Source organism: Myxine glutinosa, chromosome 13, assembly GCF_964187855.1.
Source record: "Myxine glutinosa chromosome 13, kmMyxGlut1.1, whole genome shotgun sequence".
NCBI classification, from domain to species: domain Eukaryota; kingdom Metazoa; phylum Chordata; class Myxini; order Myxiniformes; family Myxinidae; genus Myxine; species Myxine glutinosa.
The window spans coordinates 59,645,592-59,789,770 of NC_136273.1; the positions used below are offsets into that span (position 1 = coordinate 59,645,592).

At 45.7% G+C, this 144,179-nt stretch overlaps 1 protein-coding gene across 1 annotated transcript; it reads right to left on the reverse strand.

Annotated features, from left to right (window-relative positions):
* Nucleotides 1-20,147: 20,147 nt before the first annotated feature.
* LOC137438935 (carbohydrate sulfotransferase 5-like) lies at nt 20,148-86,193 on the reverse strand. The gene is made up of 2 exons (XM_068134420.2): nt 86,153-86,193; nt 20,148-23,382 (listed from the first exon to the last, which is right to left on the reverse strand). Exon 2 carries the CDS (start codon nt 23,373-23,375, stop codon nt 22,173-22,175), a length of 1,203 nt encoding a protein of 400 aa, XP_067990521.2. The 5' UTR covers nt 23,376-23,382; nt 86,153-86,193; the 3' UTR covers nt 20,148-22,172.
* Between the last annotated feature and the right edge of the window lie 57,986 nt (nt 86,194-144,179).

Genomic DNA, 144,179 nt, shown 5'->3' on the forward strand with positions numbered 1-144,179 from the left:
CAAATGACCCAGAGGACCCAAATGACCCAGAGGACCCAAATGACCCAGAGGACCCAAATGACCCAGAGGACCCAAATGACCCAGAGGACCCAAATGACCCAGAGGACCCAAATGACCCAGAGGACCCAGAGGACCCAGAGGACCCAAATGACCCAGAGGACCCAGAGGACCCAAATGACCCAGAGGACCCAAATGACCCAGAGGACCCAAATGACCCAGAGGACCCAGAGGACCCAGAGGACCCAAATGACCCAGAGGACCCAAATGACCCAGAGGACCCAAATGACCCAGAGGACCCAAATGACCCAGAGGACCCAAATGACCCAGAGGACCCAGAGGACCCAGAGGACCCAAATGACCCAGAGGACCCAAATGACCCAGAGGACCCAAATGACCCAGAGGACCCAAATGCCCCAGAGGACCCAAATGACCCAGAGGACCCAAATGACCCAGAGGACCCAAATGACCCAGAGGACCCAAATGACCCAGAGGACCCAAATGACCCAAATTACCCAGAGGACCCAGAGGACCCAAATGACCCAGAGGACCCAAATGACCCAAATGACCCAGAGGACCCAAATGACCCAGAGGACCCAAATGACCCAGAGGACCCAAATGACCCAAATGACCCAGAGGACCCAGAGGACCCAGAGGACCCAAATGACCCAGAGGACCCAAATGACCCAGAGGACCCAAATGACCCAGAGGACCCAAATGCCCCAGAGGACCCAAATGACCCAGAGGACCCAAATGACCCAGAGGACCCAAATGACCCAAATGACCCAGAGGACCCAGAGGACCCAAATGACCCAGAGGACCCAAATGACCCAAATGACCCAGAGGACCCAAATGACCCAGAGGACCCAAATGACCCAGAGGACCCAAATGACCCAGAGGACCCAAATGACCCAGAGGACCCAAATGACCCAGAGGACCCAAATGACCCAGAGGACCCAAATGACCCAGAGGACCCAAATGACCCAGAGGACCCAAATGACCCAAATGACCCAGGGGACCCAAATTACCCAGAGGACCCAAATGACCCAGAGGACCCAAATGACCCTCTGGGTCAATAAAAGTTGAAACTGGGCAAATGTCAATGAAAATTTGCCAGACCCAGACCAGAAAATGACCCAGAGGACCCAAATGCCCAGAGGACCCTGTGAATGTGAATGAATGTGAACATAATGTGAATACTAGTAGCAATTTTACAAAAACCATGGCATAATTTCAAATCTTGACCCGAGATGATAATTATGCGACATCATAATTTCCATGTGCCAACCTGGGCGGAATCCAAGTGGATTCACTTGACTTGTTTACATTAACATTTCAACATTAACATTTATTAACAACCTGTGCGTTATAGCGTTTGCCTGGGAATTTCGGGCGCTCAAAAGTGAAGCTAGTTTCTGTCACCCATTTCTGTCGCTCATTTCTGTCGCTCATTTCTGTCGCTCATTTCTGTCGCTCATTTCTGTCGCTCATTTCTGTCGCTCATTTCTGTCGCTCAGATGTGTAAACATGACGTCATCAAATCTATATTTATAGGATAGGTTATAGGAGATATATATGTTATAGGATAGGAATATAGGACCCAAATGACCCAGAGGACCCAAATGACCCAGAGGACCCAAATGACCCAGAGGACCCAAATGACCCAGAGGACCCAAATGACCCAGAGGACCCAAATGACCCAAATGACCCAGAGGACCCAAATGACCCAGAGGACCCAAATGACCCAGAGGACCCAAATGACCCAGAGGACCCAAATGACCCAGAGAACCCAAATGACCCAGAGGACCCAAATGACCCAAATGACCCAGAGGACCCAAATGACCCAGAGGACCCAAATGACCCAGAGGACCCAAATGACCCAAATGACCCAGAGGACCCAAATGACCCAGAGGACCCAGAGGACCCAAATGACCCAGAGGACCCAGAGGACCCAGAGGACCCAAATGACCCAGAGGACCCAAATGACCCAGAGGACCCAAATGACCCAGAGGACCCAAATGACCCAGAGGACCCAAATGACCCAGAGGACCCAAATGACCCAGAGGACCCAAATGACCCAGAGGACCCAAATGACCCAGAGGACCCAAATGACCCAGAGGACCCAAATGACCCAGAGGACCCAAATGACCCAGAGGACCCAAATGACCCAGAGGACCCAGAGGACCCAAATGACCCAGAGGACCCAAATGACCCAGAGGACCCAAATGACCCAGAGGACCCAAATGACCCAGAGGACCCAAATGACCCAGAGGACCCAAATGACCCAGAGGACCCAAATGACCCAGAGGACCCAAATGACCCAGAGGACCCAAATGACCCAGAGGACCCAAATGACCCAGAGGACCCAAATGACCCAGAGGACCCAAATGACCCAGAGGACCCAAATGACCCAGAGGACCCAAATGACCCAGAGGACCCAAATGACCCAGGGGACCCAAATGACCCAGAGGACCCAAATGACCCAGAGGACCCAAATGACCCAGAGGACCCAAATGACCCAGAGGACCCAAATGACCCAGAGGACCCAGAGGACCCAGAAGACCCAAATGACCCAGAGGACCCAGAGGACCCAGAGGACCCAAATGACCCAGAGGACCCAAATGACCCAGAGGACCCAAATGACCCAGAGGACCCAGAGGACCCAGAGGACCCAAATGACCCAGAGGACCCAGAGGACCCAGAGGACCCAAATGACCCAGAGGACCCAAATGACCCAGAGGACCCAAATGACCCAGAGGACCCAAATGACCCAGAGGACCCAAATGACCCAAATGACCCAGAGGACCCAGAGGACCCAAATGACCCAGAGGACCCAAATGACCCAGAGGACCCAAATGACCCAGAGGACCCAAATGCCCCAGAGGACCCAAATGACCCAGAGGACCCAAATGACCCAGAGGACCCAAATGACCCAAATGACCCAGAGGACCCAGAGGACCCAAATGACCCAGAGGACCCAAATGACCCAAATGACCCAGAGGACCCAAATGACCCAGAGGACCCAAATGACCCAGAGGACTCAAATGACCCAAATGACCCAGAGGACCCAGAGGACCCAGAGGACCCAAATGACCCAGAGGACCCAAATGACCCAGAGGACCCAAATGACCCAGAGGACCCAAATGCCCCAGAGGACCCAAATGACCCAGAGGACCCAAATGACCCAGAGGACCCAAATGACCCAAATGACCCAGAGGACCCAGAGGACCCAAATGACCCAAATGACCCAGAGGACCCAAATGACCCAGAGGACCCAAATGACCCAGAGGACCCAAATGACCCAGAGGACCCAAATGACCCAGAGGACCCAAATGACCCAGGGGACCCAAATTACCCAGAGGACCCAAATGACCCAGAGGACCCAAATGACCCTCTGGGTCAATAAAAGTTGAAACTGGGCAAATGTCAATGAAAATTTGCCAGACCCAGACCAGAAAATGACCCAGAGGACCCAAATGCCCAGAGGACCCTGTGAATGTGAATGAATGTGAACATAATGTGAATACTAGTAGCAATTTTACAAAAACCATGGCATAATTTCAAATCTTGACCCGAGATGATAATTATGCTACATCATAATTTCCATGTGCCAACCTGGGCGGAATCCAAGTGGATTCACTTGACTTGTTTTTAGCACATTTATCTCACAAACAAATCAAATAGACAAACAAAATATATAAAAAGAAGGAGCGGTAGACAAGACGGGGAGAGAAGGGGTAGCACACAAACACAACATTTGAGAGCAGGGACATCGGGAGATGTGTGGGAGGGAGAGGGCTTGGGGGGAGGAGGCGTGAGAATGGGGGGGGGTGGGAGAAGTATAAAACACAAGGACACCAAGGACTTCCAGGACAGAAGTTGGTATTTCAAAAAAGTGGATTTGGGGTGAAATTAGCGGGGGTAGAAAAGATCAAGGTTTTGGATGGAGGAAGATAAGAGATGGTGGTGAACAGCTGTTTTAAAGACCTGGAGGGAGGAGTGGGATTGAAGAGAGTGAGGGAGTTTGTTCCAGAAGTGGGAGAAAAGAGGAATTAAGGAGTGAAGGTGAGCAGAGAGTCTCGATTTTGGCAGTTTAACCAGAAGAGGGTTGCAGGCAGATCTTGTGCGACCTGCAGGAATATTTGGGGGATAGAGCCAAGAGAGAGCTGGGGGGTGGGGGGGGCAAGGCCAGAGAGGAGTGGGTAGAAGACGGAAGTACCACCAACCTGCCTGCGGTGAGTGAGTGAAAGGCCCTTGGAGTTAGCTTCATCGCGGGAGATTCCAATGATTCTGAATGCTTTGGTTTCAACAGCGTGAAGACGAGCTAGGTGTGAGGCAGAAGCACCAGCCCAGAGGGGAGAGCAGTATTCCATTGAGCAGTATTCAAAGGAAGGACTTCGCATGACGAAGGATGCCCAGTCGGCGACTGGCTTTGGAGGCCAGATTTGAAATGTGGTTTTCCCAGGAAAGATCGTGGCAGATAGTGAGACCCAAAAGCTTGAGTGACAGAACTTCTTGGAGAGGATTATTCAGAAAGTGGATGGGAGGGTTGTCCAGTCGGTCTTTTTGGAGAGAGATCGTGAGAGTGTGAGATATTGTCAGGATTGAAAGACATGTTCCACTTGTTTGCCCAGTCTGTGATTTTGTCCAGGTCTGCAGAGAGTGAGGAAGCTGCAGACTGCCGATCTGAGGGATGAGGAATGGAGCGACAGAGAATAGAGTCATCAGCAAAGAGATAGAGAGGATTTTCAAGAGAGTCAGAGAGATCATTGATGAAGACCAGAAAAAGCACAGGGCCCAGAACACTGCCTTGGGGAACTCCAGCCTGAACAGGAAGAGGAGATGAAAGAAACCCATTCAGGGCCACACGTTGATTACGACTAGAGAGGAAGTCCGCCAGCCATGCGTGGAGATTTCCATGGATACCAAAGGAGGAGAGTTTGGTGAGCAGAGCGGGGTACCAGACCATATCGAAGGCACGTGATATGTCAAGGGAGACAGCTCTAATTTCCTGTTTGGCATTGAGGACCTCCATCCATTGTTGAGAAAGCAGAAGCAGCATGTCCAGAGTAGAGTGACCAGGTCTGAAACCAAATTGATGATCAGAGATCAAGCCATTGGAGAAGAGGAAAGATTTCCTATCTGAAGCAATGATGGATTCCATGACTTTTCTGATATTTGGGAGAAGGCTGATTGGTCTGTAGTTGCTAGGATCTGTTTTTGCACCTTTTTGTGCAAAGGGGTGATGTTGGCTGATTTCCAACCAGATGGCAGATGACCTTGAACAAAAGAGAGGGTGAAGAGAACAGAGAGAGGGAGTGAAAGAGCAGAAGAACGGGATTTTAGGAACCGTGGGCTGATGCCGTCAGGTCCAGTTGCAGAATCAGAGCCGAGGGTTGACAGAAACTTTTCCACCTTGTCAGGAGGAAAGGACACAGAGTCCAGGAGCAGCTGGGTACGACTGGGTATGGTGGGTACAGAGAGGGATAGGTTTGGGACACAAGATCTAGTGGCAAACACACAGTTGAGGCATTCAGCTTTTTCATGTGTGGAGTCAGCCGTGTAGCCGTTTGAGGTGAGGGAGGGGATGGAGGGGGAACAAACACCAGAAACAGATTTGACCAGATGCCACCAGGATTTGGAAAAGGGAGACAGATAAGAGAGTTCGGTCTTGAGAATGGAGAGATATTGTTTCCTGGCTCTCCTGAGGGAGGACACACACTTGTTTCGGGCTTTTTGAAAGGAAATGAGATTTCCTTCCGTTGGATTTGCTTTCCAGGAGACGAAGTCAAGTTGTTTCTGGGCAACAGCCTCACCACAAGATTCCGTGTACCATGGACAGGAGGATGGGTATGACAACTGAAGACGAGATTGGATAAATCTGTGCATGAGAGAGAGCAATTTACTTTGGAAGAATTCCCAGGATGAGTTGATGTCAGAGGCTGTAGAGATGGGAGACCAGTCCAGATGATTGATGGCTGCTTGAAGACCATGCCAGTTGGCCTGAGTGAAATGCCAGACTCGTCGATGCTGAGGAGACTCTCCGAGAATGGTCAGAGAGATGTCCACTTTAACAAGCACATGATCAGATGAGCCAATTGGAGCAGAAGAAGATCAGCAGACATTTTCACAGAAGTTAGTCATAACCAAGTCCAGAAGAGAAGATGCTCCGTTGACTGAGATCCGGGTCGGGAAATTGACAGATTGTGTCAGTCCCAGTGAGTCACAGAACTCCTTTGCTGAGGAGCCATGGCTCGTGAGAGAGGTACCCACACCCAGCCAACTTGCATGGTGACAATTGAAATCACCACATATGAGGAAGAGAGAGTTGGGATGGGTCGATAGAAGTTGGTCCATATTATCAGACAGCGAGATGTAGATGGAGTCATCACTGTTTGGTGGACGGTACAACACACATATGAACAAAAGGTGGGAGCGAAGGGGAAGCCGTAGCCAAAGGTATTCCTGGGGGTGAGGTGGAGAGAGGGCAGTGCAGGGCGAGTGAGGAAGAGAGTTTTTTTTATAAAGATAGCAACCCCACCTCCAGGACGAGGCTCAGGTCTATCATACCGGAGGAAGGAGTAACCTGGGAGAGATACCAAGGAAACAGAGACATCATGAAGGATGAAAGTTTCTGTTAAGCAGATCACGTCTGGTTTGTCAGAAGCAACCTGTATGGAGAGATCAGTCAGGTTTGAGCAAAGGCCCCGGATGTTTGAGGTCCATACGGTTAAGGCCGGGAAAAATATATTTCCGGTCTCTGGTCAGCGCGTGCATCGATTTTGACCCTGCGCGTCAACAATTTTTTTTTTTCAAATTTCCAATGGTAGGCCTACCGACAACAGCTTGTGGCTGTTGTTGCCGGGCCGGCGCGTTGTCTCGTGAAATATGGGTCTGTGAGGGTCGCCATTGGTATCGACGTTCGCGCACGGTTCTCCCCTACAAAACTCCGTTTCGTTTGTCCAAATCAACCAGCCGTTCCAAAGATATGAGTAGTTTTGTGTGCCGTGACGTCATGAATCCAATCGGCTGGATATTGTCATTTATTGAAACGAAGATGTTCGTTGTCGGGTTTGTGTGAAGCAACCAGAAGGCCTAGAGAGCTGCGGGTGGTCTCTTTAGTTAGGCCTGGATCCTACCTCGTTTTTCATGAAGTTGTAACTGTCTGTGATAATCTGGTGGACTAGGAGAAGAGATCGTGGGAGACCATCGGCATGGATTCAAGCGCCGCCACGTTCGCAGTTTAGCCCAGCTGCGCATGCGCCGATTTGAATAACACCATTCAGCCCATCTGCGCATGCACGGCTTTGATACACATGTAGCGTGTCATCCCGTACACGAGCATTGGTCCAGGGGTGTCGTCGTTTGCGCATGCGCGGTTTTTTCAGCACTCAAATGCTTCAGCAATCGCCTGGCCTGATAGACCACTAGCGCATGCGCAGTGTTGACGCGATCGACGCATTGGAATGTTTGACAGAACGGCGAGGCGATCTCGAGAACAAAATGGCAGTCTATAATATGCTTGAAGAACTTAATGATTTTCAGAATAAATACATTTTAAAATAACTTAAGCTCGTGTTCATTATTTACAAAAAGGCCGACCAGTCCCATTGGCTGTCTTTAATTTCTGTCTGGACGGCACCACGGCAGATGAGGACCGCAAGGCATGAGGACACAAAAAAACAACACCTTTATATGTGCAATCCATGCTTTAAAAAAACCAAGAAAAAAAAAAACCGCATCGCCGCATCAATTCTGGAACTTTGGTCTGACCAGAGACCAGCAATATATTTTTTTCGGCCTAATGAAGAGGAAGGGGGAGCATCTGATACAGAACAGGGGGGGGGAGGGGTAGGGAAGGATGTGGAAGAGGAGGAAGTGGGAGGGAGAGCTGTTGAAGGTGTGCACGGAGGTATATAATAAACCTGGAGAGCCAATGACGGCTGTCGGCTGAAGCTAGCGGAAGTTGCTTGGCGGCCATATTGGGAAGCCGATTGTGTCTGCGTCCGTGTTTGATCTCACAATCAGCTGATCTCACAATTTCTGATTCATTTTGGATGCTTACCGACTGTAAGGAGTCTTATTTGTGAACGCGCTGTTTCAAAATGCCACAGTGTGTTGCATTTGACTGCACAAATACCTCAGGGAAGGCCTCCACATGCACATTTCACAAGTAAGTGACAAACCGCGATCGCGGGTGTTCTGCTTTTTCAGTTTTTGGCATGGTCACGGTGGTGGGGCTAGGTAATTAAGTTTCAATGAAGTTTCAATGAAGTTTGAACACTGTGTTTGAATTTGATGATGTTAGACCACACGCAAGGTGTGCAATACGACACAGATCTCAAATATAACTGTATTGTGTATTCACTAGGGCTATGTGAGTATGTCAGACTGATGTCTGATTGACTCATTCATTGATTCAGATTGAAGTATCGAGATTGACTCGTCAGCTCGTGATCATTGTCAAGTGATTTAATTTGTGATGAGCTTAACTTAATTGTCCAGTCTACTACTGTCAGGGTTTCCATGCCCTCCTGTGTCACTCGTGAGCAGAAAGAGCAAATGGGGGTTACTTGTGGAAGGTACGAAAGTCCGACACATGGCAAACATTAGCAGATGAAGTTGTATTTAACTATACATATGAAACTCAAAATATTATTTTGATATGGAGTCGTTTTGACTCGAATGATTTGACTGCCCTCTGAGGTTTTGACCCGCAACCACATTTTGTGAGCACAATGTATTTTGTTTCAAGGTTTCCAAAGGATAAGGACTTGTGCTCTCGATGGACATCTGCCCTGAGAAGGGAGTCCTTCTACCCCACCCCAGGCACCACAGTTCTGTGCAGTGATCACTTCAATGAGAGTGACTTCGACAGGACTGGTCAAACCGTCCGACTGAAGCCGAAGTCCGTCCCCAGCTGTTTCAACTTCCCAGCACATTTAAAGAAGGTAAACTATGCTATGTTGGTATTCCACCTATGTTAGGTTGGTATTCCCCATACAGTGGTGCCCACTTAAAGTCATACCGCTTATTTGAATATCCCATCTATAGTCCTAGAATAGTGAAATCGAAAACCAGTTCCTATATAAACTATAGTGAATCTTCCCATGTAATGTCATAAAATAATGTCATATCCCACTTAATTTCATAGTCAAATTGCTCACAATTGATTCCAAGCATAGTTATTTCCCAATTATTATCATACCTTCCTGTGGCCTCGCTCATTAACTCTGCCATCTGGCTAGGCGGCAGTCATGCATGGCTGATTATCACACCTACAAGTCACAAGACACTGAATTCATTCTCTGCATACATTGATCCCACAGAAAACATCGTTTCCATTCTCAGGGCCGCCGCCATTTTGAATCCTGCCCATTGGAATATCCCGGATATTGCCATAATTTCATCCTGCACAGGGGGTATGATAATAAGCGGGCTCCACTGTATTATGTTGGTATTCCACCTATGTTATGATAGTAACCCATCACATGCCATGTCTGCTGCTTCATATGCAGCTCCTAAGACATAGTTTTATGGAGAACAACTCAGTTGCTTTTTTTTTAAATTAGAGCTGAGCCGAATCCCATTTTGTACACTTTCTTGGCATTTCCCCCCCGAAGCTTTGTTGTAATAATATTTAACAAAATGTTTAGTCTTTGAAACAATGTTACAATATGTCCAATGCAGTCACATCTATTTCTAATTAGAACCCCAATCTAATGAATGAAGCTTCTAAGCATTCGGCTCAGCCCTAAAAACAACTTAATGAGTATTAATGGTTCACCTTTTCTTTTCTTTCCAAATAGGTTCCAGTTTTGAGGAAAGCGCCAGTGGCCAGGTCTGTCATCCAAGAAGATACACCAGAACCTCAAGCCACTACTCAAGATCCTGAACCTGAGGCGGGACCCTCATTTCAGACCACAGATCACTCCTACTCCGTCACAAGTCCACTGGTATTGAAGCACAAGCTCGATGAAGCAGTCCACAAGCTGGACAACTTTCGAAAAAAATTAAAAGTGAGTCAGCAACACAACAGAAGGTTAGCCAGAAAAGTGGAGTCCCTGAATACCATCGTGGAAGACCTGACGGAGAATGGGATGGTCACCGACAATTGTATTGAAATGCTCAACACAACATTCTCTGGTGTGTCAAAAGCTATTGTGAGCAGAATGCTGAAGAACAAAGGCAGCGGCAAACGCTGGAGAGATGAATACGATCCAGTCATCAAAGCTTTCGCACTCGCTCTTCAATTTTATTCTGCTAAAGGATACGACTATGTTCGAGAGACATTCGACTTGGCACTGCCAAGTCCATCCACAATCCGGAAATGGTACAGTGCAATTGATGGTTCACCTGGTTTTAGTGCAGTTGTATTCCAAGCACTAGAGAGCCGGTTTAAAGCAGAGCAGGAGACTGGCAAGAGAACACTGTGTAGCCTGATGTTAGACGAGATGGCCATCATGAAGGCAATTTACTTTATAGGGGACAAGGTATTAGGGTACGTCGACATCGGAAACGGAGTCCAAGATGACAGTGCTCCCCAGGCCAGCAATGCACTGGTTTTCATGCTGGTTGCACTGAATGACAGTTGGAAAGTGCCTGTAGCATACTTTATGATAAATGGATTGTCGGGGAAGGAACAGGCGAATTTGGTGACACAATGTCTACTAAAATTGCATGATATCGGTGCAGAGGTGGTTTCCTTAACTTGCGATGGACCGTCCGCTCATTTGACAATGTTACGTGAGCTAGGTGCCGACATCACGCCGCAGAATGTGAAACCAACATTTCCCCACCCAGCAAATCCCGAAAAGAAAATTTGTGTTGTACTCGATGCATATCACATGCTTAAACTTGCAAGAAACTGTCTTGGATCCATGAAAATGATGGAGGAGGAGGATGGCAACAAAAAGGTCATAGCGTGGAAATACATCCAGGCACTCTTTGATCTGCAGAAGAGGGAAGGCTTGCGTCTGGGAAATAAGCTCTCCCGGAAACACATTGAGTGGAAGAGCAATGTCATGAAGGTGGACACAGCCGCTCAGACATTGAGCACTAGTGTGGCAGATGCAATTCGATTTTGCAGGGACACTTTGCAACTATCAGAATTTCAGGGCAGTGAGGCTACCTGCCAATACATTGAAACATTGGACAAACTGTTTGACATTCTAAATTCTCGCAATCCATTGGCACGAAACTACAAGGCACCACTCATGACATCACGAGAAGGACTTTTTCCTGCCATTCCTGGATACTGCCTACAGTTACTTGTCCAACACCAAAAACATGAATGGTCAAGTTATGACCAATACGCGTTTGAAAACCCCCTTCATTGGTTTCATGATCTGCATAGAGAGTGTCACAATTTTGTATTTCACATATGTCAAACCTGCCTCATCTCCCCTGCGATACCTGCTCACGTACAAAATGAGCCAAGACCACATTGAACTTTTCTTTGGAGCGGTCCGCATTGCATGTGGAAGTGGGAATAACCCAACGGCCCGGCAGTTTGTTGCCGCATATAAGCGCCTCTTGATGCGACATGACATCAAGTCTGCAAGTGGGAACTGTTCCGCACAGGACTCAACCAGAATCCTGAATGTGGCTTCCTTCAAGTGAGTTTCAAAGCAGGCTGTGCCTGACGAGAGTCACGACATGTTGGTGGCCAGACGATACGACCTGGAGCTGAGATCGCCGGCAAAAGAGGACCACGACTATGCGGATATTCCAAATTTTGAGCAACTTTCCATCTTTACAGAGTCATGTGTTGGCTATATTGCCGGCTATGTGGTGAGGATGGTGAGGAAGACTCTGAAGTGTAGCCAATGTCTTTCTGCATTGACCAGTAACAACGAAGAATGGCAAACCACACCAATGTACAGCCTGATTGTTATCAAGAACAGGGGTGGCCTCATAGTTCCCTCGCACAGTGTTGTTCGTGTCTGTGAGGCGACTGAACGCTGTGTCACGAGGCTCCTGGCTGTAACCAATGGCAAAATGCCTCGTGAAAGTGGGATAAGAGCGGCAATTTCCACTTCTGTCCTTTCTGAGGTCGGTCCGTCTACATTTGCTTCCTTGGATCGGCACATGTTTGACTGTGAGGCAGACAGCAACCATGTGTTTGCTTTAATACATTCTGTATCGCAATCATACAGCAAGATACGTTTCCATCATGTTGTGAGAACACTCGATGATGACATGAAGGAAGAGCGCATGAGGAAAAAATATTGCAAACTGGTCCTGTTTGCTCACCAGTGAGGCAACACCAGAGCCAGCTGAAATATAAGAGCGACCTCATCTCTACATGGTAGTCGCGTGAATTGTGCAGAATTGTGCATAAATATATATCGGTGTTTAGTTGTGGAAGATGTAGTCCTGTATATCTATTGATTTATGTTTTAATACTGGAAGAGTAAGTCAGGCTGGAAGCTCGAGAAATATGTATTTCTACTTTGTTTGGTGACTTGAGTACCGACACGTTTGTTTGAAAAGCAATGAAGTACCTGGTCCAGTAGGCCTACTTTTGGTTGCAATTTATGATGTTCATGCAAGTGCATTTTCAATGTATTTAAGTACAATTGGCATTACTTTTTCATTATGTCCATGTTTATATCATTGTTTGATATGGGATGAATTGCTTTGAGGTATGTGGAATAAGTTGTGGGTGTTATGTTCACTGCAAAATTGCCTGTGTAGAACAACTGATCAAACATGTATTAACTGTCCTGCATTGTTTTCAAAAACTCGTGAACTTTGGTCAACCATTAACCATGGAAAATTAAAGATTTGTGTTCACAGATAGTTCATAGAACAGTGGCAAGCAGATCTGATCTGATGGTATATCTGTGAACACAAATCTTTAATTTTCCATGGTTAATGGATAGTTGCCCTTTGTCTGATATGGCGAGTTCACCAACACTTCATGTAAATATTTAAACTGTAAAAGATGTGTTGCATGAGATGTCTATATCTCCGCTCCATTATTCATGTAACAATTACCATGTCCTGCTGAACGTTCCATTGCAACATGTAAGTCTTGTATGTTATGAATAGCAAAAACTTCCGAAACCCAAGAATTGTGTGGGTTAACTACATGACAGCGTTTCATGTCATTTATGTGACTGACTCACTGTTGATGTGTTGCTGACCCATGTCAGTGTAGAATAAACTCTGGTTATCATTATATCTGCGTGGTTTCTAACATCTCGGTAATAGAAACATACACATCTTAGTTACAATATAATGACTGAATTAAGTAACATCATATAACATGACAACACATCAGATCTTTATATTGAGGAATATTATTGAACAAGCCAAAGCATGGCAAACGACGATGTACCTCAATTTTATAGATTTCTAGAAAGCTTTCGACTCCTTGCCCAGAGAAAGTCTGGGTCATAATGAAGAAATACAGCATACCTGGAAAATTAGTGAACCTTGTAAAAGCCCTTTACCAAGACTTTCAATGTGCGGTCGTCGACCAAGGTGAAACAAGAGAATGGTTCAAGGTGAAGACAGGAGTTAAACAGGGGTGTAACATGTCAGGATTCTTATTCCTACTAGTGGGTGATTGGGTCATGAGAAGAACGATAAAGAACACCGAGCGATAATTTTGGGCACTTTTTTTTCAAACAAGCTCTAAACCATTGGATTCCCCAGGAAAAATGCGTCTAGAATCAACTTCAAACTTAATGAACACCATTTCCTTAAAGAACGGGATTCTGAGCCCGAATATCAGTTCAAATATTAGTATTCTATATTAATTAAATAGTCGGCGGTCCTAAAATTCGCTCCAGCTGCATCATCAGTGCGCCACGCCTTTGCTTTGACAGGCTTTGTTTACAAAACGATCGGCTTCCCAATATGGCCGCCAGACTATTTCCGGTGGCTTCATGGCGGCTAATGCTGCGAGGTGGCCAATTGGCTCTCCAGGTTTATTATATACCTCCGTGAAGGTGTGTCAGAGATTACAGAATAGCTTGGAGAAAGGGGAGAATGGGGTGGACAAAAGGTTTGATGGTGATTGGGTGAGGCACAGTGAGGTGTTTTTTGAGGAGGGGGAAGAGCGAGGCAGAAGGTTGGGGGAGATGAAGGTGAAAGTTGGAAGGGGGAAGAAGCGGGGAGGATGCTTTGAGGAGGAGGGGTGAGAGGGGAGTCTAGGAGGGGAGGAGTGAGGGAGAGTCTCGGAGGGGAGGGGTGTGGGGGGGAGTTTAGGAGGGAAGGGGCAAGGGGGGAGATTTGAAAGGGATGGGTGATGGGGAAGATTTTGAGGGGAGGGGCAAGGGGGTAGATTTGGAGGGGAGGGGTGATGGGGAAGTTTTGGAGGGGAGGGGTGATGGGGAAGTTTTGGAGGGAAGGGGTGATGGGGAAGATTTGGAGGGGAAGGGCAAGGGGGAAGATTTGAAAGGGATGGGTGATGGGGAAGATTTGGAGGGGAGGGGCAAGGGGGTAGATTTGGAGGGGAGGGGTGATTGGGGAAGATTTGGAGGGGAGGGGCAAGGGGGAAGATTTGAAAGAGATGGGTGATGGGGAAGATTTGGAGGGGAGGGGCAAGGGGGAGGATTTGGAGGGGAGGGGTGATGGGGACGTTTTGGAGGGGAGGGGTGATGGGGAAGTTTTGGAGGGAAGGGGTGATGGGGAAGATTTGGAGGGGAGGGGCAAGGGGGAAGATTTGAAAGGGATGGGTGATGGGGAAGATTTGGAGGGGAGGGGCAAGGGGGTAGATTTGGAGGGGAGGGGTGATGGGGAAGTTTTGGAGGGGAGGGGTGATGGGGAAGTTTTGGAGGGAAGGGGTGATGGGGAAGATTTGGAGGGGAGGGGCAAGGAGGAAGATTTGAAAGGGATGGGTGATGCGGAAGATTTGGAGGGGAGGGGCAAGGGGGAAGACTTGAAAGAGATGGGTGATGGGGAAGATTTGGAGGAGAGGGGCAAGGGGGTAGATTTGGAGGGGAGGGTGATGGGGAAGTTTTGGAGGGGAGGGGTGATGGGGAAGTTTTGGAGGGAAGGGGTGATGGGGAAGATTTGGAGGGGAGGGGTGAGATTGGATTTTAGAAAGTGTACGATTAATGGGAAACGAACATTTATTGCAAAATGAGTTTCTTGTGACCTTCGAGTCAAAAATATGTTTGAGGATGCTGAAGGAGGGGTGGAGTGCAGGAGAGTTTCGGGAATGTAGAAAAGAGGAACTGTAAGAGATGGAAAAAATTTTGGAATGAATAGATTTGGTGAGCAAGTCGAAAGCATCCTTTTATAGAAGAAGAAGAAAAAGGTGTTATATTAATATACGACAGAATACAGTTCTTCAGCGGAAAGTTTAAACATTTTTAAATTGAGCAGTGAAAACTATCTGGGGAAATGGAAAATGGAAATGGGGGTGAAACACGTGATCGAAGAACGAACGAACAAATAAGAACAACGAATAAACGAATAAGAACAACGAATAAGAACAGAGAAGGAATTTATTTATTTTTTTTGAGTTGAGATTTTAAACAAGGAAGTATGGGTGAAAGACTGGGACAAAAACAGAGAATGAAAGTAATTGCAGCACAATCGACGGACCGCTGAGAGAAAAACAAAGCCTCAAGGTCGGACACGTATTCTAAGAGGCCTCAAAATATGCGACACGAATTGACCGACGATTTTGTATACATGTATGAAAAATTAACACCGAGAATCCTACTAAAGACACACTATAGGCACACACACCAAAAGATAGATACAGTTTCGACAAAAACGCAATTATGAAAAATTACTTAACTTCGAAAGCGTGAGCGCATGGACAGCTTCGAAAAGACGCGACCTCGTGACCTCGTGACCTGGTTCTTGAGGCATCTCAATTTTTCAAACAAAAAAAAAATTAACCGTCACCCGACTTTACAATACCAACAACCAACCCACACCTCCCTATCTTCCCCCCTCCCCACCCCCTTTCCACCATCCCCTCACAAGCCCCCTTCACCCGTCACCCTTGCTAACAATACCCACAACCAACCCACACCCCCGGGGGCTTTTGGGTCTTCCGTTGTATTTTGGGTCTTCAGTGTATTTTGGATCTTCAGTGTATTTTGGGTCTTTGGGTCCCTTGGGTCTTCGGGGTCTCTTCAGTCTTTGGGGTCTTTTTTGGTCTTCCAGGTTTTTAGGTTCTTCTGTGTCCTCGGGGTATTTTGGCGGTATTTAGGGTCCTCTGGGTCCCTCTCGGTATTTGGCTTCTTGGGGAGTTGGGGGGGGGGGGGTGAGTCTTTTGGGTCCTCTGGAGGTGAGTCTTTTGGGTCATCTGGGTACTTTAGATTAAGTACTTCAAGTTACAATTGTTGGTAGCGTCAGGTCAGCTATCCAACCAATGGGTGAGAAGTGGACATACATAATCACAAACACTTGCTCCATTATATATAGATTGCTTGGTCGTGTGCGTTATTAATTGCTGGAAAAGGCAAGTATGTTGATCGGTTGGTTTGTTACTTGCTGGAAAAGGCAAGTATGTTGATCTGTTCGTTTGTTATTTGCCGGAAAAAATTTCCGGCAAGTATGTTGATCTGTTAGTTTGTCTGTCTGTATGTCTGTTTGTCTGTTTGTTACTTGCCGGAAAAAATTCCGGCAAGTATGTTGATCTGTTCGTTTGTTACTTGCCGGAAAAGATTCCGGCAAGTATGTTGATCTGTTCGTTTGTCAGTTTGTCTGTCTGTCTTTTTGCAGCACTGCGTCTACACTGTTGCACAGAGAATCGCCAAACTTTGCACACATATTGGTCTTGCCCTGGAATAGACTGTGCCCAATTTATGACGTCATCGGTCACGTGGTTCGGCCGCCATCTTGGAAAAACCGAAAAATTTGCACCTCTATATCTCCGAAAGTACTGAATAGAAAAAATTGAGACATGGCTCATTGTAAAGAACTCTCCATTGGGAATAAAACATGTTAATGATGACGTCATAGGTCACGTGGTTCGGCCGCCATCTTGGAAAAACCGAAAAACGTTGCACCACTATATCTCCAAAAGTCCTGAACAGAAAAAATTGAGACATGGCTCATTGTAAAGAACTCTCCATGGGGAATAGAAGATGTTAATGATGACGTCATCAGTCACGTGGTTCGGCCGCCATCTTGGAAAAACCGAAAAAATTTGCACCGCTATATCTCCGAAAGTACTGAACAGAAAAAATTGAGACATGGCTCATTGTGAAGAACTCTCCATGGGGAATAAAATGTGTTAATGATGACGTCATCAGTCACGTGGTCGGCCGCCATCTTGGAAAAACGGCAAAACTTTGCACCTCCATATCTCTGAAAGTACTGAATAGAAAAAATTGAGACATGGCTCATTGTAAAGAACTCTCCATGGGGAATAAAATATGTGAATGATGACGTCATCAGTCACGTGGTCGGCCGCCATCTTGGAAAAACGGCAAAACTTTGCACCACGATATCTCCAAAAGTGCTGAACAGAAAAAATTGAGACATGGCTCATTGTAAAGAACTCTCCATGGGGAATAAAATATGTTAATGATGACGTCATATGTCATGTGGTCGGCCGCCATCTTGGAAAAACGGCAAAACTTTGCACCACTATATCTCCAAAAGTGCTGAACAGAAAAAATTGAAACATGGCTCATTGTAAAGACCTCTCCATGGGGAATAAAATATGTTAATGATGACGTCATATGTCACGTGGTTCGGCCACCATATTTGTCCTAAATGGCCGATAAAAAAGTAAATTCCGGCAAGTGCTCGGTCTCTGACCGATTTTTCATCTGTTTGTCTGTCTGTTTGCAGCACTACGTCTACACCGTTGCACGTAGAATCGCCAAACATTGCACACGTATTTGTATTGCCCTGGAATAGACTGTGCCCAATTGATGACGTCATCAGTCACGTGGTTCGGCCGCCATCTTGGAAAAACCGAAAAACTTTGCACCTCTCGGACCGTGTTGTTGTTCTTGTTGTTGGGGTGCTTTTTTGAATAGCGCTTGCGCATACACTCGGACGTGCGTTGGTATGAGGTAAGAACATCGCGGTCTAAAATCGCGATTTCTTTGAAGAAACCAGAATAAATTTAGCAACAAAGTCAACATGAATGTTTTCATATCAATCTCGTTTCACAGAACTTGACACAAATTAGGTGTAATAATAATAATAATAATTCATTTATTTTGTATAGCGCTTTTCCAGAAGCCCAAAGGCGCTTTGACAGAGTGGCAAACATAATGCATAACAATACATGAAAACAACAATTGCAAAAAGACAAGAATCAATAGGGAAATATTTAAAGCAAAAGGAGGGAGAAGGAGAAGAGATAGTCAGGGGTTAAATGCTGTGGGTTGAATGTTGAATGCAGTGTTGAACAGGTGGGTCTTTAGTGATGTTTTGAATGTGGTGAGTGAGGAGGAGTCTCTGATGGTGTGAGGTAGTGAGTTCCAGAGGGTGGGAGCAGCGATGGAGAAGGCCCTGTCCCCCCAGGATCTGAATTTGGTCCGGATGGAGGGGGTCAGGAGGTTGGTACCAGCAGAGCGGAGGTTGCGGGTGGGAGTGTGTCTGGAGAGGAGGTCAGCCAGGTAGGATGGGGCCAGGTTATGGAGGGCTTTGTATGTCAAGAGGAGGATTTTGTACTGGATTCTCTGGGGGATGGGGAGCCAGTGAAGCTTGTAAAGGACGGGGGTGATGTGGTCACGGGTCCGGGAATGGGTGAGTAGACGGGCAGCGGAGTTCTGAATGTATTGGAGTTTATTGGTGATTTTTGAGGGTGAACCATAGAGGAGGCTATTGCAGTAGTCCAGACGGGAGGTGATGAAGGCGTGGATGAGGGTTTCTGCAGCCGTGGAGGAGAGGGATGAGCGGAGACGGGCAATGTTTTTCAGGTGAAAGAAGGCTGACTTTGTGATCTGTTTAGTGTATTTGTCGAAGGAAAGGGTTTGGTCAAAGATGACGCCAAGATTCCGGATGTGAGGGGAGGTGGATACTGGGATACCGTCGATGTTGAGGGCAAAGTTATGGGTGGATTTTGTGAGCGTTTTTGGGCCAATGATGATTATTTCAGATTTATCACAGTTAAGCTTGAGGAAGTTGATTTGAAGCCAGGATTTTATTTCAGTGATGCAGTTTGTCAGGATAGAGTGGGTGTCGGTGGAGACGGACTTGGTGGAGATGAAAAGCTGGATGTCATCGGCGAAGCAGTGGAATTGGAGACCATGACGGCGGATTAAGTGACCGAGCGGGGACAGGTAAAGGATGAAGAGGAGGGGGCCAAGAACTGAACCTTGGGGGACACCTTGGGGGAGGGGAGCAGTGGGGGATTTGCAGTTATTGATGGAGATGAACTGGCATCTGTCAGAGAGGTATGATTTAATCCAAGAGAGGGCAGTGCCGGTAACGTTAAAGGTGGATTCAAGTCGGGTGAGGAGGATAGTGTGATCGATGGTGTCAAAGGCAGCGCTGAGGTCGAGGAGGACGAGAATGTTGAGGTTGCCAGCGTCAGAGGAGAGGAGAAGGTCGTTGGTGATTTTGAGGAGAGCAGTTTCAGTACTGTGGTTGGAGCGGAATCCGGATTGGAATGTTTCATACAGGTTATTGGCAGAGAGATGATGTTTGAGTTGAGTGGCTACAGCGCGTTCCAAAACTTTTGACAGAAAGGGTAGGTTGGAGATGGGTCTGAAGTTGTTTAGGGTGTCAGGGTTTAGACCAGATTTTTTTAGAATGGGGGTAACAGCAGCAATTTTGAGGGAAGGTGGGACGATGCCTGTAGACAGGGAGGAGTTTATTGTTGCAATGATAAGTGGAGAGAGAGCAGGGAGGGAGGCTTTGACAAAGCTGGAGGGGATGGGGTCAAGAGTGCAGGTGGCAGTTTTCATTCCTATGAGGAGTTCAGAGAGGTCAGTAGGGGAGATTGGGGAGAACCGAGACAGGGGATGGCAGGACAAGGGGGGGCAGGTGGTTGGAGGGGGAGCGGGTGCGGCGGTGGTCAAGCTGTTGTAGATGTTGTCAATTTTGCGTTGGAAGAAAGAGAGGAAGGAGATGCAGTTGTCTACTGTGAATGACTGGGTGGTGGTGTTCAGGGGGCGGAGGAGTTTGTTTATTGTCGAGAAGAGTGCTTTTGGGTTTCCGGAGCCAGAGTGGATAATTTGGTGAGTCCTATTTGGTGAGTGACGGGCTAGGTGTAATTATTGAATAGCGCATGTGCATACACTCGGACTTCCCCTACCGACCAAGCCCGTTTCAAATTATCCCTCTGTCACACAGAATTAGCATTAATAAATAATATTAATGAATTAACATTAACATTAACAGAAATAACATTCACGTCCATACATTATATGTAATCAGTTGATGAAGCATGTTGCGTCGCAAAACAAAGGACAAGACCAGAACTGAAAGACAAAAAGACGCTAGTGCATGCGTATAATTTAATGACTGGTCGAATTCGGTAGCGCATATTGCAACGGATATCCTCATGATTCTACACGTCGCAGCTGGTGACCACATTGTGGTCATTTTTCTCTTGTTCCATGACAACTATTGTTTATTTCGATTTCAAAAGTATCATGCTATACAACGACATAAATATATATATTTTTAATCACAAATGATAGTTCTTATTCTTAGCTGACCACCATTGTCTATAAGGTAAACATGTACCACCTTTCACCGTACACATCATCACTTTTTGTTGAATTGCTGTTTCTTCCAATACACACCCCAAAAATTTTGCTCATTTGATGTGAGACATCGATGAATCCGTCAGGAATGGGTACTCTGCTATTAGATATAAACATAGGGGCAATACCTCTGGTGCTCATCTGGTGGAATAAATACTATACTGCACTAGCTAAAGGAATTTTAAACCAATTTCAACAGTTGCTAGAAGACAGGGCAGCATGTAGAATCATACTAACATAATCAGAACACTTTAAACAAACAAACAAAAAATACCTTTTGGGGGCCAACCCCTCTCACCCCCCCCCCCCCCCCAACCCTGTATGCCTCCTCAGACACCAATTTTTCTAATGCCTTGAACAAACATTGGTACATCATGGGTGATGAAGGTTGTGGTGAAGTTTCATCCAAATTGTGTGTGTAGTTTCAGAGGAAAAGCAAATTACTATTTTGGGGGGTAGAACCTGGATCCAATTTGACCCCCGGTAAACCCCCTTAGACCACGAATTTTTAATGCCGTGAACAAACTTTAGTCATAACATAACAAATATCAATTGTGCCAAGTTTGGTCACAATCCCTTCAGCGGTTTCGGAAAAGAAGTTGCAAGTGCCTACGGACGGACGACACGCCATCACATAAGCTCCCCTGGACTTCGTTCCAGGTGAGCTAAAAACGGTCCATCCTTGAAGCCGTGTGACTATGTGTCTCTTAATTACGTACTATTTGAACGTCAGTTGCACCCTGACGACACCTTTGTCGATTAATTACGTACTATTCAAATTTACCTTTTAAACCTTTCGATCTTTTCGACTGCTGAGACCCCTTAGACCTTAGAAGATCCTTTAAGACCCTTTAGACATCATTACACATCTACATCCTTTAGACCCCTATGTGCCTTTAGAGCTCATAAAACCACCAATAACCTGAAGATCCCCAATCATCCTTAAGATTCCTAAAGTCCCTTAAAATGTCCAATGCCCTTTAGACCCCCAATACTCCCAAGGCCTTAAAGAACCTTTCAAGATCCTGAAGACCCCAAATACTCTTAAGACTCCCGAAGACCAGTAAGACCCCCAAGACTCTAAATAACAGGTCCAATAACAAGGTCAGACACATGAAAAAGGCCCATATGGCAAACAGTTTGTGACACTCACGTCCCCATGTCTATGCTGGATGCTCGGTTTCATCTCTATTCTCTTCCGTGGAATCAGACCAATGAAAACAAGCCTCAGGCTCTTCCCTTCAGTCTTCCAAGCATATCGTCCATTGTCACATTGTGCCTTTTCCGACACTCACAGTAATCATTGTTACACTTGCCAATCTACAATTCCATCAATATCCCTATTGCAATACTCCGAATTTATTACTTATTTGTGTTGGTCTGTTAATGTTGGTCTGCCTTTTCTTAATTTAGCATCTGTCAAACTTTACAGCAGTTGCTCTTCTCCAAGATCATTGTTTTACCACCGACCAACCATTTGAAGCAAGGGTATTTTCAGAATGACAGTGTAACATTTCCACCTCTTCATGGCTGTGTGTGCGAGTTAACATTTTCAAGGAGGTTGTCAACAACATCAAACTCCATGTTCATAAGCTGTTCTTTTTTGACAATGAACCTGTACCCGTAGGCTTTCATCATTCCTCCGCAAACATTTTGGATGTTCAGAACACTGTTAAAAGGAAGGTATTTACGCCACTTCTGTGAAATTGCAGTGGCATTCTTCAAGACTACTCCAAATGCACCCCCTGCCACTCTCTTGCCGTGTGTGTTTTTCATGATCCAGTGGGAGACGTTGACATTCTCCGGGATCCTCGCGAAGTTAAACATACGAGTGAGCGTGCTCTCGACATTCTCAACGAAATCTTCATAACGTACCAGCATGTAATGACCTTGCAACCAAGATGGCATGTTGTCTTCCCTGGCTACACTTCGCATCCGCTCTATGCTTTTGCAAATAACTTCAAGAACTTTTTGTTTATCATCATTGATGTTGGTACCACTCATATTCATGACAATACCGTTATCTCTTTTAAAATTGGATGCAGATTTAATTCTGGAAAACGCTATCGCCCTGGGGTCACGCACAAGATGGATTATACGAAGGTCAATGTTCGGGTCGGTTAGCAAGGGCTTCAATGGTTCTAAATCCATAAATCGAACTTCTTTCAACACAATATGTTTGCTGGCCTCGCAAGCGAGAGAGACTGCCTCAAAAGGACGTTTGGAACATTTGGCACGACAGACGTTCTCTTCCGTGATGGTCCCAGCCGCGAAGGCGTTGCATGCAGGTGGTGAGCAGAGGGCGCGACTCACTCCGTACATGAAAATCGATGAGATTGTTCGCCCTGTTTTTAGGGGTGGAGATTGTTCGTAGTAGTTGTAAATGGAAGTATCACATTGGTAAATTGAGCGTAGCATGTCACGGCAAGCTGGTTGCATGCCTGTTGCACCAACTCCCCGCAAGCTCTTCCAGGTGTGCCAGCAAGGTTCAATGAGATAGAAAACATCCGGATGTTGGCTGAAGATTTGTCCAAAAAGTGAAGATCCAGAACGCCACGTGGAAAGAACCAGAAGGTGGCTTTGCTTGGGGTCCGACACCTTGCCATAGTGAAAGCGGCATGGCGTGGTGCTTGTGGAAAACTCCTGCATCATGAACATGATCACGCTCATGGATGCCATCCCCAAAAACATGTACAAGGCTGGTATCCTGATTGATGAACGCAGCATGGTGGATCTGTGGTGTTACAAAAAGATGATGATTAATTCCAATTTCCACAATATAATAACTTACTCAATAATGTGTTGTTTAGTACCTGTTAAACTATCCTTATCCTTCATAAATGTTTCTTATAGTGCGGTGCCCGGACACTCAGTCATTTCAAATTCATGCAAAAGTTTCGTTTTCAGTACCAATTTTAAGTTAAGGGCCTATAGAACAATTTTGGTTGGAGTGTCATGCACTCATAATTTTTTTTTTTTTTTTTAACCATTTTCCAAAATGGCAGCCATCGAAAATCGTGAATTACAAATCACGATTGGAATCAACTGGATCCACTTTGACCCCCGGTAAACCCCCTTACACCCCGAATTCTTAATGCCGTGAACAAACTCTAGTCACAACACAACAATAAGAAAAAGAGCAATCAGAGATTGCACACCCTCGCCAGAATGTATTTTCAGTGGTTTTTTTAAGGCTTTTGTGGTAAAACAAATATGGCGGTCGAACCACGTGACCGATGGCGTTATCATTTTTTTTTCTAAACTAATTTAATCCCAGATTATGCTCAAGAAATTTCATCTTGATCGGATGAAGTTTTGTACTTCTCGAATTATGACGTCAAATGGAGTCTATGACATCATCAATTATGACGTCTATGACATCATCATTAACATATTTTATTCCCCATGGAGAGTTCTTTACAATGAGCCATGTCTCAATTTGTTATATTCAGCGCTTTCAGAGATAGAGATGCAAAGTTTTTCCAAGATGGCGGCCGAACCACGTGACCTATGACGTCATAATTATCATTACAAAATTCAACAGATGGAGTTGCACCTATGGTGAAAATTTCCTGTCAATCGGACCTACGGTTGCAGAGAAAATCATATTTATTCTGTGTGGACAAACAGACAGACAAACAAACGGACTCAAATGCAATACCCTCTCCTCTGGCGAGGGTAAATATAATTTGTTCCAAGTTTGGTCACAATCCCTTCAGCTGTTTTGGAAAAGAAGTTGCAAGTGTTTACGGACGGACGACGCGCCATCACATAAGCTCCCCTGGATTTCGTGAGGAATCAACTGTAGTCAAAATATTGATGTTTTGAATATTCTGGTATGCCAAAAATCAAAGATGGCTGGCAATTTCGGGCTTTTTTCGCATTATGCCTCATAACTTCTGTCCTATTGAACCTAGAATGGTGATTTTGGTGTCTATACCCACGTTTTCATGTATGAGTTATTGAATAAAAATAAAATAAACATGATTGGTGCATATCTTATATGATATTTCACACCAATGAGACAATAAATACAAAAAGTAATAACGCAAATCGGGTATTTTTTTTCATCTCTTTCCTGTTGAACTTTTTCCAGTTTTTTTATTAGGGCCGTGTCAACGAGCTGGGGATGGTCTGTCTTTTGCCAAAATCAAACCGAAGAAAATCCTTCATTATGTTGGTCACTTTCTCTTTCCAGCTTTCAGATATCATTGATGGCTGAGAAGCTGAAATGGGAGTTTTCAGTGCAGTGCAGATAAATTTAAGAATAACCTTTCTGTCCCTTCATGAACCCAACATTTTAATGCATCAAGACGGCAGTTATTTAATATTGTTTTTCTTTCTGTCTTTCCAGGTCGTTTCTGAGATGGCTGGGACAAGGAGATGGCAGTTTTGCATTCTGTGCCAAAAGCAAACTGATGAAGGGCTTGTTTGTCCTCTTGCGAATCCAGTCGCCAGTCGTAGAGAGGGAGCCTACACAGAAATCACCAGCCTTGTCAGTCAGTTCAGAGCAATTGGTGCTGCTCCCCACACAGACGTAAAAGTTCCAGATGAAGAATCCATGCAGAAGAATCATGCATCCTGGCACAAATCATGTCGTCAGCTTTACAGGGCATCAGCACTTGACCATGCAAAAAAACCTCGCTATGAAGGATTGCCTCCTGCAAGAAAAAGATCCAGACAAGTGCAGCTGTTAATCGTAATCTGTGTCTCTTCTGTGGTGACGAAACAAATGCAGCAGACCATTCTTTCCAGAAGCTTAAACTCACAATACATGACAAGGCAGTCGCACTGGGAAAAGATAGTATTATGTCACTCCTTGCAGAAGGCGATCTGGTCGCCATTGAAGCCAAGTATCATCGGAATTGTTACACAGGGTTCACCCGCCGTTACGATGCGATTTGTAAACAAGACACAGCTAGCGAAAACCTTGAGGCCACAACAGAAAATGAATTGCTCCAATTCATAAAGGAAGAAGTCGCTGGAGGTCGTATAATTTTTGCATTGCAAGATCAGACAGATATGATGATGGAGAGATTAGAACAACATGGAATCCAGAAGACCGTGAAGCGGACACGCCTAAAAGAAACAGTCCTCGAACACTTCCCGAATTTGACAGAGGAGAAAGGTATCCAAGACCGAGTTTTCATCGTTTGTTCGAAGAAGGCTATGAAGATCATATCAAATGCAACTCAAACACTAGATGAGGAAGCACGTACATTACTAATGGCAGCATTGATTCTCCGTAAAGGTGTTTTTGATCATGACACTGCATTCAGGTTTGATGGTTCATTTCCCAATGGTTGCGAATAATCATGTGTTCCACAATGTATGAAGTATTTCTTCCGTCAACTACTCACAGGACCCAAATCATCGCCAGAACAAGAGAATATCAGGAAGATCCTCTCTGTGAGTCAGGTGGCCATGCTAAATATGACTTCTCTTCCTGCGAACTTGAATTGTGAGCCTCCACTTGCAGTGTTTCTGGCCCTCAAATTGTATTCCCAAACAAGAGGCAAGACGTTGGTAGAACTACTACACAAGTATGCTCTGAGCATGTCATATAAGAAAGTCCTCACCATTAAAGTTAGCTTTGCACAGGCTATTGCAGATCAAACAAGGAACAACGCTGATATAGTCTGTCCTACAAATTTGCATCAGCACATTTTCACAGTTGCAGCCCTGGATAACTTGGATCACAATCCCACATCACGCACTGCAAGCTCATCCTTCCATGGAACAAGGATTTCAATTTTCAGTTTCTTTCATCACAGAAGCCTGGGTTGGACCAAGAATGTCTACAAATCAACTCACAGAAAACAGGAGCAGACAGCAGTGGACCCATCCTGCCTCTTTTGTATACGTGTGTACCACCTGTGGGCCGAAATCTTGTCACCCAACCTGCGGTAAAAGAAAGGCAGCCAGTGGCAACGAGTTCATTCGATGAGGAGAAACAGCACGAATAAGCATGGATGACTGCAGTATATGACACTCTATATGTGGATTCTGATACAGAAAAAGGCACTCCAGTGATGTAGTCTTCATTCCATGCTGCTCGATCAGATGCTGTTGGACAACCGGAAAAAGGCATTGAAGCCCTCCTGCCACTTTTCCATGAGAAAGCAGCCACTCCAGAAATGATTCGACATGGAATGGAACTGCTGAAAAAAACAACTGAGCACCTCAACCCACACCAAGTCCCTGTGTTGGTAGTGGACCAACCACTCTATGACCTCGCAAAAAAAAATGCAGTGGACCTTCCCTGACATCTTCGGGGAAGTCACATTTGTGGTGATGCTGGGTGGGCTCCACATTGAAATGGCTTTGTGGAGCACCATGGGAGATCTTCTGCGTCGGTCTGAATGGCCTGAAACCCTGAAAGAAGCAGGGCTTCAATGCCTTTTTGCCTTCAATGCCTCAATGCCTTCAAAGAAGCTGGGCCCAGATGACAAGGATGTCTACATCACTGCAGGTGATCAAGTCCACCATGTTGGAAACAGTCCATCAATGGATCAATGCAACCATGAGGAAGCTGGCACTCGTGTCCTTGTACATCTCCTCCATGCCCTCCAAACATCGTCACTTGGGATGGTTCATACAGGAGACACAGATGTTGTCGTAATCCTTCTGAGTAATTTCCATCACATCAAGGCTCTGAATCCGGCCGCAGAAATCTGGATCTCCTTAAAAGCGTGAAAGACAACCAGAATGATTCCCTGAACACTATCGCCACTAACCTGGGCACGACAAAGTGCAAAGCCATGGCCCTCTTCCACGTATTCACTGGATCGCACGTCTTCCTTCAACTTTAAGGGTAAGTGATACTCCTGCAAGTTGATGCACAAAGTGCCATCCCTCATGGAGGAATTTACAACTATCTACGACACTCCGTAGATAGTTGTAAATTTAATAGTTGTTGATAGATCCAGTAATTTACAACAATCTACCGCTTGCGGGGAAAAATGGCCTCTAAAGGTGCTTTTTTTTTTTTTTACGACACTCCATTCCAAACATCGCCAAGGCTGAAAGAAGTGGCAACGAACTTTGTCTGTAGGCTGTACTCCAATGAGTCAAACGAGGACAATGACGTTGCCCTCGTCCGAATGAGGGTGTTCTCACAGAAGACTAGGGGCGTGGAGAGAATTCCCAGAATGAGTGATGCTTTGGATCAACATCTCAAAAGGAGTGTCTTCCAAGCGAGCATCTGGACAACAGCCCAAAGGTCTATGATGCCTGTCAACAATCCCACTAATCATGGGCGGAAGGAAGAGGACGGCAAGCTGCTTCCCATTTGGACCTCGCTGCCCCTCGCCAAGGATGTATTCCACCTGGATGTGAAGTGCACTTGCACAAGTACCTGCGCTCTGTGCAAGTGCATGACGGTAAATTTGAAGTGCACACGTCTGTGCAAGTGCAAATGCGAAAAGCAGCTGGACCAGAACAATTTCCAATACTGACATGCATACAGTCACGTGAAAAAGTAAGTACACCCCATGTAAAGTTTTGACTTTTTCAACATATTTCAACATACAGCTATTTGATCTTCATTTCAACAATATTGATAGATAAAGGTGATATAATATAACAAATATCATGAAACATTTACATTTTGTAGTCCATTGTATCATTTAAATAAAAATAAATGCAAATTTCGCATGTGGAAAAAGTAAGTACACCCTTGGCTCTTATAGGTGGGATTGCCCCCTTTGGCAGAAACAACCTCAAATTGGCGTTTCTTATAACTGTGTACCAGTCTCTGACATCGACTGGGAGAAATTTTTTCCCACTCCTCCATGTTCAGCTGTGCGATGTTTGAGGGGTTTCTTGCATGCACAGCTCGTTTCAAATCCCCCCACAACATCTTGATGGGATTTAGATCCGGGCTTTCACTTGGCCATTCCAGAACCCTCCATTTCTTTCTTTTCAGCCATTCCTTGGTGGATTTACTGGTATGTTTAGGGTCAATGTCATGTTGCAAGGTCCCACCTTCGGTTGAGCTTCAACACTCAGACAGATGGCCTCACATTATCCTCAAGCACCCTCTGGTACAATGAAGAATTCATAGTGGATTCTATGATGGTGAGCTGCCCAGGCCCTGATGCAGCAAACCATAATATTTCTACCACCATGCTTTACAGTTGGTATCAGATTCTTGTGGTAAAATGCTGTTTTTGGTTTTCGCCAAACATGTCTTCTGGTACTGTGGACAAGTAGCTCTACCTTTGACTCATCTGTCCAGAGCAGATTGTTCCAGAAGTGCTGGTCTTTGCCAAGGTGTTCATTGGCAAACTTTAGTCTTGCCCTGATGGTCTGTCTGGACAGAAAAGGTTTCCTCCTGGCACACCTCCCATGTAGATCAAATTTGTGCAGCCTCTTTCTAATGGTAGACACGTGCACTTTGACATCAACAGTGGCAAGAGCTACTTGCAGGTCCCGTGATGACATTCTAGGGTTCTTAGAGACTTATTTCAGCATCTTGCCGTCTGCTCTCTGGCTGAACTTGCTGGGGCGGCCTGGCCTGAACAAGTTGGCAGTTGTTTGGAATATTCTCCACTTGTAGATGATCTTCCGGACAGTCGAATGGTTGATTTCAAATTGTTTGGTGATCTTTTTAAATCCCTTCCCAGACTCGTAGGCATCTATAACTGTTACGTGCTCCTCCCCAAACCCCCTGGTCACGGTGTACCTCTGAGCCCCGAGAGGAGTCACGGCAGAAAAAATGTGTTATTCTGTATGTCAAAGATCAATGGTGAAGCCACACCAATTGTTACCAACCAACAAATATTGTATTAAGATCACACAAGAATAACAACACAAAAACAATAGTAATAAATTGTACAACAAATAGTATATCATTCCTATGATGGTACCATCAGGTTCATACAATATATCTCACTGTGCTCCAAGTGAGCAAAAAGAAGAAGATTCCCAATGTCTCTATTCCCGCATCAAGCCAAAGTCGTATTCCAGCATCAAGCCAAAGTCGATCCGCTCCAGTGATCGTCAGAACGATGTCTAATCGAGACCAGAATCCCGTTCGGATGACAGCCACAGCCACGCGGCCAAAGCTGCGCAAAGGTGCCCTCAAGGCGACGGGAAAATCCAAAGGCGCCCTCCAGGCAACTGAGAAATCACACCCTCGGGTATGGACGTTTCACGGCTCCAAATCGGCGACCCGGAGATTTACCTTCAAAATCCACGTTACACACACACCAGATAAACGTCTGAATGCGGTGAAAACGGCTGAAGCGAAGCAAAGAAACCTTGCGTGATGCGCAAAGCGCGCGAGTCAAAATGGCCGACGGACCGTTCTCGAGGGGTAACGGCCCGACGATGATTCTCCTCGGAATCGACTGCAAAACCTGACACGCAGGTTGATCTGTCACAGCGATAACAACTCTGTCGCAGGAATCCCTTTCCCGGGAAACCCGAAGTTCGCTAGTGACCTCCGTTCATCAACGTTTTGCTCCAGAACTTGAAGTAGCTCGGCTTTCTTGTCGAACTCACTCGCTCCGCCTTCTTTTCCTCCTCTCTCTTCGTCGTCGTTCGGTTCTGGTTTCATTTAAAACATTAACTTTTTTACCTTTTGAAAATAGCAATATCTATTTCCCTTAAACGACAACAATAATAGTACATGGAATCAAAAATGTTTACAGTGGATCAAAACCACAACAACGGAAGTGACGAATCCGTAACAATAACCATCTTTCTGAAGGCCTCAGAGAGCTCTTTTGATTGAGGCATGGTGACGCTGCACACTTTAACAACAAAGAGCAAACCAAACGAAATGTCTGAGGTTTAAATAAGACAGGTTCCTCAAAGATCCTCTCTGACGATGTTCTAATCATTTGCACCTGAGCTGGTGCACCTGATTCTAATTTTAGGTATTTGAAGTAGTGATAAATGTAGGGGTGTACTTACTTTTTCCACATGCGAAATTTGCATTTATGTTTATTTAAATTACTAGGGCATTGCCCGTACGTGGGTGCCCGTTCCTTGCCAAAAAAAAAAAAAAACGCTACCCGTACGCTCTACCCCGCCCGTACGCCCGTAAACAAAAAATAACAACGCTCTTCGCTTCCGCCCTTCGCTCTGACTGAATTGGGAGAAATAATGCGCATAAGAAATCGAATTACGTACCGTAATGGCGGTCAGCTCGTAACGCGCACACTGTCCGGAAGTTCGCATATCGCATATCTATCTATCTATCTATTAATGCCCATTTATTCAATTATCGCCAACGTATTTTGGCTTTTTGCAATTTAATCGCAAGGAAAAGTAGAAAGAGAAGAGGGAAAAAAAGAAAAGCCTTGCCTTGCTGCAAACAGCTGCTGCAAACAACAACAACATGGAAGGCTGCACTGTCCGGAAGTTGGCATATCGCAGTTACGATTATTTTAGTGTTAATGGCCAATTATTCAATTAGCGCCAACGTATTTTGGCTGTTTGCAATTTAATCGCAAGGAAAAGTAGAAAGAGAAGAGGGAAAAAAAGAAAAGCCTTGCATTAACGCATTAACGCTTGCATTGCATTAACGGTTCGGCACACGTGATAGCTCGCTGCTCTCTGATTGGTTGAAGCGTTTTTTGGACATAGCTCGGTAGGTACTTGTCCGATTAATTACAAACCTTGAAAAGGCACATCCTCGGGTCCCCAGCAATATACCTGGCAAGTTTCAAGTATATCGGACCCGTGGTTGTCGAGAAACAGCGGTCACAGACAAACACACAGACACACAGACAGACACACAGAGATTGCTGGAATTATAGATAGATACAATGGACTTCAAAATGTAAATGTTTCATGATATTTGTTATATTATATCACCTTTATCTATCAATATTGTTGAAATGAAGATCAAATAGCTGTATGTTGAAATATGTTGAAAAAGTCAAAACTTTACATGGGGTGTATACTTTTTCACGTGACTATACATATGGTCGATTTGTGAGCCACTTTCTTATTAAAACTATTGTTCAAGGAGTTATTGAAGCAATTGTCGAAGCAGTTACTCACCACCATATTGTGGCACAGTTAAAAGATAAATAAAAATGTCACTGTATCATTAGGTCCGAGTATAATTGTCCAGTTTATTTTTTAGAAACATGTTTCATCTTACCGGGCCTATGACCCTTGGTCTTTTTTGTGGATATGCGCCGATACCGGCAAAATTATTGCTTATATGGACAATATGCTTGAAATACAAGTTTCTACTCCTGATCCTGAATCCATACATACCTCATATGTTCAGATCGGATCATCCAATCAAAAGTTATAAAAGTTATAACTGCACATCGGATTTTTATGTGAAAAAATAAAAAATATTTTTTCACATAAAACGGCTTTTTTGCGCGCAAAAAAATTATTTTGCTATTTTCGGAGAAAAAAAGAATTTCGCCCTTTTTCGGGAAAAATAAAATAAAATGCCCTTTTTGGTCGAAAATGTCTGGCAACGCTAAAAAAAATTAGGGAATTTTTCGAAATTTTAAACTGCGATCAAAATTTTTAACTGCGATCGAAATTTTTAACTGCGATCGATCTCAAAAACAAAACGTTGCGTCCACTTGCGTGCGTTGCGTCCCCAGCGTGTACAGCAGTGAGGCGGTGTACTACAGTGAGAGAGTGTACACAAAGTGTGAACAAGTCTCCTATCAAGATGAGTGCTGCTCTTCGTGACAAGTGGCTGAAGGAATTCAACGCTGGCGGCGATGGGGCCACCTTCAAGTACGTGTCGAGTGACACGGCTTTCTGCCGAGCTTGTGAAAAGACTTTCCGGGCGAAGCAGAAGTCTGAGCTGGCCCAACATGTCCGAGGAGACCGCCACAAGAGCAACTTGGCCTTGAATAAGAAGAGGACGGTCACGCAAGCCACCATGGAGGACTTTGGTGGCGGAAAGAGGCACAAGTGCGACGTCGTGGCTCAGGAGCTGTGCCAGGCCATGCTGGCCGCTGGCATCCCATGGTCGAAATTGGAAAACCCTGCCCTCCGGTCGTTCCTAGAGAAGCACATCACTCTCCAGATCCCCGATGAAAGCTGGATTCGAAAGCACTACCTCGACAAGTGCTACGACGAGGCCTTGGCGGGGATCCATGCCGACCTCGGACAGCAGCCCATCTGGCTGTCCGTTGACGAGATGACCGATTCGGCAGGTCGATATGTGGCCAACATCATCGCGGGACGCTTGTCCAAGGAGGGGTACTTTCGTCCCCACCTCGTCCAGTGCATGTTTCTGGAGAAGACCAACTCCGGGGAGATCGTGCGTGCAGTCAATGACACGCTGCGCTATCTTTGGCCTGATTTCAAGCCGGAGTGCCTCAAGGTCCTCGTCAGCGACGCCGCGGCCTATATGATCAAGGCCGGCCATGCCCTGAAGGAACTCTTCCCGGACTTGCTGCATGTGACTTGCATTGCCCACGCGCTCCACCGTGTCTGCGAGACAGTCCGAGAAATGTTCAAGGACGTCAACGACCTGATTGCCACGACGAAGAAGGTGTTCGTCAAAGCCCCGTCGCGTGTTGTCTTTTGGAAGGAGCAGCAGCCCAATCTTTCTCTCTCCCCGGAGCCCATTCTGACTCGGTGGGGGACGTGGATCGACGCCGCGGTGTTTTACGCCGAGCACTTCAAGGCCGTCAAGGACATTGTGGACCAGCTGAACGATGACGACGCGATGGCAATCCGGAGTGCCAAGGACCTGTTCAGAAAGGCGGACATCAAGCTCAGTTTGGTCTTCTTAAATGCCCACGTGTCGTTCATCCCGAAGATCCTTAAGCAGCTGGAGGAGGCCGGCATGGAGCTGGCCAAGGCCTTCCAGCTCCTTGATCAGGCCAAGGAGGAGCTCGAAAAGATCCGAGGCTGCCGTAAGGAGATCCTGCTCACCAAGTTCAAGGTGGTGCTGCAGCGCAATCCCGACATTGGTGTGCTGAGGACAGTGGCTTTGATCCTGGATGGAGATCAGCACGGATCTGAGGTTGGTGTGCCGGCTGGAGTCAAGCTTGCTGACATCCCCCTCTTGAGGTACTGCCCCATCGTCAGCGTCGACGTGGAAAGGTCCTTCTCCGTCTACAGAAACGTCCTCACCGACCGCCGACACCACCTCACCAAGGAGAACATTACCAAGATAATGATTTCAAACACCTACTTTAACCGTTCCTAAAAGGGTCTTGTCAATTTCTTCTAGTCCTCTACTTATCAAACAATGCGGTTGCAATAAAGGTACCTGAACGTCATTTTTTACCTGTTTACTAGCCCAGAGTGCTTAATGTTGTGCAGGAAAAAGCTTACCATTTTTTGTTCTTTTTTTGACTGATTTCTGAAAAACTTGGTAATAATAAAAAATGAATAAAACGGGGGAAAAAAATATTTCGGGATTTTTTCACATTAAAAAAAAAAAAGCCGCTTTTCAAAACATAAAAGGCCTATTTTCTTAACATAAAAATCCGTAGTCTAGCTTATAACAGTCCCCAGAAGACCCATTTTTGATCTGAGTGCTTGACACTCGAACCAAAATTGTTCTATAGTCCCTTACCATCAAATTGGTACTGAAAACGAAACTTTTGCATCAATTTGAAATGAAAAGAAAAAATTACCCATGCATGGCCCCCCCCCCCCCCCCCCCCCCCCACTATTAGCACAAGCACTTGCATGATGCAACAGTTTAAATGTATTACCAACAGCATAGTTCGTCTTCTCAGTGGACCAATATTGTCTATGAGGTAGACCATTGTCGACGAGGTAGATGTGGAGGGGAGCGTTAAGGGGCGGGGGGTGGATTTTGCAAGTATCGTGCTCTGCGTGACGTCTTCTTGTTTGTCTGTCTGTCTGTCAATCGCCTACAGGTCACACTTTTAGACCAATCTTCACGAAACTTCACCAGATTGTCGAGTTGGTCAAAAGGAAGAAACCTATTGGTTTTGAGATAAAAGGTCCAACGTCATCTTCAGGTCGAATTTCTAAAATTGTAATTTTTCATCAGATTGATTTGAAAATTGCACGGCATTTGCATATTGAGTCACTACCGGGACTTCCTGTCTGTGAGAGGACGCTGGCGCTGCTTGTTCGCCGCTTCTCCGACTGGATAGATATATAGGGTCTACTTCCTCTACTTTGAAACGCCATCTCCTGTTACCATCGACACGACGCCATCTCCTGTTACCACAGACACGACCCCATCTCCTGTTACCACAGACACGACGCCATCTCCTGTTACCAACGGCACTACGCCATCTCCTGTTACCAACGGCACGACGCCATCTCCTGTTACCAACGGCACGACCCCATCTCCTGTTACCAACGGCACGACGCCATCTCCTGTTACCAACGGCACGACGCCATCTCCTGTTACCAACGGCACGACGCCATCTCCTGTTACCAATGGCACGACGCCATCTCCTGTTACCAATGGCACGACGCCATCTCCTGTTACCAACGGCACGACGCCATCTCCTGTTACCAACGGCACGACGCCATCTCCTGTTACCAACGGCACGACGCCATCTCCTGTTACCAACGGCACGACGCCATCTCCTGTTACCAACGGCACGACGCCATCTCCTGTTACCAACGGCACGACGCCATCTCCTGTTACCAACGGCACGACGCCATCTCCTGTTACCAACGGCACGACGCCATCTCCTGTTACCAACGGCACGACGCCATCTCCTGTTACCAACGGCACGACGCCATCTCCTGTTACCAATGGCACGACGCCATCTCCTGTTACCAACGGCACGACGCCATCTCCTGTTACCAATGGCATGACACCATCTCCTGTTACCAACGGCACGACGCCATCTCCTGTTACCAACGGCACGACGCCATCTCCTGTTACCAACGGCACGACACCATCTCCTGTTACCAACGGCATTTTGCCATCTCCTGTTACCAACTGCACAACGCCATCTCCTGTTACCAACGGCACAACGCCATCTCCTGTTACCAACGGCACAACGCCATCGACGCCAACGCATCTTGGACGTTGACTTCCGGTCTGTGAGAGGACGTTGGACCTCTCCGGACCTGTCTGTGATCTGTGATCTGTGAGAGGACCTCTCCGGGCTCTGTGCCCCTTCACTCCTGCCTGGCATGGCTCTGAGGTACACTGCCGCTAGGCTTCTTCAACTCAACAACCACTCCACTCCACCATGCATCTCTGTCATCAAAAACCACGGACTCCTACGACGACCCAGATACATCCATAGAGGCTCCGGTCGCAAGTTTGTTTATTCCCAGGCAGGTCACTCCATCCCCTCACTCTGGTCAGCTGAGCGCACTCTCACCCGTCGACTTCATCATCCCAACAACATACACAAACGCGCCCCCTGTCTGCAAGCCCTGGCAAAATCACCCGAGTCCATCCATACCATACAAAGCAATATGAAGCTTACTCTGTTCAATACCCGGTCCCTCAACAATACAAGCCACATCCTAAACGACTTCATTCTGGACAATAAACTGGACTTTCTCTGTCTGACTGAAACCTGGCAACAACCTCTGGACTACCTCTCACTCAACCTCACTACACCCAATGGTTACTCATACATCAACAAACCATGCTCGGAGGGCCGAGGTAGTGGAATTGCTGTAATACACCGAGAGGACATCAAGACCAGCCCCATCTCCATCTCGTCTGGTCCATCATTTGAACACCTGGCTTTTAAACTTTCTGGTCACACACAGTCAGTCATGGCAGTTGTCTACCGCCCTCCCAAACCACACCCATCATTCCTGTCTGACTTCTCTTACTTTCTGACCCAGCTCTGTTCCTTCTCCCCCTCAACCCTCCTCCTTGGTGATTTCAATATCCACAAGGACTCCACTGACTCCACAATAACCGCTGACTTCATTGATATTCTTAATTCTTTTAACCTCACTCAACATGTCAACTTTCCCACCCATAACCGTGGTCACATTCTGGACCTTGTCTGTTCTATTGGACTAGATCTACACCATCTCTCTGGCTCTGACCTCACTCTCTCCGATCACTTAGCCATCACTATGACCATCAACATTCCCACCCCAGCACTAAGGCAAAAACGCATAATCAACTTTCGTAAGCTAAACTCTCTTTCACCGACCTCATTCTCATCTTCCCTCTCCGAAAAAATGTCCACCTCTCCCTTCGTTGATATGCACAGCCCCTCTGACCTCACTGACTACGACAACCACACTCTCTCATCCTGCCTTGACCAGCTTGCGCCTATAAAAAACAAAACAGTTTCCTTCACCCATTCTGCTCCCTGGATTACCCCTGAACTCCGCCTGATGAAAACCCGTGCCCGCCAACTTGAAAGACTCCGTAATAAAACAGGTCTCACAATCCACTCCCAAGCCGACAAAGACCACCTGCAGCATTACAAAGATGCCCTTTCCCGCGCTCGCTCCACCTACTACTCTCAAATAATCCACTCTGGCTCCGGAAACCCAAAAGCACTCTTCTCCACAATAAAGAAACTCCTCAGCCCCCTGGATACCACCACCCAGTCATTCACAGTCGACAACTGCATTTCTTTCCTTTCATTCTTCCAAAGCAAGATAGACAACATCTACAGCAGCTTAACCACCACCGCACCTGTCCCCCTCTAACCATCTGCCCCCCCTTATCCTGCCAACCCCTATCTCAGTTTTCCCCAGTCTCCCCGACTGACCTCTCTGAACTCCTCACAGGAATGAAAACTGCCACATGCACTCTGGACCCATCCCCTCCAGCTTTGTTAAGGCTTGCCTTCCTGCTCTCTCTCCACTTATCACTGCAACGATAAACTCCTCCCTGTCTACTGGCATCGTCCCACCATCCCTCAAAATCGCTGCTGTCACCCCTATTCTGAAAAAGCCTGGACTCAACCCTGACACCCCAAATAACTTCAGACCCATCTCCAACCTACCCTTTCTGTCAAAAGTTTTGGAATGCGCTGTAGCCACTCAACTCAAACATCACCTCTCTGCCAATAACCTGTATGAAACATTCCAATCCAGATTCCGCCTCAACCACAGTACGGAAACTGCACTCCTCAAAATCACCAACGATCTTCTTCTCTCCTCCGACGCCGGTAACCTCAACATTCTCATCCTTCTCGACCTCAGCGCTGCCTTTGACACCATCAATCACATCATCCTCCTTACCGACTTGAAACCACCTTTAACATCACTGGCACTGCCCTTTCTTGGATCAAATCATACCTCTCCGACAGGCACCAGTTCATCTCCATCAATAACTGCAAATCCCCCACTGCTCCCCTCCACCAAGGTGTCCCCCAAGGTTCAGTTATCGGTCCCCTCCTCTTCATCCTGTACCTGTTCCCCCTTGGTCACTTAATCCGTCGTCATGGTCTCCAATTCCACTGCTTTGCCGATGACATCCAGCTTTTCATTTCCGCCAAGTCAATTTCCACTGTCACCCACTCAGTCCTGACAAACTGCATCACTGAAATAAAATCCTGGCTTCAAACAAATCACCTTCCTCAAACTAAACTGTGATAAATCCGAAATAATCATTATTGGACCAAAAACGCTCACCAAATCCACCCACAACTTCACCCTCAACATCGACGGTATCCCAGTATCCACCTCCCCTCACATCGGGAATCTTGGCATCATCTTTGAACAAACCCTCTCCTTCGACAAACACACGAAACAGATCACCAAGACAGCCTTCTTTCATCTGAAAAACATCGCCCGTCTCCGTCCATCCCTCTCCCCCACAGCTGCAGAAACCCTCATCCACGCCTTCATCACTTCCCGTCTGGACTACTGCAACAGCCTCCTCCATGGTTCACCCTCAAATATCATCAATAAACTTCAATACATTCAGAACTCCGCTGCCCATCTACTCACCCACTCCTAGGCCCGGGACCACATCACCCCCGTCCTTCACAAGCTCCACTGGCTCCCCATCTCCCAGAGAATCCAGTACAAAATCCTCCTTCTGACCTACAAAGCCCTTCATAACCTGGCCCCATCCTACCTGACTGACCTCCTCCCCAGACACACTCCCACACGCACCCTCCGCTCTGCTGCTGCTAACCTCCTGTCCCCCCGACCCCCATCCGGACCAAACTCAGATCCTGGGGGGACAGGGCCTTCTCCATCGCTGCTCCCACACTCTGGAACTCACTACCGCAAACCATTAGAGACTCCTCCTCACTCACCACATTCAAATCATCACTCAAGGCCCACCTGTTCAACACCACATTCAATCCCTGAACGTCTCTTCTACTTCTCCTTCCGTTCTGTTTGGTTTTTTAATTATGTATTTTTGTCTCTTTTGTCTTTGTTTTATGTACCATGTTAAAGCGTATTTGGGTTTCTTGAAAAGCGCTATACAAAATAAATGTATTATTATTATTATTATAAATTGGGAAACCAACTTTTTTTTTTAGGTCAAAAGGTCAACTCAAGGTTAAACTTCTACAACCATGAATTTTCACCCGATTAACTTGAAAATTAAACATCAATGGCATAGTAACTCACTGAATTTGGAAACCAACTATTTTAAGGTCAAAGGGTCAACCCAAGGTCAAACTTCTAAAATTATCAATTTTCATCTGAAAATTCATCACTTTTCATCCAATTAACTTGGACATTAAACTGCAAATGCATAGTGCTTCAATTAATTGGGAAAGCAACGATTTTGAGGTCAATAGGGCAAGCTTTCAACAATCTTTGTCAAACTTTACCAGGGGATACCAAGGGACAAAAGTGAGGCTGTCAATGATTTTTGACTATATAGGTTAAAGGTCAAGGTTCTCTCCTTTGTTTATTCATTGGCACTCTCGTTTGGTTATAATTTCAATTAACCGATTAAATACCTAATTATTATCGATTTATTAAGGACTTATTTATTTTCTTTCTTGTCTCGGCAATATCTCAAGCACCTTTTGAGCTAGAAAGCTGATATTTGGACATGACAATGACGAAGTGATTTGGCAATAAAGGGTATTTTGCTTTATTCATTAATCGATTAATTACTTAATTTCTCAGTTAACAACTTTATTACTTTTCAAAAAGTTACAAATTCGATGAAGCAGTGGTGGTTTAGGTATGCTATTAGCCAATTATTAATTGTATGCTATTAGCCAAAAAACAATTATTGTTTTTTGGATTAAGAAATTAATTATTTTACGATTAATATTGTTGCGGATCTGCCGCCGGCCTTCTCCCCTTATCAAGGAGGGATTAATCCCCTTGCCTTTACTGACCTGGCGCGACGCGAGACCTATTACGTCCCTTCCGGACAGCGCCAAATAGGGTTTCGGGACCAAATTCGCTCGTACCTAAGTACCAGCGCTGCCCTGGAAGCGAGGAAATAAGCCTCACACGAACCACGTGTGATAGTGATATGCCGAGCAGTTTGCGTACACGTGATCCGCACTGTTATAGATAGTGGAACCCGTTTCAAGCGGTTTTACCCGTGCCACGCTTAGTCAATGGAGAAATCACAAAGACGATCGAATTCAGAAGAAAAGGAAGAACAAATAGATTTAATTATTATGGCACATATATACAGCACAGGATGAAGAGACACAGAGCAGCTTAGACAGTCTTATACTTAATACCCCAGGACAATGGGCCCGACTGACACACTCACACGGGGATTGCAGATGGGCAGGATGATGTTCTCCAGCGCCGTGGTGGTCGTCCAGGAGCGGCCCCGTCCGGCTCTCCATGGTCCCCGGCACGTCCTGCGAAGATGGAGGTAGGCGGAGGCAGGGACTCGTATCGTGTCGCTCGAACAAACTGGTAATCTCGGGGCGAACGGTAAAGGGCGGACTTAGCACGGCTGGCTGTTATTCAGCCGCGTTCATTCACTTTGGCTGAACCGCGCAAGTCATCAACGCCCTGGCTGCACCCACGTATCCCTCGTAACCAAGTTCATACAGTGCGAGTGATCCTCTTCAAGCACGTCCTCTCTCTCCTCTGCCAGTCCTTTCAAGCGCCTCTCCCTTCTCAGAACTCAGAACTCGTAACTTCTTTCAGCGCACCTCTCCCATAACTCAACGAGCGCCTCTCCCATAACTCGACGAACGCCTCTCCCATAACTGGGGTGGGGGCTTCGCGCAAAGGGTTTTATTGCCAACTCTCTTAGCCCGATCGATGTTCCAACCATGTCCTGTGATGCAATGCTGCAGCCACACGCTGTGAGCCCTGATTGGTGGCTCATTCTTACCGTCATCGCCTCGCCACTGCGCCGACCTCAACCCTCCTCCACCTTCCGAGGCCTACCTCGTGTTAACTCGCGCCCAACACAACCAGGGCTTTTTAGCCGCAATGGATCGAGCCTATGGACGTGGAATGGTTTGTAGATGTAGGGCCTATCCTCCTGTCTTTACACAACACAGGATTAACACTGGAAGGGGCCTACTCTCACATATACTAAGACATAACTATACTACAAATGAGGCTACATGTTGCACATGTGACTATCTATGGGGGGCAAACCTTTGACGTTTATTGAGTTTACTGTACAAATCTCAAAACCGTAGCACTGCCCCCCCCCCCCTCCCTCGTCAGACTCGTCCCCGAGTCGAACCTACCCAAGTAGGAACGACCGGTTTTGAGAAAGACTTGGGACTAGTATTTAATTACATGTGACACTTAGATGTGGTTTCCCTCTAACATTTAATCTAACCCGTGTATGTGAGAGTTTTACAACACTAAATATGTCCCACCTACTGCGTTGTGTAACTAACTAACAGACTCGCACCCACAACGAACCGAATTGCGGAATTAATTCTCAAACTACACATAAAGCCGGTGGGTAGCATCTTATTTACAACCACAAAACCTAATTATTTACATTTCTATAACCCAGGACCTGTTCTTTTTGGAAAGAAGATTGGAGGGGAGAGAAAGCACAGCAATGCACCAATACACATTCACAGTTCAAAAAGTTCACAGTTCACCATTTGCTGCTGGGCCGCATCTTCTTCTTGCTTCATCTTATGTGTGCAATAAAAACTTAAAGCTCTTCTTTCCTGGCACACCAGAATAAAATGTACAAGAACCCGTGTTCTTTTTTATTTGTCAGCAGGGCCAGCCCTATGTGGTCCACTGCGTGACATTGATGCCACTCAAAATACGTGGTCCGAAGATGCAAGGTAAGTTTGCAGCAAATGACTGCTCAGCAAAGTGTAAAGCCACAAAACGTGTGGTCCATTTGTAATGTGGTGCAGCAAAGTGTCTGTGCATGTGCAGCAAAGTTATAATAAAGAGTACGACAGCAAAGCACTGCGCAGTTCATCTGCACAGGTGTAGCAATGTGCAGCCGCACATGTGTAGCAAGGTGCCGCTGCACAGGTGTAGCAAGGTGCAGCCACACAGTTTGAGGTTGCTGCACAACTCCTCCAAAGTGGGTCCATGGGTGGGGAGGAGAGACAAAGCACAGTTAGCAAAGGAAAGGGCGCAAGGGTACACATCAATCAAGGCAATGCAGCATGAGGGGCGCGGGAGAGCGAGCAGAGCACGCTCGTCCCTAACCGTTCGTACCCCCCCCCCCCACCCCCCCCCCCCCCATGTCAGCTTACACTACCCTTGCCCTTCCCTGTATTTACAAATTACAAATCCATCTCTACATCCTGTCTCCCACATCCCCCCTACTCCAAATTCGTCTCCCAATTGCTCCCAGGAAGGAAGAGATGGAACAAACACATTGTCTCATCACGTCGAGATGCGTCTTACTCACTCAAATCATTGCACTTCGTGCTGGTGCAGAGCTTTGTCACCTTGGTGAATGAATGTGGAGGGCGCGAAGGGCTTTCCTCAAATCCTAACTACTCTATTTACATTAACTCCTTTACACTACCCGGGGTCTTGCCCTGCCAATCGGCATCTTTAAACTATGTGGTTCTAAAAACCAATTCCCATTGACCCACCCTGTGGTGCCCTACGAATTTGGGTCTCACTCCCCAATTTTTCACACTGTGCCTTTGCACAATTTCGGTGCTGGGTCGTGTGGCTCCACTAGCAGGTCCAACTACCTGCGCACCTCCGCCACTGAAGTCGCCACCCGAGCTTACATTGCTCCTTGTGACTACCTAAATTGGGGAAGGCCCCTCCTGGCTCTCTCACCCCCTGATGCCCTCTCTGGCATTGGGCTACCCGGGTCCTTCTCCTGGATCCTTGGGCCCCACTTAACACTACTCATAACCCTAACTGACTGGCTCCCAGAGCCTACCTGTGGCCTCACCTGGCCGACAAACTACCAGTGGCGGAGTGCTCCAATAATAACCATATGCACCAACAAAGCCCACACGCCCAGCGCCCCAGCCATTCCACATATTCATGCACCCAACTAAACACTTCCTGCTACTTCCTGCACCACAGATGTCAATATCCAAACAATTTACCTAAGCCCTCTACCTAGCTTTAAACTACCCACCCCGGGTATTCGTGAAGGGGTCCATCTCCCCCCATTCACTCCTTCGCACCATGCATTCCACACCTTCTATCATGTACCAAGCATTCCACACCAAATATTCTCACACACACCAAGCTCTCTTGCACACCTCTTGTGCTCACACACCTGTTCCCCACTTGCACACCATGCAAGTCAATTCACTTCAACACAACTCCATTCATCCTCAATACACCATCCTCAAACACTACTACACACACACAGCATCATCTAACTAACTGCTTCTCCCTAATACTCGTGCTTCCCGTCTTCCCTTTACACTAAGCACACCCTCGTCATCAACATCCACCTAAGCTAACTACGTCCCCTCTACCTGTACAAAAGTCGCTGCTTAACTCTCATGTCCTCTACTGTCATTTACTAAATCCCTAACATTATCCTAGCCCGCCCTCGGCTAGTTTACACTGCCACCCCATAATCTATTGCTCATGTGCCCCAAATGTGAGGAATGGCGAAACCACCACTCGTCTACGCCGGGTACCATCGCCAACACTATCGCTATCCATCCACTCCACTTGAGCCTCTCGGTGCGGAAATACATTTTCACAGCTCGGCTTCGAAAAGCCGAGCAATGCATGCGGGTGGTTGGTCTACTGTACGTTGGGTCCGTCCGGCACTTTTGATTCAGGGGAGGAGGTTTTGTTGGGCCAAGGTTCCAGGCGCCATCTCTGCGCGGAGCCTTTCGGTCCCATGCACGATGGCCCAACCGCCCACGGTCGGAGCACAGCGGCCGCCAAGGGGCGAAGCTCCGACCTCTCCTTCCTCCCCTTCAACCGTGCCGATCGCCTTTCCCGCCAAGGCGCGGCACCGACCATACAGGGCGGGGCCTGGCACGAATTGTGCATGGCGCTCCTTGCGAGACCGCCACGGCAACGATCCCCACCGGTCCCCGTAGCACACAAAGCACACCGCGCACCGAGGGCTCGCATCAGCTATACGTCGCCCTAAACGCTCCCCCGGTCTGCGTCGATGCTCGGGCCGCTTTCTTACCCCACGCGACCCGTTCCTCACTCGCACCACGCGGCGCTCCAGCGCCTCTCATACACCCCCTGCATTCCGTTACTGAACTCGCTCTCTGCACACGGTCCAGTGTGCACTCGTTTCCCGCACACTCCGGTGCACACTCATTCCCCACACACTCCGGTGCACACTCGTTCCCCACACACTCCCGTGCACACTCATTTCCTGCACACTCCGGTGCACACTCGTTTCCCGCACACTCCGGTGCACACTCGTTTCCCGCACACTCCAGTGCACTCGTTTCCCGCACACTCTGGTGCACACTCGTTCCCCGCACACTCCGGTGCACACTTGTTCCCCGCACACTCCGGTGCACACTCGTTTCCCGCACACTCCGGTGCACACTCGTTTCCCGCACACTCCGGTGCACTCGTACCACTCACACACTCCGTTACACACTTGGCCATCGCACACCCTCACGCACACTCTTCCGTTACACCCTCAGTAACAACCACAGGTGTGCACTCTCCCGGTACACACCCAATCAGCGCACACTTACCCACGGGTGTGCACTCTCCTGTTGCACACCCAATCACATGCTCTGGTGTGCATCTGCTCTCACTCTCCTCGGCCATCGCACACTCTGTTTCACACTCGTCTCCGACACACTCTTCCCACATACATTCCGGTGTGCATTCTCCCTCGCACTCTGGAACACCCTCTCCTGTTACACACTCGCGCTCCGGAACACACTTTTCACGCACACGTGCGCCATTCGCTCTTGTACATGGCACCATGGACCTTCCACGAGCGCCCGGGTTTCATCTGGATCCCAAGCGCGCCAAAAATGTTTTCCCGCCAAACACTTTCACGCCATACACACCCCTACTCACCTTGGGGATTCTCTTCTCTGCCAGCACCTGCAAACCTTCATTTTTGTTAGGAAGCACGACATCACAATGCAAATCCAGACTTTGAGTGCATTCCATTTCTTCCCTCGATGCTATTTCCTCTATTTCTGACGTCTCTTCGGCCCCAATTTTAACTATGATTCCTTTTTCCTCGACGACCGCCGGTGCCAATGAAATTTCATCGTCCAATTCGACCTTCCCCGGCGCTCCCGACATTTCTTTATCCAATTTGACGATCGCCGGTTTTCCTACACCCCGTGTCGCGATCTCTATAGCCCCCGTCAATTTGGCTGCGCTCTGCCCAAGCTCGCTCCCTACGCGTTCCTCGCACCGCGTTACCTCGTCATGTACCACTGCGACCTCCTCGCTCGGCTTGCGCCCAATATGTCCTCCCCCATTTTTTTTATGTTCCGGGTGAATTTGTCCCCCAATTCTTTCCTTTCCCGGGTGGATTTGTCACTTTGGGCATCCATTTGATTAGCCAACTGATCCCACATTTTGTCAATTTCCTTCTTAAATAGAGCCATGAATAACTGCATGTCCAAACACGCTGGCACCGCAGGCTCGGCTCTTGCCGCCATGTGCGAAGTGCCGCCATTTTCTTTGCCAGCTGCCGCACCCTTTTCTGCTTCCATTACTACCAACTGTCCCTCTCGGTCCTGGGTTATTAATTCTTCATTTATTTCTACCCCCACCGGCATTCAATCGCTTTGGCTAGCCATGGCACGAATTTACAATTTTGGATTTTAATACTAAATTTTGGTCGCTGGCAATTTTGGGCCAAATTTGTCCAAAGAAATTTGGTTGGGTTCCAAATTCCACTCCCCGACACCAAATGTTACAGCCAATATGCAAATTTGCTGTCCAAAATTTTGTCTAACAAATTTTGTCCCAGGTTCCAAATCCCACTCCTGACACCAATTGTTGCGGATCTGCCGCCGGCCTTCTCTCCTTATCAAGGGGGGATTAATCCCCTTGTCTTTACTGACCTGGTGCGACCCGAGACATATTACGTCCCTTCCGGACAGCGCCAAATAGGGTTTCGGGACCAAATTCGCTCGTACCTAAGTACTAGCGCTGCCCTGGAAGCGAGGAAATAAGCCTCGCACAAACCACGTGTGATGGTGATACGCCGAGCGGTTTGCGTACACGTGATCCATGCCGTTATAGATAGTGGAACCCGATTCAAGCGGTTTTACCCGTGCCACGCTTACGCTTAGTCAATGGAGAAATCACAAAGATGATCGAATTCAGAAGAAAAGGAAGAGCAAATATATTTAATTATTATGGCACGTATATACAGCACAGGATGAAGAGACACAGAGCAGCTTAGACAGTCTTATGCTTAATACCCCAGGACAACGGGCCCGACTGACACACTCAAAGGGGATTGCAGATGGGCAGGATGATGTTCTCCAGCGCCGCGGTGGTCGTCCAGGCTCGGCCCCGTCCGGCTCTCCACGGTCCCCAGCATGTCCCACGAAGATGGAGGTAGGCGAAGGCAGGGACTCAATTCGTGTCGCTCGAACAAACGGGTAATCTCGGGGCGACGGTAGAGGGCGGACTTAGCACGGCTGGCGGTTATTCAGCCACGTTCATTCGCTTTGGCTGAACCGCGCAAGTCATCAACGCCCTGGCTGCGCCCACGTATCCCTCGTAACCAAGTTCATACAGTGCGAGTGATCCTCTTCAAGCGCGTCCTCTCTCTCCTCTGCCAGTCCTTTCAAGCGCCTCTCCCTTCTCAGAACTCAGAACTCGTAACTTCTTTCAGCGCACCTCTCCCATAACTCGACGAGCGCCTCTCCCATAACTCGACGAGCGCCTCTCCCATAACTGGGGTGGGGGCTTCGCGCAAAGGGTTTTATTGCCAACTCTCTTAGCCTGATCGATGTTCCAACCACACCCTGTGACGCAATGCTGCAGCCACACGCTGTAAGCCCTGATTGGTGGCTCATTCTTACCGTCATCTCCTCGCCGCTGCGCCGACCTCAACCCTCCCCCACCTTCCGAGGCCTACCTCGTGTTAACTCGCGCCCAACACAACCAGGGCTTTTTAGCCGCAATGGATCGAGCCTATGGACGTGGAATGGTTTGTAGAAGTAGGGCCTATCCTCCTGTCTTTACACAACGCAGGATTAACACTGGAAGGGGCCTACTCTCACATATACTAAGACATAACTATACTACAAATGAGGCTACATGTTGCACGTGTGACTATCTATGGGGGGCAAACCTTTAACCTTTATTGAGTTTACTGTACAAATCTCAAAACCGTAGCAATATTCATTTTAATTTTTAATGACACAATAAATCAATTAACCAATCAATTTATTGTTTCTCTCGATTTTCGTCATACATGTCAGGCTACAGCTACCACCTGGTGTGTTCTTATTACTTGCCGGAATAGATTCCGGCAAGTATGTTGGTTGGTTGGTTGGTTTGTCTGTCTGTCTGTCTGTCTGTCTGTGCACAGTACTACGTCCACATCGTTGCACATAGCATCGCCATACTTTACACACATATTTGCCTTGCCCTGGAATAGACTGTGCCCAATTTTTAACTCTCTAGGCCCAAAGTCAAGTTCAATGTCACCCAAAACGATGGTCACCCAATCATTTGCGCCTTCCAATTGAAGCCGCGCCCTTAGGGTGGGTACCGTTGCTCGTAATATATAATGGCGATACAACAATTTTTACCGCTTTGCTTTGAAGAATGGGAATGAAAGGGGAGGAGCGTGTTAATATGTCTGGTTGAAGGCTTTGGGTGGTGAGGGGGCTTGAAGCCAGATTTTAATTTTACGGCCGCCACATTGCTGCTCGCCGTCACTGCGATGCGAAGCGAAAGACGCCTCAGAGCTGTCACATTCACAATCGCTATGTCGTATGTACTCCCGATACATGATTCCTTCATTGTAAAAACTACTTAGTCAACAGATAAATGTATTTTGAGCCGATAGGTATTACGACCTTGGCAAGATCGATGGAGACAGCGATCTGTTAGCTTATACACCGCCCAAATAGCTATGTGGAATTCTTTCATGTGGAGATTAAACCCACATCGTTTGAACTTTGGCAGAAGTCATTATTTACTTTTAAAGATCCAAAATGGCCAATAAAAAAGTACATTCCGGCAAGTCCTCAGTCTCTGACCGATTTTTCATTTGTTTGTTACTTGCCGGAAAAGATTCCGGCAAGTATGTTGATCTGTTCATTTCTCTCTGTTTGTCTGTTTGTTACCGTACTTGCCGGAAAAGATTCCGGCAAGTATGTTGATCTGTTCGTTTGTCTGTCTGTCTGTCTGTCTGTTTGTCTGTTTGTCTGTTTGTCTCTCTGTTTGCAGCACTACGTCTACACCGTTGCACATAGAATCGCCAAACTTTGCACACCTATTTGTCTTGCCCTGGAATAGACTTTGCCCAATTGATGACGTCATAGGTTACGTGGTTCGGCCGCCATCTTGGAAAAACCGAAAACTTTTGCACCTCTATATCTCCGAAAGTGCTGAACAGAAAAAATTGAGACTTGGCTCATTGTAAAGAACTCTTCATGGGGAATAAAATATGTTAATGATGACGTCATCAGTCACGTGGTTCGGCCGCCATCTTGGAAAAACCGAAAGACTTTGCACCTCCATATCTCCAAAAGTGCTGAATAAAAAAAAATTGAGACATGGCTCATTGTAAAGAACTCTCCATGGGGAATACAATGTGTTAATGATGATGTCATCAGTCACGTGGTTCGGCCGCCATCTTGGAAAAACCGAAAAACTTTGCACCTCCATATCTCCGAAAGTGCTGAATAGACAAAATTGAGACATGGCTCATTGTACAGAACTCTCCATGGGGAATAAAATATGTTAATAATGACGTCATCGGTCACGTGGTTCGGCCGCCATCTTGGAAAAAACGAAAAACTTTGCACCTCCATATCTCCGAAAGTGCTGAGTTTTGTCCCAATGCAGAGTTCTTTAGAATGAGCCATCACTCAATTTTTTCCGTTGAGCCGTTTTGGAGATAAAGAGTGGGCAAACTTTGAAGGTTTTTCCAAGATGTTGTCAATACCATGTGACCTTCGACATCCTAATTAGGAGTACAAAAATTCTGGAGGTCTCGACAATAACTTGTTGAAAATTTCGTGTCAATCGGACCAACGGTTGCAGAGAACATTAATTTTAAAGTTTTCGGACATGAAAACCAGGGGGAATGGGCAAGACTAAGAATAAATCTGCACAGTAACAATAGGTATTCCTCCACATTACATGCAGTGGAAACCTAATAATAACGATCAGGTGCAATCAAAGATTGCATATCCTTGCCTGGAATTGTTTTGTGTGGTTTCATAGTACAGTACGTATTTTATAAATGTCCTCACAATCTATTTGTACATACTTTATAGACGTAAAATGTCGATGCACTCACATTCAATTTTGTACATACAGTACTTTACAGACGTACTCACATTATAATTGTATATACAACACTTTACAGACGTACTCACATTATAATTGTACATACAATACTTAAAAGACGTACTCACATCATAATTGCACATACTTTATAGACGTACTCACATTATAATTGTACATACAATACTTAAAAGACGTACTCACATCATAATTGCACATACTTTATAGACGTACTCACATTATAATTGTACATACAATAATTAAAAGACGTACTCACATCATAATTGCACATACTTTATAGACGCACTCACATTCCAATAGCACACACTTTATAGACGAACTCACATTCTAATGGCACACACTTTATAGACGCACTCACATTCTAATGGCACACACTTTATCGACGCACTCAATTGAAAAAAGAGAATGTGTACAACTGGCTACTGTGGGAAATTGTGCCATTAAATGATGACAATTTGTTGGGAGTTAGTTTACTTTATATTAAATACGAAATAATTATCCCCAGTGACAATATTCCACCACTAGATTAAGCATGGCAGGTGGAGCGTTGTTCCGGTTTTCCTAAGTCTTACATTCTCAGTCCAACGATAGAGGTTGTCGAAGGCAGGCCTACGCTGTGCCAAGGGTTTGTTGGAGATTTCCTCGGGCGTGAACGGGTGTACAGAGGACGGACTACAGGGAACAAAGAAATGCCCACATGCTGACATTAAAATTGTCTCTTTGATGACATTGCCTAAATAGAGCCAAAGGAGGGAATTGTGGGATATTGTGCCATTAAATGATGACAATTTGTTGGTAGTTAGTTTACTTTTTTTTCTTCTTTTTTTTTTTGTACACTGAATCGAGGCTCGTGAAAGAGCTGACATATACTTCACAAACAAATCAACCAGACAAACAAAATATATAATAAGAGGGAGCGGAAGACAAGAGAATGGGAAGCACGCAAACACTTGAGAGCACACAACATTTAAGAGCAGGGAGATGTGTGGGAGGGAGAGGGCTTGGGGGGAGGAGGCGTGAGAAAAGGGGGAGGCGGGGGGGCGGTTTATATTGAAAACGAAATAATTATCCCTCGGTCAGCTGCTTCAACAGCGTCACCATTTGTTTGTTTGTCTTGATTATATTTGAGTCTGAGGAAGAAGGAACATTTGGGGATTAGGACATGTGGTAGAAAGAAACTTGTAAATAGTCTTTGAAGCACGTCCTTTGTGGCTTAGCTCAGCAGTTTGATAAAGGATAAAAGCTGGAGCCAGGGCTGATAAGCAATTCCAGGGCCGATACGATAGGGAATAAAAGCCTGGAGCTAGGTCTCCTTTATAAATCAAGCTGATAGGACGAAGGGTGGGCTATGTTCCCCCTTCCTGTTCTTCGTTTCTGCCTTGACTCACTGGGAAGTAAACTGATTCAGCTCATGTATAAAGCATTACTCTTAGCTTAGTAGAATTGAGATGTTTGGAGAGTCTGAAGGCTTTGTGAGTGCTTCTCTTTCCAGCATCTTCGCAATCGTGCTTGGATCTTCAATAAATTTTGTTACTCTTCTTCTTCTTCAAACGTGGTGGAACTTCGATTCATACACCGACAGCTACCACAAGGTGACGTTTGCAGCCTACGTGAACACATTATGTGAGGACAAACAGACATCTACCCAAATGTAATACCCCCCGATATGGCAAAGGTAACTCGAATGGCACTCGGTAGATCGATTTAACTGCAGTGCTGATAGATTTAACTTAAAAACAGTTTACGTTTTGTATCCCACTGAAAGGCCGGATCTGGATCCGGACCTGAACCAAAATCGAATCGGCTTGTTCTTTTGACCTACCCAACTCATCCAACAAGTTTTGTCATAATCCTTCGACAACTTTTTGTAATATCATGCAATATGCTGTATCTTTTTTGGCCCCACATCTCAATGGTGATGAATCACTTTAAAATTAAAAATTTCTCATGTTCGGATCTGGATAGTCGATTCGACCTTGTCACACACCCAACCTGTCCAACAAGTTTTGTCTGAATCCATCTCACTTTTTCCAATATCGTGTCACGTATAATTTTTGGCCCTATCTCTCAATGTTGAAGAATCACAAAAAATGATAGTATCCGGATAAGGATCTTCACCGAAATATAATAATTTCGTCCATGTCACAATCCCAACCTCTCCACCAAATGTCGTCCCAATCTGTCCACCACTTTTTAACATATCCTGTTCACCCACAAACAGACAGGGGTAAAAACATAACCTCCTCCAACCTACGGTGGAGTCGGTAATAATAACGAGTTTGTCATATATACGTGATGCACATACAATACTTTGACAGTGTGTGCTTAAAAATGACTGAGTAGATACAAAATCCAAATTTTAGTTGGCTTAAAAATAATAGTGAATATTAAATAGATTCATTGTGATGAGTATAGAGACCCAAAGCAACATTTTGGTAATGATATGAGTGGCGCACGGTTTAAAATATCCATAACCATTGTTTAGTTCAGATGACATCACGTGAATTGAAGTTTGGTAAAAGCTGTATTGCAAGGGAATTGAGTTTCCCAGACTGCATCCCCTTGCCCGGACTTGTTTTGTGTGGTTTCATAGTACAGTACGTTCTTTATAAATGTCCTCACATTCCATTTGTACATACTTTATAGACGTAAAATATAGATGCACTCACATTCAAATTGTACATACAGTACTTTATAGACGTACTCACATTATAATTGTACGTACAATACTTTATCGACGTACTCACATTATAATTGCACATACAATACTTTACAGACGTACTCACATTATAATTGTACATACAATACTTTACAGACGTACTCACATTATAATTGTATATACAGGGTGACCCAAAAAAACCTCCCACATTTCGAAAGGCTGTAGCACTGGCAGTAGTGAGGCGGGAGGGGCGGGGCTAGGGTCTGTTGGTAGCCCAACCCCAACCGTGCTCAGTCGCCAACATGTCGTGGTCGGGAGCACACCGTGCGTTCGCTGTCGAAGCGTTCTTCACAAATAACCGTTCTAGTCAGGTTCACTATGTCAATAAATTATATTTCGTTCAAAATCATGGTAGATTAGCAAACCTATACATTTTTGGAAAGGTTATAGCATAAGGAAACTAAAAATCAATGTTTACATTTGGAGAGATACCTGTATGGCGGCCATTTTGGATTTTCAAAATGGCCACTGTAAAATACATATTTTGTTCTATTTCTGCCTCTAATTACCCTAAAAACTTTTTAAAATATACTAAACCTATATTTTCAGGGACAAGGAATCCAATGAAAGTATCAAATTAGCGCTATGGGGAATGGTAAGACACGAATCAAAGGTTTTGAATTGCAAAATACTGTTTATATTCGCGATAAGTTGCATAATCAAATACATGTTATCATTTTGTACAGGCAGTTAATAACATCAAAATGTGTCACAATAATTCATATCACCAAACATACACAGGCAGTCAGCAAAATCATATATACACATGCAGTCAGTATAACTTCACATCTACACAGGCAGTCAATGACAAAATATACACAGGCAGTCAATGGCATCAAACATACACGATTACAGAATATGCCATTTAGAGTTCGTCATCACTGTCCTGTGTGTCGTATCCGACAATATAGTCCACATCGTTTTCACAGTCCGTTCCATACAAGCAAAGGTCGGTCAAATTGATTGGCAAATCGAATTGGTCGAATGGTCGATCGAATCGAATTCGATGAATCGAATCGAATCGAATTGGTCGAATGGTCGATCGAAGCGATTGGTCGAATGGTCGAATTGGTCGAATGGAATTGGTCGATTGGTCGAATTGGTCGAATCGAATTGGTCGGAATTGGCAAATGTAAACATTGATTTTCAGATTTTCCATGTAATAACGTTTCCAAAAATGTATAGGTTTGCTAATCTACCATGATTTTGAACGAAAAAACATAGTGAACCTGACTACTCCGTGATCGCCGTGCAGAGGGCCTTTTGAAGACGTTTCAGTATTCCACGGAACCAAAACGTTCTAGATCGGAAAACCATCTTGCAGTGGGTTCAGAATTTCAGGGCAACAGGCTCAGCTTTAAAAAGAAAATCACCTGGTCGACGTAGGAGCGTTCGTACGCCTGAGAATATTGAAGCATTGAGGCCAAGGCCGGATTAACCATTAGGCAGACAAGGCATGTGCCTTAGGGCCAGCCAAAAATTCGGGCCACAAAAATGGACAAGCAGTTTTCGTCAATTTTTATTATTTGCTCCGTCAATAGATTTGCTCCGAGAACTGGACTTCAGTTCCGTAATTGAAGAGTTTGCAGTTGTAAACGCGCGCAAGGTTACAATCTAAGGTCTTTTGGGGTTGGTTTTCTAAAGCTTATATCAAAATATTAACTTATATCAAATAAGTCTTTTAAGGTGAAAGCACGATGAGTCGCCACGTCACGCGGCACGAATGCGTGCCTGTGTCGTTGGAGGTATTGACTTCTATAGGGTTGGTTTTCTAAGGCTTATATCAAAATATTAACTTATATCAAATAAGTCTTTTAAGGTGAAAGCGCGATGACGTCACGCGGCCTTGCCTACATGTAGGCCGCACCTCATTTTGTCGAATAAAGTGGTATTCGGGTGGTTCCGGTATTTGGGACCGCAGGGACGGAAAGTGCAGGTACGGGGTGCCAGTCACTCCCCAGCCGGCCCGCTCTGAAGGTTCGGATCGGGACACCGGGATTCATTCCGGTCGCCCGGTCGGCCCGGAGGTGGGGGTGCGGGGCCTGTCACGGAACGTCAAAACAAACGGCCTGCCGGGGCCGCCCAAAAGTCGGGCGTGAGGGGCGCGTCCACTAATGGAACGCCTCTCGCTTCCCAGATCGAGGGCCACGTGGTCAGGAGAACCTCGTCCCTTCTGGTTGCCTTGCCGTCCCACCGTGAGCGCTGGTCAGGGTGTACTTCAAACTAAGCTTAAGTGTCAAGCGTTAAGTTCCTCCTTGCCCTCGCAAGGGAAAGGCTAGGGTCAAGCTCTTCCAAATTTCCAAACACTAGTAATCGGACGTCTCAAATTAATTAATTAATTTGTTAATACATCTCAGTCGCCCGCGACCTCTCCAGCGCGGGCGTCGAACCAGTTCATTCCCGGTGCGACCGGGCCGAGTATCGGCCCGACCGTGGCCGAAGCCGTTGATTCCGCCGTAGCACGCTAATGCGTAGGCTCGCGCGTCCCTGGTCCGCCGGGGCTCCGCGGGTGTCCTACCATGCCTGGCGCCGCTATTCTCTCAAACTTCCGGGAGTAGGTGCCGGTGCCCGGGGACGGAGTTCGCTGTCTAAACATGGTAGCGCTAGGCCAGTGGGACCGCCGGGACCCACGTGCACTCACAAGTTGTTCTGCGCATGGGCGGCAGTATCAGACCGGGGCGCCCAAACGCTCCCCGGCTAAAGTTCATCCTGAAAGCGCCCACATTGTGCGGACACACCCCACCAAGTCGAGGGCCACGTGGTCAGGAGAACCTCGTCCCTTCTGGTCACACTTTGCCTATCGGCCGGCCTCGAAGACCGAAATTGTGTCGGTTACCGATCCTTCGGGTTCGGAACTATGCCACCCTAAAAATCATGCAGCGAAAATGAATGAAATTCGTTCATTTCGTCATCTAACCAGTGACGCGCATGAAGGGATGAACGAGATTCCCACTGTCCCTATCTACTATCCAGCGAACCCACAGCCAAGGGAACGGGCTTGGCGGAATCAGTGGGGAAAGAAAACCCTTTTGAGCTTGACTCTAGCCCGACTCTGTGAAGGGACTTGAGAGGCCTGAGGCACTCAATAGGGCTGGACCCGTGAAATTTTGAGGATTTTTGGTAAAATTACCTCAGGGTAAAGTTACATAGGAAAACCCCGTGTTACCCCATTTGGGGGAGCTGAGAGGATTCAGTCGTGATAGAGTGCACTGGACACTTTTTCCCTCCCGTTCTTTCCTGCCTTTGTTCCCTCCATCTTCCCTGCGATTGTGTGGGCGGGAGGAAATTTGAGGCGAGGACGTGTTTGTTGATGGTCGCCTCGCTTCGCCGTCTCTTCAACCTCGGTTACCTGTGCGAGGGTGAGTCTGAGTGAGTATACCAAGACAAGAACAAGAACTAGAAGGAGGTATGTAATATATATATATAATATATTGTTTAGTTATCATATAATATATTGTTTAGTTATCGTTGAATGAGGAATTTGGGGTCGGGATGCGTGGTCGGCCTTGATGACTTGGTCGTGACTAGATGCTAGGCCGCGCTACATTTAGTCGAATAAACTGGTCTTAAAATATTTTTTGATGGTTCTTATGCTTATCATTAGATGCATAACGTTCGTAGCGAGGTGTGGATATATGGATTGACATCGGATGGCATGGGATTTGGGATTTAGGAACTCCGGAGTTTTTTCATTAGGAATATATGCGATTTGTTTTGGGGGGCCCTTAGAACTAACGGAGGCTCGGATTTTAATTCTGATTCCGGATTTCGCAGTCGCTAGTACGTCTTAACACTCGACAGAAACTGGCCCCGCGAAATTTCCAGGATTTTCGGTAAAATTACTTCAAGGTAAATTTACATAGGAAAACCCCATGCTACATTTTCGTCGCCGAAGGACTTTATTTTTTGCGAAATTCATCCTGACTTCGCCTCTAGGAGGATACAGGGGTATCTGTGGATAACGGGAACCTTTATTTGGCAAAAATCGGACTGGTATTGACCGAGTTATTCAAAATATTAACTTATATAAAATGGGTCGTTTAGGGGTGAAGCGCGATGACGTCACCACGTTCCGCGGCACGAATTGCGAGTCCGAGGAGATATTGTTCTGTTCCATTGTGCACGCCTTCGTTTTATTTCCAAATTAAAATCTGTTTTCACTTTTGCCGTAAAACTAACATCAGTGCATCGAGTGTGGTATCTTATTTGGTGAAATTCGGTCGATTTGAAGTGGTGAAAATAAAATGTGATCGTGGAAAATCATAGCGAGGGGCCATTTTGAATCGGTTTTCGATTATTGCACCGGGTTATTGCAAAGATTGGGCAAAAATTGACCGACGAATTCAAAATATTAACTTATATCAAATAGGTCTTTTAGGGTGAAAACGCGATGACGTCACCACGTCACGCGGCACGAATGCGCACCTGTGTCGTTGGAGGTATTGACTTATATAGGGTTGGTTTTCTAAGGCTTATATCAAAATATTAACTTCTATCAAATAAGTCTTTTAAGGTGAAAGCGCGATGACGTCACCACGTCACGCGGCACGAATGCGAGCCTGTGTCGTTGGAGGTATTGACTTCCATAGGGTTGGTTTTCTAAGGCTTATATCAAAATATTAACTTATATCAAATAAGTCTTTTAAGGTGAAAGCGCGATGACGTCACCACGTCACGTGGCACGAATGCGCGCCTGTGTCGTTGGAGGTATTGACTTATATAGGGTTGGTTTTCTAAGGCTTATATCAAAATATTAACTTATATCAAATAAGTCTTTCAAGGTGAAAGCGCGATGACGTCACGCGGCACGAATGCGCGCCTGTGTCGTTGGAGGTATTGACTTCTATAGGGTTGGTTTTCTAAGGCTTATATCAAAATATTAACTTATATCAAATAAGTCTTTTAAGGTGAAAGCGCGATGACGTCACCACGTCACGTGGCACGAATGCGCGCCTGTGTCGTTGGAGGTATTGACTTCTATAGGGTTGGTTTTCTAAGGCTTATATCAAATAAGTCTTTTAAGGTGAAAGCGCGATGACGTCACCACGTCATGCGGCACGAATGCGCGCCTGTGTCGTTGGAGGGATTGACTTATATGGGGTTGGTTTTCTAAGGCTTATATCAAAATATTAACTTATATCAAATAAGTCTTTTAAGGTGAAAGCGCGATGACGTCACGCGGCACGAATGCGCGCCTGTGTCGTTGGAGGTATTGACTTCTATAGGGTTGGTTTTCTAAGGCTTATATCAAAATATTAACTTATATCAAATAAGTCTTTTAAAGTGAAAGCGCGATGACGTCACCACGTCACGCAGCACGAATGCGCGCCTGTGTCGTTGGAGGTATTGACTTCTATAGGGTTGGTTTTCTAAGGCTTATATCAAAATATTAACTTATATCAAATAAGTCTTTTGAGGTGAAAGCGCGATGACGTCACGCGGCACGAATGCGCGCCTGTGTCGTTGGAGGTATTGACTTCTATAGGGTTGGTTTTCTAAGGCTTATATCAAAATATTAACTTATATCAAATAAGTCTTTTAAAGTGAAAGCGCGATGACGTCACCACGTCACGCAGCACGAATGCGCGCCTGTGTCGTTGGAGGTATTGACTTCTATAGGGTTGGTTTTCTAAGGCTTATATCAAAATATTAACTTATATCAAATAAGTCTTTTAAGGTGAAAGCGCGATGATGTCACCACGTCACGCGGCACGAATGCGCGCCTGTGTCGTTGGAGGTATTGACTTATATAGGGTTGGTTTTCTAAGGCTTATATCAAAATATTAACTTATATCAAATAGGTCTTTTAAGGTGAAAACGCGATGACGTCACCACGTCACGCGGCACGAATGCGCACCTGTGTCGTTGGAGGTATTGACTTATATAGGGTTGGTTTTCTAAGGCTTATATCAAAATATTAACTTCTATCAAATAAGTCTTTTAAGGTGAAAGCGCGATGACGTCACCACGTCACGCGGCACGAATGCGAGCCTGTGTCGTTGGAGGTATTGACTTCCATAGGGTTGGTTTTCTAAGGCTTATATCAAAATATTAACTTATATCAAATAAGTCTTTTAAGGTGAAAGCGCGATGACGTCACCACGTCACGTGGCACGAATGCGCGCCTGTGTCGTTGGAGGTATTGACTTATATAGGGTTGGTTTTCTAAGGCTTATATCAAAATATTAACTTATATCAAATAAGTCTTTCAAGGTGAAAGCGCGATGACGTCACGCGGCACGAATGCGCGCCTGTGTCGTTGGAGGTATTGACTTCTATAGGGTTGGTTTTCTAAGGCTTATATCAAAATATTAACTTATATCAAATAAGTCTTTTAAGGTGAAAGCGCGATGACGTCACCACGTCACGTGGCACGAATGCGCGCCTGTGTCGTTGGAGGTATTGACTTCTATAGGGTTGGTTTTCTAAGGCTTATATCAAATAAGTCTTTTAAGGTGAAAGCGCGATGACGTCACCACGTCACGCGGCACGAATGCGCGCCTGTGTCGTTGGAGGTATTGACTTCTATAGGGTTGGTTTTCTAAGGCTTATATCAAAATATTAACTTATATCAAATAAGTCTTTTAAAGTGAAAGCGCGATGACGTCACCACGTCACGCAGCACGAATGCGCGCCTGTGTCGTTGGAGGTATTGACTTCTATAGGGTTGGTTTTCTAAGGCTTATATCAAAATATTAACTTATATCAAATAAGTCTTTTAAGGTGAAAGCGCGATGACGTCACGCGGCACGAATGCGCGCCTGTGTCGTTGGAGGTATTGACTTCTATAGGGTTGGTTTTCTAAGGCTTATATCAAAATATTAACTTATATCAAATAAGTCTTTTAAAGTGAAAGCGCGATGACGTCACCACGTCACGCAGCACGAATGCGCGCCTGTGTCGTTGGAGGTATTGACTTCTATAGGGTTGGTTTTCTAAGGCTTATATCAAAATATTAACTTATATCAAATAAGTCTTTTGAGGTGAAAGCGCGATGACGTCACGCGGCACGAATGCGCGCCTGTGTCGTTGGAGGTATTGACTTCTATAGGGTTGGTTTTCTAAGGCTTATATCAAATAAGTCTTTTAAGGTGAAAGCGCGATGATGTCACCACGTCACGCGGCACGAATGCGCGCCTGTGTCGTTGGAGGTATTGACTTATATAGGGTTGGTTTTCTAAGGCTTATATCAAAATATTAACTTATATCAAATAAGTCTTTTAAGGTGAAAGCGCGATGACGTCACCATGTCACGCGGCACGAATGCGCGCCTGTGTCGTTGGAGGTATTGACTTCTATAGGGTTGGTTTTCTAAGGCTTATATCAAAATATTAACTTATATCAAATAAGTCTTTTAAGGTGAAAGCACGATGACGTCACCACATCACACGGCACGAATGCGCGCCTGTGTGGTTGGAGGTATTGACTTCTATAGGGTTGGTTTTCTAAGGCTTATATCAAAATATTAACTTATATCAAATGGGTCTTTTGAGGTGAAAGTGTGATGACGTCACCACGTCACGCGGCACGAATGCGCGCCTGTGTCGTCGGAGGTATTGACTTCTATAGGGTTGGTTTTCTAAGGCTTATATCAAAATATTAACTTATATCAAATAAGTCTTTTAAGGTGGAAACGCGATGACGTCACCGCATCACGTGGCACGAATGATTCCATTGTGCACGCTTTCGTTTTATTTCCAAATTAAAATCTGTTTTCACTTTTGCCGTAAAAATGACATCAGTGCAGCGAGTGTGGTAGCTTATTTGGTGAAATTCGGTCGATTTGAAGTGGTGAAAATAAAATGTGATCGTGGAAAATCGTAGCGAGGGGTCATTTTGAATCGGTTTTCGATTATTGCACCGGATTATTGCACCCTCCCATCGCCCTCCCATCACCCTCCCCCATCACCCTCCCCCATCACCCTCCCATCACCCTCCCATCACCCTCCCATCACCCTGCCCCATCACCCTGCCCCATCACCCTGCCCCATCACCCTGCCCCATCACCCTCCCCCATCACCCTGCCATCACCCTCCCATCACCCTCCCATCACCCTCCCATCACCCTGCCATCACCCTCCCATCACCCTCCCATCACCCTTTATTGGACCATTTGACTTCTATAGGGTTGGTTTTCTAAGGCTTATATCAAGATATTAACTTATATCAAATAAGTCTTTTAAGGTGAAAGCGCGATGACGTCACCACGTCACGCGGCACGAATGCGCGCCTGTGTCGTTGGAGGTATTGACTTATATAGGGTTGGTTTTCTAAGGCTGTAGGCCGCACCTCATTCTGTCGAATAAAGTGGTATTCGGGTGGTTCCGGTATTTGGGACCGCAGGGACGGAAAGTGCAGGTACGGGGTGCCTGGCACTCCCCAGCCGGCCCGCTCTGAAGGTTCGGATCGGGACACCGGGATTCATTCCGGTCGCCCGGTCAGCCCGGAGGTGGGGGTGCGGGGCCTGTCACGGAACGTCAAAACAAACGGCCTGCCGGGGCCGCCCAAAAGTGGGGGGTGAGGGGCGCGTCCACTAATGGAACGCCTCTCGCTTCCCAGATCGAGGGCCACGTGGTCAGGAGAACCTCGTCCCTTCTGGTTGCCCTGCCGTCCCGCCGTGGGCGCTGGCAGGGTGTACTTCAAACTAGGCTTAAGTGTCAAGTGTTAAGTTCCTCCTTGCCCTCGTAAGGGAAAGGCTAGGGTCAAGCTCTTCCAAATGTTCAAACACTAGAAATCAGACGTCTGAAATTAATTAATCAATTGGTTAATACATCTCAGTCGCCCACGACCTCTCTAGCGCGGGCGTCGAACCAGTTCATTTCCGGGCGACCGGGCCGAGTATGGGCCCGGCTGTGGCCGAAGCCGTTGATTCCGCCGTAGCACGCTAACGCGTAGGCTCGCGCGTCCCTGGTCCGCCGGGGCTCCGCGGGTGTCCTACCGTGCCCGGCACTGCTGATCTCTCAAACTTCCGGGAGTAGGTGCCGGTGCCCGGGGAAGGAGTTTGCTGTCTAAACATGGTAGCGCTAGGCCAGTGGGACCGCCGGGACCCACGTGCACTCACAAGTTGTTATGCGCGTGGGCGGCAGTATCACACTGGGGCGCCCAAACGCTCCCTGGCTAAAGTTCATCCTGGAAGCGCCCGCATTGTGCGGACAAACCAAGTCAAGGGCCACGTGGTCAGGAGAACCTCGTCCCTTCCGGTCACACTGTGCCTATCGGCCGGCCTCGAAGACCGAAATTGTGACGGTCACCCGAAAAAAACTTGTTAATACATCTTTCTCGTTGGAGGTCTAAACATGGTAGCGCTAGGTTTTCTAAGGCTGTAGTTGTCGTTGGAGGTATTGACTTTGTCGTTGGAGGTATTGACTTATATAGGGTTGGTTTTCTAAGGCTGTAGGCCGCACCTCATTTTGTCGAATAAAGTGGTATTCGGGTGGTTCCGGTATTTGGGACCGCAGGGACGGAAAGTGCAGGTACGGGGTGCTTGGCACTCCCCAGCCGGCCCGCTCTGAAGGTTCGGATCGGGACACCGGGATTCATTCCGGTCGCCCGGTCGGCCCGGAGGTGGGGGTGCGGGGCCTGTCACGGAACGTCAAAACAAACGGCCTGCCGGGGCCGCCCAAAAGTCGGGCGTGAGGGGCGCGTCCACTAATGGAACGCCTCTCGCTTCCCAGATTGAGGGCCACGTGGTCAGGAGAACTTCGTCCCTTCTGGTTGCCTTGCCGTCCCGCAGTGGGCGCTGGCAGGGTGTACTTCAAACTAGGCTTAAGTGTCAAGTGTTAAGTTCCTCCTTGCCCTCGCAAGGGAAAGGCTAGGGTCAAGCTCTTCCAAATTTCCAAACACTAGAAATCGGACGTCTCAAATTAATTAATCAATTGGTTAATACATCTCAGTCGCCCGCGACCTCTCTAGCGCGGGCGTCGAACCAGTTCATTTCCGGTGCGACCGGGCCGAGTATCGGCCTGGCCGTGGCCGAAGCAGTTGATTCCGCCGTAGCATGCTAACGCGTAGGCTCGCGCGTCCCTGGTCCGCCGGGGCTCCGCGGGTGTCCTACCGTGCCCACGTCGCCATGCTCCCTGAATAAGAGAGTCAGACGTGGTGCCCGGGGACGGAGTTCGCTGTCTAAACATGGTAGCGCTAGGCCAGTGGGACCGCCGGGACCCACGTGCACTCACAAGTTGTTCTGCGCGTGGGCGGCAGTATCAGACCGGGGCACCCAAACGCTCCCCGGCTAAAGTTCATCCTGAAAGCGCCCACATTGTGCGGACAAACCAAGTCAAGGGCCACGTGGTCAGGAGAACCTCGTCCCTTCCGGTCACACTTTGCCTATCGGCCGGCCTCGAAGACCGAAATTGTAACGGTGTCACCCGAAAATCCTGACCTATATCAAATGTCTTTTAAGATGAAAGCGCGATGACGTCACCACGTCACGCGGCACGAATGCGCACCGGTGTCGTTGGAGGTATTGACTTCTATAGGGTTGGTTTTCTAAGGCTCATATCAAAATATTAACTTATATCAAATGTCTTTTAAGATGAAAGCGCGATGACGTCATGCGGCACGAATGCGCGCCGGTGTCGTTGGAGGTATTGACTTATATAGGGTTGGTTTTCTAAGGCTGTAGGCCGCACCTCATTTTGTCGAATAAAGTGGTATTCGGGTGGTTCCGGTATTTGGGACCGCAGGGACGGAAAGTGCAGGTACGGGGTGCTTGGCACTCCCCAGCCGGCCCGCTGTGAAGGTTCGGATCGGGACACCGGGATTCATTCCGGTCGCCCGGTCGGCCCGGAGGTGGGGGTGCGGGGCCTGTCACGGAACGTCAAAACAAACGGCCTGCCGGGGCCGCCCAAAAGTCGGGCGTGAGGGGCACGTCCACTAATGGAACGCCTCTCGCTTCCCAGATCGAGGGCCACGTGGTCAGGGGAACCTCGTCCCTTCTGGTTGCCCTGCCGTCCCACCGGGAGCGCTGGCAGGGTGTACTTCAAACTAAGCTTAAGTGTCAAGTGTTAAGTTCCTCCTTGCCCTCGCAAGGGAAAGGCTAGGGTCAAGCTCTTCCAAATTTCCAAACACTAGAAATCGGACGTCTCAAATTAATTAACTAATTTGTTAATACATCTCAGTCGCCCGCGACCTCTCTAGCGCGGGCGTCGAACCAGTTCATTTCCGGGCGACCGGGCCGAATATCGGCCCGGCCGTGGCCGAAGCCGTTGATTCCGCCGTAGCACGCTAACGCGTAGGCTCGCGCGTCCCTGGTCCGCCGGGGCTCCGCGGCTGTCCTACCGTGCCCGGCACTGCTGATCTCTCAAACTTCCGGGAGTAGGTGCCGGTGCCCGGGGACGGAGTTCGCTGTCTAAACATGGTAGCGCTAGGCCAGTGGGACCGCCGGGACCCACATGCACTCACAAGTTGTTCTGCGTGTGGGCGGCAGTATCAGACCGGGGCGCCCAAACGCTCCCCGGCTAAAGTTCATCCTGAAAGCGCCCACATTGTGCGGACAAACCAAGTCAAGGGCCACGTGGTCAGGAGAACCTCGTCCCTTCCTGTCACACTTTGCCTATCGGCCGGCCTCGAAGACCGAAATTGTGACGGTGTCACCCGAAAAAAAAAAACTGTAAAGCAAAGTGCCAAATCTGTGCGTGTTTTGTCATGCATATATTCATACACTGCAAATTGTATCGACTAAACTAGTTTGAAAGTAGTTTCTTTTCACATTAAATATTTGTCTTTTTTTGTATTAAATATTTTTTTTTTTTTTTTTTTTTTTTTTTTGTATACAAGATCGAGGCTCGTGAAAGAGCGAAAATTAATCACACAGAAAGACAAACAGACACATAAAACAAATAACATCGTGAGCGGTAGACAAGATGGGGAGAGAGGGGGAAGGACACAAACACAACATTTGAGAGCAGGGACCGAGAGACATGGAGACATCGAGAGATCTGTGGGAGGGAGAGGGCTTTGGGGGGGAGGCATGTGAAGGGGGGAGGCATGTGAAGGGGGGGAGGCATGTGAAGTGGGGGGGGGGTGGGAGAGGTATAAACATATGGACACTGCCAGGATTTCCAGGAAATAAGTTGGAATTTCAAACAAGGTGGATCTGGGGTGAATTAGTGGGGGTAGAAAAGATCAAGGTTATGGATGGGGGAAGATAAGAGATGGTGGTGAACAGCTGTTTTAAAGACCTGGAGGGAGGAGAGGGATTGAAGGGAGTGTGGGAGTTTGTTCCACAGGCGGGAGAAAAGAGGAATGAAAGAGTGAAGGTGAGCAGAGAGCCGAGATTTCGGCAGTTTAACCATCAGAGGGTTGCTGGCAGATCTTGTGCGACCTGCAGGAATATTTGGGGGACAGAGCACGGAGAGAGCTGGGGGAGCAAGGCCGGAGAGGAGTCGGTAGAAGACAGAAAGACCACCTACCTGCCTGCGGTGAGTGAGTGAAAGGCCCTCAGAGATAGCTTCATCGTGGGAGATTCCAATGATTCTGAAAGCTTTGGATTCAACAGCGTGAAGCCGAGCCAGGTGTGAGGCAGGAGCACCAGCCCATAGGGGAGAACAGTATTCCATTGAGCTGCGGATGAAAGCCTTGTATGTGGTGAGGAGCTCAGGTGTGCCGAGGAAGGACTTCGCACGACGGAGGATGCCCAGTCGGCGACTGGCTTTGGAGGCCAGCTTGGAAATGTGGTTTTCCCAAGAAAGATCATGGCAGATAGTGAGACCCAAAAGCTTGAGTAACAGAACTTCTTGGAGAGGATTGTTGAGAAAGTAGATGGGAGGGTTGTCCAGTCGATCTTTTCGGAGAGACATAGTAAGAGAGTGAGATTTGGCAGGATTGAAAGACATGTTCCACTTGTTTGACCAGTCTGTGATTTTGTCCAGGTCTTCAGAGAGTGAGGAGGCTGCAGACTGCCTATCTGAGGGAAGAGGAATGGAGCGGCAGAGAGTGGAGTCATCAGCAAAGAGATAGAGAGGATTTTCCAGAGAGTCAGAGAGATCATTGATAAAGACCAGAAAAAGCACAGGGCCCAGCACACTTCCTTGGGGAACTCCAGCCTGAACAGGAAGGGGAGATGAGAGAAATCCATTCAGGGCCACACGTTGACTACGACCAGAGAGGAAGTCCGCAAGCCATGCATGGAGATTTCCATGGATACCATAGGAGGAGAGTTTGGTGAGCAGAGCTGGGTGCCAGACCGTATCAAAGGCCCTTGATATGTCAAGGGAGACAGCTCTGATTTCCTGTTTGGCATTCAGGACCTCCATCCATTGTTGAGACAGCAGAAGCAGCATGTCCAGAGTAGAGTGACCTGGTCTGAAACCAAATTGATGATCAGAGATCAAGCCATTGGAGAAGAGGAAAGATTTCATATCCGAAGCAATGATGGATTCCATGACTTTGCTGATAATTGGGAGCAGGCTGATTGGTCTGTAGTTGCAAGGATCTGTTTTTGCACCTTTTTTGTGTAAAGCGGTAATGTTAGCTGATTTCCAGGATGCTGGCAGATGACCTTGAGCAAAAGATAGGGTGAAAAGAACAGAGAGAGGGTGAGATAGAGCGGCAGAGCAGGATTTTAGGACCCGTGGGCTGATGCCGTCTGGTCCAGTTGCAGAATCAGAGTCGAGGTTTGACAAAAACTCCTCCACCTTGTCAGGAGAGAAGGACACAGAGTCCAGGAGCATTTGGGTTCGACTGGGAAAGGTGGGAACAGAGAGAGATGGGTTTGGGACTAAGGATTTTGAGGCAAACACAGAGTTGAGGCATTCGGCTTTGTCACGTGCGATGTCAACTGTGTGGCCATTTGAGGTAAGGGAGGGGATGGAGGGGGAACAAACACCAGAAACGGATTTGACCAGACGCCACCAGGATTTGGAGGAAGGAGACAGGTTTGAGAGTTCATTCTTGAGTGAGGAGAGATAGTGCTTCCTGGCACTCCTGAGGGTAGACACACACTTGTTCCGAGCTTGGTGGAAGGAACTGAGATTTCCTTCAGTTGGATTAGCCTTCCAAGAGGCAAAGGCAAGTTGTTTCAGGGCAACTGCCTCACCACAAGATTCAGTGTACCATGGACGGGAGGAAGGGTAAGACAATTGAAGGCGAGATGGGATAAATCTGTGCATGAGAGAGATCAGTTTGCTTTGGAAGAATTCCCAGGAAGAATTGATGTCAGAGGCAGTGGAGATGGGAGACCAATCCAGACGATTGATGGCTGCTTGAAGACCGTCCCAGTCGGCCTGAGTGAAATGCCAGACTCGTCGACGCTGAGGAGGCTCTCTGAGAATGGCCAGAGAGATGTCCACTTTGACAAGCACATGATCAGAAGAACCAATTGGAGCAGGAGAAGAGCAGCAGACATTAGCAGGGAAGTTTGTCATAACCAAGTCTAGAAGAGAAGATACTCCATTGGCTGAGATCCGGGTCGGGAAATTGACAGATTGTGTCAATCCCAGTGAGTCACAGAAGTCCTTTGCTGAGGTGCCATGACTAGTGAGAGAGGAACCCACACCCAACCAGGTGGCATGATGACAGTTGAAGTCACCACATATGAGGAAGAGAGAGTTGGGATGAGTGGATAGAAGTTGGTCCATGTTGTCAGACATTGAAATGTAGATGGAGTCATCACTGTTTGGGGGACGGTACAGAACACATATGAACAAAAGGTGGGAGCGGAGAGGAAGCCGTAACCAGAGGTACTCCTGCGGGTGAGGAGAAAGAGAGCAGTGCAAGGAGAGTGAGGAAGAGAGTTTTTGACAAAGATAGCCACCCCACCACCAGGCCGAGGCTCAGGTCTATCATACCGGAGGAGGGAGTAACCTGGGAGAGATACCAAGGAATCAGAGACATCTTGAAGGAGGAAAGTCTCTGTTAAGCAGATCAAGTCTGGATTGTCAGAAGCAACCTGTATGGAGAGATCAGTCAGGTTTGAGCGAAGGCCCCTGATGTTTGAGGTCCATACCGTTAATGAAGAGAGAGGGGGAGCATCGGGTACAGGACAGGGGAGGGGAGGAGTAGGGTATGGATTTCAGCAATTTTGTTCATGAATCAGGCTATGAAGACAACCCTCGCATGCTACACAAAAGACCGTTGCACTCCGATCGAGTGACTGTGTGGTGCGCTGTTGCCGATGTTGGCATCGTGGGTCCTTATTTCTTTGAAGAGGGTGGTGTAACTGTTACCGCAACTTCTGACCGTTACATTGATATGCTCGAAAACTTTCTAAGGCCACAACTCGAACACCTTGAGCTTGAAGAACTCGACGTGTGGTTTCAGCAAGATGGAGCGACGGCACACACAGCTCGAAGATCATTGCAAGTGCTGAGGGAAATGTTTCCGGATCGGGTGATCTCGTTGCGTGGCGATGTTGGGTGGCCGGCCCGTTCCCCTGACCTTGCCCCTTGTGATTTTTTCCTGTGGGGCTACCTTAAATCACGAGTGTATACTCATCGACCCCAAACTCTTGCAGCCCTTAAGGTTGCTATTCAGCAGGAGACAGCCGCTGTTCCACCCGACATGACCCGTCGAGCCATGGCAGCCTTCAGAAATCGCCTCCAAGCGTGTATAGACAATGACGGCCACCATTTGGAGGATGTCATCTTTAAAACAAGATGAATAAAAACTGTATTGAATGAAGTTTCACGTGTGCAAATAAAATCTTGATTATCTTTAACCATTTTTTTTTCATTTACCTTTGAAATGTGGGAGGTTTTTTGGGGTCACCCTGTACAATACTTTACAGACGTACTCACATTATAATTGTACATACAATACTTTACAGACGTACTCACATTATAATTGTACATACAATACTTTATAGACGTACTCACATTATAATTGTACATACAATACTTTACAGACGTACTCACATTATAATTGTACATACAATACTTTACAGACGTACTCACATTATAATTGTACATACAATACTTTACAGACGTACTCACATTATAATTGTACATACAATACTTTATAGACGTACTCACATTACAATTATTGTACATACAATACTTTATAGACGAACTCACATTATAATTGTACATACAATACTTTATAAACGTACTCACATTATAAATGATTATTGATTGTTCACATTATGCAAAATAAAGCTTTTAATAACCTGTAAATTATGTAATATATCCTTTGACGTATTATGTAACTTCTATAGCCTCGAACTCACCTATATATCCAAAACGTTGTTATTCCACTTTCTTTGTGAAGCTTTCTTTTTTGCACGAAATGCTTCTATCCTGTGTTCGTCTTGCAGTCTCAAACTCAATGGCCACTTCGTCTTGCACTCTCAAACACAATGGCCACTTCGTCTTGCACTCTCAAACACAATGGCCACTTCGTCTTGCACTCTCACACACAATGGCTCCTTCAAAGCAATTTGTAACCTTTAACTTTAATTCACTGCCATCCAGAGGAGAACATACCTCCTGATGGGCCAGCCCATTATCGTGACGTCTTTAGTGAAGTCATAACGACGGTATTGGCAGGACGGAAAGATTTTACTTGAAAAACAAGATTGAAGCTGATGACAGCCATCTGTTAAACATGCGAAAACATGTCTAATTTTACGTAAAATTAGTAAAACGCCCGCCAAAAATGATGGGTTACAGCAGTTTTTAGACGGTGCAGCCTCGTGAGCGTGCCAATGTCTGAAACCTCAGCCTTGTGTCAGGTGTGATTTTATATTTTTACGTATATTGTGTATAATCGCAGAGTGCCCGCACTACGGGCGATCTTGTTCCAAGCATGCAACACATTTTTCTGCCATCTCTTGTTGAGGATATTTTCTGCTGACACAACTGCTTTGATTTTGATTTCTTGCTGATTTCCTTTGGTAATATTTCTGTTCCTCTATGCAACTTAGGTGGCCTTGGTGCTTGAGGCATCTCAATTTTCCAAAAAAAAAAAAATGAACCGTCACCCTACCTAACAATACCCACAACCAACCCACACCCCTCTATCTTCCCCCCACCCCACCCCCTTTCCACCATCCCCTCACAAGCCCCCTTCACCCATCACCCTTGCTAACAATACCCACAACCAGCCCACATCCCCAGGGGCTTTTGGGTCTTCAGTGTATTTGGGGTCCCTTGGGTCTTCGGGGTCTCTTCAGTCTTAGGGGTCTTTTATGGTCCTCTGGGTCTTTAGGTTCTTCTGGGTCCTCAGGGTCTTTTGGGGGTATTTAGGGTCCTTTGGGTCTTCTCGGTATTTGGGTCCTTGGGGAGTTGGGGGGGGGGGTGGTGAGTCTTTTGGGTCCTCTGGGTACTTTAGATTAAGTACTTCAAGTTACAATTGTTGGTACCGTCAGGTCAGCTGTCCAACCAATGGGTGAAGAGTGGACATACATAATCACAAATACTTGCTCCATTATGTATAGATTTGTTGGTCTTGTTCGTTATTCTGTCTGTCTGTTTGTTTGTCTGTCAATCGCCTACAGGTCACAATTTTGAACTGATCTTCACGAAACTTCACCAGATTGTACAGTTAGTCATAAGGAAGAAGCCGATTGATTTTGAGGTCTAAGGTCATCTTCAGGTCAAATTTCTAAAATTGTCATTTTTCATCTGATTTTTTTTGTTTTTCTTTTTTTGAATACTGAATCGAGGCTCGTGAAAGAGCTAACATTTATTTCACAAACAAATCAACCAGACAAACAAAATATCCAAAAAGAGGTAGCGGAAGACAAGATGGGGAGAGAAGGGGAAGCACACAACCACAACATTTGAGAGCAGGGAGAAGTGTGGGAGGGAGAGGGCTTGGTGGGGGCAGGAGGCATGGGAAGGGGAGGGGGGGAGGGGGGAGAGGTATAAAACACAAGGGGACCGAAATTAGCGGGGGTAGAAAAGATCAAGGTTTTGGATGGGGGAGGATAAGAGATGGTGGTGAACAGCTGTTTTAAAGACCTGGAGGGTGGAGTGGGATTGAAGAGAGTGAGGGAGTTTGTTCCAGAGGCGGGAGAAAAGAGGAATGAAGGAGCGAAGGTGAGCAGAAGTCTTGATTTTGGCAGTTTAACCATAAGAGGGTTACAGGCAGATCTTGTGCGACCTGTAGGAATATTTGGGGGACAGAGCCCAGAGAGGGCTGGGGGGGGGGGCAAGGCCAGAGAGGAGTCGGTAGAAGACGGAAAGACCACCAACCTGCCTGCGGTGAGTGAGTGAAAGGCCCTTGGAGTTAGCTTCATCGCGGGAGATTCCAATGATTCTGAACGCTTTGGTTTCAACAGCGTGAAGACGGGCTAGGTGTGAGGCAGGAGCACCAGACCAGAGGGGAGAGCAGTATTCCATAGAGCTGCGGATGAAAGCCTTGTATGTGGTGAGGAGCTCAGGTGTGCCAAGGAAGGACTTCGCACGACGGAGGATGCCCAGTCGGCGACTGGCTTTGGAGGCCAGATTTGAAATGTGGTTTTCCCAGGAAAGATCATGGCATATAGTGAGACCCAAAAGCTTGAGTGACAGAACTTCTTGGAGAGGATTATTCAGAAAGTGGATGGGAGGGTTTTCCAGTCGGTCTTTTCGGAGAGACATCGTAAGAGTGTGAAATTTATCAGGATTGAAAGACATGTTCCATTTGTTTGCCCAGTCTGTGATTTTGTCCAGGTCTGCAGAGAGTGAGGAGGCTGCAGACTGCCGATCTGAGGGATGAGGAATGGAGCGACAGAGAGTAGAGTCGTCAGCAAAGAGATAGAGAGGATTTTCAAGAGAGTCAGAGAGATCATTGATGAAGACCAGAAAAAGCACAGGGCCCAGAACACTACCTTGGGGAACTCCAGCCTGAACAGGAAGAGGAGATGAGAGAAACACATTCAGGGCCACACGTTGACTACGACCAGAGAGGAAGTCCGCCAGCCATGCGTGGAGATTTCCATGGATACCAAAGGAGGAGAGTTTGGTGAGCAGAGCAGGGTGCCAGACCGTATCGAAGGCACGTGAAATGTCAAGGGAGACAGCTCTAATTTCCTGTTTGGCGTTGAGGACCTCCATCCATTGTTGAGAAAGCAGAAGCAGCATGTCCAGAGTAGAGTGACCAGGTCTGAAACCAAATTGATGATCAGAGATCAAGCCATTGGAGAAGAGGAAAGATTTCATATCTGAAGCAATGATGGATTCCATGACTTTGCTGATAATTGGGAGAAGGCTGATTGGTCTGTAGTTGCTGGGATCTGTTTTTGCACCTTTTTTGTGCAAAGCGGTGATGTTGGCTGATTTCCAAGCAGATGGCAGATGACCTTGAGCAAAAGAGAGGGTGAAGAGAACAGAAAGAGGGAGTGAAAGAGCGGAAGCACATGATTTTAGGACCCGTGGGCTGATGCCGTCAGGACCAGTTGCAGAATCAGAGTCGAGGGTTGACAGAAACTTTTCCACCTTGTCAGGAGGAAAGGACACAGAGTCCAGGAGCAGCTGGGTATGACTGGGTACGGTGGGTACAGAGAGGGATGGGTTTGGGACACAAGATTTAGAGGCAACACAGAGTTGAGGCATTCAGCTTTTTCACGTGCGGAGTCAGCCGTTAAGCCGTTTGAGGTGAGGGAGGGGATGGAGGGGGAACAAACACCAGAAACAGATTTGACCATACGCCACCAGGATTTGGAAGAGGGAGACAGATAAGAGAGTTCGGTCTTGAGAACGGTGAGATATTGTTTCCTGTCTCTCCTGAGGGTGGACACACACTTGTTTCGGGCTTTGTGAAAGGAAATGAGATTTCCTTCCGTTGGATTTGCTTTCCAGGAGACGAAAGCAAGTTGTTTCAGGGCAACAGCCTCACCACAAGATTCCGTGTACCATGGACGGGAGGAAGGGTATGACAACTGAAGACGAGATGGGATAAATCTGTGCATGATTGACTTGAAAATAGAACACATAGTCACAAAATTGTTAAAGGAACTATTTTTGAGGTCAAAGAGTCAAAGTTGAACTCAAGGTCAAGCCTCCAAAATCATCAATTTTCATCTGAAAAATAATCTATTTTCATTTGATTGACTTGTTAAAATTAAACAGCAATTAAATAGTTTCTCACTGAATTTGGAAACCAACTATTTTTTAGGTCAAATGGTCAAAGGTCAACTCCAGGTGAAACTTCTAAAATCACATATTTTCATCTGAAAAATAATCACTTATCATCCTATCAACTTGAAAATTAAACAAAAATTACATAGTTCATCACTGAATTCAGAAACCAACTATTTTTGAGGTCAAAAGGTCAAAGGTCAACTCCAGGTGAAACTTCTAAAATCACATATTATCATCTGAAAAATAATCACTTATCATCCTATCAACTTAGGATGATTTAAGTTAGAGAACTTCTAAAATCACATATTTTCATCTCAAAAATAATCACTTATCATCCTATCAACTTGAAAATTAAACAGAAATTATATAGTTCATCACTGAATTGGGAAACCAACTATTTTTGAGGTCAAAAGGTCAAAGGTCAACTCCAGGTGAAACTTCTAAAATCATCTATTTTCATCTGAAAAATAATCACTTATCATCCTATCAACTCTAAAATTAAACAGAAATTACATAGTTCATCACTAAATTTGGAAACCAACTATTTTAAGGGCAAAGGTCAACTCAAGGTCAAACTTCGAATATCAATTTTCATCTGATTTCTCATTGACATTTTATTCTCATTGACCTGAGTTTTGATTAAGATCATCAATTTTAATCTTAATGGAATGGACAATTTGATGCATCCATTGCAAATTTTTTGAAGGGGATAGGGTCTTCTTGACGTCTTCTTGTTTTGATTGTTAGGCTGTTTAATCCACATGTTAAACCAATGTCTTATTAATGTTGTACGGTGACCAGCCTCAGAGCAAAACAAACTGGAAACTCTGCCAAAGGTGGTGAACATTTATTACCTCTTGTCGGATTTTGTCACAGGCACGCATGGGGGCCCCGGACAGATGCGATGGGAGGGTCATGCAAGCCATGGAATTTCATGGAGCCCCCAGTTAACGAGTGTCTTCACACGACAGATCATGCTTTACAATCTTTCGGGATGAGACCAAGGGTGCCGTGGGGTCAATTTTTGCGTGGTGATAAAAACAGTGCACAGTAATGCCCCATCTCAAAGAAATGAAGAACTGTCACGGACCACTTATTAATCTATTAAAAAACGTTTTCCCCTGATGTTTAAATAAACAGGACAATTCGAAAATTACGGGGTGACGTTAGTTAGACAAACTAAGTGGAATGATAGCGATGTTTAATCTATCTATAATTCCAGTAATCTCTGTCTGTCTGTCTGTACGTTTGTTTGTCTGTGACCGCTGTTTCTCGACAACCACGGGTCCGATATACTTTTAACTTGCCAGGTATATTGCTGGGGACCCGAGGATGTGCCTTTTCAAGGTTTCATATTAATCGGACAATTACTTACCGAGCTATGTCCAAAAAACGATTCAACCAATCAGAGAGCAGCGAACGATCGCGTGTGCCGAACGTGGCGGGCACACTCTGCCTCGGATGGCACATTTGAGAGCGTATTCATTTATTTCACGTTTGCAAACTATGTTGGCGTTAAACTATGTTTTACAACTAATAAAAACGAATTTGCGATTCATTCGCTTTCCTGCGCGTTTGTGCACGCGATGGCGATTTCTTTACCAAACTCCGGAAGCCGTTCGCTTTGGACCAAACCATTGCATGTAAATAGAGGGGGGGGATTGTCACCACTCGCAAGCCGTTCGCTTTGGACCAAACCATTTCATGTAAATAGAGGGGGGGGATATAATTTTAGATATAGATATAGTACGGGCATGCCCTAGTATATACAAATACAACAATAATAACAATAAAATTTGTGTAATTCCTAATGCTAAATGTTGATATGTATCAATATTGAAACATGTATATATCCACAAGCATTGATCGTCGTTACAGAGGAACGGGCTTGTTTTAGCTGAGGATAATGACTGCACCTGAGTTGCTGTGTTGTCATGACTTACACCAATCATAATACTTTTGCACATAATACACCAAAATCATTATTTTGCACAAATTTATTTATAGTGTTTGTCATATTACATTTTTATAAGCAACTAGCAGAAGTACCCGGCATTGCCGGGCGGGGGAGGGGAGGGAGGGGGAACGGGGGGGAGGGGAGAAGAGGGGAGGGAGGGGAGAAGAGGGGGAGGGGGAGGGGGAGAGGTGGAGAAGAGGGGGAGGGGGAGGTGCAGAGGTGGAGAAGAGGGGGAGGGGGAGGGGGAGAGGGGAGGAGAGGGGGGATGGGGAGGAGGAGGGTGAGGGAGGGGTGGGGGTGGGAGGGATGGGAGGGGAGAGGGGTGGGGGGAGGGGAGGGGAGAGGGGTGGGGGGAGGGGAGGGGAGGGGAGAGGGGTGGGGGGAGGGGGGAGGGGAGGAGAGGGGGCAGGGGGGAGGGTGAGGGATGGGAGGGTGAGGGATGGGAGGGTGAGGGATGGGAGGGTGAGGGGTGGGAGGGTGAGGGGTGGGAGGGGGGAGGGGGAGGGGAGAAGGGGAATGGGGTAGGGTGGAGGGGGGAAGGAGGGGGAGGACGGAGGGAGGGGGAGGACGGAGGGGGGAGGAAGGGGGAGGACGGAGGGGGAAGGGAGGGGGAGGACGGACGGGGGAGGGGGAAGCGGGAGGGAAGGGGGAGGGAAGGGGAGGGACAGTCAACAATGACGTTGCAGTTCTCATGGTCAGAGAGCAGCACAACACTCGCGATATCGTCCTGCATCTTCGCAAGGGGAAAGGAAGCGGGTTTTGGAGACTCACCGATCCTGTGACCCACGCCCTCCAGTACCGGCGTTGCCGGGCGGGGGAAGGGAGACCCGTACATTCCCAACCCGTACATTCGCCCTCTCGACTCAAGCTCGTATTCGATTCGTATTCGAAATCGAAAGGGGAAAGGGGAAATCCTTCGTATTCGAATTCGTAAACACGAAATATGAATTAAAATTTAATTCATATCGCACAAAATCGACACAAAACACGATCGCATAAAGGTGAAAGAACGCAAACGCTTTTCGCCCTGAATTACGTGCAAACGTGTGACGTGTGACGGGATGGAACATCACGTGATCGCTCTGAGCGAATCAGCGAGCTGTTCTGGCACTGGCTGAGATTAGCGGGTACTTCGCTAAAATGCGCTGAGGTAAATATGAATAAAAAATATGGATCTCGTCAAATATGGTCTCGGCCATGTTCGTCCCAGGCTCAAACCTCACAGTCACGTTATAAAAATACTACACCACGTATGCATGCAATTCAAAACACTTCACAACCACGTAAGCAAAAGTTTGAAGGAGTATTTCAGTGACAACAAAGACACTGCTCAAACATGTAGATACAGTATATAAATAGATGATTGTTCCTGAGTTGTTGTGTTGTCATGGTTTTTCACAAATCATAATACAAACAATTATTTTGCACAAATGTATTTGTAATATACGTGATATTACATTTTATAAACAATTGAAGTTGAAGATTTAAGTTGAATTTTTTTTTTGTTTTTTTACATATGCCAAATACCTCAATACCTCAATACCTCAATACCTATGCCAAATATCAAGCACGTGAGCCTCTCCGTTTCGGAGTCTATCGGTAACATTACACACACACACACACACACACACACACACACACACACACACACACACACACACACACACAAACTGTGTTTTATATATATATATTTAAGTTGACGATTTAGGTTGAAAATATATATAAAATTCAAAAATGAATCCTTAAGCTGCTAAATTAGCACATACACACTGGAGGGCTAGATGCAGACTGGAAGTTTGGGACGATTTCACAAAAGTTTGGGGAAGTAGTTCAGGAGTTCAGTGACGGGACGTGACAGACAATGCACAGATATATGTACCGTATATTAAATACATAAGACCTCACCCCCACGTAATTCAAAGCACCTCACCAACACATACACGCCACGTTACCAAAAACACCTCAACACCACATCATTTACAACACCTCACCACCATGTAAATGCCACGTAGGCCAAAACACCTCACAGTCACGTTATAAAAATACTACACCACGTATGCATGCAATTCAAAACACTTCACAACCACGTAAGCAAAAGTTTGAAGGAGTAGTTCAGTGACAACAAAGACACTGCTCAGACATGTAGATACAGTATATAAATAGATGATTGTTCCTGAGTTGTTGTGTTGTCATGGTTTTTCACAAATCATAATACAAACAATTATTTTGCACAAATGTATTTGTAATATACGTGATATTACATTTTATAAACAATTGAAGTTGAAGATTTAAGTTGAATTTTTTTTTTGTTTTTTTACATTTAAAAAGAAAAAAGAAAAAGATATATATATATATACATGTAGCATGATATTTCAAAAAGTTGTGGACGACCTATGACAAAACTAGGAGGATGAGTTGGTTAGCGACAACAACAAGTCGATTAGATTTTGGATCAGGCCCGAATCGAGATCCAGCTTATCAGCGGGATACAAAATGTAAATTGTTCAAGTAATGCTCTAGAAAAGTTCATGTAAAGGGGTGCCAGTTTGATTCATACAGCTGCATGAAGAAGTAAATGTATTTTATTAGCCAGATGTAGGGCGTCCCTTTATATGAACTTTTCTAGAGCATTACTTGGTTCCTCCTTTGAACACAAGGGTAGTCCAGCATGAACACGATATTTTTTGAATGCCCCTTATTTTGTATTGTTTGGCATTTTCTACAAGCCATGGAATGGAATGTCACTTCTTTTCTCTGCTTTGCCACATGGCAAAGTAGCCACATACCCTTTGCCACATGGCAAAGTAGCCACCTACCCTTATATAAAGGTGCCTTTACTATGCCCATAGCATTTTCCCCAAGATACATTTTAACTATGAACAAAATGCATTTGTTCATCGTACAATACTTTATTCAAGAAGATATAAAAGACTTACAAAAGTAAGGGGAAATAAATATTCAACCCAGACAGCATTTGAACCTACAATCCCAAGCTTGGGAGTCTGACATTTCGCATGAGGACATTGAGCCAGCACATTCGAATTATTTTTTAAATATTTTAAAGGGGTACAGAGTGTGTATATATATGTATATTTATACATACAATGTACCAGTGGAAGCCGAGATACGAAATTTCAGTCCCTATGTTAAAGTTGCATACAGAGAAACCATCGCCAAAAAAGGAAGGGACACTTCGCGCTTCTCTTGATTTCCATACAATAAGCCAATCTATTTATAATGGAGCAAGTGTTTGTATGTATGTGGTGTATGTATGTCTGCTCTTCACCCATTGGTTGGACGGCTGACCTAAACTCTACCCACAAATGTAACCTGAAATACTTAACCTAAAGTACCCAGAGGACCCAAAAGACCCTCACCCCCTCCCTCAACACCCCAAGGGTCAACAAGACCAAGAAGACCCAGAGGACCCAAAGACCCGAGGCCCCAAAGGACCCAGTGGAACCAAAATACCCAAAGACTGAAAAGACCCAATTGAACCCAAAAACCCCAAATACCCTGAAGATCCAATTGACGCTGAAGAACCAAAAGACCCCGAAGAACAAAAAGACCCCAAAGACTGAAAATATTACAAAGACCATTAACAACCCCGAGGACCCTAAAGACCCTTAAAGACCAAAAAATACTCCAAAGATCTAAAATACCCCAAACACCATTTGCTCACCAAATCTATTCATTCCAAAAAAAATTCCATCTCTTACAGTTCCTCTTTTCTACATTCCCGAAACTCTCCTGCACTCCACCCCTCCTTCAGCGTCCTCAAACGTATTTTGAATCGAAGGTCACAAGAAACTCATTTTGCAATAAATGTTCGTTTTCCATTAATCGTACACTTTCTAAAATCCAATCTCACCCCTCCCCTCCAAATCTTCCCCATCACCCCTTCCCTCCAAAACTTCCCATCACCCCTCCCCTCTAAATCTACCCCCTTGCCCCTCCCCTCCAAATCGTCCCCATCACCCATCTCTTTCAAATCTTCCCCCTTGCCCCTCCCCTCCAAATCTTCTCCATCACCCATCCCTTTCAAATCTTCCCCCTTGCCTCTCCTCTCCAAATCTTCCCTATCACCCCTTCCCTCCAAAACTTCCCCATCACCCCTCCCCTCCAAAACTTCCCCATCACCCCTCCCCTCCAAATCTACCCCCTTGCCCCTCCCCTCCAATCTTCCCCATCACCCATCTCTTTCAAATCTTCCCCCTTGCCCCTCCCCTCCAAATATTCCCCATCACCCATCCCTTTCAAATCTCCCCCCTTGCCCCTCCCCTCCAAATCTTCCCCATCACCCCTTCCCTCCAAAACTTCCCCATCACCCCTCCCCTCCAAAACTTCACCAATACCCCTCCCCTTAAAAATCTTCCCCCTTGTCCCTCCCCTCCAAATCTTCCCCATCACCCATCCCTTTCAAATCTTCCCCCTTGCCTCTCCCCTCCAAATCTCCCCCCTTGCCCCTTCCCTCCTAAACTCCCCCCACACCCCTCCCCTCCGAGACTCTCCCTCACTCATCCCCTCCTAGACTCCCCTCTCACCCCTCCTCCTCAAAGCGTCCTCCCCGCTTCTTCCCCCTTCCAACTTTCACCTTCATCTCCCCCAACCTTCTGCCTCGCTCTTCCCCCTCCTCAAATAACACCTCACTGTGCCTCACCCAATCACCATCAAACCTTTTGTCCACCCCATCCTTCCCTTTCTCCAAGCTATTCTGAAATTTCTGACACACCTTCAACAGCTCTCCCGACCACTTCCTCCTCTTCCACATCTTACCCTGCCCCTCCCCCCCCCCCCCCCCCCCCCCCCGTTCTGTATCCGATGCTCCCCCTTCCTCTTCATTAACGGTATGGACCTCAAACATCCGGGGCCTTCGCTCAAACTTAACTGATCTCTCCATACAGGTTGCTTCTGACAATCCAGACGTGATCTGCTAAACAGAAACTTTCCTCCTTCATGATGTATCTGATTCCTTGGTATCTCTGCCAGGTTACTCCCTCCTCCGGTATGATAAACCTTAGCCTCGTCCTGGAGGTGGGGTTGCTATCTTTATAAAAAAAACTCTCTTCCTCCCTCGCCCTGCACTGCCCTCTCTCCACCTCACCCCCAGGAATACCTTTGGCTACGGCTTCCCCTTCGCTCCCACCTTTTGTTCATATGTGTGTTGTACCGTCCACCAAACAGTGATGACTCCATCTACATCTCGCTGTCTGATAATATGGACCAACTTCTATCTACCCATCCCAACTCTCTCTTCCTCATGTGTGGTGATTTCAATTGTCACCATGCCAGTTGGCTGGGTGTGGGTACCTCTCTCACCAGCCATGGCTCCTCAGCAAAGGAACTATGCGACTCACTGGGACTGACACAATCTGTCAATTTCCCGACCCGGATCTCAGTCAACGGAGCATCTTCTCTTCTGGACTTGGTTATGACTAACTTCCCTGAAAATGTCTGCTGCTCTTCTTCTGCTCCAATCGGCTCATCTGATCATATGCTTGTTAAAGTGGACACCTCTCTGACCATTCTCAGAGAGCCTCCTCAGCGTCGACGAGTCTGGCATTTCACTCAGGCCAACTGGCACGGTCTTCAAGCAGCCATCAATCATCTGGACTGGACTACCATCTCCACTGCCTCTTACATCAATTCTTCCTGGAATTCTTCCAAAGTAAACTGCTCTCTCTCATACACATATTTATCCCATCTCGTCTTCAATTGTCTTACCCTTCCTCCCGTCCATGGTACACTCAAGCCTGTGGTGAGGCAGTTGCGATGAAACAACTTGCCTTCTCCTCATGGAAGGCAAATCCAAAGGAAGGCAATCTCATTTCCTTTTGCTGTGGGAGTCACTGACCTGGTGCGACCCGAGACATATTACGTCCCTTCCGGACAGCGACAAATAGGGTTTCGGGACCAAATTCGCTCGTACCTAAGTACTAGCGCTGCCCTGGAAGCGAGGAAATAAGCCTCGCACAAACCACGTGTGATGGTGATACGCCGAGCGGTTTGCGTACACGTGATCCGTGCCGTTATAGATAGTGGAACCCGATTCAAGCGGTTTTACCCGTGCCAAGCTTAGTCAATGGAGAAATCACAAAGATGATCGAATTCAGAAGAAAAGGAGGAACAAATAGATTTAATTATTATGGCACGTATATACAGCACAGGATGAAGAGACACAGAGCAGCTTAGACAGTCTTATGCTTAATACCCCAGGACAACGGGCCCGACTGACACACTCAAACGGGGATTGCAGATGGGCAGGATGATGTTCTCCAGCGCCGCGGTGGTCATCCAGGCTTGGCCCCGTCCGGCTCTCCACGGTCCCCAGCATGTCCCACGAAGATGGAGGTAGGCGAAGGCAGGGACTCATATTGTGTCGCTCAAACAAACGGGTAATCTCGGGGCGAACGGTAGAGGGCGGACTTAGCACGGCTGGCGGTTATTCAGCCGCGTTCATTCGCTTTGGCTGAACCGCGCAAGTCATCAACGCCCTGGCTGCGCCCACGTATCCCTCGTAACCAAGTTCATACAGTGCGAGTGATCCTCTTCAAGCGCGTCCTCTCTCTCCTCTGCCAGTCCTTTCAAGCGCCTCTCCCTTCTCAGAACTCAGAACTCGTAACTTCTTTCAGCGCACCTCTCCCATAACTCGACGAGCGCCTCTCCCATAACTCGACGAGTGCCTCTCCCATAACTGGGGTGGGGGCTTCGCACAAAGGGTTTTATTGCCAACTCTCTTAGCCTGATCGATGTTCCAACCACGCCGTGTGACGCAATGCTGCAGCCACACGCTGTGAGCCCTGATTGGTGGCTCATTCTTACCGTCATCTCCTCGCCGCTGCGCCGACCTCAACCCTCCCCCACCTTCCGAGGCCTACCTCGTGTTAACTCACGCCCAACACAACCAGGGCTTTTTAGCCGCAATGGATCGAGCCTATGGACGTGGAATGGTTTGTAGAAGTAGGGCCTATCCTCCTGTCTTTACACAACGCAGCATTAACACTGAAAGGGGCCTACTCTCACATATACTAAGACATAACTATACTACAAATGAGGCTACATGTTGCACGTGTGACTATCTATGGGGGGCAAACCTTTAACCTTTATTGAGTTTACTGTACAAATCTCAAAACCGTAGCAATATTCATTTTAATTTTTAATGACACAATAAATCAATTAACCAATCAATTTATTGTTTCTCTCGATTTTCGTCCTACATGTCAGGCTACAGCTACCACCTGGTGTGTTCTTATTACTTGCCGGAATAGATTCCGGCAAGTATGTTGGTTGGTTGGTTGGTTGGTTTGTCTGTCTGTCTGTCTGTCTGTGCGCAGTACTACGTCCACATCGTTGCACATAGCATCGCCATACGGTACACACATATTTGCCTTGCCCTGGAATAGACTGTGCCCAATTTTTAACTCTCTAGGCCCAAAGTCAAGTTCAATGTCACCCAAAACGATGGTCACCCAAGCATTTGCGCCTTCCAATTGAAGCCCCGCCCTTAGGGTGGGTACCGTTGCTCGTAATATATAATGGCGATACAACAATTTTTACCGCTTTGCTTTGAAGAATGGGAACGAAGGGGGAGGAGCGTGTTAATATGTCTGGTTGAAGACTTTGGGTGGTGAGGGGGCTTGAAGCCAGATTTTAATTTTACGGCCGCCACATTGCTGCTCGCCGTCACTGCGATGTGAAGCGAAAGACGCCTCAGAGCTGTCACATTCACAATCGCTCTGTCGTATGTACTCCCGATACATGATTCCTTCATTGTAAAAACTACTTAGTCAACAGATAAAAGTATTTTGAGCCGATAGGTATTACGACCTTGGCAAGATCGATGGAGACAGCGATCTGTTAGCTTATACACCGCCCAAATAGCTATGTGGAATTCTTTCATGTAGAGATTAAACCCACATCGTTTGAACTTTGGCAGAAGTCATTATTTACTTTTAAAGATCCAAAATGGCCGATAAAAAAGTACATTCCGGCAAGTCCTCGGTCTCTGACCGATTTTTCATTTGTTTGTTACTTGCCGGAAAAGATTCCGGCAAGTATGTTGATCTGTTCATTTCTCTCTGTTTGTCTGTTTGTTACCGTACTTGCCGGAAACGATTCCGGCAAGTATGTTGATCTGTTCGTTTGTCTGTCTGTCTGTCTGTCTGTCTGTTTGTCTGTTTGTCTGTTTGTCTCTCTGTTTGCAGCACTACGTCTACACCGTTGCACGTAGAATCGCCAAACTTTGCACACCTATTTCTCTTGCCCTGGAATAGACTTTGCCCAATTGATGACGTCATAGGTTACGTGGTTCGGCCGCCATCTTGGAAAAACCGAAAACTTTTGCACCTCTTTATCTCCGAAAGTGCTGAACAGAAAAAATTGAGACTTGGCTCATTGTAAAGAACTCTCCATGGGGAATAAAATATGTTAATGATGACGTCATCAGTCACGTGGTTCGGCCGCCATCTTGGAAAAACCGAAAAACTTTGCACCTCCATATCTCCAAAAGTGCTGAATAAAAAAAAATTGATACATGGCTCATTGTAAAGAACTCTCCATGGGGAATACAATATGTTAATGATGACGTCATCAGTCACGTGGTTCGGCCGCCATCTTGGAAAAACCGAAAAACTTAGCACCTCCATATCTCCGAAAGTGCTGAGTTTTGTCCCAATGCAGAGTTCTTTAGAATGAGCCATCACTCAATTTTTCCATTGAGCCGTTTTGGAGATAAAGAGTGGGCAAACTTTGAAGGTTTTTCCAAGATGTTGCCAATACCATGTGACCTTTGACATCCTAATTAGGAGTACAAAAATTCTGGAGGTCTCGACAATAATTTGTTGAAAATTTCGTGTCAATCGGACCAACGGTTGCAGAGAACATTAATTTTAAAGTTTTCGGACATGAAAACCAGGGGGGATGGGCAAGACTAAGAATAAATCTGCACAGTAACAATAGGTATTCCTCCACATTACATGCAGTGGAAACCTAATAATAACGAGCACGAGCAATCAAAGATTGCATATCCTTGCCCGGAATTGTTTTGTGTGGTTTCATAGTACAGTACGTATTTTATAAATGTCCTCACATTCTATTTGTACATACTTTATAGACGTAAAATGTAGATGCACTCACATTCAATTTTGTACATACAGTACTTTACAGACGTACTCACATTATAATTGTATATACAACACTTTACAGACGTACTCACATTATAATTGTACATACAATACTTTACAAACACACTCACATTATAATTGTACATACAATACTTAAAAGACATACTCACATTATAATTGTATATACAGGGTGACCCCAAAAAACCTCCCACATTTCGAAAGGCTGTAGCACTGGCAGTAGTGAGGCGGGAGGGGCGGGGCTAGGGTCTGTTGGTAGCCCAACCCCAACCGTCCTCAGTCGCCAACATGTCGTGGTCGGGAGCACACCGTGCGTTCGCTGTCGAAGCGTTCTTCACAAACAACCGTTCTAGTCAGGTTCACGATGTCAATAAATTATATTTCGTTCAAAATCATGGTAGATTAGCAAACCTATACATTTTTGGAAAGGTTATAGCATAAGGAAACTAAAAATCAATGTTTACATTTGGAGAGATACCTGTATGGCGGCCATTTTGGATTTTCAAAATGGCCACTGTAAAATACATATTTTGTTCTATTTCTGCCTCTAATTACCCTAAAAACTTTTTAAAATATGCTAAACCTATATTTTCAGGGACAAGGAATCCAATGAAAGTATCAAATTAGTGCTATGGGGAATGGTAAGACACGAATCAAAGGTTTTGAATTGCAAAATACTGTCTTTATATTCGCGATAAGTTGCATAATCAAATACATGTTATCATTTTGTACAGGCAGTTAATAACATCAAAATGTGTCACAATAATTCATATCACCAAACATACACAGGCAGTCAGCAAAATCATATATACACATGCAGTCAGTATAACTTCACATCTACACAGGCAGTCAATGACAAAATATACACAGGCAGTCAATGGCATCAAACATACACGATTACAGAATATGCCATTTAGAGTTCGTCATCACTGTCCTGTGTGTCGTATCCGACAATATAGTCCGCATCGTTTTCACAGTCCGTTCCACACAAGCAAAGGTCGGTCAAATTTATTGGCAAATCGAATTGGTCGAATGGTCGATCGAAGCGATTGGTCGAATGGTCGAATTGGTCGAATGGAATTGGTCGATTGGTCGAATTGGTCGAATCGAATTGGTCGGAATTGGCAAATGTAAACATTGATTTTCAGATTTTCCATGTAATAACGTTTCCAAAAATGTATAGGTTTGCTAATCTACCATGATTTTGAACGAAAAAACATAGTGAACCTGACTACTCCGTGATCGCCGTGCAGAGGGCCTTTTGAAGACGTTTCAGTATTCCACGGAACCAAAACGTTCTAGATCGGAAAACCATCTTGCAGTGGGTTCAGAATTTCAGGGCAACAGGCTCAGCTTTAAAAAGAAAATCACCTGGTCGACCGAGGAGCGTTCGTACGCCTGAGAATATTGAAGCATTGAGGCCAAGGCCGGATTAACCATTAGGCAGACAAGGCATGTGCCTTAGGGCCAGCCAAAAATTCGGGCCACAAAAATGGACAAGCAGTTTTCGTCAATTTTTATTATTTGCTCCGTCAATAGATTTGCTCCGAGAACTGGACTTCAGTTCCGTAATTGAAGAGTTTGCAGTTGTAAACGCGCGCAAGGTTACAATCTAAGGTCTAGTAAACTGTAAAGCAAAGTGCCAAATCTGTGCGTGTTTTGTCATGCATATATTCATACACTGCAAATTGTATCGACTAAACTAGTTTGAAAGTAGTTTCTTTTCACATTAAATATTTGTCTTTTTTTGTATTAAATATTTTGTTCATGAATCAGGCTCTGAAGACAACCCTCGCATGCTACACGAAAGACCGTTGCACTCCGATCGAGTGACTGTGTGGTGCGCTGTTGCCGATGTTGGCATCGTGGGTCCTTATTTCTTTGAAGAGGGTGGTGTAACTGTTACCGCAACTTCTGACCGTTACATTGATATGCTCGAAAACTTTCTAAGGCCACAACTCGAACACCTTGAGCTTGAAGAACTCGACGTGTGGTTTCAGCAAGATGGAGCGACGGCACACACAGCTCGAAGATCGTTGCAAGTGCTGAGGGAAATGTTTCCGGATCGGGTGATCTCGTTGCGTGGCGATGTTGGGTGGCCGGCCCGTTCCCCTGACCTCGCCCCTTGTGATTTTTTCCTGTGGGGCTACCTTAAATCACGAGTGTATACTCATCGACCCCAAACTCTTGCAGCCCTTAAGGTTGCTATTCAGCAGGAGACAGCCGCTGTTCCACCCGACATGACCCGTCGAGCCATGGCAGCCTTCAGAAATCGCCTCCAAGCGTGTATAGACAATTACGGCCACCATTTGGAGGATGTCATCTTTAAAACAAGATGAATAAAAACTGTATTGAATGAAGTTTCACGTGTGCAAATAAAATCTTGATTATCTTTAACCATTTTTTTTTCATTTACCTTTGAAATGTGGGAGGTTTTTTGGGGTCACCCTGTACAATACTTTACAGACGTACTCACATTATAATTGTACATACAATACTTTACAGACGTACTCACATTATAATTGAACATACAATACTTTACAGACGTACTCACATTATAATTGTACATACAATACTTTATAGACGTACTCACATTACAATTATTGTACATACAATACTTTATAGACGAACTCACATTATAATTGTACATACAATACTTTATAAACGTACTCACATTATAATTGTACATACAATACTTTATCGACGTACTCACATTATAATTGTACATACAATACTTTATAGACGAACTCACATTATAATTGTACATACAATACTTTATAGACGAACTCACATTATAATTGTACATACAATACTTTATAAACGTACTCACATTATAATTGTACATACAATACTTTATACACGTACTCACATTATAAATGATTATTGATTGTTCACATTATGCAAAATAAAGCTTTTAATAACCCGTAAATTATGTAATATATCCTTTGACGTATTATGTAACTTCTATAACCTCGAACTCACCTGTATATCCAAAACGTTGTTATTCCACTTTCTTTATGAAACTTTCTTTTATGCACGAAATGCTTCTATCCTGTGTTCGTCTTGCACTCTCAAACTCAATGGCCAGTTCGTCTTGCACTCTCAAACTCAATGGCCACTTCGTCTTGCACTCTCAAACACAATGGCCACTTCGTCTTGCACTCTCAAACTCAATGGCCACTTCGTCTTGCACTCTCAAACTCAATGGCCACTTCGTCTTGCACTCTCAAACTCAATGGCCACTTCGTCTTGCACTCTCAAACACAATGGCCACTTCGTCTTGCACTCTCAAACTCAATGGCCACTTCGTCTTGCACTCTCAAACTCAATGGCCACTTCGTCTTGCACTCTCAAACTCAATGGCCACTTCGTCTTGCACTCTCACACACAATGGCCACTTCGTCTTGCACTCTCACACACAATGGCTCCTTCAAAGCAATTTGTAACCTTTAACTTTAATTCACTGCCATCCAGAGGAGAACATACCTCCTGATGGGCCAGCCCATTATCGTGACGTCTTTAGTGAAGTCATAACGACGGTATTGGCAGGACGGATAGATTTAACTTGAAAAACAAGATTGAAGCTGATGACAGCCATCTGTTAAACATCCGAAAACATGTCTAATTTTACGTAAAATTAGTAAAACGCCCGCCAAAAATGATGGGTTACAATAGTTTTTAGACGGTGCAGCCTCGTGAGCGTGCCAATGTCTGAAACCTCAGCCTTGTGTCAGGTGTGATTATATATTTTTACGTATATTGTGTATAATCGCAGAGTGCCCGCACTACGGGCGATCTTGTTCCAAGCATGCAACACATTTTTCTGCCATCTCTTGTTGAGGATATTTTCTGCTGACACAACTGCTTTGATTTTGATTTCTTGTTGATTTCCTTTGGTAATATTTCTGTTCCTCTGTGCAACTTAGGTGGCCTTGGTGCTTGAGGCATCTCAATTTTCCAAAAAAAAAAAAATGAACCGTCACCCTACCTAACAATACCCACAACCAACCCACACCCCTCTATCTTCCCCCCACCCTTTCCACCATCCCCTCACAAGCCCCCTTCACCCATCACCCTTGCTAACAATACCCACAACCAACCCACATCCCCAGGGGCTTTTGGGTCTTCAGTGTATTTGGGGTCCCTTGGGTCTTTGGGGTCTCTTCAGTCTTAGGGGTCTTTTATGGTCCTCTGGGTCTTTAGGTTATTCTGGGTCCTCAGGGTCTTTTGGGGGGTATTTAGGGTCCTTTGGGGCTTCTCGGTATTTGGGTCCTTGGGGAGTTGGGGGGGGGGGTGGTGAGTCTTTTGGGTCCTCTGGGTACTTTAGATTAAGTACTTCAAGTTACAATTGTTGGTACCGTCAGGTCAGCTGTCCAACCAATGGGTGAAGAGTGGACATACATAATCACAAATACTTGCTCCATTATGTATAGATTTGTTGGTCTTGTTCGTTATTCTGTCTGTCTGTTTGCTTGTCTGTCAATCGCCTACAGGTCACAATTTTGAACTGATCTTCACGAAACTTCACCAGATTGTACAGTTAGTCATAAGGAAGAAGCCGATTGATTTTGAGGTCTAAGGTCATCTTCAGGTCAAATTTCTAAAATTGTCATTTTTCATCTGATTTTTTTTGTTTTTCTTTTTTTGAATACTGAATCGAGACTCGTGAAAGAGCTAACATTTATTTCACAAACAAATCAACCAGACAAACAAAATATACAAAAAGAGGGAGCGGAAGACAAGATGGGGAGAGAAGGGGAAGCACACAACCACAACATTTGAGAGCAGAGAGAAGTGTGGGAGGGAGAGGGCTTGGTGGGGGCAGGAGGCATGGGAAGGGGAGGGGGGGAGGGGGGAGAGGTATAAAACACAAGGGGACCGAAATTAGCGGGGGTAGAAAAGATCAAGGTTTTGGATGGGGGAGGATAAGAGATGGTGGTGAACAGCTGTTTTAAAGACCTGGAGGGTGGAGTGGGATTGAAGAGAGTGAGGGAGTTTGTTCCAGAGGCGGGAGAAAAGAGGAATGAAGGAGCGAAGGTGAGCAGAAGTCTTGATTTTGGCAGTTTAACCATAAGAGGGTTGCAAGCAGATCTTGTGCGACCTGTAGGAATATTTGGGGGACAGAGCCCAGAGGGGGCTGGGGGGGCAAGGCCAGAGAGGAGTCGGTAGAAGACGGAAAGACCACCAACCTGCCTGCGGTGAGTGAGTGAAAGGCCCTTGGAGTTAGCTTCATCGCGGGAGATTCCAATGATTCTGAACGCTTTGGTTTCAACAGCGTGAAGACGGGCTAGGTGTGAGGCAGGAGCACCAGACCAGAGGGGAGAGCAGTATTCCATAGAGCTGCGGATGAAAGCCTTGTATGTGGTGAGGAGCTCAGGTGTGCCAAGGAAGGACTTCGCACGACGGAGGATGCCCAGTCGGCGACTGGCTTTGGAGGCCAGATTTGAAATGTGGTTTTCCCATGAAAGATCATGGCATATAGTGAGACCCAAAAGCTTGAGTGACAGAACTTCTTGGAGAGGATTATTCAGAAAGTGGATGGGAGGGTTTTCCAGTCGGTCTTTTCGGAGAGACATCGTAAAAGTGTGAAATTTGTCAGGATTGAAAGACATGTTCCATTTGTTTGCCCAGTCTGTGATTTTGTCCAGGTCTGCAGAGAGTGAGGAGGCTGCAGACGGCCGATCTGAGGGATGAGGAATGGAGCGACAGAGAGTAGAGTCGTCAGCAAAGAGATAGAGAGGATTTTCAAGAGAGTCAGAGAGATCATTGATGAAGACCAGAAAAAGCACAGGGCCCAGAACACTACCTTGGGGAACTCCAGCCTGAACAGGAAGAGGAGATGAGAGAAACCCATTCAGGGCCACACGTTGACTACGACCAGAGAGGACGTCCGCCAGCCATGCGTGGAGATTTCCATGGATACCAAAGGAGGAGAGTTTGGTGAGCAGAGCAGGGTGCCAGACCGTATCGAAGGCACGTGAAATGTCAAGGGAGACAGCTCTAATTTCCTGTTTGGCGTTGAGGACCTCCATCCATTTTTGAGAAAGCAGAAGCAGCATGTCCAGAGTAGAGTGACCAGGTCTGAAACCAAATTGATGATCAGAGATCAAGCCATTGGAGAAGAGGAAAGATTTCATATCTGAAGCAATGATGGATTCCATGACTTTGCTGATAATTGGGAGAAGGCTGATTGGTCTGTAGTTGCTGGGATCTGTTTTTGCACCTTTTTTGTGCAAAGCGGTGATGTTGGCTGATTTCCAAGCAGATGGCAGATGACCTTGAGCAAAAGAGAGGGTGAAGAGAACAGAAAGAGGGAGTGAAAGAGCGGAAGCACATGATTTTAGGACCCGTGGGCTGATGCCGTCAGGACCAGTTGCAGAATCAGAGTCGAGGGTTGACAGAAACTTTTCCACCTTGTCAGGAGGAAAGGACACAGAGTCCAGGAGCAGCTGGGTATGACTGGGTACGGTGGGTACAGAGAGGGATGGGTTTGGGACACAAGATTTAGAGGCAACACAGAGTTGAGGCATTCAGCTTTTTCACGTGCGGAGTCAGCCGTTAAGCCGTTTGAGGTGAGGGAGGGGATGGAGGGGGAACAAACACCAGAAACAGATTTGACCAGACGCCACCAGGATTTGGAAGAGGGAGACAGATAAGAGAGTTCGGTCTTGAGAACGGTGAGATATTGTTTCCTGGCTCTCCTGAGGGTGGACACACACTTGTTTCGGGCTTTGTGAAAGGAAATGAGATTTCCTTCCATTGGATTTGCTTTCCAGGAGACGAAAGCAAGTTGTTTCAGGGCAACAGCCTCACCACAAGATTCCGTGTACCATGGACGGGAGGAAAGGTATGACAACTGAAGACGAGATGGGATAAATCTGTGCATGATTGACTTGAAAATTGAACACATAGTCACAAAATTGTTAAAGGAACTATTTTTTAGGTCAAATGGTCAAAGGTCAACTCCAGGTGAAACTTATAAAATCACATATTTTCATCTGAAAAATAATCACATCCTATCAACTTGAAAATTAAACAAAAATTACATAGTTCATCACTGAATTCAGAAACCAACTATTTTTGAGGTCAAAAGGTCAAAGGTCAACTCCAGGTGAAACTTCTAAAATCACATATTTTCATCTGAAAAATAATCACTTATCATCCTATCAACTTAGGATGATTTAAGTTAGAGAACTTCTAAAATCACATATTTTCATCTCAAAAATAATCACTTATCATCCTATCAACTTGAAAATTAAACAGAAATTATATAGTTCATCACTGAATTGGGAAACCAACTATTTTTGAGGTCAAAAGGTCAAAGGTCAACTCCAGGTGAAACTTCTAAAATCATCTATTTTCATCTGAAAAATAATCACTTATCATCCTATCAACTCTAAAATTAAACAGAAATTACATAGTTCATCACTAAATTTGGAAACCAACTATTTTAAGGGCAAAGGTCAACTCAAGGTCAAACTTCGAATATCAATTTTCATCTGAATTCTCATTGACATTTTATTCTCATTGACCTGAGTTTTGATTAAGATCATCAATTTTAATCTTAATGGAATGGACAATTTGATGCATCCATTGCAAATTTTTTGAAGGGGATGGGGTCTTCTTGACGTCTTCTTGTTTTGATTGTTAGGCTGTTTAATCCACATGTTAAACCAATGTCTTATTAATGTTGTACGGTGACCAGCCTCAGAGCAAAACAAACTGGAAACTCTGCCAAAGGTGGTGAACATTTATTACCTCTTGTCGGATTTTGTCACAGGCACGCATGGGGGCCCCGGGCAGATGCGATGGGAGGGTCATGCAAGCCATGGAATTTCATGGAGCCCCCAGTTAACGAGTGTCTTCACACGACAGATCATGCTTTACAATCTTTCGAGATGAGACCAAGGGTGCCGTGGGGTCAATTTTTGCGTGGTGATAAAAACAGTGCACAGTAATGCCCCATCTCAAAGAAATGAAGAACTGTCACGGACCACTTATTAATCTATTAAAAAACGTTTTCCCCTGATGTTTAAATAAACAGGACAATTCCAAAATTACGGGGTGACGTTAGTTAGACAAACTAAGTGGAATGATAGCGATGTTTAATATGTACAAATACAACAATAATAACAATAAAATTTGTGTAATTCCTAATGCTAAATGTTGATATGTATCAATATTGAAACATGTATATATCCACAAGCATTGATCGTCGTTCCAGAGGAACGGGCTTGTTTTAGCTGAGGATAATGACTGCACCTGAGTTGCTGTGTTGTCATGACTTACACCAATCATAATACTTTTGCACATAATACACCAAAATCATTATTTTGCACAAATTTATTTATAGTGTTTGTCATATTACATTTTTATAAGCAACTAGCAGAAGTACCCGGCATTGCCGGGCGGGGGAGGGGAGGGGGGGGGAACGGGGGGGAGGGGAGAAGAGGGGAGGGAGGGGAGAAGAGGGGGAGGGGGAGGGGGAGAGGTGGAGAAGAGGGGGAGGGGGAGGGGCAGAGGTGGAGAAGAGGGGGAGGGGAGGGGGAGAGGGGAGGAGGGGATGGGGAGGAGGAGGGTGAGGGAGGGGAGGGGAGGGGGTGGGAGGGATGGGAGGGGGGAGGGCAGGGGAGGGGAGGGGAGGGGAGGGGGGATGGGGGAGGGGGGAGGGGGGAGGGTGAGGGATGGGAGGGTGAGGGGTGGGAGGGGGAGGGAGGGGGAGGATGGAGGGGGAAGGTAGGGGGAGGACAGACGGGGGAGGGGGAAGCGGGAGGGAAGGGGGAGGGAAGGGGAGGGACAGTCAACAATGACGTTGCAGTTCTCATGGTCAGAGAGCAGCACAACAATCGCGATATCGTCCTGCATCTTCGCAAGGGGAAAGGAAGCGGGTTTTGGAGACTCACCGATCCTGTGACTCACGCCCTCCAGTACCGGCGTTGCCGGGCGGGGGAAGGGAGACCCGTACATTCCCAACCCATACATTCGCCCTCTCGACTCAAGCTCGTATTCGATTCGTATTCGAAATCGAAAGGGGAAAGGGGAAATCCTTCGTATTCGAATTCGTAAACACGAAATATGAATTAAAATTTAATTCATATCGCACAAAATCGACACAAAACACGATCACACAAAGGTGAAAGAACGCAAACGCTTTTCGCCCTGAATTACGTGCAAACGTGTGACGTGTGACGGGATGGAACATCACGTGATCGCTCTGAGCGAATCAGCGAGCTGTTCTGGCACTGGCTGAGATTAGCGGGTACTTTGCTAAAATGCGCTGAGGTAAATATGAATAAAAAATATGGATCTCGTCAAATATGGTCTCGGCCATGTTCGTCCCAGGCTCAAACCTCACAGTCACGTTATTAAAAATACTACACCACGTATGCATGCAATTCAAAACACTTCACAACCACGTAAGCAAAAGTTTGAAGGAGTATTTCAGTGACAACAAAGACACTGCTCAGACATGTAGATACAGTATATAAATAGATGATTGTTCCTGAGTTGTTGTGTTGTCATGGTTTTTCACAAATCATAATACAAACAATTATTTTGCACAAATGTATTTGTAATATACGTGATATTACATTTTATAAACAATTGAAGTTGAAGATTTAAGTTGAATTTTTTTTTTGTTTTTTTACATATGCCAAATACCTCAATACCTCAATACCTCAATACCTATGCCAAATATCAAGCACGTGAGCCTCTCCGTTTCGGAGTCTATCGGTAACATTACACACACACACACACACAAACGGTGTTTTATATATATATATTTAAGTTGACGATTTAGGTTGAAAATATATATATAATTCAAAAATGAATCCTTAAGCTGCTAAATTAGCACATACACACTGGAGGGCTAGATGCAGACTGGAAGTTTGGGACGATTTCACAAAAGTTTGGGGAAGTAGTTCAGGAGTTCAGTGACGGGACGTGACAGACAATGCACAGATATATGTACCGTATATTAAATACATAAGACCTCACCCCCACGTAATTCAAAGCACCTCACCAACACATACACGCCACGTTACCAAAAACACCTCAACACCACATCATTTACAACACCTCACCACCATGTAAATGCCACGTAGGTCAAAACACCTCACAGTCACGTTATTAAAAATACTGCACCACGTATGCATGCAATTCAAAGCACTTCACAACCACGTAAGCAAAAGTTTGAAGGAGTAGTTCAGTGACAACAAAGACACTGCTCAGACATGTAGATACAGTATATAAATAGATGATTGTTCCTGAGTTGTTGTGTTGTCATGGTTTTTCACAAATCATAATACAAACAATTATTTTGCACAAATGTATTTGTAATATACGTGATATTACATTTTATAAACAATTGAAGTTGAAGATTTAAGTTGAATTTTTTTTGTTTTTTTACATTTAAAAAGAAAAAGATATATATATATATACATGTAGCATGATATTTCAAAAAGTTGTGGACGACCTATGACAAAACTAGGAGGATGAGTTGGTTAGCGACAACAACAAGTCGATTAGATTTTGGATCAGGCCCGAATCGAGATCCAGCTTATCAGCGGGATACAAAATGTAAATTGTTCAAGTAATGCTCTAGAAAAGTTCATGTAAAGGGGTGCCAGTTTGATTCATACAGCTGCATGAAGAAGTAAATGTATTTTATTAGCCAGATGTAGGGCGTCCCTTTATATGAACTTTTCTAGAGCATTACTTGGTTCCTCCTTAGAACACAAGGGTAGTCCAGCATGAACACGATATTTTTTGAATGCCCCTTATTTTGTATTGTTTGGCATTTTCTACAAGCCATGGAATGGAATGTCACTTCTTTTCTCTGCTTTGCCACATGGCAAAGTAGCCACATACCCTTTGCCACATGGCAAAGTAGCCACATACCCTTATATAAAGGGGCCTTTACTATGCCCATAGCATTTTCCCCAAGATACATTTTAACTATGAACAAAATGCATTTGTTCATCGTACAATACTTTATTCAAGAAGATATAAAAGACTTACAAAAGTAAGGGGAAATAAATATTCAACCCAGACAGCATTTGAACCTACAATCCCAAGCTTGGGAGTCTGACATTTCGCCATGAGGACATTGAGCCAGCACATTCGAATTATTTTTTAAAAATATTTTAAAGGGGTACAGAGTGTGTATATATATGTATATTTATACATACAATGTACCAGTGGAAGCCGAGATACGAAATTTCAGTCCCTATGTTAAAGTTACATACAGAGAAACCATCGCCAAAAAAGGAAGGGGCGCTTCGCGCTTCTCTTGATTTCCATACAATAAGCCATTTGATGTGGTACAATCTATATATAATGGAGCAAGTGTTTGTCTGTATGTGTGTATGTATGTCTGCTCTTCACCCATTGGTTGGACGGCTGACCTGACTCTACCCACAAATGTAACCTGAAATACTTAACCTAAAGTACCCAGAGGACCCAAAAGACCCTCACCCACCCCCCCCCCCCCCCCCAACACCCCAAGGACCAACAAGACCAAGAAGACCCAGAGGACCCAAAAGACCCCGAGGCCCCAAAGGACCCAGGGGAACCAAAATACCCCAAAGACTGAAAAGACCCAATTGACCCCAAAAACCCCAAATACCCTGAAGATCCAATTGACGCTGAAGAACCAAAAGACCCCGAGACCAAAAAGACCCCAAAGACTGAAAATATTACAAAGACCATTAACAACCCCAAGGACGCTAAAGACCCTAAAGGGCCTATCGCATTGGCGGAGACGTCGCCGCGACTGCCGCAACTGATCAGTCGCGGCAACTCGGGCAACTCGGGCGATTCGGGAGACCAAAAAATGGCTTGTGCTCTCACCAAGGCGACGCCAGGGCGACGTCCGCGACGTCTCCAGACAAGGTGACAACCAATTCGCCCGAAAGTCACGGGGACGTCGCCGCGACGTCTCCAGCAGTCGCGGCGACGTCTCCAAGACGTCTTCTCAGTTGCGGCGACGTCTCCGCGATGTCTCCGGCAGTTGCAGCGACGTCTCTGCGACGTCTCCGGCAGTCGCGGCGACGTCTCCACAACGTCGCCGCGACGTCGCCGATAGGTCGCCATGGGTCTCCGCAAGGTTGCGGAGACGTCGCCGTGACTTCTCCCTGTCTATATATACCTAGATCTACAACTAGATCTATCATTCGCTTTTCAGATGTCAGACAGTCAAGAACTCTCACCATGGACATCTGCAATGAAGCTGTTATGCTGTTGGAGCAGGATCCCTACCTGGAGGATGAGCAGAAGGAGGAAGTTGCCCCTGGAGAGTGTAGACAGCAAAACAACCAGTTGGAGGGGATGCAGAGAAGAGGAAGAAACATACCGTCTGTTGCCAAGAACCAGAGAGAGTACCTGATCCAGTACTACTCTGGGGTTGGAGCTGTCCCCTGGCAAGACAAGATGGTGGGGCGTCTTCCAAGGCAGTACAAGGAGCAGCAGCAGCAGCAGCAGCAGCAGGAACAAGTACCAGATGATGAAGACCTTGACCTGGATGTACCTCACTTGGACCAGGAGTGAGGACTATTTTCCATGCTGCATACTGTACTCTATGGAATTGTGTCATTGCATAAACTGTATGAAATTATATTGGGATTTTTTATATATTGCTTTGATGTAAACTGTACTGTTCACAATAAATATTACTTGTAAATATTTATTTTAACCCGTTCGAGACGAGTCACGGATATATTCGTTTTCTATTTTCTTTCGCTGTGGACGAGTCACGAGTATATCCGTTTTGATCGGCTCTGGTGAACATGAACTTTTCAACCGAGTTATTTTCCATTTTCTAGTACATATTTTGTCAATAAAATTACATGTATCAAAAGCCAAAACTTCAGAGTTTCTGTGATTGCAAATTTCTTTTCGATATATAACCACTGAGGTAAAATTAGGGGTAAAACATGAAGAGCTCTGATAAATTGCGCCGACTTTTTCGCTCACAGCAACGAGGCAATTGCGGACGTCTCCAAAAAGTCTCCAAAAAAATCGAACATGTTTGAATTTCCCGCGACTTCCCGGAGACCCGGCTAGTCTCCAGGAGATGTCGTGGAGACGTCTCCGCAATCAGCGGAGACTCGAGTCGCCACCGGGTCGCCACCTAGTCTCCAGGCCAATGAGATAGGCCCTTGAAAGACCAAAAAATACCCCAAATATCTAAAATACCCCAAAAACACCATTTGCTCACCAAATCTATTCATTCCAAAAAAAAAATTCCATCTTTTACAGTTCCTCTTTTCTACATTCCCGAAACTCTCCAGCACTCCACCCATCCTTCAGCGTCCTCAAACGTATTTTTGAATGTAAGGTCACAAGAAACTCATTTTGCAATAAATGTTCGTTTTCCATTAATCGCACACTTTCTAAAATCCAATCTCACCCCTCCCCTCCAAATATTCCCCATCACCACTTCCCTCCAAAACTTCCCCATCACCCCTCCCCTCCAAATCTACCCCCTTGCCCCTCCCCTCCAAATCGTCCCCATCACCCATCTCTTTCAAATCTTCCCCCTTGCCCCTCCCCTCCAAATCTTCTCCATCACCCATCCCTTTCAAATCTTCCCCCTTGCCCCTCCCCTCCAAATCTTCCCCATCACCCCTCCCCTCCAAAACTTCCCCATCACCCCTCCCCTCCAAATCTACCCCCTTGCCCCTCCCCTCCAAATCTTCCCCATCACCCATCTCTTTCAAATCTTCCCCCTTGCCCCTCCCCTCCAAATCTTCCCCATCACCCATCCCTTTGAAATCTTCTCCCTTGCCCCTCCCCTCCAAATCTTCCCCATCACCCCTTCCTTCCAAAACTTCCCCATCACCCCTCCCCTCCAAAAGTTCCCCAATACCCCTCCCCTCCAAATCTTCCCCCTTGCCCCTCCCCTCCAAATCTTCCCCATCACCCATCCCTTTCAAATCTTCCCCCTTGCCCCTCCCCTCCAAATCTCCCCCCTTGCCCCTTCCCTCCTAAACTCCCCCCACACCCCTACCCTCCGAGACTCTCCATCACTCCTCCCCTCCTAGACTCCCCTCTCACCCTCCTCCTCAAAGCATCCTCCCCACTTCTTCCCCCTTCCAACTTTCACCTTCATCTCCCCCAACCTTCTGCCTCGCTCTGCCCCCTCCTCAAATAACACCTCACTGTGCCTCACCCAATCACCATCAAACCTTTTGTCCTCCCCATTCTTCCCTTTCTCCAAGCTATTCTGAAATTTCTGACACACCTTCAACAGCTCTCCCTACCACTTCCTCCTCTTCCACATCTTACCCTGCCCCCCCCCCCACCCCTGTTCTGTATCCGATGCTCCCCCTTCCTCTTCAGTAACGGTATGGACCTCAAACATCCGGGGCCTTCGCTCAAACTTAACTGATCTCTCCATACAGGTTGCTTCTGACAATCCAGACGTGATCTGCTAAACAGAAACTTTCCTACTTCATGATGTATCTGATTCATTGGTATCTCTGCCAGGTTACTCCCTCCCCCAGTATGATAAACCTGACCCTCGTCCTGGAGGTGGGGTTGCTATCTTTATAAAAAAAACTCTCTTCCTCCCTCACCCTGCACTGCCCTCTCTCCACCTCACCCCCAGGAATACCTTTGGCTACGGCTTCCCCTTCACTCCCACCTTTGTTCATATGTGTGTTGTACCGTCCACCAAACATTGATGACTCCATCTACATCTCGCTGTCTGATAATATGGACCAACTTCTATCTACCCATCCCAACTCTCTCTTCCTCATGTGTGGTGATTTCAATTGTCACCATGCCAGTTGGCTGGGTGTGGGTACCTCTCTCAACAGCCATGGCTCCTCAGCAAAGGAACTATGCGACTCACTGGGACTGACACAATCTGTCAATTTCCCGACCCGGATCTCAGTCAACGGAGCATCTTCTCTTCTGGACTTGGTTATGACTAACTTCCCTGAAAATGTCTGCTGCTCTTCTTCTGCTCCAATCGGCTCAACTGATCATATGCTTGTTAAAGTGGCCACCTCTCTGACCATTCTCAGAGAGCCTCCTCAGCGTCGACGAGTCTGGCATTTCACTCAGGCCAACTGGCACGGTCTTCAAGCAGCCATCAATCATCTGGACTGGTCTCCCATCTCTACCGCTTCTGACATCAACTCATCCTGGGAATTCTTCCAAAGTAAATTGCTCTCTCTCATGCACAGATTTATCCCATCTCGTCTTCAGTTGTCATACCCTTCCTCCCGTCCATGGTACACGGAATCTTGTGGTGAGGCTGTTGCCCAGAAACAACTTGCCTTCGTCTCCTGGAAAGCAAATCCAATGGTAGGAAATCTCATTTCCTTTCACAAAGCCCGAAACAAGTGTGTGTCCACCCTCAAGAGAGCCAGGAAACAATATCTCTCCGTTCTCAAGACCGAACTCTCTTATCTGTCTCCCTCTTCCAAATCCTGGTGGCATCTGGTCAAATCTGTTTCTGGTGTTTGTTCCCCCTCCATCCCCTCCCTCCCCTCAAATGGCTACATGGCTGACGCCGCATGTGAAAAAGCTGAATGCCTCAACTCTGTGTTTGCCTCTAAATCTTGTGTCCCTAACCCATCCCTCTCTGTACCCACCATACCCAGTCATACCCAGCTGCTCCTGGACTGTGTGTCGTTTCCTCCTGACAAGGTGGAAAAGTTTCTGTCAACCCTCGACTCTGATTCTGCAACTGGACCTGACGGCATCAGCCCACGGGTCCTAAAATCCCGTTCTTCCGCTCTTTCACTCCCTCTCTCTGTTCTCTTCACCCTCTCTTTTGCTCAAGGTCATCTGCCATCTGCTTGGAAATCAGCCAACATCACCGCTTTGCACAAAAAAGGTGCAAAACCAGATCCTAGCAACTACAGACCAATCAGCCTTCTCCAAATTATCAGCAAAGTCATGGAATCCATCATTGCTTTGGATATGAAATCTTTCCTCTTATCCAATGGCTTGATCTCTGATCATCAATTTGGTTTCAGACCTGGTCACTCTACTCTGGACATGCTGCTTCTGCTTTCTCAACAATGGATGGAGCCTGGAGGTCCTCAATGCCAAACAGTAAATTAGAGCTGTCCCCCTTGACATATCACGTGCATTCGATACGGTCTGGCACCCCGCTCTGCTCACCAAACTCTCCTCCTTTGGTATCCATGGAAATCTCCACGCATGGCTGGCGGACTTCCTCTCTAGTCGTAGTCAACTTGTGGCCCTGAATGGGTTTCTGTCATCTCCTCTTCCTGTTCAGGCTGGAGTTCCCCAAGGCAGTGTTCTGGGACCAGTGCTTTTTCTGTTCTTCATCAATGATCTCTCTGAATCTCTTGAAAATCCTCTCTATCTCTTTGCTGATGACTCTACTCTCTGTTGCTCCATTCCTCATCCCTCAGATCGGCAGTCTGCAGCCTCCTCACTCTCTGCAGACCTGGACAAAATCACAGACTGGGCAAACAAGTGGAACATGTCTTTCAATCCTGACAAATCTCACACTCTTACGATGTCTCTCCGAAAAGACCGACTGGACAACCCTCCCATCCACTTTCTGAATAATCCTCTCCAAGAAGTTCTGTCACTCAAGCTTTTGGGTCTCACTATCTGCCATGATCTTTCCTGGGAAAACCACATTTCAAATCTGGCCTCCAAAGCCAGTCGCCGCCTGGGCATCCTCCATCGTGCGAAGTCCTTCCTTGGCACACCAGAGCTCCTCACCACATACAAGGCTTTCATTTGCAGCTCAATGGAATACTGCTCTCCCCTCTGGGCTGGTGCTCCTGCCTCACACCTAGCTCGTCTTCACGCTGTTGAAACCAAAGCGTTCAGAATCATTGGAATCTCCGCGATGAAGCTAACACCAAGGGCCTTTCACTCACTCACTGCAGGCAGGTTGGTGGTCTTTCCGTCTTCTACCGACTCCTCTCCGGCCTTGCCCCCCCCCCCCCCAGCTCTCTCTGGGCTCTGTCCTCCAAATATTCCGACAGGTCGCACAAGATCTGCCTGCAACCCTCTTATGGTTAAACTGCCAAAATCAAGACTCTCTGCTCACCTTCACTCCTTCATACCTCTTTTGTCCCGCCTCTGGAACAAACTCCCTCACTCTCTTCAATCCCACTCCTCCCTCCAGGTCTTTAAACAGCTGTTCACCACCATCTCTTATCTTCCCCCATCCAAAACCTTGATCTTTTCTACCCCCGCTAATTTCACCCTAAATCCTCTTTTTTGAAATACCAACTTCTGTCCTGGAAGTCCATGGTGTCCTTGTGTTTTATACTTCACCCCACCCCCTTCCCACGCCCCCCCCCCCCCCCCCCACACATCTCCCGATGTCCCTGCTCTCAAATGTTGTGTTTGTGTGCTTCCCCTTCTCTCCCCATCTTGTCTACCGCTCCCTCCTTTTATATATTTTGTTTGTCTGTTTGATTTGTTTGTGAAATAAATGTTAGCTCTTTCACGAGCCTCGATTCTGTATTTAAAAAAAACCCCAAAAAACACCTAAAAGACCCTGAAGACCTAAAAGATCCCAAAGACTGAAAATATTCCAAAGACCCTTCACAACCCTTTAGACCCATAAAGACCAAAAAATACCCCAAAGACCTAAAAGACCCAAAACACCTAAAAGACCCTGAATATCTAAAAGACCCCGAAGACCCCCAAGGATCCTAAATACCCTGAATACCCAAAAGACCCTGAAGACCCAAAAGACCCTGAAGACCCAAAAGACCCCAAAGACCTAAAAGACCCCAAAGACTGGGGGGAAAAATGATAGGGGAGGGATGGGGGGGGGAGTGAGGTGGTCATTGGTATTGTTAGCTGGGGTGACTGTTAAAAGGGGATTGTGGGAGGAAGTGGAGTGTGGGGGAGGGGTGTGTGGTTTATGCATGATGGGGATTGTGAGGGGATGGGAAAGAGGGGGGTGTGGATTGGTTGTAGCCTTGTGGGTATTGTTAGCTTGGCTGACGCTTGATGTTTTGTTTTGTTTTCTGGAAAATTGAGATGCCTCAAAAACTAAGAACACCTAAGTTAAACAGAAATCAGCAAGAACGATATTACAAAATGAAATCAACAAGAAATCCAAGTCAAAGTAGTTGTGTCAGCAGAAAATATCCGATGGCAGAAAAATGTGTTGCATGCTTGGAACAAGATCACCCACAGGGCGGGTACTCTGCTAGTACATACAAACATACATACTGTCGTGTGATTCCCTCAGTTAACCCTGGGAGAGTCAAGGAAGGCAAATTGAGCATTACTCGGAGGCGATGATCAAATGCGGATTTTACTATATGCGCCGGAGGATGAAAGGAAAGAAGAGGCAGCTGAAGAGCTTACCTGTGGTCCCGCCGGCAGTTCCCGAACCTGCAGAAAATAACTCAAACAAAAACCGGGTTTAGAAATGTACAGAATTAACAAAAGGGTTTATTACCGGAATGCCGGGACAAAAAAAGCACGGCCAGTAGGCCTCGATGCGCACTTGTCCACTAGGCCTCGATGCGCCCTTGTTCACTATGGCTCATCACGTTGCAGCGGCAAGCCGCGCATCGTTTCCGCCTGCAAAACTCTGCATGTCTCCTGCTGACGCCTCCGACCACGGTCTGTCCGATCGCTTCCTGGAGCCCGTCGCCCAAACACGATCACTCGCAAGGTCTGGAACGTGAAGACAAGGGGGGAGAATCGACAGCGCTCAACCATCTCTTTTCAATCCAGCATGAGCAGGGACAAGAGAAGAGGGAGAAGAAGAGCAAGGGAGCAAGAGGTCGTCAAGGGGCAAAAGGCAAGAGAGAGCGGAGAGAAGGCAAAAGACAAAATGTCGGTCCGAGAGTTCTTTGTAACGTCGGGTCGTGATGTCATCGGCGCTTCTCCACCAATCAGTACGCCACTTCTTGTTCGCCCTTCTCTCTGCCAATCAGTCAGTGCCTTCTTGCTCCGTCCTGGCCAATCACTGCTCCTTGGGGCGTTTCTTATTACATGGTGGTGGTTCTTCTTCTTCTTCACGACAGTCGGAGCATACCTTCACAAATCTACCTGAATCTACATACCACTACACCACCGACAAAACAATACCATACACATACATCGGTGTGTGTATCACAGCAAGGGGTGAAGATATCACCCAACGGGTAATGATCTCTTTGTAATTTAAATATGTGCATCACGATGCCAATATAGAGACAAAAGCAGCAAAACAAGAAAAACATTCAATTTCATTCTCAGTATGCAAGTCAAAGCCTTCAACCTGAATCAGCAAGAAGCATTTCTCCCATTATATGGTCATCCTCATCATCATATGGTCATCATTCCTCCCATTCCTCCCAATATCCACATGGACTCCACTGACTCCACGCTAACCACTGACTTCACTGATTTACTCACCTGCTTTAACCTCACTCAACATGTCAACTTTCCTACCCATAACCGTGGTCACATTTTGGACCTTGTCTGCTCTACTGGACTAATTTTGCACCATCTCTCTGGCTCCGACCTCACTCTCTCTGACCACCTAGCCATCACTCTGACCATCAACATCCCCACCCCAGCACCAAGGCATTATCGCACTATCAACTTCCGTAAGCTAAACGCTCTTTCACCTACCTCATTCTCATCGACCCTCTCTGAAAAAATGTCCACTTCTCCCTTCGTTGACCTCCACACCCCTTCTGACCTCACTGACTACTACAACCACACTCTCTCCTCCTGCCTTGACCAACTTGCGCCTATAAAAACCAAAACAGTTTCTTTCACCCATTCTGCTCCCTGGTTTACCCCTGAACTCCGCCTGATGAAAACTCGTGCTCGCCAACTTGAAAGACTCCGCAATAAAACAGGTCTCACAGTTCACTCCCAGGCCTACAAGGACCACATACAACACTATAAAGATGCCCTCTCCTGTGCCCGCTCCGCCTACTACTCTCAAATTATCCACTCTGGCTCCGGAAACCCAAAAGCACTCTTCTCTACAATAAACAAACTCATCAGCCCCCTGAACACCACCACCCAGTCATTCACAATAGACAACTGCATCTCCTTCCTTTCATTCTTCCAAAGCAAAATTGAAAACATCTACAACAGCTTGACCACCGCCGCACCCGCTCCCCCTCAAACCACCTGCCCCCCCTTATCCTGCCATCCCCTGTCTCAATTCTCCCCAGTCTCCCCTACTGACCTCTCTGAACTCCTCATCGGAATGAAAACTGCCACCTGCACTCTTGACCCCATCCCCTCCAGCTTTGTCAAGGCCTCCCTTCCTGCTCTCTCTCCACTTATCATTGCAACAATAAACTCCTCCCTGTCTACAGGCATCGTCCCACCATCCCTCAAAATTGCTGCTGTTACCCCCATTCTGAAAAAACCTGGACTAAACCCTGACACCCTAAATAACTTCAGACCCATCTCCAACCTACCCTTTCTGTCAAAGGTTTTGGAACGTGCTGTAGCCACTCAACTCAAACATCACCTCTCTGCCAATAACCTGTATGAAACATTCTAATCCGGATTCCGCTCCAACCACAGTACTGAAACTGCTCTCCTCAAAATCACCAACGACCTTCTCCTCTCCTCTGACGCTGGCAACCTCAACATTCTCATCCTCCTCGACCTCAGCGCCGCCTTTGACAGCATCGATCACACCATCCTCCTCACCCGACTTGAAACCACCTTTAACATTACCGGCACTGCCCTCTCTTGGATTAAATCATACCTCTCTGACAGACGTCAGTTCATCTCCATCAATAACTGCAAATCCCCCACTGCTCCCCTCCCCCAAGGTGTCCCCCAAGGTTCAGTTCTTGGCCCTCTCCTCTTCATCCTTTACCTGTCCCCCCTCGGTCACTTAATCCGCTGTCATGGTCTCCAATTCCACTGCTTCGCCGATGACATCCAGCTTTTCATCTCCACCAAGTCCATCTCCACCGCCACCCACTCTATCCTGACAAACTGCATCACTGAAATAAAATCCTGGCTTCAAATCAACTTCCTCAAACTTAACTGTGATAAATCTGAAATAATCATCATTGGCCCAAAAACGCTCACCAAGTCCACCCATAACTTTGCCCTCAACATCGACGGTTTCCCAGTATCCACCTCCCCTAACATCCGGAATCTTGGCATCATCTTTGACCAAACCCTCTCCTTCGACAAATACACTAAACAGATCATAAAGACAGCCTTCTTTCACCTGAAAAACATCGCCCGTCTCCGGCCATCCCTCTCCTCCGTGGCTGCAGAAACCCTCATCCACGCCTTCATCACTTCCCGTCTGGACTACTGCAATAGCCTCCTTTATGGTTCACCCTCAACAATCACCAATAAACTCCAATACATTCAGAACTCCGCTGCCCGTCTACTCACCCATTCCCGGACCCGTGACCACATCACCCCCGTCCTTTACAAGCTTCACTGGCTCCCCATCTCCCAGAGAATCCAGTACAAAATCCTCCTCTTGACCTACAAAGCCCTCCATAACCTGGCCCCATCCTACCTGGCTGACCTCCTCTCCAGACACACTCCCACCCGCAACCTCTGCTCTGCTGGTACCAACCTCCTGACCCCCCCCCCCCCCCCCCCATCCGGACCAAATTTAGATCCTGGGGGGACAGGGCCTTCTCCATCGCTGCTCCCACCCTCTGGAAATCGCTACCTCACACCATCAGAGACTCCTCCTCACTCACCACATTCAAAACATCACTCAAGACCCACCTGTTCAACACTGCATTCAACATTTAACCCACAGCATCTAACCCCTGACTATCTCCTCTCCTTCTCCCTCCTTTGTGCTTTGAATATTTCCCTATTGATTCTTCTTTTTTTGCAATTGTTTTTATGTTTTGCTATGCATTATGTTTTGCACTCTGTCAAAGCGTCTTTGGGCTTCCTGAAAAGCGCTATATAAAATAAATGCATTATTATTATTATTATTATAAAAAGCGGGTGTTTTTTCGTTAATTATAGCCGGCGAAGCCGGTGTTGTCAATAAACGAGTACGTATTATGTTGAAAACCTGATTATGCCTTGGCTCGAGAATCCGAAGCGCAGTGGGCGCAGCCATCTTGCGGAGGCGGAAGTATGCATAACAAATTTAAAACGTTCATTAGGAGTTTCTTTCACCCGTCGTCATTTGATTCACAATCTTATGCACCTCCAATGTATTAATAAAATAATTTAAGACCAACATCGGCCCGCACGGGCCTGGTTATCTTCAACAAAATGCGTCACCAAACACCGGACCCAATGAGAGTCGAGCATTTGCAAAAATATTTCTAAAATGAAATCACTCACTGGATGGAGTGCTGGAGACAGCCATCGACCGGATGCGGAAGTTTGCATAAAACAATTGCGAAAAAGTTCAATAGGAGTTTGTTTCACCCGTCGTTCTTTGATTCACAATCTCATGAAACCTCTAATTAGTAATTAAAATACATTAAGACCAACCTCGTTATCTTCAACGAAAATCGTCATCAAACACCAGAACCAATGAGATTCGAGCATTTGAAAAAATATTATTACGCGTTTCGGACGGTGAAAACGGCGTCAAATATTCTAACATTGACGAAGAATTATTTTTTAGAAATCTCGCGGCCATATGGGATAGTTTTTCACAGCCAGAAATACGGTATGAGATTCGAGCATTTGAAAAAATATTTCTAAAATGAAATCACTCACTGGATGGAGTGCTGGAGACAGCCATCGACCGGATGCGGAAGTTTGCATAAAACAATTGCGAAAAAGTTCAATAGGAGTTTGTTTCACCCGTCGTTCTTTGATTCACAATCTCATGAAACCTCTAATTAGTAATTAAAATACGTTAAGACCAACCTCGTTATCTTCAACGAAAATCGTCATCAAACACCAGAACCAATGAGATTCGAACATTTGAAAAAATATTATTACGCGTTTCGGACGGTGAAAACGGCGTCAAATATTCTAACATTGACGAAGAATTATTTTTTAGAAATCTCGCGGCCGTATGGGATAGTTTTTCACGGCCAGAAATATGGTATAAGCGGTTTACATATTTAGTTTAGAAATACGGATAGTTTTTCACGGCCGGAAATATCCGAAGTTGAGACGGAAGTCACCGAATTAATCACTGCAAGCTAACGTCTGCTGGTGGAGGAAGCTGCCGTGCCCGGAGGGTCAGAGAACCAGCCCTGGCACCTGACAGCGACTGAAGTTAGAAGACTACACACTTACTGTGAAAACGTATGTTAAGCCCAGTTAAAAATAGGCCTTAAGCTAGCACATCGTATAGTTACTTCCTTAAGCTTCTTGTGACATTTATTGTATGCAGGTATTGCCATTGGGGAGGACTGTCTGCTCTTCTCTTTTACCAAGTCTTACCAGGTACGGTACCTACTACACCTACCTATGACCAACTACCTACCTACCTACTACCAACTACCTACCTACCTACTACCAACTACCTAACCTACTGATGCCATGGTGATGGGTAAAATAGTGGCAAGAGGTTTTGGCTTCGCCGGCTCATTGCGGCTTTGCAGTCGGTACTAGTATAAAAAGCCATTCATCAAAATGTTACACACCCACTTGCACTGGCAGAATGCATACTGTTGTGGTGAAAGAAAATGGACTCTCGTTGGAATTTGGTGGATAGGTTGGGTGTGTGACATGGACAAATTGATTCGATTTTGCTGAAAATCCGAATACAAGAATTTAAAAAAAACTTTTGGGTGATTCTTCACCATTGAGTGAATGGGTCAAGATGATGACTTCACAACCACGGAAACAAAAGTTTGAGGGAGTAGTTCAGTGACAACGCAGACTGCCCAGATATGTCGATAGAAAATAGATGATTGTACCTGAGTTGCTGTGTTGTCATGGTTTACACCAATCATAATACAAACAATTATTTTGCACAAATGTATTTGTAATATACGTGATATTTCATTTTATAAACAATTGAAGTTGAAGATTTAAGTTGAAAAAAATGTTTTGTTTTTTTTCATTTTCAAAACAAAAAAAAGATACATACATGGAGCATGATATTTCAAAAAGGTGTGGACGAACTATGACAAAACTAGGAGGATGAGTTGTTTAGCGACAAGAACAAGTCGATTAGATTTTGGATCAGGCCCGAATCTAGATCCAGCTTATCAGCGGGATACAAAATGTAAATTGTTCAGCCTGGCCGAGGTAGGGGAGAGGCAGGTTCATTGATACAACCTTCCTCCTAGCCCTCAGAAATGAAACTTGTGTAAATGCTGCCCTCTGTTGTTAGCTAGTTGCATTACATATCATTGATAAGTAGGTCAAGAAGTTACAGACAAAGAAAGGGTGTGATTCTTCATAAAACCTGATTTGTGTCCTCCTGAGTAAAAACTCCAACAAAAGGTAAGATCGTTTATTGTGATAATACTACATAGATTTCACAGGAGTTCTCATTGGTTGATTATACCTGGTGAAAGTGGCTTTCAGCCTACGCTGATTTGATTGCCAGGATAATACACATAAGCATGTGGGCAACATGTGTTGCAATAAACCCATGGATGGGTTAGATGATACAGTCTGACTAGGTTAGTTGATACGCGTATCAACAAACCCTACCGACCTGTATCAACTAACCCATTCATTTTTTTTTTTTTACAAGACAATGCTGTAGCCATTTGTAACTGGGCTTCATACATCATAATATATGTCGGCCTATATAGCCTACTCTGTACATCTTTAGAATATAAGAGTTGTGTCCATCTGAGTTGTGAATCTTGTTCCTTTCCTGATATTTGATGCTTGCCGATTCATTTGTTTGTGTTACGGATTCGGCCCTAATGACTGTTGTTGTGATTATTGTTGTTGGTTCGAAGTATTCTGGTGATTGTGGTTGAAGGGAAAGGGTTTAGTTAAAACATTGAAAAGCGCTCCTGGTAAAATGTGGCCGGAAATCCAGATCGTGACCGGAAGAGGTGGAGCGAAGAGAAAGAGGAGGTAGGAGATCGTGAACAGACATTGTTGGTGAAGCTCCGGACCGAGCGTTCGACGTACAGTGCGAGTGAACTTTGCGTCCTTGAAGGGAAGTTTGGGCGATAAGAGTTATCGCCGGAGTGCATGGAGCCTGTGTCGTCGGGTATCCTCAATGAGGTTCGAGAGGATCCTGGCCTCAAAGCCCGGGTTCGAGGGAAAGCGGTCCGCCATCTTCGCCACGCGAGCAACCGGCAGTGAACCGGTTTTGGTCGTGTTGGCTGGGCATTATTCCCCGGTGGTTTGCCGGGGATGGCTGTGCCAGAAAGGGCACGTGAGAATTATACGGAGGCTCGCGGATTGAACCGCAACGTGTACGTCGGTGCGCGTCTTGGTGAGGTTCCCTTCCACCGCTGTGTTGCTGGGTGCTGAACAATGTGACCTCGGGGTCGTCTTGCTCGCCTACGCCTCAATTGACCATCGGGCCTTGACTCCCCGATCGCGGGAGCACACAGAGACATTGGGACTTCGCCTTGGAGGGGAGCAGAGACATTGGGGAGGTGCCGTGAGTTTGGGGTTAAGGGGCTTGATAAGGATATCATCGTAAGATTTGAAAGTAGGGGTGATTGCCCCCATTGTTGTATGGCTCTTTGTGTGTGATTTATAATATATTATTGTTTGTTTATAACCTGGTGTGGTTGCGTTATTGATTTGACTGTTTCGTTTGCTGGTTCCATTGAGGGTTTCATTATTTGCTGGATTTCAACCAAGGATAACACATCTTTCTGCCGGGGACCCTCTCGGGGTTCGGAGGTCTACCGAGACCAGAGGTAAGGGGGGGACACCGTAACAGAAATTGGGGGCTCGTCCAATTGATATTCGTGGGCTCGCAATTGGGTCTGCGTCCGGGATCTAAAAATTCCTAAATTTAGTCCGGGAAAGAATTCCCTAACATTCCCAGAATTCCAAAATTTGGAACTTTTCCCAACATTCCCAAATTTTTTCCAAAAACAAACAACAAAAAAAAGTAATATTTTTTTGTTTGTTAAAAAAATTTCTTGTGTGAAGGTTAACAGGTGTTACCAGTAGTCACTATGGAGTTTGATGCAGAGAAGTTTACAGCGACCCCTAGTGAAGCACAATTCAGAGCGTTAGTAAAATCGGACCTCTGGAAATTGGCCAAATATTTTAGCTTGGAGGTCCGAACTAATATGAAGAAGGCAGAGTTGCAGACAGTGGTGATACAATCTATGGTGGGATTAGAAGCATGGGAAGAGGTAGCCTGGGATTGGTTACCAGAAGAGCAAGAAAATGTGGAGCTCCGGAAACTGGAGATGCAATTACAGAGCCAGGAAAGGGAAAAAGCACAGGAACGAGAACCCCAGAAAAGGTTTAAAGTACAGGAAAGAGAACTCCAGGAAAGGTTAAAAGTACAGGAAAGAGAACTCATGAAAGGTTAGAAAATAAAAAAAACAGAGGAAAGGAGAGTGGAAAGAGAACTCCAGGAAAGGTTAGAGGACAAAAAAGCAGAGGCAAGGAGAGCTGCAAGAGAACTCGAAGCAGAGGAGAGAAGAGCCGAAAGGGAGTTAAAGGACCGTGAATTGGCGCGTCAGCAGGAAATTAAAGTCAAGGAGCTGGAGTTAATGAGGGAATGGGGAGAGGTACCATCCCTGCTGACTAGTTCGACACCTAGTCAGAACACCTGGGATGTTGGCAGACATGTGAGGCTGGTCCCACCCTTCAATGAAAAGGAGGTAGCCAAGTTTTTTCCACACTTTGAGAAAGTGGCTCGACAGTTAAACTGGCCTGAGGAGTACTGGTCCATACTAGTGCAAAGTGTTCTGGTGGGTAAAGCTCAAGAGATTTATTCGGCTTTACCGATTGACAGAGACATTGGATTATGAGGCCATTGGATTGACAGAGACCGAGACACAGAGACATTGGATTATGAGGTATTGAAGAAACACATTCTCAAAGCCTATGAATTGGTCCCGGAAGCTTACCGGCAAAAATTCCGGAATGCCAGGAGGAGGGAGATTGAGACCCATGTGGAATTTGCCAGAGTGAAGGAAGCCATGTTTGATAGGTGGTGTGATTCAAAAGGAGTTGGAAAAGACTTCGAACTATTGCAATTCCAACAGTGTGTCCACGAGGACATTAACGTTCATCTGGAGGAAAGGAAAGTACCAAAGCTGTATGAGGCAGCCACCATGGCAGATGACTATGCCTTAACACACAGGATGGGGTTCCACAAACCGAACTTCTCACCCAGACCTAGCCAGGGGAGCTAAGGTACATCAGGGGCGGAGAATGAAAATCCATGGTGGCGGCCTCGGGATGAAAATGAGGTCCACTTTGACACCACATCTTCTAGAAATCAGAAGACTGCGGTTCCAAGACAGACCTATCGTCCGTGGTACTCGAGGCAGACTGCCGCCCCCATGCCTTGGCAGACCACGAGGTTCTCCTCCCCGCCTACTTGCACTTTTTGCCATAAACCTGGACACTGGATGTCCAACTGTTATGCTCTGGGAAAGGAAAATCAGGAGCGGAGTTCGACTAGTACGACTCCAAATGCGATGGCCATTGTGAAAAATTGCCCTCAAAAGGGTTACCAGCCATTTATTTTCGAGGGGTTTGTGTCACTGGATGGAGCCTCGACTAACCGGAGACTGGTTAGGATATTGAGGGACACAGGAGCACATCAATCTTTAATGCTTGAAGGCATCTTGCCATGGTCTGAGGAGACGGCACCTGGGGATAGTGTTCGTTTACAGGGGATTGGTGGCTGTGTTCGTGCTCCACTTCATGTCATCCATTTGGAGTCCGATTTGGTGTCAGGACCGGTCACCGTCGGTTTACAAGCCAAGCTTCCTGTAGAGGGAGTATCGGTTGTTATCGGGAATGATTTGGCCGGTGGTCAAGTTTATGGTAACCCAATGGTTGTTAAAAAGCCCAGTAGGGAAAATAACACCACACCAGTTAGGGAGGGCAACAAGTTTAGCAAGTTATTTGTAGGTGGACTGAACTTCAAAACACAGGAAGATGTTTTGGAGTCTGCCTTCAGCAACTATGGACCACTTTTGGAAGTGCTGCTGATAAAAGACAGGGAGACACGAAAGTCAAGAGGGTTTGGCTTTGTCACGTTTGAAAACTCAAACGACGCCAGAGAGGCAGAAAAGGATCTGAATAGCAAGGGATTGGAGGGTCGGACCATCACAGTAGGGAAGGCATTTCCTAGGGGTCGAGGGGGCTACAGAGGAAGACCACGGAGTAGTAGTGGTGGTGGCCGCAAGCGATATTATTATGGAGGCTTCCAGAGTTATGACAGCTCCCGAAGGAAGGATTATCAGAGCAGTGGCCGAGAAGGAGACCGCCAGTCAGGTGACTACTGTGACAAGTGGCCCCACCGTAATTATTAGGAGTCCGGAAAAGTTGAAGCACTGAATGTTGCGGAGCCGCCGAGCCAAGATTCCTACACGGACTAACCGTGAACGCCACGTTCCTAAAGGCGTCCAGGTAGTGAACTTTCCTGCATGGACTAACCATGAACTCCACGTTCCTAAAGGCGTCCATGTCGTGAATACTTCCAGGCCTCACCACCCAACCACCATGGAACCTGGCTTTCAGCTCGGCCTCCCGGGGAAAGTGCTATAGATTTGCTGGCCTTTGGGTTTTTGATCACAACCCCTTAACCTTCATTCAAGAGAAACGAGAAGTAAAATCAGAGGGGCAGGGACAATGTCGTTGTTGATGCTTGGTCCAGAGGGAATTAACTTTGGAAAGCTCTGGGGGTTGTGTAAAATTTTGTTGCTTTATTTTTGGGGGAGGTTGAATATTGTTGCCCACGGGGATTGCTGATTTGGGTTGTGAATTTACTTTTGCTTGTTTAAAGAGGGCATGCAAAGAAAGTTGTCGCTGTGTTCAAACTTTCTTTCTTGAGGGGGGGAACTGTTATGGATTCGGCCCTAATGACTGTTGTTATGATTATTGTTGTTGGTTCGAAGTATTCTGGTGATTGTGGTTGAAGGGAAAGGGTTATTATAGTTAAAAGATTTCAAAGCGCTCCTGGTAAAATGTGGCTGGAAATCCGGATCGTGACCGGAAGAGGTGGAGCGAAGAGAAAGAGGAGGTAGGAGATCGTGAACAGACGTTGTTGTTGAAGCTCCGGACCGGGCGTTCGACGTACAGTGCGAGTGAACTTTGCATCCTTGAAGGGAAGTTCGGGCGATAAGAGTTATCGCCGGAGTGCGTGGAGTCTGTGTCGTCGGGTATCCTCATTGAGGTTCCGGAGGATCCTGGCCTCAAGGCCCGGGTTCGAGGGAAAGCCGTCCGCCATCTTCGCCACGCGAGCAACCGGCAGTGAACCGGTTTTGGTCGTGTCGGCTGGGCATTATTCCCCGGTGGTTTGCCGGGGACGGCTGTGCCAGAAAGGGCACATGCGAATTATACGGAGGCTCGCGGATTGAACCGCAACGTGTACGTCAGAGCGCGTCATGGTGAGGTTCCTTTCCACCTCTGTGTTGCTGGGTGCTGAACAACGTGACCTCAGGGTCGTCTCGCTCGCCTACGCCTCAATTGACCATCGGGCCTTGACTCCCCAATCGCGGGAGCGCACAGAGACATTGGGACTTCACCTTGGAGGGGTGCAGAGACATTGGGGAGGTGCCGTGAGTTTGGGGTTAAGGGGCTTGATAAGGATATAATCGTAAGATTTGAAAGTAGGGGTGATTGCCCCCATTGTTGTATGGCTCTTTGTGTGTGATTTATAATATATTATTGTTTGTTTATAACCTGGTGTGGTTGCATTATTGATTTGACTGTTTCATTTGCTGGTTACATTGAGGGTTTCATTATTTGCTAGATTTCAACCAAGGATAACACATCTTTCTGCCGGGGACCCTCTCGGGGTTCGGAGGTCTACCGAGACCAGAGGTAAGGGGGGGACCCGGGAACAGTTTGGCAGATCTTTTTTTCTCTCTCTAACTTAAACTTTAGCCCTATAGTTAGATATACTTTACATTGCCGATGTATACATAGCAGGTAAACAACTGAATAAATAACAAAGAAACAGCTTTAATTAACAGTGCTCATTGACTGAAAATACCATCAGTACAAATATTATACAGAAATGATGGTATGTAGCCTCGTTTGATATGTATCTGTAATTATGTGCATGCTAATTTGTTACCATTGGCAGAAATACCATGTAAATCGATGTATCATCTTACTCATTCACCATGTAAATCGATGTATCATCTAACCTACCAAGGTGTATCAACTAACCCACTTGTTCAGGTCAGATGATACGTTTGACAAACAGTTTTTTTGTGAGCCACCATTCCAAGTTTGATAATGCAGTGGATCTGGCATGCTTCACAGATATGTACAAGACCCTGATGTTTCTTTTGAACAATTCATGAATCCTGTTGAGCTAACAGTCTTCATTATAGGCCAACATAACTGAAAAGTGTTTCAACTAACCTGCTTCTCGCCTATGCTTTCTACGGAGTGCCATTCTAGTTGGTATGTGTACTTCGATAAGTCCCTGCCCTTTGTACAGGTGGGTTGTGTGGGCTTAGCTCGGCTTTTCCCCCTTCATGTAATTCCCCAAACTTCATCTAACTCTCCAACCTTTCCGACTTTCAATCAATCCGTCCATCCATCTATCACCAATACCTCACCCCTTCGCTTCCAAGCTGATATCCCCCACCCATACCTCCCCGACACCCTCCACCATCTCGAACCACGTACCCTCAATGGAAACCCAATCGCGTCGTTTAACATCAATCCATTCATCCATCTTCAATCTCTCACCCTTGCCTTTCCAAGCCGATGTCCCCCATGCCAAACCTCCCCAACAACCTTCATCCCTCGAGCCCCGTATGGGCTAAATAATCCTTTGTAGCGGTTACCGGTAGCATGACACAATTACCTTGCAACGGCCGATGACGCAACCGGCGAGCGGTCACGTGTCCGGACTCGCCCGGTCGTGTTCAGCCTTGCCTTTCCCGGGCGAACGCTTGCCTTGCATACCACGCCCCGTTGAGAGGCGTGGCTTATCTATTTGCATACCACGCCCCGCCTAAGAGGCGTGGCTTTTGTGTGTTGAGTTTCTGATATATATTGCCGCCCGTTCGATGGGCTGATTCAGTGCTTTTGAGTTCGTTTGAGTGAGCTGGGAATAAATAGCTCAGAGAAACTTAATTCCTGGCGTCGTCCATTTTGTCCGATTTTATCGTGCGAGCACAGCTCCCACACCTTTATAATTTGAAACACAGTCGATCGTCAAGTTTTTTTCGATACCAAGTCGAGGCTTGTATTGGAGCTAACACAGAACGTTATAAAGGGAGCGGGAGACAAGAGGGGGAGAGAGAGAGGGAAGCACAACAACAGTAGGGAACAGGGACATCGGAACATCTGTGAAAGACAGAGGCCTGGGGCGGAGTACACGGGATAAACAAGATGAACACTACAGGGACTTTCAGGAAAGAAAACGGAATTTGAAAAAGGTGGATTTGGGGTGGGTTAATGGGGGAAGAAAAATCAAGGTTTGTATGGGGGAAGATATGAGATGGTGGTGAACAGCTGTTTTAAAGACCTGGAGGGAGGAGTGGGATTGAAGAGAAGAGAGTGTCGGAGTTTGTTCGAGAGGCAGGAAAAAAAGAGGAACAAAGGAGTGAAGGTGAGCAGAGAGTCATGATTTTGGTAGATTCACCAAAGAGGGTTGCTGGCAGATCTTGTGCTTCCTACAGGAATAATTGGGGGACAGAGCACAGACAGGGCTGGGGGGGCTAGACCAGAGAGGAGTCGGGAGAAGACAGAAAGACCACCAACCTGCCTGCAGTGAGAGAGTGAAAGGCCCTCAGAATCATCTTCATCGTGGGAGATTCCAATGATTCTGAAAGCTTTGGTTTTTACAGCGTGAAGCTGAGCTAGGGCCTAGGTGTGAGGCAGGGCGCCAGCCCAGAGGGGACAGCAGTACTCCATCAAGCTGCGTATGAAACCTTTTCACCATTGAGCGATAGGACCAAAAATGATATTGGCCTACAGCACGATATTTCAACAAGTTGTGAACTGACTATGAGATTATACACAAAAATAATAATTTCATACACAAAAAAATATAATTTTTTCAGAAGCTAATTTTATAAATTGGAATCTGGCAAGCATTTATAACCTTTGGTGTTAGTTTATTTAGGCTTCTTCACTCGCTGTTTCTAGTGTTTGTTCCCCCTCAATCCCCATCCCTTACCTCAAATGGCTACACAGCTGACTGCACGTGAAAAAGATGAATTCCCCAACTCTGTGTTTGCCTCAAAGTATTTGGTCCCAAACCCATCTCTCTCTGTACCCACCGTAACCAGTCGTACCCAGCTGCTCCTGGACTCTGTGTCCTTCTCTCCTGACAAGGTGGAGAAGTTTCTGTCAAACCTCGACTCTGATTCTGCAACTGGACCAGACGGCATCAGCCCACGGGTCCTAAAATCCTGCTCTGCCGCTCTTTCACAACCTCTCTCTGTTCTCTTCACCCTCTCTTTTGCTCAAGGTCATCTGCCATCAGCTTGGAAATCAGCCAACATTACCGCTTTACACAAAAAGGTGCAAAAACAGATCCTTGCGACTACAGACCAATCAGGCTCCCAATTATCAGCATAGTCATGGAATCCATCATTGCTTCGGATATCAAATCCTACCTCTTCTCCAATGGCTTGATCTCGGATCATCAATTTGGATTCAGACCAGGCCATTCTACTCTGGACATGCTGCTTCTGCTGTCTCAACAATGGATGGAGGTCCTCAATGCCAAACAGGAAATCAGAGCTCTCTGCCTTGACATATCACGTGCCTTCGATACGATCTGGCGCCCCGCTCTGCTCACCAAGCTCTCCTCCCATAGTCCCCACACATGGCTTGCAGACTCACTCTCTGGTCGTGGTCAACGTCTGGCCCTGAATGGATTTCTCTCATCTCCCCTTCCTGTTCAGGCTGGAGTTCCCCAAAGCAGTGTTCTGGGCCCTGTGCTTTTTCTGGTCTTCATCAATGATCTCTCCGACTCTGGAAAACCCTCTCCAGCTCTTTGCTGATACTCCACTCTGTGCCGCTCCATTCCTCATCCCTCAGATCGGCAGTCTGCAGCCTCCTCACTCTCTGCTGACCTTGACAAATTCACAGACTGGTCAAACAAGTGGAACATGTATTTAAATCCTGACAAATCTCACACTCTTACTATGTCTCTCCGAAAAGACTGACTGGACAACCCTCCAATCCACTTTCTGTATAATCCTCTACAAGAAGTTCTGTTACTCAAGCTTTTGGGTCTCACTATCTGCCATGATCTTTCCTGGGAAAACCACATTTCCAAGCTGGCTTCCAAAGCCAGTCGCCGACTGGGCATCCTCCATCGTGCAAAGTCCTTCCTTGGCTCACCTGAGCTCCTCACCACATACAAGGCTTTCATGCACAGCTCAATGGAATACTGTTCTCCCCTCTGGGCTGGTGATCCTGCCTCACATCTAGCACCGCTTCACGCTGTTGAAACCAAAGCTTTCAGAATCATTGGAATCTCCCGCGATGAAGCTAACTCCAAGGGCCTTTCACTCACTCACCGCAGGCAGGTTGGTGGTCTTTCCGTCTTCTACCGACTCCTCTCCAGCCTTGCCCCCCCCCCCCCCAACTCTCTCTGGGCTCTGTCCCCCAAATATTCCGACAGGTCGCAGAAGATCTGCCAGCAACCCTCTTCTGGTTAAACTGCCAAAATCAAGACTCTCTGCTCACCTTCACTCTTTCATTCCTCTTTTCTCCCGCCTCTGGAACAAACTCCCTCACTCTCTTCAATCCCACTCCTCCTTACAGGTCTTTAGAACAGCTGTTCACCACCATGTCTTATTTTCCCGCATCCAAAACCTTGATCTTTTCTACCCCTGTTAATTTCAACCTAGATCCACTTTTTTTGAAATACAGACTTCTTTCCTTGAAGTCCTAGCAGTATCCATGTGTTTTATACCTCTCCCAACCCCCCCCCCCCCCTCCCCCGCCCCCAGTTCCCATGCCTCCTTACCCCAAGCCCTCTCCCTCCCACAGATCTCCCTGTTCTCTACTGTTGTACTTGTGTGCTTCCCTCTCGCTCCCCATCTTGTCTCCCACTCCCTTTATTATGTTCTTTTTATGTGTCCGTTTGTTTTTTTGTGATTAATGTTAGCTCTTACACGAGCCTCGTTCTTGTATACAAAAAAGGAAAAAAAAAAAAAAGTGATTCATCAACGTGTGTGTCGTCCCTCGGATGGTTTGGACGTTAAACTGGGCATCCCGTCTGTCAGCATTAGTTGGTTGACGGTAAAAGGATCCAACGGTGTCCTTCACGCAGAGTCGGCGACCTGTCGCTGGGACCATGAACAAATCATAAATTCATGCTCTAACCTACAGAGGGCAGCGCATCATTGGCGCAGCTGCACCCTCAGCCAATGAAGCTACTCGCAACCATGTGATGCATATGAAAGGAGAATGATTATAACAACTCTTTCTCTCCTCACCAACGGTCTTTATATCGCAGTATAGTGATTAATAGTAGTTTGGTGGTGAAGTGTATAGAGCCTTGTGGCATTGATCTCATTGATGTGGGAATTCATTCCCATGGATGCTCAGCAGAAAGTTCAGTGCACTACACCAGCGTAGCAACCCATCCAGGAGCGGTATCTTAGTCACGGCAATGTTCATAACTTGTCCTGAGCATCCTGATGCTACTATGTCGAGAGTATGGCCTTCCAGAACCATGTCATCACAACCATAATGTTATTTTTCTTTCGTATGCAGCTGCTGAGCTTCATCATTGGCTAGGGGCGAAACTGTGCCACTGATGCAATGCCCTCTGCTTGTTAGGTCAGGAATTTGGAATTTCTTCAGGGTGCTGATTCAAACCCAGGCTCGACAGGTTAGAAGAAGGAGAGTGTGCTTACCCCTAGGCTAGGGACTTTGCCATATTGTCAGCCCTACTTCCATAATGATACACAATTACACTTTAGATATCAATGGGATTATGAAACAGATTTTGCACAAAATGGATTGTAAATTACAGACTTGGCATTTAATATGGAATATTTTTTTTGGGGGGTGAACTTACTTTTCAAGATGTCTTAGAACCAAAATTTCATTGGAATTATGTTGAAATTATTCTAGATTTTGTTAATGTGACCTTTAAAAGAAACAAAAACCACATTTGACATTTCGAAGCAAATAAATTGATCCTTGAAAGTGATGTAAACTGATATCGAACTCAATTCATGGACAGTACTGTGTTAAACCTCTGTACGTTTTCCAGAAGTATCTCTTTATTTTGCACATTAGCCCAAATTTTTTTTAACAAAAACAAAAGTTAAATTACGACTGGGATTACGGACAGTAAAATTACAGTTCAGTACTTCGTGTAACCCCCACGAGCATTCAGGAGAGCACGTACACGTTGAGGCATGCTGTTCACGAGATTTGCCAAGGTTTGGACAGGAATCGCTTGCCATGCAGTGACAATAGCCTGCTGCAATTCACACACAGATGTCGGCTGCTGGTCCAAGTGGTCGATTTGACGCGTTAATTCTGCCCACAAGTTCTCTATCGGATTCATATCCAGGGACATGGCAGGCCACTCCATATGCTCTACACCACGGTCAGCAAGAAAGTGTTGGATCATGCGAGCATGATGAGGCTGTGCATTGTCATCTTGGAAGACAAAGTTTCCTCGAAAGGCTGCACGACCAAATGAAAGCAATGTTTCTTCCAGAATGGCCCTGTACTTGAACTGGTTCAGGTTTCCATTCAGAACAACCAGGTCAGTTTTGCCCCCTGCATGAAAAGCAGCCCAAACGGTCACCCCACCACCTCCAGCTTGGACTCTTGGCACTATACAATCTTTGTTGTAGGCTTCATGCACTTGTCTGCGCACTCGGACGCGGCCATCTTGACGTTAGACCAGAAATCTAGACTCGTCACTGAAGATCACGTGATTCCAGTGTCCTGGCTGCCATTGCCGGTGCTCTCTGGCCCACTGCAATCGGCGCTGGCAGTGTTGTCTGGTCAGGCGTGGCTTTCTCAGGGGATGCCTGGCACGATAGCCTGCTTGAACCAGTCGTTGGTTGACTAGCCTTCTGGATACAGGCACATTTGTCAGTTGCTGCCATTCAGCCCTAAGCCGATTAGCTGACTTGGTACGGCCATTGCGGACTAACCAGTGCAGCTGGCGGTCATCCCTCCTTGTGGTTCTGTGGGGACGTCCTGGCCTCGGTATTGGAGTAGGGACACCCTTCTGAGCGTTCGTTTCAGGATCTTTGACACCTGACATTGAGTGATGCCATACTGCCGAGCAATAGCACGCTCTTTCATGCCGTAATTTCGTAAAGCCACCACTCCATGACAAACAGCATTGTCGAGTTGACGGACCATCTCCAGAGGAAGCGGCAATAACTTTTCGAGATGTGCAGCAGTTGTTTTCCACTAATACAGAACGCAACAACCCTTGTATACCCGACTGTGAAGCCAATCGTCAAATGCACCTGTCCGTACATTTTGCCACGCCACCTGTGATATAAACCTGAAGTTGACTTCTTGCTGCGACAGACAATCAGTGACATGGTTCTTTTAACAAATAAATCACCAAAGTGTAAAAGAAACTCACCAGATTGATATACTGAGTTAAGAAAGTAAACCCAAGTCAAGAAAAAAAAAACATTCCATATTAAATGCCAAGTCTGTATTTAGGCATGTTATCTTTTCATAAGATTAGTTTACAAATCAGAATCTGGCAAGCATTTCTAGCCTCTATTGTTAGTTTCTTCAAGCTCCTTCAATTCACTCGCCCCAACTAAAGTTTCCCCAGACTAAAGTTTCTCGTTTCCTGAAAAATAGTTGGAAGATAAGTCAGAAAAAAAGAAGAAAATTTGTGGGACATTGTATGCGGGGTAACGCTGGCTTGCCATGATGTTGGCTTTGCATTCTGGAAACAGCATTGGGTGTATGTTGTCTGATATCCTAATGATTCTTAAATTGAGTTTATATGCAGCATGCATGCAAGAAAAGAGGAGAGATAAAAGGTGAGGTGAACAGAAATGATACCAGAAGGAAGTTGGTGAGAATTGGTGCAAGAGAGAAGAGGGACGACAAGGTGGGGATAGTATATGTGGTGTGGAGTATTAAAAATCAATATTGGTCATGGAGAAAGTTCGTGGAGAATGTGGAGCAAAAAAAAAAAAGGGCTCGTTTGTATTCGTTTGTATTATTTGGTGTCCTTTATCTGACGTCTGTTGTTTCCAGTGCTTCCTTCGGGAGCACTTCACTTCCTTCCTTTGGGAGCACTACAGCACAACTATAGCTGGATAACATATTACTGCAAATACCTTAACAATTGTGATATTGTTTATCCAAAACGAGTCTTTAAGCTTGCAGGAATGCTCCTGGAGGAATTCTTCCAACTCGGTTGACCCCAGAACACATGTTGCTCCAAGATCAGCACAGTGATGTGCCGTTCAATTTGATCAGGAATCCATTCCACAGGGTGTCGATTCTTGCGCTTTTTTTGGGGGGGGGGGGGGGCTTCTTCCCTCTTACTTACTCCAACTATATTGAATGATTACTGCCTGCTATGGAATGCTCTAGTTGAAGAATTCGTGTCGGTCTTGGTTCAGAGATCATATAGTTTGACAACAGGCTCATTTTACCTTTATACAGGGAGTGGAGATCCCGCTATTTTGGTGCCTCCAAGTCGCAGTCCTGCGCCAAAGTAAACCGCTTTGCCATGGCTACCTCTGGAATCGGTGAAGTTGCAGGTTTGCACACAATATTAACTGAAGTTCCCTTATCAGGTAAATCGGGCAATTCTTAAGTTGCATCTATGCCACCCATGCTGACCTGTCTCACCAAGAGCAAATGTGAAACTGCACTTGATGCTCAGCATACAGATAAGGGGTAACCTCCGGCTATTCTGCGACCTCAACACTATTCTTGGCACCATTGCTGCTTTGGTTCGCCGATTCACTGGCTGAAGAAGCATGTCTAATTCTGTGGCTACAAAAATATTGAGGAATTACGAATGGTAATTTGATCTGAAGTTAAGGAGTGAACAGAGATGTTCAGTCCTATTGATTCACTATGTATAAGCCTGCTGTTGGCTTAACGGTTAAGGTGGCTGCCTTAAGATCTTCTGGACTTGAGTTCAAGTTCAACCCCTGGTGCCGTTAAATACCACATATATATATATATACACACACACACACACGCTTTCACATTTTATTAAGTTGCAGCCTTATGCTGAAATCGTTTAAATTCATTTTTTCCCTCATCAATCTACACTCAATACCCCATAATGACAAAGAGAAAACAGGATTTTAGAAAGTTTTGCAAATTTATTAAAAAGAAAAAACTGAAATATCACATTGACATAAGTATTCATACCCTTTGCTATGGCACTTGAAATTTAGCTCAGCTGCCTCCCATTTCTCTTAATCATCTTTGAGATGTTTCAAAGGTCAAACTTCCAAAATCATCAATTTTCATCCGATTGACTTGAAAATAGAACAGCATTTGCATATCGTGTCACCAAATAGGGAAACCACCACCGCTAATTTCCCACGCGACCCCCGCTAATTTCACCCCAAACCCACTTTTTTGAGGTGCCAACTTCTTTCCTGGAAGTCCTTGGTGTCCTTGCGTTTTATACCTATCCTGCCTCCCCCCAGGCCCTCTCCCTCCCACACATCTCCCGATGTCCCTGCTCTCAAATGTTGTGTTTGTGTGCTTCCTCCCCTTCTCTCCCCATCTTGTCGACCGCTCCCCTTTTTATATACTTTGTTTGCTTGTTTGTTTGATTTTTGTTTGATAAATGTTAGCTCTTTCACGAGCCTCGACTCTGTATACAAAAAAAACCCAAAAAACTATTTTTGAGGTCAAAAGGTCAAAGGTCAACTCAAGGTCACACTTCCAAAATCATCAGTTTTCATCTGAAAAACCGTCACTTTTCATCCGATTGAATTGAAAATTGAACAGCATTTGCATGTACAGTCACTAAATAGGGAAACCAACTATTTTTGAGGTCAAAGGTCAACTCAAGGTCAGACTTCCAAAATCATACATTTTCATCTGAAAAACCATCAATTTCCATCCGATTGACTTGAATATTTAACAGCATTTGTGTAGTGCCTCACTGAATTGGGAAAATAACGATTTTAAGGTCAAAAGGTCGAAGGTCAACTCAAGGTTAAACTTCCAAAATCATAAATTTTCATCTGAAAAATCATAATTTTTCATCAGATTGACTTGGAAATTTAACCACATTTGCCTAGTGCCTCACTGAATTCTGAAACCAGGGGGGGGGGGGGAACGGGGGGGATTTTGCAAGTATCGTGCTCTGCATGGCGTTTGTTTGTTTGTTTTTAGGTTTTACACCACTCCTTTCCTATGCCCCCTCCAGGCACTGCGTAACGTCATTGCCGGGCACTGAAGGGGGCCTGGCAATGACGCACGCTGAAAGAGAGTACCCACTTTTCACTCCGGTTGTTTGTTGTACACCGCTCCTTTCCTCTGTCATCTCCAGGCGCTGCATAACGTCATTGCCGAGCACTGAAGGGGGCCTGGCAATGACGCATGCTGAAAGGGAGTACTCAGTTTTCACTCTGGTTCTTTTTCACTCAGTTGTTTCCAGTTTTCACTCAGTGTTGACTGTTGAAACTCCACATTGAGTCACTAAGTAGGAAAACCAACTATTTTTGAGGTTGAAACTCCTGTTGAAACTCCAGTTTTCACTCCGGTTTTTTTTTTCTTGTTTGTTTGTTTGTTTGTCAGGGCGATATCTCAGCCATCATTTAAGCTAGGTAGCTGAAATTTGGGCACAATAATGATTAAGTACTTTGACAAAAACAGTATTTTTTTGTTTTTTGATTAATCAATTAATTGATTAGTTACTTAATTATTATCGATTAATTAAGTTCTTATATATTTCCTTTCTCTTCTGGGCATTATCTCAGGCACGTTTTGAGTTAGGAAGCTGATATTTGGACATGCCAATGACCAAGTGATTTGGCTTTAAAGGCTAATTTTGATTTATTGATTAATCAATTAATCAATTAATTATTTAATAATTTGATTAATGACTTAATGAATTATTATTTCTTGAAGTTACAGATTCGGATGAAACGGTGGTGGTTTATGTATTCTATGAGCAAATTGATAAATTATTTAATTTTTTTATGATTATTATTTATTTATTTCCATTATTAGTCATTTATTTATTTTCTTTCTCGTCTGGGCAATATCTCAAGCACCATTTCAGCTAGGAAGCTGATATTTGGACACGACAGTGACCAAGTGATGTGGCTATGTAGACAACAACAACAACATGCATTTTAAGGCCATGTTCCCTGCTAGAGCGGGGGTTAGCCTTGCGGTCCCCATGACAATCCTCTCCATTTTGCCCTATTTTCTGCATCCCTCCCTGCCAACCCCCCCGCCAGCACCTCTTCCTCCACCATCCCTAGCCAAGTCCTTCCCGGTCCTCCCCGTCCTCCACCTCCCTCCACATTAACCTCCATCACTCTTCTCAACCAGCCACCCTCATCCCCCCTCAATACATGACCAAACCATCTCAACCTGCCCCTCCCCACAGCATCAATCACAGGCAATATTCCCATCATCTTCCGCAATCCACCACCTGTTCCCCTCTCTCCCAACGACACTCCACACATCCATCGAACCACCCGCACCTCCACCCCTTCCAGCCCTCGCTGCCGCTCCACGCTCACCACCCATGTCTCGCTCCCACAAACCACAACACTTCCCACACATGCAGCATACACCTTTCCCTTCAGCTTCAGCGACACTCTCCTCCTCATCAGCACGCCACTCAGTTCCCGAAACTTCTTCCATGCACATCTCACTCGAGCAACCGTTGCCGAGTCTGATCCACCTTCTCCATTCAGCATGTCTCCGAGGTAGCAAAATGTTTTCACACCTTCCAGCTTCACGCCGTCTCCAAGATCCAACTCAACATTTCCTCCATCTGCAGCTCCCTCTGTGCACACCTTACATTTGAATGTAGCTGCCACACTGGTTAATGACCCTCTCAGACCACTACATTTTTGATGAACCCACTCAGCACACATTGTACATTGAATGGAGTTCACTCCGACACCCTTCCTGCACACAGCACACGGCCACTTCCCAGTTCTTTCCACCTCACCACATGCTTTACCACTTGCCATCACCTTTGTCTTTCCGATATTCACCTTCAGACCTTTTGTCTCCATACATTCCTTCCACTTGTTCATCTTTTCCTTCAGTGCATCCATACTTTCCGCAATCATCACCAGATCATCTGCATACAACAACTCCCACGGTAAACCCTCCTTTACGGTCTGAGCCAGCACCTCCATCACAGCTACAAATAGTAGTGGACTTAGTACCGACCCCTGATGCACTCCCACCTTCACCTCAAACTCACCACTGTTCCCGTCCTTCGTCCTTACAGCTGTGCGTGCTCTTTTGTACATTGCCATCACTACTCTGATCAACCATTCCTCCACTCCTAACTTCCTCAATGCCCATGTCAATACTTTGCGTGGAACCCTATCGAATGCTTTCTCCAGATCAACAAACCCAAAAAACAACTTCTTCCTCTTATCCATGTACTTCTCCTGCAACTGCCTCACAATGAAAAGCGCATCTGTCGTTCCTCTTCCATAAATCCAAACTGCATTCCGTCGATCTTCACTTTCTTCCTTATCCTCCTCTCCAACACCTTTCCAATACCTTCATTCCATGCTCCAATAACTTTATCGCTCGGTACGAGCCACACTCCAGAGGGTCACCTTTCCCCTTGTATAGAGGGACGAGGGTACTCAGTTCCCAATCCACTGGAATGCGGCCTTCTTTCACCACCAGATTACAGATCTCTGTCATTCTCTTCACACCCCAACTTCCTGCTGCCTTCAACATATCTCCCACAACTCCCGTCGGCCCTCCTGCTTTTCCACTCTTCATTGCTTTTATCTCTTCCTCAACTTCCTTCTCAGTTATCTTCTCTGCCGGTCCTAAAACTGGGTTACTCTCTATGTTGCCATCCCATTCATTCTCTGTATTCAACAGCATTTCCATATATCTTTTCCATCTTCCTTTAATTCCATCTGGGTCGACTACGATTTGTCCCACTTCATCCTTCAAGCAACTCACCCCCATCACATCACACCTCTCTTTCGCTATGTGCTTTGCAATCCTGAATACTGCTTTCTGACCCTCTTCCGAATCCAAGCGTTCTCCGAACATTTTCCTACATGCCTCCTGCGCCTTTGCTACCTCTTTCTTTGCAGCCTTCCTGGCTGCCTTATAACTTTCATGCTCTGCTGTTTCTGCTCCCGTACCCTTCGCCTTCTGCCACTCTTTGAACTTCTTCCTCTTCTCGTCAATCCTCTTTCCAACCTCAACATCCCACCACCATGTTTCCGAGTGCCTCGGTGGTCCTTTTGTCCATCCACATACCTCACCAACGGCTCCCAACAGACTAGCTTTCATTGACATCCAACCACTTTCAAGCTCAACCACATCATCCTCTACCCTACTCAGCCTCTCTTTTAATGCCTCCCTTACTGTCACCTTTTTCAACCTCCACACCTTCATTCTCGGTTGGTACTTCACCCGCCGAGCTCTCCTCGCACCTTTCACCCTTATGTCGCAGACAACCAAGTGGTGCTGTGAAACAGCCTCCTCCCCCGGCATCACCTTTGTGTCCCGGAGGTGCCCCCTATCTCGCCGACGCACCATCAGGTAGTCAACGGTTGTCGTCGACCCACCTGACGTGTATGTAACAAGCTTATTGTCCTCTTTCTGGAACTGAGTATTACAAATCAACAAATCAGCTCCATCAGCAAACTCCAAAATCCTTTCACCTTCTCCATTTCTCACACCATATCCGTAACCCCCATGAACTCCCTCAAAACCATCCATACTCCTTCCCACATGTCCATTCAGGTCTCCTCCCACCACAACAACTTCCTCATCTTTCACGTTTTCCATCAGCTTCTCTATCGCACACCAGAACTTGTCCTTCTCTTCATCGCTTCGACCAACCTGCGGAGCATATCCCGAGATGACGTTCACCAAGAGCTTTCCAATCATCATTTTCACCATCATCAACCTATCACTCACTCTAGTCACACTCACCACACTGTCTACAAACTCCTCAGAAAACAGGACACCAACACCATTCATGCCCTCCGGGCACCCTTGCCACACAAACTTGTATTTCTGTCCCTGCCTACCCTTCACCATTCTCACACCACTTCCCTTCCATCTCGTCTCTTGCACACAACATATGTCCACTCTTCTTCTGACCAATACTTCCACCACTTCTCCTGATCTCCCTGTCATTGTCCCCACATTCCATGTCCCAAACCTCAGAAACCGATCTCCACTTCGGGCTGCACCCTGCCCATATGTACTTGTGATTGTCATGGTTCTCTTTTTGAGGCAATGTTTTTTTATGGTCGGATGCCCTTCCTGACGCCAACCCTCTTAGTCGTCTCTTACGACACGCAGGGATACGGTGTACCTATTCTGACCAGGGTACACACTGGGAAACGTTTAAAACATGTAAATTCTGGGGAGGGGGGGGGGGGGGCGTCAGCATCACGGCTGCGGTTTAAACATATTCCAACAATAACCAAACAGAACGATGAAAAAACAATCCGGGAAAAGTCTCCAAGCGAGAACGTGGATTTGAGAAAGAAGGAGCAGAGGCGGAAGAAAACGAGATATAGGGGGCGGGGCACAAGCCGAGACGAGGAGGAGAGCGAACAAGCACGTGTCCGGGAGGAGAGAAAGAATCAATATAGAATTCTTTGTCTAGGGAGGTGAGGTGAGGGGGAGAAAACAAAATAAAAGAAACAAGCAATACAGCGAAGGAAATAACCCAAACCGACAAAACACCGACGGGGGGAGGGAAGCCCCAAGTCACCAGGCCGCGCACGAGGTACGACTCAGAAAACGATTAACTACACACAAGTTTGCACGAACCACAAACCAACACCAACTAGAAACACACAATAACACGTACACAGCAAAATAACCAGTGGAAATTTGACAAAGACAAGAATGGGAAAACACTCAAACTTCGATGCCGTGGAGAGCTCGAAGCACGCCTCACTCGCCCAAGGAACCGGAAGCTCCTTGTAGGATATTTTTGATGGCTATGTAGGATATTTTTTATTTATTGATTAATCAATTAATTGATTAATTACTTATTGATTAGTCAATTTTTTTTTTTTTTTTAAGTTACAGATTCGGATGAAACTGTGGTGGTTTAGGTATTCTATTAGCCAATTGATTAATTATTTGATTATTTTATGATTATTATTTATTTATTTTCATTATTAATAATTTAGTTATTTTCTTTCTCATCTGGACAATATCTCAGGCACCTTTTGACCTAGGAAGCTCATATTCAGACATGACACTGACCAAGCCTGGTGTTGGCTTAGCGGTTAGGGTGCCGGCTTGGGATCCTAGGATTCAGGGTTCGAATCCCGGTCGATCGCTGAATTAACGCCAGTGGGGTTCACTGAGCCTGTCATCCTTCCGAGGTCGTCAAATTGAGTACCAGCTTGCTGGGATGAATGATCACGGTGTGTACCCCGATTAAGAATAGGTACACCGTATCCCTGCGCATCGTAAGAGGCGACTAAGGGTTGGCATCAGGAAGGGCATCCGGCCATAAAAACATTGCCTCAAACAGGGAACCATGATTGTCATGGGGCCCGCAAGGCTAACCCCCTGCTCTAGCGGGGAAAATGGCCTTAAAACGATCATTCATTTTTTTCATTCACAGTGACCAAGTGATATGGCTATAAAGGATATTCTGGATTTATTGATTAATCAAGTAATCGATCAATTATTTATTGATTAGTCAATTAATTATTTCAAAAATAAGTACAAATAAGTCAAGTCAAAAATTCATTTTTACATTTTTTTTGGATACAAGATCGAGGCTCGTGTAAAAGCTAATATTAATCACAAAAAAACAAACGGACACATAAAACATATAAGAAAGGGAGCGGGAGACAAGATGGGGAGAGAGAGGAAAGCACACAAGTACAACAATAGAGAACAGGGACATCGGAGATCTGTGGGAGGGAGAGAGCTTGGGGGAAGGAGGCATGGAAGGAGAGGGTGGGGATGGGAGAAGTATAAAACACATGGACACTGCGAGGACTTCCAGGAAAGAGGTCGTTATTTCAAAAAAGTGGATCTGCGGTGAATTAACAGGGGTAGAAAAGATCAAGGTTTTTGATGGGGGAAGATGATAGATGGTGGTGAACAGCTGTTTTAAAGACCAGCGGGAGGAGTGGAATTGAAGAGAGTAAGGGAGTTTGTTCCAGAGGCGGGAGAAAAAAGGAATGAAAGAGTGAAGATGACCAGAGAGTCTTGATATTCGCAGCTTCAACAGAAGAAGGTTGCTGGCAGATCTTTTGCGACCTGTAGGAATATTTGGGGGACAGAGCACAGACAGAGCCGGGGGGGAGGGGGACTGGGGGAGGTCGGTAGAAGAAAGAAAGACCACCAACCTGCCTGCGGTGAGTGAGGGAAAGGCCATCAGAGTTAGCTTCATCGCGGGAGATTCCAATGATCCTGAAAGCTTTGGTTTCAACAGCGTGAAGCCGCGCTAGGTGTGAAGCAGGAGCACCAGCCCAGAGGGGAGAGCAGTATTCCATTGAGCTGCAAATGAAAGCCTTGTAGGTGGTGAGGAGCTCAGGTGGGCCAAGGAAGGACTTCGCATGATGGAGGATGCCCAGTCACCGACTGGCTTTGGAGGCTAGCTTGGAAATGTGGTTTTCCCAGGAAAGATCATGGCAGATTGTGAGACCCAAAAGCTTGAGTGACAGAACTTCTTGGAGAGGATTGTTGAAAAAGTCGATGGGAGGGTTGTCCAGTCGGTCTTTTCGGAGAGACATCGTGAGATTGTGAGATTTGTCAGGATTGAAAGAGATGTTCCACTTGTTTGACCAGTCTGTGATTTTGTCCACTTCTGCAGACAGGGAGGAGGTTGCAGACTGCCGATCTGGGGGATTAGGTATGGAGCAGCAGAGAGTGGAGTCATCAGCACGGAGATAGAGAGGATTTTCTAGAGAGTCGAAGAGATCATTGGTGAAGACCAGAAAAAGCACAGGGCCCAGGACACTGCCTTGGGGAACTCCAGCCTGAACAGGAAGGGGAGATGAGAGATATCCATTCAGGTCCACACGTTGCCTACGACCAGAGAGGAAGTCTGCAAGCCATGCATGGATATTTCCATGGATGCTACAGAGGAGAGTTGGGTGAGCAGAGCGGCGTGCCAGACCGAATCGAAGGCACGTGATATGCCAAGGGAGACAGCTCTGATTTCCTTTTTGGCAGTGAGGACCTCTATCCATTGTTGAGATAGTAGAAGCAGCATTTCCAGAGTAGAATGGCCTGGTCTGAATCCAAATTAATGATCCGAGATCAAGCCATTGGAGAAGAGGAAGGATTTGATGTCAGATGCAATGACTGATTCCATGACCTTCCTAATCGTTGGGAGCAGGCTGATTGGTCTGTAGTCGCAAGGAGCTGTTTTAGCAGCTTTTTTGTGTAAAGCGGTAATGTTGGTTGATTTCCAAGCAGACGGCAGATGACCTTGAGGAATAGAGAGGGTGAAGAGAATAGAGAGAGGGTGAGATGGAGCAGCAGAGTGGGATTTTAGGACCCGTGCGCTGATGCTGTCTGGTCCAGTTGCAGAATCAGAGTCGAGCTTTGACAGAAACTTCTCCACCTTGTCAGGAGAGAAGGACACAGGGGCCAGGAGCAGCTGGGTTTGACTGGGTAAGGTGGGTACAGAGAGAGATCGATTCAGGACACATGATTTTGAGACAAACACAGAGTTGAGGCATTCGGCATTTTCACGTGCGGTGTCAGGTGTGTAGACGTTTGAGGGGAGGGAGGGGATGGAGGGGGAACAAACACCAGAAACAGATTTGACCAGATGCCACCAGGATTTGGAAGAGGGAGACAGATAAGAGAGTTCGGTCTTGAGAACGGAGAGATATTGTTTCCTGGCTCTCTTGAGGGTGGACACACACTTGTTTCGGGCTTTGTGAAAGGAAATGAGATTTCCTTCCATTGGATTTGCTTTCCAGGAGACGATGGCAAGTTGTTTCTGGGCAACAGCCTCACCACAAGATTCCATGTACCATGGACGGGAGGAAGGGTATGACAATTGAAGACGAGATGGGATAAATCTGTGCATGAGAGAGAGCAATTTACTTTGGAAGAATTCCCAGGATGAGTTGATGTCAGAGGCTGTAGAGATGGGAGACCAGTCCAGATGATTGATGGCTGCTTCAAGACCGTGCCAGTCAGCCTGAGTGAAATGCCAGACTCGTCGGCGCTGAGGAGGCTCTGTGAGAATGGCCAGAGAGATGTCCACCTTAACAAGCAAATGATCAGAAGAACCGATTGGAGCAGAAGAAGAGCAGCAGACATTTGCAGGGAAGTTAGTCATAACCAAGTCTGGAAGAGAAGATTCTCAGAAGCAACCTTTATGGAGAGATCAATCAGGTTTGAGCAAAGGCCCCGGATGTTTGAGGTCCATACCGTTAAGGAAGAGGGAGGGGGAGCATCGAGTATAGCACAGGAGAGGGGATGGGTAGGGTAAGATAAGGGAGAAGAGGAGGAGGTAAGGAGAGCTGTTGATAGTGGGTCAGAGATTGCAGAAGAGTTAGGAGAAAGGGAAGGATGAGGAGGACAAAAGGTTTGATGGTGATGGGATGAGGCACAGTGAGGTGTTGTTTGAGGGGTGGCAGAGCAAAGTAGAAGGTTGAAGGAGGTGGAGGTATGTGATGTAAGGGAGAGGAAGTGGGGAGGAGGCAGTTTTGAGGAGGAGTGGAGAGGGGGGAGAATTGGAGAAAGATAGTAGGGGGGAAGATTAGAAGGGGAGGGGTGGGGGTAGTTTTGAAGGGGAGGGGTGAGGGGAGTTTTGAAGGGGAAGGGTGACGGGGGCGTTTTGAAGGGGAGGGTTGAGGAGGGAGATTAGAGGGGGGCGAGGGGGAGTTAGGAGGGGAGGGGTGAGGGGGGAGAATTGAAAGCGGGGGTGAGGGGGGAGTTTTGGAGGGGAGGTGTGAAGGGGGAGTTTGGGGGGAGAGGTGTGATGGGGGAGTTTAGAAAGTGGATGATTAATGAAAAACGAACATTTATTACAAACTGGGTTTATTGTGATTTTCCAGTCAGAGATCCATTTGAAAACGATAGAGGAGGGGTGGAATGAAGGTGAGTTTAGAGACTGTAGAAAGGAAGGACTGTAAGAGATTGAATTTTTTTTTTGATGGAATGATTTGATGAGGAAATAGAAAAAAGCCTTTTAAATAGGAGGAAAAAGAGCATGTTGTAATAAACCACTGAAAAAAACACTGCAGGGGAAAGTTTAAACATATTTAAATAATATTTAAACAAAACTGTGAAAAACAATCTGGGAAATTCCCTGAAGTGAGGACGTGGATTTGAGAAAGAAGGAGAAAGGGTTGAATGAGTATGGTAGAAACTAGAATTGGAAAGGCGAGTATCGGCTAGAGATGGAAGGAAGAGGTGGAAGAAAAGGAGATAAAGGGGGTGGGGTGAGACAACAGAACATGTGGGTGGGGCCCACAATGAGGGAAGGAAATAATTATTATTATTTATTTATTTTTGTATTTAAAACGTTAGACAAAGGGTAGATGTTCAGGGAAGTTAAGGGGAGAAGAAAAAATCGAAGAAACAAGCAATACAGCGAAGGAAAGAACTTAAATTCACAAAACACCGATGGGGGGAGGGAAGCCTCGAGAGACAAGGCCGCTCTCGCGGTGCGAACAGAAAACGATGAATTACACACAAGTTTGCACGAATTACAAACCAACACTAACTAGAAACACACAGTAACACATACACAATAAAATAACGAGCGGAAATTTGACAAAGACACGAATGGGGAAATACTTAAACTTTGATGACGTGGAGAGATCGAAAAAGCTTCCTCGCCAGGGGAACGGGAGGCGGAAGTTACTTTTTTTTTAATGGCTTATTTAATTAATTTCCAAAAAGTTACAGCTTCGGATGAAGCACTGGTGGTTTCGGTCAGCTATTAGCCAATTGATTACGAAAATATATTATGATTACTATTTATTAATTTTAATTTTTCATTTAATCAATCAATTATTGTACATCTCTCCCTCCCAATACAGTCTCTATGCGCTAGAGGATGTTATTTATTTATTTGGCATGGGGGCGGTGTACTTTGAATGTATCTGTGCTTGTTTTAACTTATTCACCAACAAATACAACCAAAACCCCGTGATATGAGCTCTTCCTATAGCGACCTGGCACTGTGCTGTCTGCCTATCCCACCGCCCGCCACCCCCATATCCTTGTCGTCTGTCACATGATCTAAGACTGCCCCTTGTAAAATGTAATCCCTATTTTCATTATTTTTACGCAACCGCAGCACCTTTCATTTCCATACGTTAAAAATAGAATTCGATATGTTAAAAAATGTATGGAGTAGTGCAGTGAGAAATTAAAGCTGCGGCGACAAGTACGAATGAAACAGGTGCAGCAAAATGGAGAGCACAGACGGACAGGGTTGCGCAGAGAAAGAGGAGTGGCAGAAACCACGCCCAGCACCTGCCGCAGCATCTTCAGGCATACACAAATGGGAATCTTCAGGAAAGCTTGGAACAAAGCGAGGATTGAGCCTCGCTCTCCAGCTGCCATCGCTGAGCCTGCTGTCGGTTTTTTTTATCTTCCAGATTGATGGCATTTCATTGCGGAGCGGAATCGTTTCCCTGGAAGCGGAGGGGCAAAAGAGCAGGTGGCGGCAGTTGATGTTGGTGTGGTGAAAGAAAAACGAAATTGCCTTGAGTGTTTGGGTTTGTTAATTTTAGAAAAAATGTTGAAAGATGTCGGATTTACACCGGGTATATCATACACTGTGCCCTGGGCCTTTTGGCGCAATGTCAAAACGCTGCCATGGATGAATTGATGGATGGATGGGTAGGTGGGTAGGCTCTTCTACTTTGTAATCGCTCACTTTTTGGCATTTTCAGTGTTAGCTGAAGTAAATACAAACTAACAAGCGGTTTGTTGGACCACTTCTGATTCCATCTTCTTGCAGATGTTTTTATCTTGTTCACTTTTGATTATTCCCATTGATCTGCGAGTTCCTTCGGCATGCTTTTCCATAATACATCAGATATGTGTCAGCATTCTCTGTAGTGTTCCTTTTGTGCTCTGATGAACAATCTCTGCACTTTTTAGCCCGTCCACCACGCAGCAGCACGGGGGATTAGCGAGTGTGTGTGTGTGTGTGTGTGTGTGTGTGTGTGTGTGTTTTGTGTTTGTCTATCCACCCACTTATACTTGCCTACAGGTTACAGTTTTTAACCGATCTTCACGAAACTTCACAAAATGGTAGAGTTCGAAACTTCACAATCGACCGTACTTACTTTTTCCACATGCGAAATTTGCATTTATGTTTATTTAAATTATGCAATGGACTACAAAATGTAAATGTTTCACGATATTTGTTATATTATATCACCTTTATCTATCAATATTGTTAAAATGAAGATCAAATAGCTGTATGTTGAAATATGTTGAAAAAGTCAAAACTTTACATGGGGTGTACTTACTTTTTCACGTGACTGTAGCTGCAGTTGACATGTGCGGTCTGTTTCCCCAATTAGTGCCCCCATTTGAATGGGGGAAAAAAACAACAAAAAAAAACACCTTTTAGAGGCCATTTCCCCCCGCAAGCAGGGGTTGGCCTTTTTCGGGAACCATGGTTGTTGTTGTTGTTTTTTTTTGGTCCCCTTTTTGAAGCAATGTTTTACGGCCAGATGCCATTCCTCACGCCAACCCTTTTTGTCGCCTTTTACGACAAACAGGGAATTACCAGTGAACTGGTTCTCAATTTGCTCGACCTCGGAAGGATGAACAGGCTGAGTCAACCCCCCTGGCGTTAATTCAGCGATCGACCGGGATTACGAACCCAGGTATCCTAGGTATCCTAAAGCCGGCACCCTAGCCGCTAGCCCAACACCAGGGATGGGAATAGTAAACCATTATTTAGAAAAAACAATTTTGTTACTATCGCCAGAGGAGAGGGTATTGCATTTGGGTCCGTTTGTTACTTGGCAAATAAAATAAAATAAAAATTCAACAAGTATGTTGATAACTCTAGTTTGTGTGTGTTTGTTACTTGGCAAAAAAAACATTTTTTTTTTTTTTGCAAGTATGTTGATCACTCCGGTGTGTGTGTGTGTGTGTGTGTGTCTGTGTGTGTGTGTGTGTGTGTGTGTGTGTGTGTGTGTGTGTGTGTGTGTGTGTGTGTGTGTGTGTGTTTGTCTGTCCACCCACTTATACTTGCCTACAGGTTAGTTTTTAACCGATCTTCACGAAACTTCACAAAATGGTAGAGTTCGTGGTCCGACAAATTCCTATATATTTTTGGGTCAAAAGGTCAAAAGCTCAACATAGGCCAAAGGTAAAGCACTTTTTTCCAATTTCTAAAATCCTCAATTTTTTCCCGATTGACTTGAAATTTGAATAGTATTTACATATGGGCTAACTGAAAACAACCACTAACTATTTTTGAGATCAGCGTAGGCCAAAAGGTCAACATAGGCCAAAGGTCAACCACTTTTTTTCGAGTTGCTAAAGTCTTCAATTTTCATTCGATTGACTTGAAACCTGAATAGGATTTGCATATCAACTTACTGAATTCAACAACCAACTATTTTTGTGATCAGCACAGACCAAAAGGTCAACATTGGCCAAAGGTCAACAACCATTTCAAATTTCTAAAATCCTCAATTTTCATCCGATTGACTTGAAAATTGAATGGGATTTACATATCAGTTAACTGAATTAACCCACCAACTATTTTTTGATCAACATAGGCCACAAGGTCAACATAGGCCAAAGGTCAACCACTTTTTTCAAATTTCTAAAATCGTCAATTTTCATCCGATTGACTTGAAATTTGAATTGAAGTTTCATATCAGCGAACTGAATTCAACCACCAACTATTTTTGAGATCAACATAGGTCATAAGGTCAACATAGGCCAAAGGTCAACAACAAGTTCAAATTTCTAAAATCCAAAATTTTCGTCCGATTGACTTGGAATTTGATCGGGATTTTCATATCAGCGAATTCTTTTTTTGTTCAAAAGGATGCTCTACAAAGTGCCATTATACGTTGTTCTGTTTTGCCAAGTGTCGCTCTAGGAGTGATTTTTCATTACTATTCCGGCAAGTATGTTGGTTGGTTGGTTTGTCTGTCTGTCTGTTTGTGTCTGTTTTGTGCGCAGTACTACGTCTACATCGTTGCACATAGCATCGCCATACTTTACACACATATTTGCCTTGCCCTGGAATAGACTGTGCCCAATTTTTACCTCTCTAGGCCCAAGGTCAAGCTCAAGGTCACCACCCAAAGCATGAAAATCGTTAGATTTTAATCTTACAGACCCCATGTTGGTGCTCGCCGTCACTGCGATGCGAAGCGAAATATGCCTCAGAGCTGTCACATTCACAATCGTTATGTCGTATGTACTCCCGATATGTGTTTCCTTCATTGTAAAAACTACCAAGTCAACAGTTAAAAGGAATTTGAGCCAATAGGTGTTATGACCTTGGCAAGATCGATGGAGACAGCGATCTGTTAGCTTATACACCGCCCAAATAGCTATGCTGGTTATGCTGCTAGTTATACACCGCCGGCAAGAGTATACATGTATAGATTTCAAGAGTATACAATATACATGTATAGATATAGATTTCCCGCCATTTTGCTTCAAACTGGCCGATAAAAAAAATTACATTCCGGCAAGTCCTCGGTCCCTGACCGATTTTTCATTTGTTTGTCTGTCTGTTTGTCCGCACAGAATAAGTATGCTTTTCTCTGCAACCGTTGGTTCAATTAACAGGAAATTTTCAACATAGCTGCGCCTCCTCCTGTAGAAAATTTTAATGATAATTATGATCATCCATTTCTTTGATAATATAATCTTTGATAAAATTTAATGATACTCTTTCTTTGATAAAATTTAATGACAATCATTTCTCCGAAACCGCCCCATGGAAAAAATTGAAACATGTCTCATTGCCAAGTACTCACCATGGGGAACAACATATATTCATGATGATGATGTCTTCAATGCCTTCATTATGACGTCATAATTAGACAAGTAGAATGCTTGATCTAATCAGTTTGAAATTTCTTGAGCATGATCTGCACAAAAATGATATGGGAGAATGAAATTGATGACGTCATTGGTCACGTGTTTTGACAGACATATTGGAGTAAAAATTAATCTACATCGTCAACAAACCACACAAACACAGCAGATAATAAATACACCACACATGCACGTCCTAGCAAGGGTTGGCAATCTCTGATTGCTCTTTCTTGTTTGTTTTGTTTTTCTTCCTACATTCCCAATTTCCAAACTGTATATTGAAGCCGGATGTGACTTTAGAAGGTTTTTTTTTTTTAATAGAAGGGATAGGCTCGTGCAAGAGCCAGGACACAGAACAGATCAGGACACAATGTAACAAAGGGAACAGCAGGAGAAAGGGGAAACGCCAACAGCAGGGCGGGGGAAAAAGGTGGACGGAGACAGACAAACAAGGGATGCAGGTAACAATGAGGATTAGGGGAGAACACAAGGGGTGGTTTAACGGGTATAGAAAACATGATGGTTTTGGATGGGGGATTGAGATGGACCTGAGAGGATGATGAAGAGCTGTCTTGAAGACTTGGAGGGAAGAATTGGATCAAACAGGGGGTGAAACGCAGGAAAAAAGAAGAATAAATGAGTGGAGCTGAGCAGTGGTTCTGGATTTAGGCAATTTCACTAGGAGGGGGTTGCTGGTCGATCGCGAGCGTCCTGCAGATACCTGGAAGGAACAAAGCACTTAGAGGGCAGAGGGGACAAGACCAGAAATGAGGCGGAAGAAGACAGAGACCAGCGACCTTTCTGTGATGGGAAAGTGATATGCCTGTAGACTCAGCTTAATGTGGGTAATTCCAATGATCTTCAAGGCCTGATGCATGACGTCAAGCTGAGCAAGGTGTGAGTCATGGGAGCCAGCCCAAAGGGGAGAGCAGTATTCCATTGAGCTGCGGATGAAAGCGTTGTAAGTGGTGAGGCCCTCAGAGGTGCTAAAGAAGGACTTCGCACGACGAAGGATGCCCAGTCGGTGACTGGCTTTGGAGGCAATCTTCGAAATGTGCCTTGCCTAAGAGATTCAAGATTCAAGAGATTCAAGAGTCTTTATTATTACATGTCCCATACAAATATAAGGCAGTAAAATTCTTAAGTATTGGCTCCTCTCTTAAGAGAGATCATAGCTGAAAGTGAGACCCAAGACTTTGAGTGATTGAACCTCTTTGAGAGGGTTGATGAGAAAGTAAATGGAGGGGTTTGTCGTATGGTCCTTATGGAGAGTGAGAGAGAGTGAGAGAGAGTGAGAGAGAGTGAGAGAGAGTGAGAGAGAGAGAGAGAGTGACTGTGTGTGAATTCTCAGGATTGAAAGACACATTCCAAGTGTTTGACCACATTGTGATTTTGTCATGGTCTTACCTGTGTAAGAAGCACAGACAGACAGACAAACTGTAAGAAGCCTTTGTCAAGGTCTGTGTAAGAAGTTGCTGCCTGTCTGACAGAAGGATGAGGGATGTCATGGCAGAGAGTGGAGTCATCAGCAAAGAGATAGAGGATTTTCCACAGAGTCAGTGAAATCATTGATGAAGATTAGGAATAAGATGTGGCCGACAACACTGCCTTGGTGTACTCCAGCCTTGACAGGGAGAGGAGAAGAAAGAGTTCCGTTGAGAGCCACATGTTGGCTACGAGAGTGAAGGAAGTCAGTCATCCATGTATGGAGTTGGACTTGGATTCCATAGGCAGACGGTTTGGAGAGCAAGGCCGAATGCCAGACTGTATTGAAAGCTCGAGATATGTCAAGAGAGACGACCATGATCTCATATCTGATATCGAGGGTCTCCATCCATTATTGGGGGGAGTAGAAGCAGCATGTCCAATATGGAGTAACCAGGTCTGAATTTGAATTGAAGATCAGAGAGGAGGCTGTTGGAGAAAAGGAATGATTTCATGTGAACTGAGATGATGGATTCCATGACCCTGTTGATGATTGGATGTAAGCTAATTTGGTCTGCAGTTGGGGGGGGGGGGGGGGGGGTGTTTGGAACCCCTTTTTAGCTCACCTGGAACGTAGTTCCGGGAGCTTATGCGATGGCGCGTCGTCCGTCAGTGAACCTTCGTACACGGCATAAAAAAAATTTAATTGGATGTGTGGAGTTTAAGGGGATGTGTGGAGGTTTTCCCCCCAAAATAGGTATTTTTTTCTTTGTTTTAAGTGTTGTGATTATGTTCGTATGATTACCTTCGCAAAAGCGGAAGGTTATGTTTTGATCGCTGTGTATTTATTTGTATGTCTGTGTGTGTGTGTGTGTGTGTGTGTGTGTATGTTATTCGCATAACTCAAAAAGTATTCAACCGATTCGCATGAAATTTGGTGGGATGATAGGTTATTATCCGGGAACCATTTGATTAGATTTTGGAATCGATCGGGTCAAAGGTCAAGGTCAAGGTCATGAAAAGGTCAAAATCGTCTTTTTACCATAGCGCGGTCAATTTGTGTCCAATTTGTATGAAACTAATGCCAAAATGTTCAGAATTCAATGCCCAATCTTGTGATATGCGACATGACACTCTGACGTCATAACCCTTGTGTAGTCTTTTATTTTGGCAACAAAAGTAGCTGCGGCGAAGGTATGCGCTCTACCGAGTGCCCATTCTAGTTCTACATGCTGCCCTGTCTTCGAGCAACCATTGAAATTGGTTTAAAATACCTTTAGTCAGTGCAGTTTACTGTGCAGTATACCAGAGGTATTGCCCCTATTTTTAGGTCACCTGGAACGAAATTCAAGGGAGCTTATCAGTCCGTCCGTCCGTCAGTCAGTCCGTCCGTCCGTCAGTCCGTCCGTCCATCAGTCAGTCCATAAACACTTGAAACTTCTTCTCCGAAACCGCTGAAGGGATTGTGACCAAATTTGGCACAAATTATACTTGTTGTGTTGTGACTAAAATTTGATCACGGCATTTTAAAAAATCGGGGTCTAAGGGGATTTACCGGGGGTCAAAGTGGATCCAGGTTTGACCCCCCAAAATAGGATTTGCTTTTTTTCTCTGAAACTACACACGATTTCGATGAAACATGACCACAACCTTCATCACCCATGATGTACTAAAGTTTGTTCACAGCATTAAGAAAATCGAAGTCTAAGGCGATCTACGGGGGGGGTGGGGGGGGAGGCGGTGGGGGTCACAGATATCTAGTTACCATTTGAGCTTTTGTCATCAAATTTCAACAATGTTTTATTATGAAAATATGGAGAACACTAATTAATAATGATTTTTTTAATTGGCTGTTGCTTTCGTTTACCTTGAGTACTAAGTGAGTGCAGACGGGCTTTGCATTTTCAGATGCTTTCTAGTTACCTCCGCCATCAAAGGTGGTTGGAGAATGTAATGAAATTGTGTCTAAGTTGAACCCAGGTGCTATGCTGTCTCCGACCACTGAGGGGCTTCCATAAGAACTCGGACGAACATCGCTCCGACACATTCCTATGACATTTATTCTGTGTGGTAGTGCATACTCGAATGGTGCGTATTGCTAGATGTTCCAAGCTTGCTTGTGCTAATTGCGAATCCATTGTTACTTCTATGATTATGGTATACTGATACAATGCTTGTGATTTCTTACAGGTGTTGCGAGAGATCGATTCTGAATTAAACCTACTATTGGGACAATGTTGTAGATCTGATTTTTACAACAGAGGTTATGTTTCAATCCCTGTCTGTTTGTTACCTCCACCACCAAAGGTTGGATGGAGGTTATGTTTCCACCCCTGTCTGTTTGTCTGTTTGTTACTTGCAAAATCAAAGATTTTTCAAGCATATTGGTCGGTTGCGTTTGTGTCTGTCTGTCTGTCTGTCTTTGCCTGTTTGTCACTCACCTACAGGCCACAATTCTAAATCGATCATCATGAAACTTCACCAAATTGTAGAGGTCGTCACAGTTGAGAAGCCTATTGATTTTGAGGTCAAAGGTCATCTGGAGGTCAAATTTTTAAAATCGCCATTTTTAATCCGATTGACTTAAAAATTTAACAGCAAATGCATAGCGCATAACTGAATTGGGAAACAAACTATTTTTGAGGGCAAAAGGTCAAAGGTCAACTGAACGTCAAACTTTTAAAATAATCAATTTTCTTCTGAAAAATCGGCACTTTTCATCCTATTGACCAGAGCTTTGATCAAGATCGTCAATTTTAATCTTAATGCTATGGGCAATTTAATGGATCAAAGGAAACCTTTTTTGGGGGGGGGGGGGTGGATTTTGCAAGTATCGCGCTCTGCATGACGTCTTCTTATTATTCTGTCTATTTGTTGTTTGTCACACGACTACAGGTCACAATTCTAATCCGATCATCATGAAACTTTACCAAGTTGTAGAGGTAGTCACAACTGAGAAGCCAATTGATTTTGAGGTCAAAGGTCAAAGGTCATCTTGAGGTCAAGTTTCTAAAATTGTCATTTTTCATCCGATTGACTTGAAGGTTAAACAGCATTTGCATATTGAGTCACTGAATTGGGAAACCAACTATTTTGAGGTCAAAAGGTCAAATTTCAACTCAAGGTCAAACTTCTAAAATCATAAATCTTCATCTGAATTGACCCAAGCTATGATTAAGATTGTCAATTTTCACCTTAATTAAATGGACAATTTGATGTCTTCATGGAAACTTTTGGGGGGGTGGGGGGAGGAGGAGGGTGGGGTGGATTTTGCCAGTATCGTGCACGACATCTTTCTTGTTTGTTTGTCTGTCTGTGAACAAGATATTTTATAAAGTTGTGGACGGATTCAGACGAAATTTGGTGGCTAGGTTGGGAGTGTGACAAGGAAGAGTTGATTCAATTTTAGTGAAAATTCGAAACTGGATCTCGATATGAGAATTTGAAAAGTGATTCTTCACCATTGAGTGATAGAGCTAAAAACCAATACAGAGCATGTTATCTGAAAAAGTTATGGACGGATTCGGCCAAAACTTGGTGGACAGTTTTCGTGTGTGACAAGGACGAATCAATTAGATTTTGGTGAAGATCCGAATCCGGATCCGTATACGAGAATGTTCCATTTTTTTTTTTCAGTGATTTTTCACCTTTGAGTGATAGAGCCAAAAACTATCTATAGCACGATATTTCAAAAAGTTGTAGACAGATTATTGCAACTAGGTGGATGAGTTAGTTAGGTGACAAAAACAAAGGATTATATTTTGGTTCAGGTCTGAATCCAGATCTGGCCTATCAGTGGATACAAAATGTAAATTGTTGAGCCTAGCGGAGGTATCCCATTGCATTTTGAACTGATAAACTGTCTTAAGGGCCTTTCCTCAAGAAAGAACCAAGCTGGACGAGCGGAGCACCCACACACATGTCCTTGACTAAATCAGACACCTTGTGATTTTTTCATGTAGTTTAGAGAAAATGGTGACTGCAGCAGCTGCTTCTCTTTTAATGCCCCAAACCGATCTTAATAATGCGTGATGATCAATCATTTCAGTGACTTTAAATCCATGTATGCGCAAGGTTTGGGCCGGTGACTGTTTGTGGAAGGCATTGTCACTTGCCACATATAAACTCGCCCATTAAGACAAAAATTCTCCTTAAGAAGCAGTTTGACGAAAGCAGGTTGAAATGCAAGCCTAAGGTTTTACGATCTGCGTTGCTGCTTCCATCAGTGGAGAGATTCAGGCTCGGAGCCAAAAAGCCACTTGAGCATGGCGCAGCTTGAGCCATGCCATCTGGACACAAAGAATTACTTTAAAATGCACAAAGGCCTCGCACTGTTTATTCCAGTGTAGAGCTGCACTTGGTATTTTGTCAGATTCCAAAATGTAATCACTTTCCTCTCCTTGGGCATATCTGGACGCAACTGATTTCATGTAAGATTTTGTGCATTCTCACCATTTAGCCGAGGAACGATCAAATTTCAGTTGAATGTTATATTTTGAACATGAATCGGAACATGAATATAGTAGAAAACGTAGAAAACGAATCTGTTGTTTAACAGTACTTTGGCTCATAATCCGTCTCGATCGCGCATGCGCAGAGAGGGGTGAGATAATTCTTTTTTACTCTGTCTGCCTTTCGTTTTACTCTGTCTGCAATCTGATTGAATAAAAAAAGTCTGTCAAGCAAAAATGAAAATCATTCCAAACAGGAAACACCGTATTTTACAATGTCATAAAGGACACAAACAACGGGCACAAATAACTAATGTAAAAGACTTCTGAGTTATTTTTTTCTGACCTTTAAAGCAAAGTAAAACAAGCATTCTGAGTATTGCGCTGCAATACATGTCCCCTACCAAAGTTCGAAGTGCCATAACTTTGTCAAAAATGATCGAATATGCAAATTTAGGCACGGTTGATGCTGGTTTTCAAACTTGATCTGAGGTATGCTGAGACACACGTGTGTCACGCCTTGCCTCGTTGATAAGCCCGCAAGGTCGCTCCGTGGAGCAGCCTGCACGTATTGCATTGTGTGAATTATATAATTACCAACTCACGGTCTGAGGTACTAGTGATTCAAGAGATATCCATTTTTTAAAAATATTTTCGTTTAATTAACGATATCTGCCAAACCACGTGCCCTATTGCAAATTCCAAATGGACATTTTAGTAGACTGACATGCTGAACAGATCTGTGAAGTTTCCCCTCGATTGGATCAAAAATGAGGGAGAGACTCGGGTTTAAAAGTTCATGCTTAAAAACGTCATAACTCTGAAACCAAGTGATGCATGACGTCATCCTCGCTGACCCTTTTGTTCAGCATGGGTATGCGATTCTACCTGCAAAGTTTGGCCTCGATCTGTTCAGCCGTTGCAGAGAAAAAGGGGTTTTTGTGTTTTCACGAAAAACAATATGGCGGCCGAACCACGTGACCTGTGACGTCATAATTACCACTAAAATATTCCACAGACCGAGTCCCCCTACGGTGAAAATTTGATCTCAATCGGTCCTATTATTGCAGAGAAAATGTTTTTTAAAGGAAATTAAAACTTAAAATGGCACTGAGTTAAGGATCATCAGAATTATTAGAATTCCCAAAGTTCAAAGTGCCAAAACTTTGTCAAAAATGATCGAAACGTCGTGAAGTTCGAACTTGATCTGTAACTTATCATGAGGAAACCATGTGCCAAGTTTGAATTCATTAGCATCAAGCGTTTAGAAAAAAAGTCCGGAAAGCTGTTCTTTGTGTGACGGACCATTGAAATTGGTTTAAAATACTGTTACGGACCGCGGATAAGATGTTGGTTTTGCCGAGCGGAGGCCCCGCGGCCCTAACAGTTACCCCGACTAACCCGATTCCTGAACGTTGGCCGGATCGCGCCACAGATATTCAATCGGGAAAAGACAAAGGCGACACGGATGTGAAGAAGAAGAAGAAGACGAAAAAAAGGTTTGCAATACGAATATAATTTATTTGCTATTTACAGGACCAAAGAAACCAAGGAAGAAGGAAGGATAATAAAATAATTTACAGAAGATATTAGCCACAGTGCAACGCTAGTTTATACAAACTTAATTAAATAATAATAATAATAATAATAATTCATTTATTTTGTATAGCGCTTTTCCAGAAGCCCAAAGGCGCTTTGACAGAGTGGCAAACATAATGCATAACAATACATGAAAACAACAATTGCAAAAAGACAAGAATCAATAGGGAAATATTTAAAGCAAAAGGAGGGAGAAGGAGAAGAGATAGTCAGGGGTTAAATGCTGTGGGTTGAATGTTGAATGCAGTGTTGAACAGGTGGGTCTTTAGTGATGTTTTGAATGTGGTGAGTGAGGAGGAGTCTCTGATGGTGTGAGGTAGTGAGTTCCAGAGGGTGGGAGCAGCGATGGAGAAGGCCCTGTCCCCCCAGGATCTGAA

Excerpts from the sequence above, each read along its gene's own strand:
- LOC137438935 (XM_068134420.2), bottom strand. The coding sequence starts at position 23,375 with ATGCTGCGTTCATCAATCAGGATACCAGCCTTGTACATGTTTTTGGGG.